This window comes from Hemiscyllium ocellatum, chromosome 5 (genome assembly GCF_020745735.1).
Source record: "Hemiscyllium ocellatum isolate sHemOce1 chromosome 5, sHemOce1.pat.X.cur, whole genome shotgun sequence".
NCBI lineage: Eukaryota > Metazoa > Chordata > Chondrichthyes > Orectolobiformes > Hemiscylliidae > Hemiscyllium > Hemiscyllium ocellatum.
In genome coordinates this window covers 60,908,354-61,019,486 of record NC_083405.1, presented here as the reverse complement: position 1 = coordinate 61,019,486, position 111,133 = coordinate 60,908,354, and the positions used below count along the sequence as shown (strand labels likewise).

Below are 111,133 nucleotides of genomic sequence, written 5' to 3'. Positions count from 1 at the left end.
GATGTTCCTAGATGTCTAGTATGATTCCAACCAGCAAAGACCTTCCCCACCCGATTCCTGCCACTTGGCCCACTAAGACTACTATGCCATTCAATCACGTGTAATGTTTCTCAACCCCATTCTCTGTTCCCTGCTCCCTGTGACCTTAATCAAATAAATACGTTCAATGATTTGGCCTCCACAGCGATCTGCGGCAATACGTTCCACATATTTACCACGGTCTAAAATTCCTCATCAAAAGGGTTGTCCCCTCACTCCTGGTCTGTGCCTTCAGGTTCTAGTTTCTCCTATAAGTGGAAAAACCTTCACCATGTCCATTCTAGCCAGGCCTCTCAGTCTTCCGAGAGTTTCAATTCAATTACCCACCCCCCATTCTTCTAAAATCTTAGTACAGATCTAGAATCCTCAATTGCTCACATGACAGTTCCTTGATGTCTCATTCAATCAAATGTGGCCTTAATGACAAGGGCAGTCACTCACCCCAGAATTCAGAATTTTTGTCCATGTTTGAACCAAGGCTGTAATGAAGGGCAGGAGCTGAGTGGCCCTGGCAGAACCCAAACCAGTCATCATGGAGCAAGTGCTGCTTGATAGCACTGTTGATGACACCATCCATGTCACTTTATGGATATCAAAAGGCTGGGCTGGATCGATCCTGCTTTTTCTGTACAGGACATACTTGGGCAATTTTGCATATTGTTGGGTAAATGCAAGCGTTGGAGTAGTCCTGGAGCAGAAGTTTTCAGTATTATTGCAGAAATGTCAAGTTCCTCTAAATACTTCTCCATATTATGTGGAATTGAATTGGCTTAACACTGGCAGAAATGATGTTCAGGACCTCTGGAGGATTACACCTTCAGTGAAATATAATTATCTCTCTTTAATAACTGAAGTTGTTCATTCCTAATAATATTAAGAAAGTGAATCTCCAATACTCTTCTCAGCCTAGGTATCAGTATTGAACCTAGATGTAAACCCAATATTTTTGTTGACGTCAAACAATTTACTTCTGGAGGTTTAAAGGTAGTTTGCTTTATTTTGCACTTTGCCTTTATTTAGACAAGATCACGTTTTAAAAGAATACACTTTCTCAATTTGTTCTGCCACCCCAAAGATTAATGTATACACATTCCCATGTGTCTCCCTGTCTCACATCTCTTTTAGAATTGTAGCACTTAGGTTATGTTGCCCCTCATGCTTCAGACAAGATTTCAGGTGTAGATGAGGTTTACCACCTTTCTACAGCCCAATAACCTGGAGATTAGGGACATTCTGTAATACAATACTCAAGTATACACCAAAGGTTTCAGAAAGGGACCAAGATTGGGTTTAGTGGTAAAATCAATCAAATCTGAAAGAGATTATTATAGGAATATTGAGTGCAATTCTGGTCTCCCTCATACTGGAAGAAAATTGTGAAAAGATTTATAAGGATGTTGCCAGGGTTGGAAGGTTTGAGTTATAGGGAGAGGCTGAATAGGCTCAGATGGTTTCCCTGGAGCATCAGAGGCTGAGGGGTGACATTATAGAGGTTTATAAAATCATGAAGGGCATGGATAGGATAAATAGACAAAGTCTTTTCTCTGGGGTGGGGGGAGTCCTGGACTAGAGGGCATAGATTTGGAGTGTGAGGGGAAAGATTTAGAAGGGACCTAATGAGCAAGTTGGACCGAAGGGTCTGTTTCAGTACTGTACATCTGACTCAATATCTCTGCAATGGCTGTCAGTTAATAGTCATGCACTGTGAGTATTTTAATCTGGAAGAGAGGATGTTTCTCAAAAAGGATTAACTATTGTATTCCAACAGTTTGCAACAAATCTAATTGTTGTGGCTTTACTTCCAAAAGGTTCATTCACACATAGCTCATTAAAATGAGACAAATTATATTTGTTGAAATTTCTTTAATCGTTGAGTGCAATTATTACACAGCCACCTTTAACATTATCACGTTGATGTTGATTTCTTTCAAAAGGAAAAAACCAAGGGAAAAACAATGTTAACCGTTTATTCAGCACCATTAACAGGAGCAATACAACAGCTGATAGGAATGCATGGTTTACATAGTCATCCCACAGATTTTGCTTTAATTCTTAGGTTTGTCTCATGCAACAGTGACACCTTACAGCAGAGACTAGCAGCTCACTTTGTTATGCATATTGAATTGAAGTTTAAAGGATCGACACAATTTTATCACCTTACAAATCTTCAGTGATTCTTTTTTGTGCACTATTGATCAGGTTATTTCTCAACCGCTTACTCTCCAGATGTGTGATCTAAATTTCAAAAGTTTTTGAAAATAAGTCTTCTTCTAGTCTTGAACATCAAAGTAATCAATGACTGGTTCTTCCTTGAACGGCTTTTGCAGGGCAACTGTTCCATTGTCAATCCTGTAAAATTATAGAAAATCTTAATTTGTACATTTCCAATTATCAATAATCACATGTAAACTAGATCTCCTCAAGATACATATTTGTTTCCATTTTGCAAATCAGTAGAGATCTCCAGGAGAACATAACAATTGTTTATTTGATACAACATTTGGAAAGAAACTTTAACAATTGGTCAACGCTTGCTCCAAGAGAATTCCAAGATTTATACAGATTACGGCATGGTTATAATTACAGCGATGATTCCCAAACATCAACACATGTTCTATATTATCTTTGTTTTGCAGTCTTTGAAGGCATTGTTTCATTCTAGGCCTTTATTAACGTGACTTCTAGCTATTAACCTTGAAGTCTGATGTCTAGTTTGTTAATTCTGACATATGTAGCCACCTTCCTTATTGCTGACTATATGGCTTAAGCTTTAACCCTTAATCCCTTTTGTCCACTGTAAAAGCTTGTGCAATATTTTCATTCATCATTATTGGAGTGTATAACAAAGACAATATAGAAACTGTGGAGGGGCTTTAACCTTCACAGACTAGTATAATCAAATTGGCACACGATGAGTTTGTAGAATGCCTCCGTGCAAGATTCCTGGACAATATTGCGCATTGTGAATCAAACAGGGATAAAGCCGTTTTAAATCGATTATGTACTAAGGCAAGATTAATTAGTAAGCTCACAATAAAAGATTGAGTAACAAGTGATCATAATACAACTGAATTCCAAGTCTAAAAGTAACATATGCCAGAGTTTAATAAAAAGTTGATTTAAAACAACATAGCAGAGCAAACTAGCCATGAAAACAAATTGTAAGAGCTTTTAGGAATTTATAAAAAGGAAAAGACAAGCCAATGTAAATACTGGTTCAAGCAAATGGCAGAGGCATTGGCCATATTGTGTTTAATCTGGTTTCATAGAAGACAACACAAGTTATGTTCCTGAGTGCAAAAAGAAGGCAATTATATTTGAGAAAGACAAAGTATTTAAGACTTTTAAGGAACTAAAATCTGACAAATTCCCAGGACTTAACAGTTTATGTCTAGGGACCAGATACGCCTTTTCTTACTGCTGCAGACCTGACCCATCCGTTTCCACTGTTTGACCTGACACACCTTACACTTGCCGACTCAGTTTCCTGGTGCTAGACCTGGATTTTGGATCTCTGATTCAAGATCATTTCTTGCTACCATACTTATTCCATCCCATATCAACAATACTACCATTTCTTCCTGCTTGTTCCTTTGAAAAGTCAAATATCACTGAATACTTAGTTCCCAGCTTTGGTTATATCGTAACCGTGCCTCTGCAGTAAAACGATTATACCCATAACTTTGTATTTGTACCATTAGTTCAATTATTTTGTTCCAAATACTGCACATATTCAATTAAATGAGCCATTAACATTACCACCTCCGGACCCAATCCCACTTCACCTCCCAGGAGCAGATTTTCTGAACCTCACCAATTCCCCATTCCCCCTTGCACCAGACCGGAATGTTGGTTACACTCCACCGTCCCTCTCCCACCCATCTTCAGACCCAACCGGCCTCTGCCCCACTGGGAAGCAGCCATCCCTTACCCCAAAGCCTTGGACATTAATGTGCTATGACCTCACCTTCTGGCCACCTCCAAAACAGATCTTTCCCAGTGACCCATCCTAAATACTGTATCACTTAGATGGTCCCCTTGCACCCTACCCTCGCGCTTTTCTCACGGAATTACTGTTTGACAAAAGCTGTTAAAGTGGCAGTGGTTTCACTTCCCCTGACAATTCTGCTGTGAGGAACCTGACAGAATGGAACTACAGTGCCACTTTCTGAAGGAGGTCTCTTCAGAATCTCCTGACAGAATGCTGTAGCTCTCCCCTTTCATAGAGCAGGGACAAAATGACAGTCTACATGAGATTGTCACTCTTTGGAAAATTTAATCCATTGTTTTACATAGATAAGAGTGTTCTTTGTTAAAGATTTGGTACGGTTAAGCATGCAAGAATTCACTTGTGAAATCACAGTTACCAGTGTGAAGGTGATGTACTTCATGTTACTCACTTAAGTGCTTGTTGCCGAAAATGTGCAATTGGTGGGGGTGGTCTTGCTGCCATCTCTCTTTCAATCAATGAAGTGAGTGAAACATTTGGACACATGGATTTTCCCCTGCAAAGAAATGTAAATTACAGAAATAATGAGATAAGTGACAATGTAAAATCATGAGCAAATTTGCTTTGCGTCATAAAATATGACTAGACAAACCTGCAGTCTATTTCATATAGTTTACTAGACTGAAAGAACGAATGAGATACTACATGAATAGCACGAGCATAGAAGTCTATTTTTGACAATTCCAGCCATAAAGGAAAAGGCCCAACAGACGAAAGGGGCCATTTTCCTCAACTTGGAAACTATCAGCATGCCCTCTCTTTTTAGGCTTTTAAAATGCAAATCCACCATCTAAAAATTTATTACACTCAATAAATGGGCCACCTTTGAGACTTCTCCTAGTATGCAAAAATTAAAGCCTCCCATTATAATTATCCTGCTTTTTTGACAAACTTGTTGGTATCTAGTCAATCACTTCATCACTATCAAGATCTATAGACAACTGTAACCCGTCTCAGAGTTGCAAGGTCTACCAAACAGCAATAAAATAAATGAACATTCAGGCTGTTCTCAAATCAGATCAAAAAGAGAGAAAACATGACAAAAAAGGTAAAATAAATGGCTCAGTACTTGAATGTGTGCTGTATGTGGAACAAAATAGATGAATTAATGGTGTAAATACAAAGTTAATGAGTATAATAATTAGGAGGGTAAAAAAGGGACATGAGATAGCTTTGGCAAATAGAATTTAGGAGAATCCAGAGTTTTCACAAATACATTAAGGACATTACTCCCTAGTGTAACTAGGGAGAGAACAGCACCCCTCAAGGTAGCCTGTGTGTGCAGCTGCAGAAAAGGAAGTAGATACTGAGTATTTTACATCAAAATTTATTGTGGAAAAGGACGTGGAGGACATAGACTGTAGGGAAATAGATGGTGACATCTTGCAAAGTGTCCATATCACAGAGGAGGAAGTGCTGGATGATTTGAAACCCATAAAGGTGGATAAATCCCAGGACCTGATCAGGTGTACCCTAGAACTCTGTGGGAAGCTAGAGAGGCAATTGCTGGGCCTCTTGCTGAGATATTTGTATCATCGGTAGTCACAGGTGAGGTGTCAGAAGATTGGAAGTTGGCTAACATGGTGCCAACCATGTTTAAGAAGGGTGGTAAGGACATGCCAGAGAACTGTAGACCAGTGAGCCTGACGTCGATGGTGGGCAAGTTGTTAGAGGGAATCCTGAGGAACAGGATGTACATGTATTTGGAAAAGCAAGGACTGATTTGGGATAGTCAACATTGTTTTGTGCATGGGAAATCATGTCTCACAAACTTGATTGAGTTTTTTGAGGAAGTAACAGAGGATTGATAAGGGCAGAACTGTAGATGTGATCTATATGGACTTCAGTAAGGCATTCAACAAGATTCCCCATGGGAGACGGATTAGCAAGGTTAGATCTCATGGAATACAGGGAGAACTAGCCATTTGGATACAGAACTGGCTCAAAGGTAGAAGACAGAGGGTGGTGGTGGAGGGCTATTTTTCAGACTGGAGGCCTGTGACCAGTGGAGTGCCACAAGGATCGGTGCTGGGCCCTCTACTTTTTGTCATTTATATAAATGATTTGGATGTGAGCATAAGAGGTACAGTTAGTAAGTTTGCAGATGACACCAAAATTGGAGGTGTAGTGGACAGCGAAGTGGGTTACCTCAGATTACAACAGGATCTTGGCCAGATGGGCCAATGGGCTGAGAAGTGGCAGATGGAGTTTAATTAAGAGAAATGCAAGGTGCTGCATTTTAAGAAAGCAAATCTTAGCAGGACTTATACACTTAATGGTAAGGTCCTGGGGAGTGTAGCTGAACAAAGAGACCTTGAAGTGCAGGTTCATAGCTCCTCCTTGCAGGTAGATAGGATAGTGAAGGCGGTGTTTGATATGCTTTCCTTTATTCAGAGTATTAAGTACAGGAGTTGGGAGGTCATGTTGGGGCTGTACAAGACATTGATTAGGCCACTGTTGGAATATTGCATGCAATTCTGGTCTCCTTCCTATTGGAAAGATGTTGTGAAACTTGAAAGGGTTCAGAAGAGATTTCCAAGAATGTTGCCAGGGTTGGAGGATCTGAGCTATAGGGAGAGACTGAACAGGCTGGGGCTGTTTTCCTTGGAGCGAAGGCTGAGGGGTGACCTTATAGAGGTTTACAAAATTATGAGGGGCAAGGATAGGATAAATAGGCAAAGTCTTTTCCTTGGGGGTCAGAGAGTCCAGACTTGGGTTTAGGGTGAGAGCAGAAAGATATAAAAGAGACCTCCGGGGCAACGTTTTCACACAGAGGGTGGTGTGTGTATGGAATGAGCTGCCAGAGGAAGTGGTGGAGGCTGGTACAATTGCAACATTTAAGAGGCATGGGAAGGGTTTGGAGGGATATTGGATCAGGTGCTGGCAGGTCGGACTAGATTGGGTTGGGATATCTGGTTGGCATGGACGGGTTGGACTGAAGGGTCTGTTTCCATGCTGTACATCTCTATATCATAACCATGCCTCTGAAGTCAGAGTCATAATCAAAGCTGAGAAGTAAGTATTCAGTGGTTTTTGACTTTTCAAAGGAACAAGCAGGAAGAAACGGTAGCATTGTTGGTATGGCATGAAATAAGTATGGTAGCAAGAAGTGATCTTGAATCAAAGATCCAAAATCCATATGGGAAGAAAGAAATTAAAAAAAATGGAAGAAGTGGACTGGTGTCAGGAGTCTTTAGCATAATGACATGGTGTGACAGATAATAGGTCAGGAGATGAGGACAATAATTATGAGTGAACTTAACTTTCACATAGGTTGGGATAGTCAGATTAGCAGCAGAAAACTATATAAATGATTTGGATGTGAACATACTTAGTAATTTAGTAAGTTTGCAGAAGACACCAAAAATTGGAGGAACATAAAACATTACAGCACAGTACAGCCCCTTTGACCCGCAGTGTAGCGCCGTCTTGTGAAACCAAACCAATGTATCTATCTTACATTATTCCAACCTCATCCATATGCCTATCCAGTGACCACTTAAATGTCCGTAAAGTTGGAGAGTCTGCAACATTCCACGCCCCTACTACTTTCTGAGTAATGAAACTATCTCTGACATCTGTCCAATATCCACCACCCCTCAATTTGAAGCTATGCCCCTTCATGTTAGCCATTACCATCCAAGGAAAAAGGCTCTCCTTGTCCACCTGATCTAACCCTTTGATTATCTTTTATATCTCGTTAAGTCACCTCTCAATCTTCTACACTCTAATGAAACAGCCTCAAGTCCCTCAACCTTTTCTTGTAAGGCTTTCCCTCCATACTAGGCAACATCCTAGTAAATCTCCTCTAATCCCATTCTAAAGCTTCCACATCCTTCCTATAAAGTGGTGACCTGAACTGCACGCAATACTCCAAGTGCGGTTGCAACAGAGTTTTGTACAGTTGCAGCATGACATCATGGCTCAAAAACTCAATCCCTCTTCCAATAAAAGCTAACACACCCATATGCCTTCTTAACAGCCCTACCAATCTGGATGGCAACTTTGAGGTATCTATGTAATTATCAAAATTAATTTCACATAGAATTTATTTGCCATCCAAAGGGAAGATGGATAACTTTTCCACTGTGCCCAAAGGTTCCTGTGCGACACGCAAATATGAAAAGAGTAAATACCTTTTTTTCCCGTGTCAGGTTGGTGGGAAAGGAAACAAGTTGAGGCTTTTAGTGTTGTCAATACTCACTTCACAGCAGTGATAACAACGTTGCGCTTGGGCTCACTGTCATAACTGACACTTTCAACACCATAGACTTCAGCCAGCTCATGAATGATTCTGCGATGCTCCCGGTTCATCGGGGGATAGCAACGGCTTTTCTTCTGCTGCTTGCCCTGGATTAAATTAAAGAAAATCACTTAATATTTCAGGAATGAGAGAGTGGATGAGAACTACAGAACCTGAAAAAACATTTTTTGGAATAGGGAATCAGGAACACATCACAATATAATGCAGAAAAGTCAAGTGCTGGAGTGTAGTGCTGGAAATTATAGCAGTTTTTAATGATACATGAAATGCAAAAGCTTCTAGCCTACTTGAATTAGATGCAATTATTAAATTTCAAGTGTGTAGAACCATCAGGTCCCCTCATCTACTTTCCATCAAGTGTGTAAACCAATGCTTTTGCATTACTTCACAAGAAAGTGACCTCAGCATTTAAAGCACTTAGTGAGGTCATACAGAATAAAGTCAGTAATAACAACAAAATGTGACCTTAAAAAGTTACTCAAATCTGTCAAAGCTTTACAAAAACACTGCTTTAATTGTTGCATGAAAGCCAAACACTTCATATTTGAAATAAAATGCTAGAAAAACTCAGAAGGACTGGTGAAGTTTTGGAAAGTAAGTTTTGGTCAAGTAAGTTTTCTCTCACCACTTATTGTCAACCCAATCTTGTAACTATGCCCTTCAGGGCCTGACTCAGTAATGCCACTGCTGAGCCACTTCTGGTGGTGGGCAATGAAAACGCCCCACCCACAGCACTTTCTGTTTCCTCCAAGTGGTGTGCAACATGAGAAGCAGAGTCAATTGCTGAAGGTGGACGATTTATTTCCTTTCACATGTTTGATCTGATTCTGTAAGACTTTATGGGGTCTGAAGTCAATATTGAGGACTCCCAGAGCAATTTCTCCTGACTGTCTACTACTCTGCTGGGCCTGTCCTGTTGGTGGGACAGGACCTATCCAGGATGGTGATGGGTGGTGTCAGTGACATTGTGACACTGTTGCTTGACTTGTCTGTGAGACAGCTCTCCCAATTTTGGCACTAGCCCCAGATGTCTTTGCAGGGTCAACAAAGCTGTTTTTTTACCAATTTTAATTTCTGGTGCTGAGATCAATATTAGATGGTTAGTCTGCTTTTGTTTTTTTTTGAGACTTGAGAGAATGATGCCCCAGAGTGACTTAGTGGGCCATTTCAGAAGGCAGAGTTTAAATCAGTGGTGCTGGAAAAGCACAGGTGAGGCAGCATTGGAGCAGGGAAATTGATGTTTCAGGCAAAAGCCTTTCATCAGGAATAGAGGGCTCTTGCCCAAAACGTCGATTTCCCTGCTCCTCCGATGCTGCCTGACCTGTTGCGCTTTTCCAGCACCACTGATCTAAACTCAAGTTTCCAGCATCTGCAGTCCTCACTTTTGCCTATTTCAGAAGGCAGTTGAGAGTCAACCCCAATATCCATGAGTCACATAGCACAGAAAGAGACCCTACATTTCAACTTGTCTGCACTAATCAGGCATCCCAATCTGACCTCGTCCCATTTGCCAACATTTGGCCCACATCCCTCGAAATCCTTCCTATTCATGTAACCATCCTGATGCCAAATAAAATGGCTCTCATTCCACATTCACACCACTTTTTCTGCATGAAAAAGTTGCCCCTCAGGGCCCTTTTAAATCTTTCCCTTCTCACCTTAATCCTATGCCCTCTAGTTTTAGACTGCCCCACTCTAGGAAAAAGACCATGTCTATTTACCCTATCCACATTCCTCATGATTTTATACACCTCCATAAGGAGACCCCTCAGCCACTAATGTTCCAAGGAAAATAAACCCAGCTTATTCAACCACTCCCTATAACTCAAACCCTCCAATCTATGCAACATCCTTCTAAATCTTTTCTGAACCCTCTCAAGTTTAACAACATCCTTCCAATAGGAAGTTGACTAGAATTGTACTAGGAATTTGAAAAGTGGCCTAACCAAGTCCTGTACAACTACATGACATTCCAACTCCATGTAGGCCAGACGACATGAGCATGGCAGATTTCCTTCCCTGAAGAACATTAATGAACTAGATCAGCTTTTTTGACAGTCAACCAGGGTTTCATGGTCATCTATAGACCCTTAATTCCAGCTGTTAAGTGAATTCAAATGCCACCAAGTGCTGTGCCTGGCCACCAAAGGGAGGGTGGTTCTTTTCCCTCACACCCCTCAAACTCTGCTCCTTGATGAGCAGAAGAAATTTGCAGTGGAGAGAGTTTACCCTGGTGAACCCTCCGTCATTTATCCTCAAAAGTTTAATGTCATCTGCCAATTTGATTCCGAGCTAAAATGTGGAAGAGGATGCCACATGCTTTACTACATTGGATGACATATCTCAACTTACTTGGTAAACGTTTCCAAAACAGCATGTGGCTTAATGTTGACCACCAGAGATAATATTTCTTTGCATTTTACTGTCAGACAAACTTCAACTTGTGTGTTCCATTAGCTCTTTTACAGTTAGATCTTTCAAACAGGACATTGTGTTGGAGAGTAATAATAAAGGCACTTTGTTAGTTGCAGCACCAACCTTACTAACAGCTTCCACAAGAGCTTTAATTTCTTCTTCCACTTCAGTTACAAACTTCAGATCTTTCCTTTAGTTGAGATTAAAAAGAAAACAGACCTATGACTTATTGCATCAATACATCTCAGAAAACTAACCAACTGCGAATTAGCATGTGCTTATTTGAAAACTTACTTTTAATCAAGGTAAATTTCCAGGACATGTAACCACCTGATGGATTTGATACTTGTGAACATCATACATTATTTGCAATGGATTGCATCATTTGTTTACTTCCACAAACAACTGAAAGAACAACAGGAGTCGGCCAAATCTATTTTGCCATTAAGATCACGGTTGATCTTTATTTTTGACCACTTCAAATGGATTCATTTCTCATCACTTCATATTAATCCTTCACTATGTGGATAGGGCCACCATTGCAATTTTATTACGACCACATTTATTTAATGTGACATTGGTACATTTTCTTAAATCTTCCAGTGAAGGAAATTTAAAAAATCACCATTTCACCCATTCTAATTGAATGAAATGCCTTAGATTTTACTATTTTATAAAATGAAAATTTATGTTTGCAGACCACAATTTAATTTTATCCAGGCAGAGGGATTGCTTTTTGATAAATGGCACTAATCCATCCAACTCAACATCAACATGTTTACTTATATAAACCTTATTTGTGACAAAATAGCACAGATGTTTTCTCTGGCAAAAACCATCCGAGACCCAGAGAAAAATGAAAAAAAAATCAGTACTACCTTTAGAAACAGAAATGATCATTATAACTTGTAATCTAAACCAAAAAAAAAGATTTTTTACATCTGGTGGGACATTAAACTTGTTTCTTGCTCAGCTGCTTTTTGATCATGTGTAACTCCAGAATTTCAAGCTCTGGTGAAAATTCTGTGCCTATCCAGCTTGGACAAATTAGTAAATACAATTATTAATCCATTTGCTTTGTAGCCAAGATGTCAAACACAAGTGCGATTTTAAAACTGGTCATCACTTATCCGCACTCCATTTTACATGTGCCCAATACTAATCATCGCCTACCTTGCATCCTCTTTTAGACTCTCACTGTATTTGGATCCTAAACTGCGAATATGAAATGGATCTGAGGCAGGGTTAATGTTTAAAGCATCTGCTATTCTCCTGTGAAAAATATACACAAAAATATAAGAAACATTATGAACAGCAAAGAGGAACTCAAACACTTCTGACAGACAGGTTAGCAAACAGCCAACATTGCTATGCATATAAACCAAAAGTTAATGGATCAATACTGTTCGGTTAGCATCCAGGCCAATTTTTAGGGGTGAACTATAGCTCAATGGCAGCATATGTGAACAAAGCCTGCTGGCTCAAGATAAATATCACTTCAGCACACTATGCAGGCTGACACTGTTTTATTAAAGGAATGCTGCACAGTCAAACATTCTAACTTCTGGATGCAGTTTTAAGCCAAGTTCCCCCATCTGCCTCTCACATGAACTCAAAGATCCTATTACATTTTCCTTAAAGTAACAGAGGAGATCTCCTGATGCCCAGGCCAGTACTTAGCCTTCATCTAACAACTGCAACTTGTGACATGATCTTTTGTGGAAGCTTCTGGAAATTATCCTATACTTGCAAAGTCCTTCAATTAGGCGAACTTACACTCTTGGCCTTGAGGTGAGCATACTACCACTAAACAAAGGTTAACACTTGACGTAGGATAAGGCTGATGGCTAGGGGTTATAGAGTTTTAATGAGTTGATGTTTTTGGAAGAGGGCTAGGACAGCCCTAGGAAAAATGGAGACTTGATAATAAATCTATAGATTACAGTTCCATTGACAGATGAAGTGAGACAGAAGTAGTGAAGACAATGAAATGAAGATGGAAGCCAGTAGCGAGTGTTTGAGGGGCAGTGGAAAGATAGACCTGGAGGATTATCAGCATACATGCAAAACGTGAAGCAATGTCTTTAATGTTAAAAATATTGCCCTTCAGAGACTAAGGAATGTTAAAAATAAATCCAGGACAGAATCTAGAGATAACATTGTGGGGATGGTAAGACAATCCATTGCTGGAGATGTGCTGGCTATGATTTGTTAGGCAGGAATGGGACCAAAGAAAGACAACTGATCTTCAATTGATCTGAAAGGTTGCAGAGAAAGTGAAAAAGAGGGAGAATTTAGAGAAACAGTCATGTAAGATATTATTTGCATCTTGACAGAGGTAATTTCAGTTCTATGGCAGAGTAGAAACATCACTGAAAAAGATTTAAACTATGGAGCTGGGAGGCCACATGTTCAAGGACTTAAGAGGAAAGGAAATCAGAGACTATATTAGTTAGTGAGAGCTGGGCAATGGAAAACAGGAAACAAGAAAAGACAAAAGCAAAGAACTGTTTTTTGAGCAGAGGTGATGGCAGCCTTGAAAAGAACAAACTCAGCACTCAAAATCTGGAAACCCTTTACAATGTCAGACGCTATAAAGTGTCAGGAATAAAAGTTGGATGTAATTGGGAATAAATCCACCAATACAGGTTTTGCGAAAAGCAGAAAAGATGGTTCTGAAAGCCCGATTTCCAGGTTACCTGATGACTCAATTCAGTTTACCCTGAAAGTATAGTTGAGGTTTGATCCTCAAATTATGCTGAATCGATTCTCAGTCAGGACAACAGGAAACTCCCTATAAAACTGTCCTCAATATCCCTGGACTAGGAATGAGGAAACACTATTGGCTTGAATACTCAATCCTGACCACTATTCAGTGACCACTATTTGAAATGGATAAATATAGACTTAGGTATGCCTGCTGCTATCAAATCATTCATCATTGTCCTAAAAACCCTGCCTCACTACCAAAATTACTTTCTCTTACAAATCCATTGTCACCAGTCTTTTGGAATCTGGTGTTGGCCAGACTGTTACTAGTCACAAATTGAAGGGCTCAGCTCATCAGTCACAGATTTTGTCTGGAGTTATGGCGAAGATAGCGAAGTTAAAATAAAGAAGTCTATATTAAAACAGAAATAGACAGGGAGTTAGGAAATAGGGAACAGGAAGATTGAAAACAAAAAATTGGGAAAAGTCTCCAATAAGTAAAAGCTCAAAGCCTGTGAAAATTAATTCTCAAGATTATAAAAGGTTGTTTGACAGTAATTAAGGCTTATTCCACCACTAAAAGGGTGTTTAGAATGGAACTGCCAGTCCTTACTGGCAGTTAAAAACACAGTCATGATGATTGTGCACAATGCCACACCATTCAACACAGTTAACTGAACAGCTAGACAGTGATGTGTGTAGCTTATGCAAGGACAAAGCAGTGCATAGCACCTTCTGCATTTGACTGTGCAAGTCTATCTAATTTATGTATAATAAAGGGCAAGTATCAGTTGTCTACAGGAATATTCCTAAAAGCTTTAAACATTTTTATTGACTATTTGTTAACTCTACATGTTAACATTGCCCAGCACTGGAATGCACACATCCAAAATAGAAAATAATTTGTTATCTGTGCTTTATGGCAATGTCCATAAATTAAAATTACTTACAAATTAAAAGGCAGCTTTTTGCTGAAGTGTTTTGATCATATGAATCAAGTCACATATTCAACAGCTTAAAACGTTCACAGATCACAGGAACTAATCTTTGCATCAATTCACAACAATAGAATTAAACAGAATGAACATTAATACATGTATCTGTTCATTAAAGCTAAATTGTGATTGGACTGAATCAACTACAAAAATGTAGAACTTAGCAAAAAAGAAAATAAAGGGACAAAAGGTATTTGGAGAACACAAGCAAACTATATGCTATGTTTAAGAATTTCAGAGGAAGGAAAAACTTGAACACATCCATTCACCTTGCTTGATATCTAGCAGCACCTAAAATGTCCCCAACATCTTCGATTCAATTACCTCAAAGATAGTTGTTACTTTTCAAATATTCATCATGTTTTGGACAATAGTTTAATTTACTATTCACTCAAGCTCCTAACTCTGTGTTCCCACAAGCCTAACATACCTTGAAGATGGTGATTATGTTGGTTTCATGTTATCTAAATTAGTGATTTATGCAAAGTAATGAATTTTCTTTTTCTTCCTCCTCCCCTCCCAAACCGTGGAGTTTCTTATTGTTAGGTATTGGAACATAAGCTTCTCCAATATTTCCTCAATACACTTGAGCACATCTTCAACAATGAACGCGCATCATTTTGATCTTTGGCATCAATAGTTGCACACAATATTTTACTGTAAACTAATAAGACTATTCCAGAGTTAAAGCAAATCAAATACTTTAGTGGATGTTGTTTCTACGCATTAAAATCGATCACAGACTGAAAATCTGTAAACTAAATCAGGCTTGGGCAGCCTTAAGTGAAAAGGCAACATACATTTGGTTTATAGCAATATGAGAACACATTTAATTTTAGAAAATGCATGTCATGGAATAACTCACCTATTTCTTTCTACTGCCGCACATTCTTGATCACACTCCAATCTGCATGGAAAAGAAGCAATTTTATAGCATCACAACCATCCTGACATTAACACTTCAAACATTGCTTAGCCACAAGATAAAGTCACTGGATTAGGCTATTCTGCCCATCATTTTGCTCAGCCATTCAATCACCAGCTGATGTGTTTCTCAACCCAATTTTCTTGCCTTCTCCCAATAACCTTTGATACCCTTACGAATTAAGAACCTACCTCTGTCTTAAATACACTCAATGGCTTGAGCTCCACAGCCTTCTGTAGCGAGAATTCCAGATTCCCCAACCCTGGCCCCAGGTGCAGAAATCCCTCATCTGTTCTATAAGATCAATTCTTTATTTGATACTGTGTCCTTGGGTCCTCATCTCAAAGTGGAAATATCTTTCCCACGTCCACTCAATCCAAGTCTCTAAGTATTCTGTACAACTTTCCACAATTTATTTTTGAGAAATAGGATTCCTTATAATCAATAATAAACACCATCCAAAATTCACGCAGTTGAAAATAAAACTATACAATGCTCACCTGGATGAAATAGGTCAGTTATTGTTCAACTTAGTAGCCCTTGGTGCTTTTGCAACTTAATTTACATTTTTGTTTGGAAAATGCCAACTCCACCTCCCAATGCATAAAAGAATGATTTACCTGCTCTGTTTCATTTCTTTCTTAGAAATGAGTTTACTGATTTCCACTGAGTCCCCAAGATGCACATCAGAAAGTTTGCTGGCCATGGAAATAGCAGTTATCCTACACAGAGTGTAAGCAAAAGAACATGAAGATAAATCAAGAGGTCTCATTTTCAAGTTATAATCATAAATGAAAAGAAACAATAAACAAGAGGGAACGTGTTCAACTTTGCTCTGGTGAAACAGCATTATAATTCAAGTATTACGAGAGCAAGTTATTAGGAAGTTTTTTTTGCTGCTTCTCCACTTTGGGCTACCAGTCAGATTAGGGACACAGCTTGCACGTGATATTGAGCTAGGCAGTGAGCATCCCCACCCTTGCTTCCACGAGTGAGCCAGACTGGATATTTAATCAACTTCACATCTGCTGTACTGAGGGACTGTCAACATGTCTGACTTATAGTGTCAACGTCATAGCAAGGAGTCACTTCCATTCTGAACTTTTACCACAGGCTGTTGCTGAAAACCAGCTTCATCCCACCAAAATCTCCTCTCAGGAGACAACTAACAGCACTTTTAAACGCTTCAAACTGGACAGCAGAATTAGCTCCTCATAACAGGCAGGGTTAGCACAACTCAACACAAAACATGAATGCATTTCCAGCATCTTCTACATTCTCAACTAGCTAAGAGTTTTGGCATTTGCTGTTTCTTCATGTAAAGTGATGACAGGCATAGAAAATTTCACACCCACCATTAAGTATTGCCTTTCAGCAGCTGTCATTTCAAGTCTTAGGATTTGCTTATTAGCTACACGTGATCGACACTTGGCTTCAAAATGATAGGAGAACATATATACACCAGCTTTCAACATATCAACCATAATTATACCCTGAACACCCATTCTCACTACACTTATTCATTCGCAATGCTTTTATCTAGCTTCGTTCACAGTGACCTTGGCAAAGGAGCCACCATACGGAGCCAAACAATCAAAGATACTCAATTACAATTTCAAAACATGGTCGAGTCCTGAATTTCACATGAACGGAAGAAAATACTCCCTCTCAACGGAGTTATGAATCACGGAAGGAGTACAGTTTGGATCTGCTTGTCTTACAATGCGAATCTGCATTTAAAACATAGACCCTTCTGTCCTTGATATTGTGCCGACGTTTTATCCTACTCTAAGAACAAACTAACCTACATATCCTTCATTTTACTATCATCCATGTGCCAATCCAAGAGTCGCTTAAATGTCCCTGATGTGTTGGACTATTACTGCTGCTGGCAGTGCATTCCACACACTCACTACTCTGAGTAAAGAACCTATCTTTGACGTCTCCCCAAAACCTTCCTCCAATCACCTTAAAATTATACACCCTTGAGATAGCCATTCCCACCCTGGTAAAAAGTTTCTGGCTATCCACTATCTATGCCTCTCATCATCTTGTAAACCTCTGTCAAGTCACCTCTCACCCTTCTTTGCTCCAATGAGTAAAATCTTAGTTCCCTCAACCTTTCTTCATAAGACATGTCCTCCAGTCCAGGCAGCATTCTGGTAAATCTCCTCTGCACCTTCTCAGCTTCCACATCCTTCCTATCATGAGGCGACCAGAAATGAACAATATCCCACATGTGGTCTAACCAGGGATCTGTACAGCTGCACCATAACCTCACTGCTCTTAAACTCAATCCCCCTGCTAATGAAAGTCAACGCACCATACGCATTCTGAGCAATTCTATCAACTTAGGAGGCAACTTTGAGGGATCTATGGACATGGACCCCAAGATCCCTCTGTTCCTCCACACTGCAAACAATCCTTATTCAATTTCGACCTTCCAAAATGAATCACTGCACACATTTGCAGGTTGAACGCCATCTGCCAGTTCTGCATCTTGTCAATATCCCATTACAAACTACAACAGCCCTCCACACTATCCACTACTCCAACAACTTGTGTGTCATCAGCAAACTTATGAACCCACCCTTCCACTTCCTCATCCAAGTCATTTATAAAAGAAAATCACAGAGAGCTGTACAAGATATTGCATGTTGTGCCTTAACAGTTCTAAAGACATTCACTAGGACTCCCAGCTTATTTACTTCAGTCAACGACTGGAATAGTCCTTTGAATTTTCCAGATCACTAACTTTCAATATTACATACCACAGAAAGCTATAATCACAGATTTGAGGCCATCCGCTATCATATACGACTCATGAGTATTCCATTAACACATCAGCTGCAGATATAGGTTTCGCAACATGTTTTAAAAAACTGGGGAGTGTATTTGCAATGGAAATTCAAAACTCAGCAAAGTGATTGCTTTTTAATTACAGCAAAACCAATGTAATTTTACTTTATTCTGCTCTTAGCCCAACAGCTGGCCAGGTTGGCAACTTGCCAGGCATGAATGCTTGTGATGAGAGATGACAGGCAGGGACTGTAACCCACTAACCCCATGTATTTTGGTAAGATTTTAAGTTGGGAGGAGGAACAGGAGCTGGTGGCCTTGTAATCCGGAAAAATGGTGGGGAGTAAGGATTGGCATTGTGAGCTAGTTGGGGGCAAGGTTACAATCAACCAAATGTGAAAGGTTTAATTGATCTCGTGCATCTCTTGTTCACAAGCAATGCTGTAAGTACAGGCTTTAATGGGTCAATTTAGTCCAAAGCTATTAGGAGTGTCTGACAGTCATATGGACTAACAGGAAAAAACGTGAATTAGTACACGTTTAGAAAAATATAGCTGTATAATTAGAATCGAGGAGTATGCAATATTTTTGTATTATTTCTACCTCAGGGTATAGTTTATGGTTGATGTTGAAGAAAGGAACTTTGTTTTGAAAAGGTTACCTCCATCCTCAAACACAGGAAAAAAAATTTACTCATCCACGAATAATGAATAATGGCAAATTGTCTGCCCAACTGTGCATATTTTTAAAAAATCACGCTTCAGCATCAGTTGCAAATGAAAGCAGTACAAACCTCTGGTAATTACTTGAAGCCTCACTGCAGATCATGATCTCTTTTTTCCGCTGACAGCTACAATATAATATTACCTGCAATGCAATAGATGTAATCATGAATATTAGCCTAATGTAGCTACTTTGTACATTTACATCTTTATCAAAAGCCAGAGTATGAAATTCTGACTGCACTGATTAAAAATAATGAAATTACTTGAGTTGGTCCTGGTACTTTGCATTTTTAAAATATAACACTTTAATATCTTTAACAAGTTTTCTTGTGCTCAAAACGCAACCAAGTTTACAGTTGGAGTCAAACGATTATTTTCGATGTTCTTTTCCACAGCACTCATACATATTCATATTCTTCTTTCAAATATTTACAAGCTGACAGGCTAAGAATAATACAAAACGTGATGCTAGAAATCTGAAATATTTCTATTTGGAAAGATTCAACAGGTCAGGTAGCATCTGTGGGGAGAAACAGTTATTTTCAGTTCAATTACGTTTCATCAGAATTGAACACAGTGACACACATTTCTGGGACACACTGATAGAATTATGTATTGCATCATTGTTAGGATACAAATGTTGAAACAACAGGACATCTAATTGGTCAAGAAGGTGCACAAGAATTCCATGCCCCACTACAGCAAAGAACTTAAGTTGTTCCAATGTACCGGTCCAGGCCAATATTCTTCCCTTAGGTTATAATGAAACACTAACGTGCGTTTCATTACACCACATTCGCTGTGACATGATTACCGAACTGGGGACACTGTTTCTAAAGTGCGGACTTTTAAAACGTGTGCTGGCTGTAACATGATTACACCACCAACACTTTAAGCATTGTTTCTGAAGTGTAATTCTTCTATAATGTAGAGTTGCACAAGAACAAAACCATCGCATTATAGAAGAAGTACCTGCACAAAAAACAGGTCACTCATTCACAAATAAATTCAAAATAGTGAAGTGTGAAATAAAAATAACATTTCAATTTTAATTTGCTCATTAACTTGCAGTTTTAGGGACAATTTTGTGCATATATCGGCTGCTATGTTTGTTTACATATTGTATGATTGCATTTCAAAAGTAACATTCAGGCCTCAAGGTGTTTTCAATCATGTAACAGGTCATGCAAATCCAAACTTTTTATTTCCACAAGGCTAACTTTATTTTCTGAGCAGAAACCCCACATAATAAAAACTTACCTCTGCAGAGCAGGGGGTCTTTGGACAAGGTGAATTTGGGTGGCATGGAGACGAACAAGGATGATTACAGTCAGGTCGTGGAATGATACACAGCTGTTTACATGGTTCTTCAGTGACACAGTCACCTTTGTGACAAATCTTCTTACATTTGTGCATTCCGCAAGGTAAGAGCTTGTTACATGCAAGCCCACAGGAAATGCCAGTCAGATGACAAGGAATATTACTCCGCATCTGGTAAAGAAAGTGTTCAATTAAATCCATGTAATTCAAGTCCATCCCAGATATCATGTTCTGTAACCTACTAATAAGCATCTAAATTCTGCATTTGGCTTTGAAAATAAAAAAAACTAAAAATTTGAAAATAATTGTCCTTGATTTATGCTTTAATATAAACTGACTATCAAAGCACAACTACATTACACTGATAAGCAGATATGCAAAATAGACAAGTAAATGAATCAAAAATCGGCTGTTGTTTGTAACAAATAACTTTTACATAATTCTCTTCAAATGGAGAAGAAATCATGTCTTCAATGTGCAGATAGATCTCAGTTAAAATCTAGATCAACAGTAGTAACACTGCTGAAAGACTGCATCCACTATTCTGTTTCTACAGGGTCCCTTGCTTGCATTACAACAAAGCATGGAAAGAGTCATTGCTCTTCTGTACTGTCTCAATACTTCCCACTCTGATGTATGGTCAACAACTCTAACATGGCCTTTATCTTCATTTTGATTCTAATAGTGAACCTGTAAATTCCCTAATATATTTGTTTGAATTTTGTAATCAGGAATGAAGGACTTGCACGTGAATTCCATTTCAATGATAGATGCAAAGATGTTTCATAGGCTTCTGCACACATTATGATTTGAGAACCTTTTCAGCATGATTTCCTCTATAGGGAATTGTCTTGTGTGAGATCAGGCCAAGAAACTGTGGGCTAAATTTAACCACCATAGCTGTGATACGATCAACCAGCCAAAATGTTGGTTGCAACCCTGTGCCCATCATTTCCAGGAAATGTGACAGGTTAATTGTCTATTAGGCAGGTTACTGCTATCAGAGTTCCTGCATCTTTTAAAAAGGTGAAGAGTCTGCAGAGTTGAGGATGACCAGATCAGCCATTATCCCACTGTATAGTAGAGCAAACTCCATGGGTAAATGGCATTCTGCTGCTTCGACGTTTTATTAAAAACATATGCTATTTGTAAGCATTAATAGTGGCTTTTCAATTTCACTATAAAAAATGTACAAAGGATGCAAGTTCATAAATTTCTCAATCTGCTGGATTTCAACTATTCTTTGTATTTGTATTAAAAAGACCGAAGTTGAGATTTTCAAAAAAAGAGTTTGTGATCAGCTGTCAGTGCTGGATTTACTAAACAAAGCCTGAGAAGAACCAGTGTTCTGCAGTTTTGTTTTAAATGTATGGGTTTGATAGGGAGTAATTCTGGTTTATACCCCCCCGCGTCCTCGTACTTACTTCATGCTTCCCCATGCACCATTTTTGAGTGAGATAAGTACAAGGTGGGCATTTCTCCTCATTGTGACAATTGTGGAATACTGTAGGAATATAACAAAATGCACATGAATAACAGTCTAAAATATCCATACACTTCAAAAGTGCACAAAAAGACTGCATGGTCTAATTACAATTCTAATCCAATAAACTGACCGTAGTACGAAACCAGACACCTCTGAGCTGAGAACAAGGTCCTCAATATATTTAATAAAATTAGATTCATCAAATATTCTAAGACCATAAGACATAGGAGTGGAAGTAAGGCCATTCGGCCCATCGAGTCCACTCCGCCATTCAATCATGGCTGATGGGCATTTCAACTCCACTTACCAGCATTCTCCCCGTAGCCCTTAATTCTTCGAGACAACAAGAATCTATCAATCTCTGCCTTGAAGACATTTAGCGTCCCGGGCTCCACTGCATCCTGTGGCAATGAATTCCACAGGCCCACCACTCTCTGGCTGAAGAAACGTCTCCGCATATCTGTTCTGAATTGACCCCCTCTAATTCTAAGGCTGTGTCCACGGGTCCTAGTCTCCTCGGCTAATGGAAACAATTTCCTAGCATCCACCCTTTCCAATCCATGTATTATCTTGTACGTCTCTATTAAGTCTCCCCTTAATCTTCTAAAATCCAATGAATACAATCCCAGGATCCCCAGTCGTTCCTCATATGTTAGACCTACCATTCCAAGGATCATCTGTGTGAATCTCTGCTGGACACGTTCCAGTGCCAGTATGTCCTTCCTGAGGTGTGGGGACCAAAACTGGACACAGTACTCCAAATGGGGCCTAACCAGAGCTTTACAAAGTCTCAGTAGCACAACAGTGCTTTTATATTCCAACCCTCTTGAGATAAGTGACAACATTGCATTCGCTTTCTTAATCACGGACTCAACCTGCATGTTTACCTTCAGAGAATCCTCGACTAGCACTCCTAGATCCCTTTGCACTTTGGCTTTACGAATTTTCTCACCGTTTAGAAAGTAGTCTATGCTTTTATTCTTTTTGCCAAAGTGCAAGACCTCGCATTTGCTCACGTTGAATTTCAGCCGCCATTTTCTGGACCACTCTCCCAAACTGTCTAGATCCTTCTGTAGCCTCCCCACTTCCTCAGTACTACCTGCCTGTCCACCTAACTTTGTATCATCTGCAAACTTCGCTAGAATGCCCCCAGTCCCTTCATCCAGATCATTAATATATAATGCGAATAGCTGTGGCCCCAACACTGAACCCTGCGGGACACCGCTCGTCACCGGCTGCCATTCCGAAAAAGAACCTTTTATCCCAACTCTCTGCCTTCTGTCAGACAGCCAATCCTCAATCCATCCCAGTAGCTCACCTCGGACACCATGGGCCCTCACCTTGCTCAGCAGCCTCCTGTGTGGCACCTTATCAAAGGCCTTTTGAAAGTCAAGATAGACCACATCCACTGGGTTTCCCTGGTCTAACCTACTTGTCACCTCTTCAAAGAATTCCAACAGGTTTGTCAGGCATGACCTCCCCTTACTAAATCCATGTTGACTTGTTCTAATCAGACTCTGCTCTAAGAATTTAGGAACCTCATCCTTAATGATGGATTCTAGAATTTTACCAACAACCGAGGTTAGGCTAATTGGCCTATAATTTTCCATCTTTTGTCTTGATCCTTTCTTGAACAAGGGGGTTACAACAGCGATCTTCCAATCATCCAGGACTTTCCCTGACTCCAGTGACTCTTGAAAGATCTCAACCAATGCCACCACTATTTCCTCAGCCACCTCTCTCAGAACTCTAGGGTGTATCCCATTGGGGCCAGGAGATTTATCAATTTTAAGACTTTTTAAACTTTTCTAGCATTTTCTTTTTTGTAATGGCAACCATACTCAACTCAGCCCCCTGACTCCCTTTGTTGGGATCTTACTCATGTCTTCCACTGTGAAAACTGACGCAAAGTACTTGTTAAGTTCTCCTGCTATTTCCTTATCTCCCATCACTAGGCTTCCTGCATCAGTTTGAAGTGGCCCAATGTCTACTTTTGCCTGTCGTTTGTTTCTTATGTACTGAAAGAAACTTTTACTATCATTTCTAATATTACTGGCTAGCCTACCTTCATATTTGATCCTCTCCTTTCTTATTACTCTCTTTGTTATCCTCTGTTTGTTTTTGTAGCCTTCCCAATCTTCTGATTTCCCACTGCTCTTGGCCACTTTATAGGATCTCGCTTTTTCTTTAATACATTTCCTGACTTCCTTTGTCAGCCATGGTTGTCTAATCCCTCCCCGGATAATCTTTCTTTTCTTGGGGATAATCCTCTGTACAGTGTCCTCAATTATACCCACAAACTCATGCCAATTTTGCTCTACTGTCTTCCCCGCTAGCCTCTGCTTCCAGTCTATTTTTGTCAGTTCCTCTCTCATGCCCTCATAATTATCTTTATTTAACTGTAACACCATTACATCTGATTTTGCATTCTCTCTTTCAAACTCCAATGAGTATTTATTTTGCATATCACAGGCAGGGGCCAACGGTAAAAGTGCTAGAAATAAATCAAGGTTGCATTTTTATGCCACAACACAGAAATTAGATATCTTTTGCTTTCCAATGTGCCTTGTTGTGTCCTGCTTGACAGAGGCATTACTAGGATCAAATTCCTATTTTAAGGCAGCAGGCAGTGTCTTTTGACTCCACAGATAAAGGAGTTTCAAAAAAAGGAGTAGAATTAAAGTTATGCATCAAGAGGATTAACTGAGAGTTGGAGAACCTAGGTCATTTTGCAGCAGGATCTCCATTTTAGAGAACAGTGAGGGACGGGAAAGCAACTAGAAGTGCTTCACTAAGAGATGAATCTTCTCTATCTCTTCCCTCGATGGTGTGGGTCTGATCTAATATCCCAATCTTTTCTCTGCCTTCCCTCGCTTTTGTGATTGATGGCTCCTTTCTTGTCGAAAGGTGAGGTGCTGGAAAAGCACAGCGGGTCAGGGACATCCAAGGAGCAGAGAGTCAATGTTTTAGGAATAAGCCCTTCCTCAGGCTCCTTCCTTGGTCCAGGATCACTTACTCCCTTAAGCGTGGACCTGCTTTGATCTCACTGAAACTATTCTCCTCTCATTCATAATCTCTCCAAAGTTGTTCACATGCATGTTAGTTTTATGAGAGGCCACTCTCCACTGGTGCTTTTGTCTCTCTGAAGTCACTCTCCTCTTGCGCTCTTTAAACTTAATTTAAGCAGTCCTCCTCAAGCTTCTATAAAATCGTTTGTGTTAGTTAAAGATGGGTGCTAGAGACTCCATGAGGTTTGGTCCAGTCAGTGCAGAAACGTATTCTGCTATTTTAGATCACATTGGATACTGCCTAAGCGAAGTCAAACAAGTTATAGTCAACTTTGTTATCCCTATGGGTTTCAAAGATAGCCCTTAACTACTTATCACCATTCATAACTATTCAAACTATTTACGTAAACTTAAATCTCTTTAAACACAGTATCACCTGTGCTCCACTAAAAAATACAAAAGGATTTCAATTTAATGAGCATGGTGAAGCCATTCTTTCTTACCTGGATGATCACACTCATGCTCTCTGATGCAAGGGTTTTTGCACTCTGGAGGTTTGGTGCCACATGGTATTGGAGGATAGATCACTGTTTTGCCACAATGACATGTTAATTCATCAAAACCTAAACAGTAAATATTGGGTTAATTGCATAATCTAGCTTCCAAGAGTTTGCACTGCCATGTAACCTACACGTGGATAATAACAGATGAAGAAACAGCTGTTACACTGAGTGTAGAATAAGAAAATGGGAAGGAGGTCGAGGAGTCAGACTGAACATTTTCAGACATATTTTACCTTGAACAGGTGTCCAGTGAGAGTGAACTTTCAGTTTGGCAGACATAGCAAATCAATTTTAACCAACAAGCCTCATTTATCAAGTGTTATCCATCCACTTCACTCTTTGCTATGGGTATGAAGAGCTGTTTGTGACTGACAAAGCTGGATTTCCCCTAGTTGCTAAGCAGCTTCTAGGTTAAGCATCAGGAGTGACTTTTAACAAAAGACAGAGGGATGAGTAGTGCAGAATAGGGGACACTGATTTTCCACGTTTGTGTGGAATAGCATTCTTGGTGACAAAGGACAATTTTGACAGTTTTTTGAAAGATCTTTTGTCAAAAGACTAGTTTCAGAGAACAATTTATTTTAAACATGGCTCTTTTTTTGTTAAAGATCCTACTGTTTTAGGCAAATTAGAGATAGCTATCAAATCCAATGACATTTTCTTCAACTGTGAAATCAATGAAGGACTGCCCCTAGACTCAAACAAAAATAAGAAATTTATCCAATGCAGCAGATTAAAAAACTTATTGAGCAACCAGTTCACAAAATTTAAAAGATCCTTTGGAATCCTGTATTGACTAACTGGTTTGCTATGGTAAAGGATAGATTTTATTAAACATCTGATTTAAGAGTGTATTCTTCAAGCTTATGATTCTATCTAGTAGAAAACTTGCATTTATGTAATCACATGCTTGGGCCATGAATGGGACTCTGATGTTATAAAAATTCATACAGTTTTGCATATAGACACTAAGTCAGATTACTATTTTTTTTGACTTCAGACTTACTACTTTGCCAGCAATTCTGACAGTTTCCACGGTGGCAAGGTTCCTCACACTTGTGCTGTCCACAGTTAAGCTTGCGTCCACAGAGAAGGAGACACTTATGTTCAGTATCCTTAAAAATGAAATCAACAGGTTACAAGACATTTGACAGTAGTCTCAAAACTATTCAAAAAATCTATTTAACAAAATAAAACCCTCACTTTCCATATACATACAAAAACTTACTACATACATTTCAAAATAACTGAAATAGTGCCTCTCTGAAATGTTACTGAGTCTACTGTGGAATTCCATAAAACAGTGAGCATGGAATATAGGAAGCAGCAGTGTGACAGACAGACAGAATGGTGAGAAGCAGAGAAAATTGAGATAAATTGGTCTAGAATGAGCAAAGGTGCACATATTAACGCAATGTCAACTACCAGCCTGCACCTTAAAGGCAAGATAGTCTGCTTGATCTAATAAGACAACCTTAATATCTTAAGAGCTTAAACATTGTATAGTGACAAAATTTTACATATTGTAATGAAGATGGTTTTAAAAAACACCAAATATTTAAGATGAGATCAGTGGACAGCAAGCTAGTTGTAAAAATTTAATGCATCTACATTTGCTGACAACAAGAGTTGGTGGGAGGACACTAAGATGCAGGAGTGAGACAGACAGGTTAAATTTATGGAAATGATAAGAGCAGATGCGGTGTTATGATGCTCATATACTTTTAAAGGAGAGACCACATTAAACTATTAAACACCACCATCTTGAGGCAGGATGTGATTTATTAAGACTGACATGTCATGTAACTTTGAGCAACAGTGGTAAAACTCAAGCATACTATACTTCGCCACCAGTGAACATTATACAATCTTACTTCGAAATAAACAATCCAGATTGTTTCAATCATTGTGAATGACTGGCAATAGAAGAAATGAGCTGGTGTTAAAGTGGAGCAAGTATGAAACCTGCCTTTTGTATAGTTACATCTCTGTAGGGGGAATTCCACATACAGTTACATCCATATTGGATCACACCTTGCTGAAGCCAACAGGAATCAGATTCTCATAAGTTTGGTTAAACCTGTGAGAGCTTAATTGTTCAAAGTCTAACCACAAAGTTAAATCAAGAACAGAAACTAAATAGCAGACTGCAGGTCGTCTCACTACATGGGAATTCATTAATGAAATTAACAACTACAAACTGGGCTGGAAAGAAGAATCTATGCAGTAACACTTTCAGAAGTCTGTAAAAAGTATTTTCTTCATTATTTGCTTTCACTTTGGAACTCCTGAATTCAGTTTTCACAACTAAATTGATTATTTGTGGCTAGTGCTTAAGTTAAGCCAGGAAAGAAAAATCAAAAAGCTTAACAGCACTATCATTACTGTTAAGCAGTAACATATGACCAGCTAATGCACTGGCAATGCCTTTAGTGGTCAATCAAGACAAAAACTCCAAAACAGTTGCAAGATTCTGGATTAGATGTCAAAAACTGCAGCTAGCATTAAGAAATGCTGCAAAAAAAAAGGTAGGTGACCACAAAATATCCAATACTGAAGTGGAAGATAATTCACTCCGTTCTGACCATACATCAAAATTGGGTTCTCTGAAACATATAAACAAGCCATCTAGAAGGGCAGCAGATACATGGAAACTCCACCATCTGTTAACTTCCCTCCAAGCTATTTGCAAGCCAACCTTAAAAATATACCATTGCTCTTTCAGTGTTGCTGAGTCAAAACCCTGGAAATTCCTCGCGAATGGCATTTTGGGGGAATACCTGCACCAAATGGACTGCAGTGATTCAAGAGGCAGTTCAATTTCATCTTCAAAGCAACTGGAAAATGGGGAATAAATGCTGGCTCAGCCAGCATCACTCAACCCACAAGTGAGTTACAAAAAAAAGTACACATCTTTAAGATTGTGTATTCTGAACTGTCAATACATTCAGTTCAGGACAATATTAGCTGTATGATATGCAGTCCATAAAGAGCAGCAAAAGTCAGATGTACTTTATTTAGCTTCCAGGGCATATAGTTTGTACATAGACTTACCCTCAAATAAAGAACCCCCATTATTTTTATTTAACCAACCCTTGTAAATGATTAGGTCGAAGAAAAGAATGTAACAGCAAATAGAGAACAATGTGACACAGTAAGAAGTTATAAACTTGTGGGAAAAATATCAACTTGCAACAAAGGAATTGAGAATTTTTTATACTTAGAAGGATTTTGATATCCTTTGACTTTGGTATTCGCAGAAGCATAGAATCCCAACAGTTTGGAAGCAGGCCATTCGACTATCCAGTCAATACAGCCTCTGATGAGCATACCACCCAGACACACCCAATCCCTGTAAGCCTTCATTTCCCATGTCTAATCCACCAAGCCTGCACATCCCTGAACACTACGGCCATGCTAAATTGCAAAATCTACCGAATCTGCACATCTCTGGACTGTGGGAGGAAACCCACATAGACATGGGGAGGGTGCACAGACTTTAGACAGTTTACCAAGCCTGAAATCACACCTGGGTCCCTGGCACTGAGTAGTAGTAGTACTAAGCACTGAGCCACTGTGCCACCCCCATTCATGTTCATGTCTATGTGGACAATGACGAATCATATACTAGTTATTGCTACACATCTTACAACATTTAAATGTGGCCACGTGTGAAGTACTGTGTTCAAATCTGGCCTCCTTACATCAGGGAGGACACTCTTACTCCAGAAGTGTGACAGAAGTTCATTAGACTGTTTGCTGGGGTGAGGGTTTTGTCCTAAGAATATTGAGGGTCCATACCCTCTCAAGTTTATAAGAATGAGTGTGGATCTAATTCAAAGAGATAACATTTTTCAAGGATAGATGTAGAGAAAAAAATTCCCCTGGATATGGGATCTGGAAAACAGTTAGACTCAAAATAAGAGGTAGGAGAAGTTATAATTAAGAGGAGGAGAAAATTCTTCACTAAAGGATTTGGGGTTCTTTGAGTATGCATTATCAGCTGTTTGGGTTGGAACTTCTCACCAAGTATATTTAAGATAAAGATAGACTTTTAGCCAAAGGGAATACGATCATGCAGGAAAGTGAAATTGAGGTAGAAGATCAACCATGATTTTGCTGAGTGGCAGAGCAACTTGAAGGACTATGTATCGTTTTCTAGCTCTTACTTCTGAAATCCTTTCATCGTCCCATATTCTGACTGCATTCTGGAGCATGTGGTTGCTTTCACTTTGCTTCTTTGTTTTTGGAAACCATTACCTGTGCAATGGTAGGTAGCAATGCAACCATGCTAATACAAGACAAATTGACTATGGATAATTTATTTAAAGGATAAGCTACCAGCCTTTATTACAGAGTACGAGATATACCTATGTATCTTATCTGATCTTCTGTAATAGTGATTTGTCAGAACACAATAAAGTGCGCAGTTTAAAAAAAGTCTCAAACGTATTTAATCGACTTACCACGCAACAAATTTCGTTACATTTGTGGCGGCCACAAGAACGTTTTTTATTGCAACGCTTGTCACACAGAAAGAGCAGATCTGCTACATAAGAAAATTACAGCAGAGGTGGTGTTACATAGCAACTCATGAAGGTTTTCACAACAGTACAATCTCCTTTCAGAAATACAATTTCATTGATACAATAAGAAATTGATAATTTCTACTAAACCATGAGTATCTCCAATATCATCAAATTATGGAATTCAGCATCTATAAAAAACAGCATCTAGATACCAATGGGGTTGCTACTGGTTACAGAAGGAGGGTAGTAATTGCGGCATGTACATGTGAGAACGCATGTGCGCATTAAACTTACAACTGCTGGACAGAGATGGCCACACTAGAGTGTGTCAGACAAGGGAAGTGTGTTTAGTATTCACTTTTCAACATTGACCAGCAAAGGTTAGTTACAATTACTGTATGCCGAGTAGAACTCGGCCAGTTAACTAACATCATACGAATACTTTAGGGAGGCTTCTCAACAAATGAGGGCAGGATAGGCTAAAACAAGCTGGTCGCTACAAGGATCTATCAAATTTTTTATTTAGCAGTTAGTTTCATAATAGATTTTTGGAATCTCTCATTCAAAACCTTGGGTGATGATATGGGGGAGAACTGTGAAAATGTAAGTGAAATCTCATTTTGCCTATTTAAAAAAAAACTAAACATAACAAATAATCAATTTCTAACAACATTTTAACTGAAAACATCGCTACCTTAATTTCCAAAATAAAAGTGGAAGCATCTCGATGCTTACCTTCCTTTGTGATGTTGACACAAGGAACATCCTATGCAGGATTAAATAACAATTATTACACAAGCTGAAATTCACTGCATTTTTTTTTCTTGAAGTTTTTTTTAATCAGAAATTAATGCAGAATTAAATTCTTCCACACAGGTCAATCAATCACTGATGATGTGAGTAAACAGTTCAATTAAGGAATGTACTTCTATTAATGATTTTGGGGACAGTCCTTTAGAAATGGCAAAACTTAATTCGTCATCAAACCACAGAGATTAAATAGTGAATCTATTGTGAAGTGGCACACTATTAGTGGTGGTAAGAATAATTTTTATGGCTTAGAGTTCATCTATTCATTGTCTTCAGAGACTGGTAATTATTTTAATTACAGGCTAGATACTTTTTGTGGCAAAATATGTAGATGGGTGGGTGTTCAGCTGAGTTAAATGCAAAATCTGAAGTCTGGGTTCCCTTGCATGCTGGGAATTGACTCAACATACCAGCATGCACATGCCTGATAATGACAGGTGTCCCACTAGGAAGTCAAACTGATTGACGAATAAACCTGATCTCTGATCCTGCTAGGAAACTGGGGTCTGAAAAATTACTCCTATTTTCCCCGATTCAAAAGAATTGCTGCATAAACACTTGCCGTCTGCCTAAATCTGTCCTTGCCATGGTCTAATTCCAATGAGAAGTGAATTAGTATTGAAAGCAAATTGAATAAAGTAGATATAATATATTGTATTATAGACGTGACCTTTCCCTCACCTGCTTTTTAAATCCACACCGACAGTTAACAGTGGAAATTCCAGCACATGGTCCACATTCACCTTCATGGCAAAGGTTACTACAAGTATGAATGGAACCTATATTTTAAAGAAAAAAAAACTTAATTCTATTGATGACCATGAATGTCAGAATTCCCGCAAATAAAATTCTCAAATATTGTTGAAGACTAGCTGGACGGACTAGTCTCAGAAAAGGCAATATACAGTGTATACAGTCACTAAGTCACATTTGCTTCAGACTGTTGGCCTGGAAGCAGACTATCTAATTTTGAGAACACTCAAGAAACTTACTGTTAAGATCATCATGGAGTATTAATTCGTATCCTATCTTACAATATTCCAAACATACATTTGACAATGAATTACCTTAACAGACGGCAAGAGACCTAGAGAGGAAGTGAGGACTGCAGATACTGGAGAGTCAAAATTGAAAAAAAGTGTAGTACTGGAAGAGCACAGCAGGTCAGGCAGGATCTAACGTGTCGGGCATAAGCCCTTGTGAGGGAGTGAGTGAATGAGTAAGTCGGAGCACACACTAGGGTCGACAAATTCCCTACCTGTTGCAACATCCAGCTTTTCTTCCACTGCCCCCTGCTCAGTGCTTACTTTTTCAATTGCGACTCCCACCACCCTCTGAGGACCTCCTCTTCTGATTCAAGAATTCTTCATCCTTTTGGACATCCTGCCCTGGTCTCAGTGTCTTCATCTCCAACTGCCACTGTGACATTGATCGCCTCAACATGTCCACTCCTCATGCTCTCAAAAGCGCAACCTTCCACTCCCTCTGCCCCAATCCCAACCTCACCATTAAACCAGCAGACAAGAGGGGTGCAGTGATAGTTTGGTGCACTGACGTCTACCTTGCTGAAGCCAATTCATGGACACCTCCTCTACCATCCCATCAACCATGACCTCACCTTCCTTCACCAAACCATCATCTCCCAGACCATTCACAATCTCATCACCTCAGGCGATCTCTAATCCACAGCCTCCAACCTCAGTTCCACAATCCCGTACCACCCAGTTCTACCTCTTACCCAAAATCCACTAACCTGACTGCACCGGTCAACTTGTTCCTACCCCACCGAACTTGGCCTCTTATCTCGACACCATTGCCTCCAAACTCTCTCCGCGCTCCCCACCCCCATCCCATTTCTTCCTCTCTTGTTGACCCAACCAGTACCCCTCCAACAAACAACTGTTAGTGGAACTGGTCCACACCTTCAACAACTTCTTCAAATTCTCCCACTTCCTTCAGACCAAAGGGATAGCCATGGGCACCTGCATAGATCCAGTTATGCCTGCCTCTTTGTAGGATGAAACAGCTCAACTTCTGCAGTTACACTCCTGCCCCCACCTCATCCCAGATCCAACCCTCTAACTCAGCATCACCCTCTTGACCTGTCTATCTTCCTTCCCACCTATCCACTCCACTCTTCCTGCCGACCAATCACAATCACACTACCTGCACCCCACCGGCCTTCCAGCTACTTTTGGTGCAGCCCCACCCCCACCACACATCCCTGAAGAAGGACTTAATGCCCGAAACATCAATTCTTCTAATTCTCGGATGCTGCCTGACCTGCTGTGCTTTTCCAGAGCCACACCGAGTCTGCAAGAGATTCCTAATTTTCCCATGTTAGTGACATCTAATCTGATGATTCCTCTTTCCATACCAGAAAGGTCAGAGAAATTTTTTTATGGCAGAGCTTCTTTTCCAGTGCGAAGAGGACTGGTTTTGGCCTCCACTCTTAGACGCTCAACAGCAACCTTACCTTGCACACTATTGGTTAGCATTCACTCCACTATATACTTCGCAATGTCTCCACAAAACAGATTTCCTGATCTCTATTTTACAGGGATAACTTTCAATCTAGGATTTCATTTCAATATTTGTTGCAGGGATGTGGATGTGCCTGGCCAGGTCAGTATTTATTGCCTCACCCTAAGTGCCCTTGTGAAGGTGGTGGTACCGCTGCAGTCCCTGGGGTGCTGCTGGAAAGGGAATGCTCTTATTTGATCTTCTCCTAATTTAACTGACATTTCATTATCCCTGATACTTCCATGCAGAACATTACAATACTTCTCCATTCCTCATTCAAACTGAAAGCAGTGTCCAAAACACTTAACTGATTTGAAAAAGAGAATTTAGATTGTATTTGCTGCTCATAGTGTAGCCCCTTCTATGAGGACACAAAACATGTTGTTGGGACACTTGCTAATGTGCCTGTAAATATGACCAAATACCCTGTGGCTCACTACTGCAGAGATTGGCTGTCAGCAAGACCCACCACCTATCCCATCACTTATCAAGTTTTCAGTACTGCTCTACCCAAGTTTAAAAGAACAGCGTTTTATCTTTTTCTAGGCATCCTGAATACCTCTGTTGGAAATACTGACCAGTAGCTTCAGATTTTAGCAATAAACAGCCGGACACACGAAATCGTAGGGAGCTGGCCTGATAGGGTATTGCTACTCAGATAGCCAGCCGAACACAAAGCAGGCAGAGTCAGACGACTTAAAAGCTTTTCCACTTTGCAGATGTACACTAAAGAGCTATGCAGATAGAGTAGTCTGCATTTGCCTTGGGTCAAAATTTTATTACAAATCTACGAGATGGTTTTTATTTGTTTGATCTTCAATTTCCTTCATGTTTTCAGCTTTCTCTGATGTCTTTCCATCTTCAGTGACTTCTACACAATATTTCTCTTGACTCACCTATTGTTGCCTACATTATGTAACAGTTTTCCACTTGCACGTCTCCTGGGAAAAGGCTTTGGGACTAGGTGCACTGGTCTAGCAGAGATCTGGTACATTCGATGCAGGTGAAATAATGGTGCTATAACCATTTATGAAGTCTCACACTCATTCTGTTCTTTCTCTTCCTAGCCACTTGTAACAAATTGTTGACAGTTCTGTGGCATCATGCAGAATGAGAAGGCTAAAAAGCACTTTCACTTCACAGATATACTAGAAATGCATAGCCATTTAGTGTATCTGTTTTTATCTCAAATTTGCTACGTTTTTTGTTCATAATTATGTTTGAGAAGCAAATACGAACAAAGCAGGATGGTCAATCAAATTAAGCCAATGATGACTGCAGTCTCAGTATACTTCACCTTTCCTCATTAAAAGCAAACATGACCAAAATTACAAAACCATAGCTTAGAATGCACAAGCATATGTTTACTTGGTTTTCAGTAAGTAATTTACAGCTTGGAAACAAGTTTTCTCCATATTATGAACAACAAACTGAAAATAGCTAATTCCTTAGTGATTTTTAACAAATTATGGAAAGTATCACAATAATGTTTTAATAATCCTAACAAATTCCACACAGAATTTGTTCCAAGCTGTGAACCAGTTTAAAATTTTTATTAATGAACCTCAATAATATGATTTAAAAACTTCATTTCATCAATTAAAACAAAAGTTCATAAACACAACTTGTCAAAGCCATCTAATCTCCTCACCATCAGAGCCACAAGGTAAGGGCTTGCCACAAGTCTTCCCACATGATGGTATAGAGTCAGTGCAGCTCTTACGCTCAGGGTAACCAAGCTCTAGAAGTTTGCACAAAGGAGTCTGCCCACAAGGGCAGCTGTGTACCAATGCTGGCAAGCGAGGACAAGGCTGACATGCAGATGGGTGGCACAGCTGCAAACAGGTATGGTTTCCACAGTCGAGTTTCCTAAGGGAGCAAACAATCCATGAAACTTTGAAGTAAACAATAAAGGTACAAAAGGTATTATTGTAGCATGTACCAGTCATGCACACAGACAAATCAATACTGATAATTATAATGAGCCAAGACAAGGTGAGATTACAATACAGAAATTTAAAACAGCATTTACAGTATCCATATAAAATGCTCACAATCGAAGCTATTAAAGTGGGAAAAATGGTTTTGCATCCAAGAATCTTGGTTCTATTCACTTTTAAAATATTATTTGGCACTGGATTTTTGCCAAGTGAGATCTTTTAAGTGTTAATACAAATTCATTAAAATTTTTCTACTTGTTTTAATGAGATTCATTAGGCTTTATCATTCATTTAAAATGACATTTAAAATAAGTCTTTTGACATGGAGCCACAACTGGCAACGTTTTGCAAATGGCTCGCTTCCTGAGAAGCCGAAACAGACAAGTGGAATTAGGGAAGAGCAATACAGATCAAGCAACACCAAATCAAAGGGCAGAATTTTTAAAACTTACCAAAATCCTAACCAACAAGGCACAAAAAAAATGTCTAAGAATTAACTGACTAGCCCCAGCTCCAACAAGGATGGTTTGAGGATTCTGGGTTTATACTCTGAGTTTAGAAGGATGAGAGGAGGGATCAAATTGAAACATGCAGAATACTTAATGGCCCAGACAGAGTAGATGTTGGGAAGGTATTTCCATTAGTAGGAGACTAGAACCAGAGGGCATTGCCTTAGAGTAAAAGGAGAGACTTTTTAGAATGGAGATAAAGAGAAACTTCTTCAGCCAGAGAATGGTGAATTTATGGAATTCATTCCCAGAGAAGGCTGTGGAGGTCAGGTCATTGAGATAGATGGGTTGAGTATCAAGGGGATCAAGGATTATGGTAAGAAAATGGGAGAATGCGGTTGAGAAACTTATCAGCCACGATTGAATGGCAGTGTAGACTCAATAGGTTGAAGGGCCTAATTTCTGCTCATGTCTCTTATGGTCTAAATTTGGAAAACACTGATTTAAACAGGATATTATTATTTTGTTCTTAAGATGTGTGAATTTGAAAATATATCCATTCGGTGAGGGAGAAAAATAGTGAATGGTGACTGGACACGCTAGGTGGTGCTTATTTTACTTTAGATTATATTTAGCAGATAGACAGGAGAAATTAACCAAAAATTGGAGATACAGAGACAGACGCAACCCAGAATGCCAGGATTTAGAGAAAATCCAAGAAATCATTATAGAGAAAGAGAGAAACAAATTTCAGACCTGAACAAGGGAAGAAGAAACAGAGAAATCCCATTTCAAGGAAGCAGTGGAAATCTCAAACTTCACTTAGTAAGTTAACTTTTTTTGATAATGCATGTTTGCTTTTTAAAATCAGTATATTCTGTGTCTCACTAACTGCTTCTTAAAAGATATCTACTATGACCAATTAAAGCATACATCTATACTCAATTCACCTGTCACATTGTTTCTGACAAGTAAAATAGCCAGTGCCATCATATGCTTCTTTATCTGTTCCACATAGTACTTCTCGGAAAGTAACTCCACAGTAGCAGCCTAGAAAGGAGACAAAGTAATAATGATTTGATCACTTGGTTATTTCATAAATCAGGTATTTTTCTAGTCTATAAGCTATCATGCTACAAGATCACTATAACTGAACAGTTTCACAACTCAGTGAAAAGATCAAGAAAGCCAAAGAACCGAGTCACATTCCATGTACAGCACAGAAACAGGTAGCTAGTTGAATGTGGCTAATTCAGCTTAACACTCCACAAAGATGATCTGTCTTCATTTAACTCCATTATATCCCTCTATTCATTTCTTCTTTACGTTCTTCTCTAGTTAAAGTGCATCTATATTTATTGCCTGAACCTTTCCTGAAGGAGGAGTCCTGGCAGTTGTTATATTATGCTTGAATATTTTCTACACCTTCTCCAATGTTTCTATAAAATTGTTTCCAAAATATGGATATGGTATACTGCCATGTGCAGTTCTCATAGGTTCAGTTCAAGACACATTCAGTTTACTTTCTCTGTTCTGTTCTTTGAGAACTTAATCCCAGTGTTTGTGTTTGTTTTAAAAAGTTGTCCTAAACTTGTCTTCCTGCTTTTAGTGATTTGACTATCTCTACTCTAGGTCCCTTGTGTTTTCTTATCCTTTTATACTCTTTCTATCCAATTTCCTCAGTCTTCCATTCAAAATGCACTATATCACACCATATGCTGAAATTTGTTTACCAATAAATTGTTCAACTTCTAAAAGTCAGCTGTAATGGGCAATATTTATTCAGTTTTAGGCTTATTCATAAAGAAATATTTCAAACAGATGGCTCCAGTGTTACCAAGTGTTCCTTTATATGAGCACAAGTGTTGAGCAAAGAGTGTCCCTCTCCTGTAAACACAACATCATGTTACACAATTAACTCATTTCCTGGTTTAAAAATAAAGCTTACATATATTCAAAAATTGCATTTTAAAACTAATAAAATTACTTTCCAAATTTTATATAAAGCATTACAAGACAATTGGCTCTCTTCCATGGGTCCCTGTAATATTTTGACACTTCTTAGATGGAACAAGAGATAATTGGTGATTTGGATGAACTCAGGTGATTTGAGATTTTTTTAAAAAACCAACAACTGTTCCATGCTAATATGGTCAATCCTTACAGCTTTTCCCCTATTTACACTTTTTGTAAAGTGTACACTATCCCACAAGGAATGACTGTTCATTGAATGTTACCATTGAATGTTCATTGAATTGTGTCCAGTTTACCCCAGGGGCTAAATTTCTCCAAAAAATATTTGACAAAAAAAATCTCATATCCACTGCTGTCACAAGTTTCTGCAGCTCAAGTACTCTTAACTTCACGTAATTCTCAAAATATTTGCATTTACTTCCTAGCTTCTGAGGATTAAAGGCACTTCCCATTTACACCATCCAAAAATATTATAAAATCAGCTTCACACTAAGTTCTGGTTCTTTGGGTCGTCTTAGGATGGCAAGTACACATTTCTCCATATTTAATTTTTGACGCTTTATTTTCCCTTAAAATATACTCTCTACTGTAAGATGCTTTATTATAGTATTTAATTCTGTATAATCAGTGCTAATGTGTGGTCTGGTGTGAAAACATAACCAATTTAACTAACTATGACACAGAGGTGAACCTTTTTTGTTAATTAAACCAAGCACCCAGAAAAGCTCACTTCACAATCTGTTCAAATGAGATGACAGAACTCACTATTTTAAAATATATCAATTTATTTTCTAACTCTAAATGTGAAACAAAAGAATATTCTCAAATCTAAGCCCCCATTTCTCTTAACTGCTTACTTTGACTCCAACTCTAAAAATATGCTGTTCCAATAAGACACTTAAAAAATTACATTGGCTTAATCTCAAAATCACCCAGTCTTTGTCTTCTCCTGCTGCTGATCTTCCTGAATCATTGTCTTTCTTTTTACAGCTAGTATGTTTCACATGAAGAGGTACCTTTGATAGAGAATGTTTTTCTAATCTATTTGAAAGCAAAACGTAAGATGGGCAATTAGCTCTCCAGCAGTTTCTCTATGACAATTGGTCTCTGACCAATTTTCAAAATGTCCACATTTTTATACCCAACCTTGTATCATCTCATTGGTTTGATGTTGGAAGAACAGCAAATTCAAACTCGGTAGGGTTTTAATATCCTGGGGCATAATTTAAATTGATTGGTTAAATTCGAATTGTTGTAAAATAGCAACCAAAACTCAGGTATCCATTTCACGTCCAAAGGTTACACATTTTCAATTTTCCAGTACATTCTAGGACTGCCATCTAATCATGTACAGAGGTGCTTGCAATCTCAGTTCAGAACAACATTCTCTCTCTCAAAAGGTACAATACATGCCTTCAATTTCATAACAATTAAGGTTTGCAATGAGTTGTTTTTTTTAAGATGCGATACAATCGGGCAGCACGGTGGCACAGTGGTTAGCACTGCTGCCTCACAGCGCCCGAGACCCGGGTTCAGTTCCCGACTCAGGCGACTGACTGTGTGGAGTTTGCACGTTCTCCCAGTGTCTGCGTGGGTTTCCTCCGGGTGCTCCGGTTTCCTCCCACAGTCCAAAGATGTGCGGGTCAGGTGAATTGGCCATATTAAATTGTCAGTAGTGTTAGGTAAGGGGTAAATGTAGGGGTATGGGTGGATTGCGCTTCGGCGGGTCGGTGTGGACTTGTTGGGCCGAAGGGCCTGCTTCCACACTGTAAGTAATCTAATCTAATTTTCCTCTGATGACCTAGCATAGAGATAACAGACGTAAGATTAACACTATCTAAATACGTGAGTTTTGAGAAGATTTGTAGCTCAGGTTCAGACTCTGGATAGAAGTTTGCTCGCTAAGCTGGAAGGTTAGTTTTCAGATGTTTCATCATCATACTAGGTAACATCAGGTGAGCCTCCATAAACTTTCTATTTATGTGTTTAGGTTTCCATGGGTTGGTGATGCAATTTCCTGCGGTGATATCATTTCCAGTTTTTTTTAAACAGAGGGTGGCAAACGGGGTCCAAGTCGACATGTTTCTTAATAGAAATGTTGATCTTATACTCCATAACTGTTAATCTATCAACATACACATTAACTTGCACCCCATTTACCACGCTGAGAAAAAGAACAGGAAATGACATCACCAACTCAAGGAATCCTAAACACAAAAACAGATAGCGGGTCACTAACACCAGTGTTTCACCAGAGGCTCACTGATGTTATCTAGTATGGTGACAAAACGTCAGAAAACAAATCTTTCAGCTCAGCGAGCAAACTTATATTCAGAACTCTGAATAAGGTTGCGGATTCAAAATTACTCCAAACCTATGGTTTAAACGTCTTTACCGATACATTTAGACTGCAGATGTTTCTGACTAGGAAGCCTAAAATTCTATTTCAATACTGTCAATAACATCTCTCTCAAAGTCCACAGTGCCATCGTAGAAAAAACTACAACATGCAATTTGATATCTGCTTTCAGCTAAACGCAGCTTATTCAAAGGATTGTGGAAAGATTTGTAGCAAGATTTGAAGCTCAGGTGCCGATTGTCATAGTTGTGGGTATGTTTGCTGAGCTGGGACGTTGATTTGCAGACATTTCATTCCTTGTCCAGGTGACATCTTCAGTGCTTTGGAGCCTCCTGTGAAGCGCTGCTCTAAGTTTTTCTTAATTTATTTGGTTCTGTTCCTGTTTCAGATTGCCTGTTCCCATTGTCCATTGTCATGGCCAGTATCTTGGGTCTGGGTCTATGTGTTTGTTGATGGAATCTGAAGATGAGTGCCATGCTTCTAGAAGTTCTCTGGCTGCCTTCTGTTTAGCTTGCTCTATGATTGTTGTGCTGTGCCAGTGTAATTTGTGGTCCCTGTCATCTGTGCACATGGCTACTAGGAATAGCTGGTTATAGCTAGTTGGTGTTCATGGTTTGCTAGTGGTCTGCCTATTTATCCCTGGTTTTTCTCTTTCACCCTGCTTAAAAAAAATGGAGTGATATGTGCAATTTTCTAATCCAGAGGGACAACTTCCGTATCTAGAGAACTCTGAAAGATTATGTTGACAGTGGCTACAGTTTGTTCCCTACTTCCTTCAACATTCTCTCATGGAAACCATAAGATTCTAAGGATTTGTCAGTTTTTAATTTCATTATCTTCTCCATTACTGATGTTTTGCTTAGATTAACTTTATTCAGTCCCTGGTCATGATCTACTATTAACGTTCTTGCGACTTCTGACAAACTATTCTCCTTTTTTACTGTATTCAAAATGCTGTAAAATCTCTGTAGACATTGACAGTGTCCCCACTTGCTGTCTTTCATGGGACAACATTGTTCCTGACCATCCACTTCCCCTTTATGTAACCACAGGTAATTCTCCTATAATGCTGTAGTTGCATTCCAACAAAACCTCGCTCAACAGAAAATCACTTAACAGAAATAATGGGGCCTATGGAAGAAGTTGGATTAGGGACAGACCAGCAAAAAAAAAATCACTCATGATCACTCAAAAATCACCAAAAGTATAACAAAGCATAGCACAGTCTAAATGAGGGTTGAAATCATATCTATTCACAAAACAAAAGTAGATTTAACTTAGCATATTTTAAAAAGACAAAGCTGGTCTCTGTACAGTCCCTTTCACAGAAAGCTGCTCTGTCAGCAGCTGGCATCATCCCATGCACAGGACAGCACGAAGACTGATGTGGACAGCAGCGCGTGCGCACAAAGGCGTGGACATTGGCGCATACGCAGAACGGCATGCAGTCTTTGGTGTTGATAACAGGGATAGAGTATAAAAACAAGTAATTCTTGCAACAATTCTATAATGCAATGGTGAGATCATGTATGAAGTAGTTTGTGAGTTTGTGTTACCTTACTGGAGGAACATATTTGTATTGGCGTTCAGAGCAGAAGCTTCACTAGGCTAAATGCTGGAATGAAACGACGATTGGGCACGTATTGGCATTTAGATGAATGCCAGGTTATTATTTGAAATGTATAAGATTCTGAAGGCTTGATAGGGAATCTAGGACTGAGGGATTCAGTTTGAAGATAAGGGATCTTCTATTAAGACAGAAAGGAGGACAAACTTATTTGAGTCATCAATATTTGCAATTTTCTCCTCAGCAAGCAGTCAGGATTAGGCCACTAAACATATACTATGCAAGGCTGAGTTAGATTTTTGTTAACAAGTGAAGAGGGAGCAGACAGAAAAATGAAGTTAAGGCCATCTCATATCAGACATGATTATTAAACGGTGGAGCAGACAAGACATCAAAATGATCCACTCCTATTTCTTAAGCAAAAGTCTACTTGCTGAAAACAGTAACTTCCTTCTTATTCAACATTTTTAATTAAGGTAACATATAATAAACTTTAATTATTTCCAACCCACAGTGGACAATGTAATATCAATCAAATTTTCCATAGCTCATGAAAATGGATCAGTGTTGTATCTGGAATGAAGACTGGCTCCTTACCTTGCTGAACAGTAAGTTGACATGGCTGGCATTTCCCTGCATGGCAAACCTGGGCACATGTATGCTTCCCACAAGTTAGGAGATTATCACACACATTACTGCAGTTAATGGTTCCCGGTTGCCCACATCGAACAGACTGGCTGCAAAGTGGGGGAAAAAGTTTAAATCCTCTGAAAGGATTTAAAGATTACAACACAAAACACACAAGAATAACTGAAGCAGTAGTTTAGTAATGAAATACTTGGATCACTTACAAGAGTTACATCTAAATATTATCAAAAGGACATTGCAAGTGCACAACTGAAGTTAAATGTCAGAACAAATAATGAGAAGTTTGACTAATTTGTAAATAGGTATCCATATGAAGATGACAATAAAAATTTTTATGCAAATCAAGCTTCATTTGAAGATCAGACATTTTATTTTCTATTCACCAAACTAGCGTTGTTTGGTCAGATAAGTTTCCTCTAGTCTGGCTCCCTGTGTTCTACATTTTATTCCAAATATGGCTTTATCAATTAGTCATACATTTTTTTCCCCCCACAGAGCACATGAAGATTTGAGTAGAAGTCTAGTACTTAATATCTGGAGACCATTTTAGAACAGTCAGAGAGCTGGTACTGTTTGGTGTACTGAATAGAGTTTTTACTTGGGAAGTAATACTTCATGTGGCTAAAAGCATAAAAGATGGCTACTTGAGAAAAGGTACCAGATGGCTGCTAACACTCAGAACTGTATCTAGATATTACTTCCAGATCAGGACATTGTATTTGAAAGGGAGAAATGCAGAAGATATGATTCCAGGTTGTTGGGATCCATTATTAAGGTTAGGTAGTGTAAGAAAATTTATTGTTAGGTAGTGCTCACGTAAGGTAGTATTAGCAAGTCTGGAACTTGTTAGCTTCACTAGACAACAGTAAGCCATTGTGTTACACTAAGAACAGACTGAAAAGCTGATGGCATAGCCTGAAGAGGCCCCAGGGAGGGTGAGAGATAACAGGACATTAGAGCCGTGTCTAAACGCACGTAGCTCAAACTGAGGTAATAGAACGTTATCAGGTGAGAACCAATGACATACGAAAATTCTGTATTTTACCAAATAAGGATGTAACTCTGGAATGTGAAAGAACAAAAGGATAGACAAATTAAAAAATAGTCAGAACGCCTTCTCCAGTGAGCTAGACACCTCACTGTACTGTGTACGATTCTCTCTCATTAAACCTGTTTATACTTTTAATCAGACCCGGTGTCTCTCTCCTCCAAACGAACATGGGGACAGAGGATCTGTCCCAACAAGGTATAGGTAAGACTGATTACAATGTAATCAAACAGAAACCATCCACAAAGTGAGCAGCTTTGTTGATAAGTAAAATGACAGCTATAAATTGTTCAAAAAGCATTGATATGGGAGTTCCCTTTGTATTCTGTAGTAGTAAATTTAAGTTTAAAAAAATTAAAATGGATGAATAGAAAAAGTTAAAGACAAAATAAGTATACAGAAGAGGCACAGAATGGGACAAACAGAAATGAGAGCGCAGGAACGGCCAAAAGCTTAAGATAAAATAAAAATTCATAACTTGGAAAAAGAGGGTGGTCAGAAGCACTGGGTAGGAAGCCATTTGACACAGCCATATAGTTCCTTAATATTTGCAGCAGATTGTGTTTTAACCAGCATCTTGTGAACCAGCAATAAAAAAAACCTTGAAATATCTGTGGTTTATCATATTATTGCGATCTTCGTGATGTCCGAGCAGTCAGTTGAGCGAGAGTGAGTGAGAAGGATCTCTGCCAGTAAGTTTTATTTAAGACAAGTTGCATTATTCACAGCATAAATCAGTTAAATAATAAATTATAAAGTGTAACAGTGATGTTTCTATTACTCAGTATGCATTTTTACATCAATTATGTGGACTTCTTGATCCATTGGAATATTTGACCAACCGGTACACTTCTGGTTCCACAAGTGCCAGTTAATAAAACAAAATTATTGAACAACAACAAGAACAACAACAACACAGCAGACACTGAGTAATTACTTTGTGGTTGTATTTAAAGTAGGTGAAAAGTCAACATGCCAGAAATTCCATCGATAGTAAGCAAAGAGTTAGCAAGTAGAAGAGGGACACTGGGAGGGTGGCTGTGAGCAGAAAAGGACGGGTGGAGAAATGTGGTGAATGGGAAGAGGATGGGAGAAAAGATGAGATGGATCAGAGAAGGGTGGGATGGGAGAGCCAGATGGTCAGATGGAAGTAACAAAAGGGTAGGAGAGGAAAGTGGTGGGTAAGAAGGAGAGAGGGGCGTCAGAAAAGCAGTTTGCTGCTAAAACAGTGATAATAAACAGTAGTTTTTCAGTTGAACGTGGTTAAAGACAACATTCTGAAATAAAGCGAAGTGCAGGACAACCTTAGGTGTAGTAACATCTGAGAAAGAGAAACAAAACTAACAGTTTGAGTCCAATATGACCCATTGGAACCAACTCTTAAACACTAGTTGCGTTTCTCATTCCATAGACGCTGCCAAAGCTGCTGAGTTTTCCAGCAATCTGCTTTTATTTCTGATCTCTAGCATTCACAGCTCTTTGCTTTTATTTGAATAACATTATTAATCACTCCAATGAACAAATCGTGCTAAAATAAAAATGCTCAAATCAAATGCAATTCAAAAGAATACATGTACTCCCATTTGTAACTCAAACATTCATTTTGGTAACTGTTGCCTCACTTTGTAACATTTTAGTTTGTCAGGTATTCTTATGATGTTATCTCTTCACTATGTGCGTTGATGATTTAGCTGATGGCTAAGTGAAGATCCTAAGGCTTCACCTCATGTAGCATGGATGCTTTGCATCTTCTCGGTGTACCAAAATTATGAATGGCAAATTAGCCAACAAATCTTGACAAGATAGTATGACAATGCTTAGAAGGCAGACACTGGCAAAGTGAGACAGACACACATCCAGGACAGGCAAGTGGACAGCTGCCTGCAAAGAGTCTGTGGTCTCAGATAACAACTCCCACAGTTAGCCATAGAAACTAAAGGTGTGACATATCATGACTACAGACTTCCTGAAAAGGTAGCTATAAATGAGACACATGCAGCAGATAGAACATAGAACAATACAGCGCAAACAGGCTCTTCGGTCCTCGATGTTGCGTCGGCCTATAAACTATTCTCAGCTCGTCCCCCTACACTATCCAAAAATCATCCATGTGCTTACCCAAGGATTTAAATCTCCCTAATGTGGCTGAGTTGACTACATTAGCAGGTAGGGCATTCCATGCCCTTATCACTCTCCGCGTAAAGAAGCTGCCTCTGACATCTGTCTTAAATCTATCACCCCTCAATTTGTAGCTATGCCCCCTCATACAAGCTGACGCATCATCCTAGGAAAAAGACTTGCACTGTCTACCCTATCTAATCCTCTGATCATCTTGTATGTCTCTATCAAATCCCCTCTTCGTCTTCTTCTTGCCAATTAGAAGAATTTCAAGTCTCTCAGCCTTTCCTCATAAGACCTTCCCTCCAGACCAGGCAACATCCTGGTAAATCTCCTCTGCATCTTTTCCAAAGCTTCCACATCTTATCTGAAATATGGGGACCAGAACTGTACACAATATTACAAGTGTGGCTGCACCAACGTTTTGTATAGTTGTAGCATGATATTGCTATTCCAGAACTCAATCTCTCTACGAATGAAACCTAACACACCGTATGTCTTCTTAACAGCACTATCCACCTGGGTGGCAACTCAGTACCTTGCCTTCCTGTTATTCTTCCCAAAGTGCATCACCTCACATTTAGCTGCATTGAACTCCATTTGCCACCTCTCAGTCCAATTCTGCAGTTTATCCAAGTCCCCCTACAACCTGTAACATTCTTCTACACTGTCCACTACTCTACTGACTTTAGTGTCATCTGCAAATTTACTAATCCATTAGTAGATGATGGGTTAGAAAGCCACCTATCCAAACTAGGTGGCATCATAGACAGAAGCATAAAATTACTGGTAGAGATAGCAAAGCTATGCCAACTGGATTCCAATTTTTAAAAAAAAGTTATTCACAGGATGTGTTTTTGCTGGCTAGATCAAGATTTATTTTACCCATCCCCAACTGCCCTTGATAAGTGCAATTTGACAAATGTGAGGTCATCCACTTTAGGTCCAAAAAGGACAGGGTAATTTTGAAATAATGAAAAGCTTGAAGCAATGGAGTGCCATGGCAACTCTGGATTCTGGAAGGTGGTTTAAAATGTTACAAACAGGTACAGAAAACTGTCAAAGGCTAACAGAATGCTTGTGAATATATCTTAGGGACTAATTATCTTGCAGCTATTAACAAATCCTTGCTAGAGGACCTCTGGGCTATGCTGAATAATTCTGTACACTAGAATTTAAGTATATGCTGGCCTTGCAGGAATTATAGCACGTGATATTTGGATTCCAATGGTTATACTAAAAAGGAGAGAGGACACAAACTAGAATTATGTCCCAGGAATTCAGGATATTAAGGTGTGATTCGATCAAAAATTTCAAGAGCTTTCAGGATACAAGAAAATAAAGGTCTTTAGGGTTAGGGTGTCTTTGACTCAGGGCCAAAGTCTTAACATTAGAGCATCCTGATCGGGGAGAAAGTTAGAAATACTGTTACATAAAATGGGTGCTAGACGTTTCACAATCTCTTTTGCAAAGTGCAAATGATGAATATTAGATGTAAATTTTAATCGGAGATTGGTAAGAGTTTTGTTAACTGAAAAGGTATTAAATCACATGCGTAGGCAAGTATACAGGATTAGACTTTTATGGCTATAATGTCATTCAATAGTGGAACAGACTCAAGGAGCTTAATGGTCTATGCTTATTCTTGGTATTGGAGTGGCAAAGAGACAGGTTTAGAAACCTATTCTTTTTAGAGCTACCTTGCTATTACCATTCTACTATTCTTACTCATTGTAGAATCATTACAGCAATCACACTTTAAACTAGATTTTTGCAGGAGTTCCTAATACATGCCAGATCAAGGAGAACATATATCAAATGGACTTAGAAAAACAGTCCCCATTGAACTGTACAAGGCATTTGAAATAGACTCTTCCCTCAGTTTTCTCATAAACGCTCCAAATTTCTCAATTCCTTTAAATATGGATCATGATTTGGAGATGCCGGTGTTGGACTGGGGTGTACAAAGTTAAAAATCACACAGTATCGAGTTATAGTCCAACAGGTTTAACTGGAATCACACTAGCACCGCTCCTTCTTCAGGTGCCTTACAATAGTGTCCTCCACAACCACCAGGAGTGGTGCTCCAAAAGCTAGTATGATTCCAATTAAACCTGTTGGACTATAACTGGACGTTGTGAGATTTTTAATTTTAAAATATGGAGTTTGACAACTACTAATTAATTAGAAATGTTAAAACCAGAAGTTTGGTTGGAAACCAGTATTGTTGGTTGCTTTTACTTTCCGATACTTATTTTTGAGGGGAGGCAAAATATTTTATATACTGTCCTCAAGTCAAAGAAAGCCTCTAAGAAACTGCAAAGCTATCAACATGAAGTACAATACTCGCACCCCTGGCGAACACTTTGCAATGAAGTGCTATAGCAACCAAAGCGCAACATATTTCATAAAGCACCAAAACTGCAATTTGACTAAATCAATTTTATCTCAAAATCTGCTGAGACAACCAGTTCATAAAAAAAACTATAAACATCACTTTAGACATGGCATTGAATGGGTTGTCATTCAACTGGTAGGGAGTAGTAAGCAGTGGAGTATGACCCTCAAATTGGCTTTCACTACTGAACACCAAATAAGGATGAAGGCATTTTAAAAGGAGCACTCAGCACTTTGGTGCAAAAGACATAGGGGTGGTGGGCAGCACAGGGATCATGCCAGCACAGTGGCATAGTAAAATATAAAATTGGAGGAGCTATACAACAGTCAAGGAACAATAGGTATTTCTGCAATCAATGAAGCTGCTTTCTTGGTGTCAGGACAGTAAATGGTGCACAGGAAGCACGAGAAAAAGGGTCAAGTACTACAGCAAGTGTTTCAGAAGCTGAGGAAATAAAAGGCAGTATATTAAAAGTTGTAAATTTCAGGATTAATTTCAGCTGCATGCTCTAGTGGGTACAGGAGCTGTATATTAAGGGAGACTAATGTACAGTGACAGAATTGTGCAGGAAAGAAAGCTTTTGGTTCTTGGGATACTGGTATCAATATTGGCTCAGGCAAGGCCAGATCAAGGTAGACTGGTTGCAACTCAACGGCTAACATGGTTAGCTAGTGCAGTAGAAGGATAGAACTAAGTTAGTAGCCCTGATTTCTCTCCACAGATGCTGCCAGACCTGCTGTACTTTTCCAGCAATTTCTCTTCTTGTTTCTAAGTTGAACAGAGTATTGAAAGAGACAAATCTTATACAAGGGTAGATTAGAATTAGGAGAGATCGGACAGAGCAAATGTGAGGCTGTCTTAGATGGGCTTGGAGTCATTTTCCATAAATGCACACGACACAGTCATTAAGACTGGGGAGCTGCAAGCACAAGATGATACATTGGACAATGAAAAAGTGGCATTAATAAATATTAAGATGATCTGAAGGTTAGAAGATCAAAACAAAACTAGACATATGACAAACCTAAGGATCATACACTGCCTGGCAGCATGCATATTCGATTGAGGCATTTGAGAGGGCATTAAATGATTATGCAAATGGAAACAACATGCAAGTTATTGGGGGAAAGATGAGAGATTGAGCATTGTACCAATGATAAGACAGTTTTTTGAGACACTGGCTGAATGGCTGCCTTGTGCAGCAGAAGTCTGCAAATGCAGAAATCCCAGCAGGCTGCAATAAGCTTAGTAATTCAAAAAGGAGAATGAAGAGGCAGAGTCTGAGAAAAGATTTACAAGAAACATGAAAGGAAATCTGAGACTATTTCATAAACATGAAAATAGTAAGAGGGTAGTCAGTTTGGGCAGAATCAATCTAAAATAAGGATCTTCTTGTGGAAGCAGTGGGCACAACTCAAGTTGTAAATAAGCACAATTCATCTGTGTTCATGGGAAAAGAGGATGTTGCCAACATATTATATTAAGAAAAACACAATAGTCTAATTGATGGGAAAATAACTGATTAAGAATAGTACTTAAAAAGTTGACAGTTTGCAAAGTACAAAACTTCACTCAGACTTGATGGGATATCGGACGGTACCGAAGGAAGGAAAGATGGTAGATGCAGAGCTTGTAGGCAGATTCTGCTAATCCTCCTCAGGAATATCAGAATGATACCAGAGGAGGAAATGATTACATGGACTTTCAAAAGGCATTGGATAAAATGCCACATAATAGATTTGTTTCCAAAATTTAAACACATAGAATTCATGGGGCAGTGGCAATATGAATACAACTTTGCTTATGGTTCAAACTTCAGAGAGTGATTATGACTGGTTGGATTTCAGATAGAAAAGACATGTCACTTTCCAAAACTAATGTCATATACAAAACTGTTTAATGACCTCTTTAATGACCTCCCAATTTTGGAAGTCTAAAACTACAATGCATTGGCTGAAGGTGAGAGAGGGGGGAGAGATTTAAAAAGGACCTGAACGGCAACTTTTTCAGACGGTGATGAGTATACGGAAAGAGCAGACAGAGGAAGTGGTGAAGACCAGTACAATTACGACATTTAAAAAGGCAGCTGGATGGGTACATGAATAGAAAAAGTGTAGAGGGATATAAGCTGAATGCTAGCAAATAGGACTAGACTAATTTAATTTAGAATATAAATTTGATGTTGATGAGTTGAACTGAAGAGTCTGTTTCTGTACTCTACAGCTCTACGACAAATGCCAAGATCATACACTGCTTGGAAGCATGCACATTCAATTGAGGCATTTAAGAGAGCATTAAGTGATTCTGCAAATAGAAACAACACGCAAGTTATTGGGGAAAAGGTAAGAGATTGGTACTGGTAGAACGTTCAGAATTTAGATTTGAGATTTCTCAAAGTCATACAAGTCTCACGTAATAATGAAGAGAACAGTAACAGAATTCAGCACATGAAATAAAATCAATGTGGTGATATATTTTGGTAGAAAGAATGAAGCAATATAAATTAATGAATAAACTTCTAAAGACATGAGCAATAGAGAAATGCACATAACCTTTGAAGTTGGTAGGAAAATTTGCAAAAAACTGATTTAAGAATTAAACACAAGATCCCCTTTATTAGAGGAACAGAGTACAGAAAAAAAAAATCTTTATTCATTCACAGGATGCGGAGTCTCCGGCTAGGTTTACTGCCCATACCTAATGGCCTAGAGGCCAGTTGAGAGTCAACCATATAGCTGGAGGCTGGAGTCACATGTAGGCCAGACCAGGTGACGACAGCAGATTTCCTTCTCTGAAGGACATTAGTGAACCAGATAGGTTTTTCTAACAATCAACAATGGTCTTATGGTCATCATTACATCCTTAATTCCAAATTCTTCATTCAATTCAAATTTCACCATTTGCCATGGAAGGATTTGAACTTGTGTCCCCATAACATTAACTGAGTTTCTGGATTAATAGTTTACCAATAATGTCACTAGGCTGTTGCCTGAAAAGCAATAGATTTATGTTGAACCAGTATAGAACATTGGTTAGGCCTCACGTGGAGTGATACATTCAGTTGTAACCACACTTCAGACAAGATAGCAAGGCTTTAAAAGAAAATGGAGACGGTGATACCAGAGATGAGACACTTATTGGAGAGGCTACAGAATTTGAAGTTGTTCTTACATAGCACAAAGTTATGGGTAGATCGGAGAAAAATGCATTAGAAGGCATGAAGGATTTTGACAAGTAAGGAAGAAACTATTTCTAAAAATGTCAGTCACCAGAAAAAATTCAAGGTAGACGAAAGCAGATGACATGGAGCAAAACAAAGGTATGCAGGAAGAAGTTGTGATACAGCATGCAATACATGAAAAGAATGGTGGTGAAAAGAGATTTGATCATAATGCTCCAAAAAAAAACGACGGCAAACTTAAAAAAAAATTACGAGCTAAGAATAACAGTGAATTATTTGAATATTGCCATCAAGGAGCCTGCAAGACATGAGCTGAACAACCTACTTCTGTGCTGTACCATTCTACGAAGATAAAAATGAAAAGAATAAATTTGAGTATCTTAAGGATAATTTACTCAAAACTTCTTCAAAAAAATTAAACAATGTTCAGGCAGTGGGAATACTGAAGTGGGGTCTTACCTGGTTCTACCACATTCACATGTTTTTGTCACAAATGCAGGGCATGACGGACATGGGCCAGGATGGCAGAGGCTGAAAGGAAAAGATTCTGCTTCAGTGATTTGCATTTGAAAAAAAAAGAGAGCACTAATTTCACCCTGCTGAGAAGTCATAGGATTGATAACTTTTAAAGCACACATGTTAAACTGCTCAATTTAGTTGTAACTGAAACCCTATACAGCCTATAAAATCCCTGGATATAATGTACAAGTTAATTTCAAATCCTGCCATAGGGATTGCAATTTTCAGTCTTCAAGCTCTTTCTAAATCGGAAGCAAATTAACACAGATTTAACACAAACCTGTCACTTAAGATTTCTGAACTTCATTTAGCCTTCACAGCCAATTTTCAGTCATCGGTCAAGATTTTCAAAGTTGGATGAAATAGGGTATATTAGAAATAAAGCAAAAGTTAAAATAAACGCAGGAGAATGGCAAGAGAAGGAATGGGATGGGGGGGGGGGGTAAAGCAAGAGACTAAAAATGTTTTAACTTACATTTTTAAATTATTTACACGTGTGTGTGTGTGTGTGTGTGTGTGTGTGTGTGTGTGTGTGTCAGTCACTAGCACAGCCTGCTCTTGAAAACAGTTAATTTCTTTGTTGCTATAAACCTATGGCTAACATACATGCCAGAAATATCAAAAGTTAACCTAAGTACATTGACATTCACAAATTTGTTGTTATCATAAGGGTTACTCTCCTCTCTGCCCCAGTTATAAATGATTAAATAGTTTGCAATGAATCAGCTAGGTAACAAGACTTAATACCACATAGGCACAGCAAGAACTATCTTAACAGAAAGGAACACAAATTCTTTTCATTTACAATGATCTTCCATGCAATGGGAGGGTCAATTACCACACAGCACTAGAAATGTTGGTTGGATGGGGGGGCTTGATTTGTTTGGTGAATCTTCCGTAGAGATCATATTAATGTGTTACAAAGAAGCAGTGTTAATAAGTTGAGAATGCAGTTAAAGTACTAAAGCAAGAGCAAAGCATCATTTGATACTTTTGAAGCTTGTCCAAATTCAATTGCTGGATTAGTGGTGCTGGAAAAGCATAACAGTTTAGGCAGCATCCGAGGAGCAGTAAAATCGACGTTTCGGGCAAAAGCTTTAGGGTGCTGCCTAAACTGCTGTGCTTTCCCAGCACCACTAATCCAGAATCTGATTTCCAGCATCTGCAGTCATTGTTTTTACAAATATAATTGCTGGCAGATTTTCTCAAGATAGTTGTATGTTAAATTTCCTCAACTTTTGCACTCAGGTTAAAATTCAAAAGCTTTCAGTAGAGCACATGCACTGGCTGACACTGGCCTTTGAACATGATTATCTACCTGACTGAATTTTCAAAAAAAAGAGATGACTTCATATATCAACATCATTCAGAAATCTACTAATTTAACGATTGCTAATTTGTAACCTTAAGTATTAAAATACAATTCCTTAAATTGTTGTCGCAGGGATTGGACTGGGTTATAACAAAGGCATCAGGATTAATTGGAAATCTGAGTCAGTTTTTAACCTTCATTTTGAAACAGAAGTATGGTTGAGTTGAGCAGCATCAGCCAGAACTTTCAGCAATTGTGAGTGATGTTACTCCTCACTTTGACACCCAACACTAACTTAAACAGTGGTAACTTTCTTCAGACTTAGGGGTTTCCACAAATATTTGAAAAGTGAACCGGATAGATTATTGACATTTTCTTGGAAAATAAAATCTTCACAAGTTGAACCAATGGGTATTAAGTTTGCATTAGATAAAAATCTGTAAATTTTGGAAAACAGTGATGGTCTTACTCTTTTCATAACTACAAAAATATTTCCACAGCTATCAACATTTTCAAAGTAGTGAACAACAATAATTTTAAAGCATTAAAACGGTCTGTTTGGACTTTGATTTCCAAAGTTGGAGTAACATCACAGGAAAAAAATAGGGCAGAGCTCCCTGGAATTTAGAAGTCTAAGTGGTGATCAATTTTTTTCAAAACAAAGAGAAACTGGTGAGCTCAAACAGGAGAAACTATTTCTCCTGGTTTGGGAGTGTGGAACTGAGACCAGTCAAATTTTGATTCAAATCTTCTAGGGAAGACTAGGAAAGATCTGTACACTATGCATCAGAAATTTTGAACTTTTCTGCAAACAACAATTGAGGTTAGATCAATTTAATTTTTTATAATCAGGCCTCAATAGATTTTTGTGACAACAGAACTGCATAGGGAATACAGGACAAAGGCCAGTATATGGAGTTAGATCACAGGTCAACCATCACCTCAATGAATCAGGCAAGGATGATCCTCTCACAACTAAATTATTTAAAAACATGCATTGAAATGCAAGTACAATCTTTTTCACATACATTAGATTCATTGTCAAACTATCCAGTTCAAAGCTTCCATAGTGGGACAGATAGGCAGCACCTACAACAAACAGTTAACCACGGTTCCAAAGTACAAGATCCACCATAACCAAATATAGTATCTGCCCAAGTTTATTTTACAAGTCTAAAGGAAGTGGCACAATAAAGGTTGAGCTGAAAAATAATAGCATATAAAAACATATGCAAAGTGAGTTTTGTTGTATTTAGTAATATACTCATGAAAAATTCCAAAAACTTGAAATATTAAAAAAGGCAAATTATTGACAATAAAGCAACATGTAAAAGGCATAAAGTTGCATACATTGTGTGTTTTCTGTGCTTACATGTTACATGAGTGGGGACAGTCATTGCCAGATCGTTTCTTTCCACAAAGTTCGCCACAGCTGTGAGGTATCTCATTCCTGTTCCATTCTGGATTGTTAACCTTACCTTACAATTATACAAAACAAAACATTACCAGGAGCGTGAACTTATGTTTACATATATGATCTTGCGATTCTTTCAGAAAGCTACAATTGCACAGCACTACAATAGTACTCCTCACAAAAGTGAGATTTCATGGTTAGGAATTGCACTCCATCAGAATTTAAATTTGAGAACATTAGTAAATCAGAAACAGCAGAACTCTAAAAAATGAAACTGCTACTCAATAAATCTCAAATGTATTTGAAGAAGTTACAAATGAAGTAGACAGTTGAAGTCCAAGTGATGTTGCTAAATAGACTTCTACTAAGTTGTTGACAAGGTCACATCTGAAAAACTCATGGGTTATATTTTCGTAAACAAAATGTGACAAAAAGCTGAATTAGTAAACTTGGAGAAAATGAAACAAGCTTGTAGAATCTGTACTGTCTGTATGCCTGAATCCTGACAGTATAAATTGGATGATAAAGCAGGGTATTTTTCTAAGCAGGGTAGCAAAATTCAGATTAATTATGCATTTAAAGTTTCTTGCTTCCACTATTCTATCTCAAAGCTCATTCCATTCATGATCACTGTGTGTAAAGAAGCTGTGATAACAGTGTTAAAGGGAAAGTAACTTTTTACTTTGACTTCTTGCAATTCAAATAACATTCCAGGTTTACTTCATCCACACCTTACAATATTTTATTCTAGGGACAGGCCTCAGACTCTGCCTCCAGAATGTCTTCTGTGTCATGGTTGCTAGAACTAAACAGTAGTCAGGATGTAGTGGTTCTGTTCGCCGAGCTGGAAGTTTTAGTTGCAAACGTTTCGTCCCCTGGCTAGGAGACATCATCAGTGCTGTGGAGCCTCCTGCGAAGCGCTTCTTTGATGTTTCTTCCGGTATTTATAGTGGTCTTGGCTCCTTTGTTCTAGTGAGTTGTTGTCTGAGCGTGGCTGTTGGTTTGTGTGCCGTTATGAGTCCTAAGGGTCGCAGTAGCCACACTACCATACATCAGGAGCGTTTCAGAACTGACAGCCAGACTACTGCAACCCTTAGGACTCATTACGGCACACAAACCAACAGCCACGCTCAGACAACAACTCACTAGAACAAAGGAGCCAATACCCAACATGAGCAAAACTAATGTAGTTTATAAAATATCATGCAAGGACTGCACAAAACACTATATAGGACAAACAGGAAGACAGCTAACAATCCGCATACATGAACACCAACTAGCCACGAAACAACACGACCAGCTATCCCTAGTAGCCACACACGCAGACAACAAGCAACATGAATTCGACTGGGAAAACACTACTATCATAGGGCAAGCCAGACAGAGAACAGCCAGGGAATTCCTAGAGGCATGGCATTCATCCACAAACTCCATCAACAAACACATCGACCTGGACCCAATATACCAACCACTACAGTGGACAGCTGAAACTGACACCCGGAAGCGGCAAGGACAGACCACTATAAATACCGGAAGAAACATCAAAGAAGCGCTTCGCAGGAGGCTCCACAGCACTGATGATGTCTCCTAGCCAGGGGACGAAACGTTTGCAACTAAAACTTCCAGCTCGGCGAACAGAACCACTACAACAAGCACCCGAGCTACAAATCTTTGTACAAACTTTGAGCAGTCAGGATGTGGAGAACTGTATTATGTTGGTCACAACTTACTGATTAATTAATTTGCGAGATGTGAGCATGATTGGATGGGCCAACTGCCTTTCTGAAGGTGATGGTGAGCCGTCATCGTGAACTGCTACAGTCCACGCACTACAGGCAGACTCAAAATGCCATCACAGAGTCCTTTGCTAAGCCCTTAAGCCTATACAGTCTTAGATCCTGGTTAATCCAAATTTTAATTCTATTAACTACCTTTGGTCTCATTGATACCTTAACAATTAGAAACTAATTTTAAAACGCCAATTAATCCAGCATAGGCATTTTAAGAAATAACTCCACAGCCCTTCAATAGTGCCTGCTGATTTTACTCCTTTCTGCTGCTTACTCTGGATTTCCCACACTAAATTAAATTGCTTCCGCTAATGCATCTTTACAAACCCTTTAAAAATGACAAATCAGATCACTTCAACTATCAAAATTCTGTGGAATACAAGCCACATTTGCACAATTGCTCTCCATAATTTAAGCCCTGGGTCAATTTTCCCTCTTTCTTTAAAGCCAAAATCTTCCTGAGGCCCAAAATTGATTACAATAGTCAAGACGGGGTCTGATTAAGATTTTGCACAATTTTAAATAAGCATAGTTCTACCCCTTGAGATGAAGGCCATATTATTCACCTTTCCATATACCTGTCAACTTGTTCTGCAAGACATGTGCACGAGGACATCCAAAATCCTTTGCTCTTTCCCAGTCTCACCTCACTTCCACACATTAACCAACATCTGCCACAATTTTGCTAATTACTTAATCTGTCTTTGTAACTTCATGTATTATCCACACACTTTAAGATACTGATTTAGATCTGCTAGTTTGAATGGTATTTGTGGCTTTAAGTCTACTTAAATTACCTTGCTTAATTTGGTATCATGAGAAACATGAAACCACTATTTATGGATTCATATTTTATTTATATTTATTAGAGTTGACACCCTAATGCAACTACAAAAGGAACATTGTCATTTCTCAGCAAATGAATCACATTCTTTTTAATTTTGGTGACCTACCTCTTCAATTTCCTAAACTACTTCCATTTTTATTGTCGTCGATAATTTTACGTGGAACTTGAAAATTAATTGTTGAGGTTCTCAGACAAAAATCCTCCGACAACCCTACCAAACAGCTTCAACCAATGTAACTAGATTAGTCAGATATGACATGTACTTCACATTGAACTGATCAAAGATTGAATCCTTTACCATAAAGTGACAATTTGACAAATCCATAGTTTCCTGGTTTCTTTCTTAAATGATGCAATGATATGCAATTTTCCAAACCAAAAGGCACATAATCCCACCAAAGTATGGCAAGTCATGACTAGTCCAATTCAAATTTTCTGCCAACTTTCCTTTAATCGATAAGGATACAGGGCATGACATCCTGGAGATTTGTTTATCTCCAGATCCATTTGGTTTCTCATGATCTTTTTTGGAATGAAGTTTTAAAACATCTATTAGGTCTTCTCCCTGCAACTTGCTTTAGACTCCATTATATGGACAGTTTATGCTGCACCACATCTCCTCTAAAAACAGATGTAAAGTCTTAATTTGCCAAATCTGCTTTTCGTTTTTTCAAAATTATCTGTTAGATTTTTAGCTGCACCCTTTTTCCTATAGAAGCAAACTAGCAACAATAGCACAGTGGGAATATCATTGGACTAATAACCCAGAGGCCCACGCTAACGCCCTGGGGGCATAGCTTCAAATCTCAGAGCCATTCAATATTGGTGACCAAACTGCCGATTGTTGTGAAAACTTAACTGGTTAGTTAATGTCCTCAAAAAGGGAAAAAAAACCCTCCAATCCTCACTTGACTGACCTACATGTGACTCCAGATTTACAGAAACGTAGTGGATTCTCAAGTGTCTGTCGACATGACTGAGCAAGCCACACAATTAGGACAAGTGACAAATGCTGACCTTGCTCGACATTCTTTCATGGAATGTAGACTTAAGTTAAAAAAAACAGAAAAATCAGAAGTCACAAGATTGAGTTCTAGGTTACATCATTAAATGTTGCTTTCCCCTCCCTCTGTCTCGAGAAAACTTGTCCAAAAACTGGTGACTTTTCCATGTCACTTTAAGACTTTTTATGAGCATTTGGTTCAGTGGCTTTAACCATATCCACATGCACACATTTTGATTTTTTTTTTGATTACAAAATAAACTTAATGTCAATGAGTCTCAGAAGTCAAGTAAGCTCTGTTCACTTTTACCAAGTCCTCAAATTCCATTGCTCTCTATAATCAATAAACGACCAAAATGAAAAACATTACAGCTTCCTTTCAATTGACATCAATTTGCCGAAGTGGACTGGATGTATAATAATAGTAAGTTGACAAAGTAGACAACAAATCACATACCATAGGTATGAAATATGCAGTGAAATTGGCACTAACCTGAGAATCAAAACTAGCAAGTGACCAAGAAAGCAGATTGTAGTTTTTTTGAGTCAGGACAGTTTACATCAGTGCGGAGTGAAATAAAATGAGTAACATTTCTTCTCTCCACTCGTTTTTGAAACAATGATGCGGCTATCACAGAAACGGCTAACATTTATTGTCCACTCCTAACTGTTGAGTGTCTTGCATGGTCATGTCAGAGGGCAGTTACAAGTCCAACAGCACTTCAGCTCTGATCTCCAGCCCTCACTTACTCCTAGAAGATTTTAACCTGCTGTGGGTCTGGAGTCAAGTAGGTCAGACAAGGTAGGTTTCTTCACCTAAATGACATTTGTGAGCCAGCTATATTTAAACAAAAAACTTAATAGCCACCTGTTGATAAGACTGGGGTTCATTTCTAGATTTTGTCTGCGTGCAGTGGGTGAGTGGAAGTGCTCAGTGAGAATGTATTAATAGACTATTTGGTGCATTAATTGATCTTACTTTGCCCTTTCTTGTAAAAGGGCAAAGTAATTGGAGCATATGATGACTCAATACAGCAAAGTACAGAAACAAATGAATCACTATCCTAGAGTTTGAGATATATGTTAAAATCCAATCTTACAACTGGGTACATGATTTGCACTCCAGATGTACTTTAGTATTAAAGACTAATCTGATATGTATAAAGGGTAAAGCAGTTTCAAACACTCCTTTTACATAGAAAACACACAAGACATTACTAGTGGCATTTTCCAAGAGCATTTTTTGGGAAAATTTTCAGGTAATGCCGCAGGATTTTCTACTTACCACAAAAGCACATATAAGAATTGGGGACTCTTACAGAAACGTTCTGACAAGCAGGACATCGCCAACCACCATTCCCATCTAGCATGCAAAATGAATAAAAATGCTTTGTTCAGAACAATATTAAAGAACAAAAGTTATTCGCATTATCTTTCAATACACTTTTTCATGAGAAGAGAAGAAAAATTGCTATTTGACAATAGCTAAACTATTGTTCTACATGAATAGCTATTCTTACTGACTGCATACATCTTGTAAAAGGTTTTGTACTTTTCTTCATTCTTTACACAGTGCTTTACAAGAATATTGAATGTAAACAGCTGCCCTTCAAACAAATTTTACTCAAAATAATGAGATTTTTAAAAATTGGCTTTATCCATAACAACTTGTTCAAACAGATGGAATTCCTACTGGGTATCCCTTGATGGTCTTCCATTGCTTCAACTAAATCACCAGAGGAACAGTGCAAACAGGTTATTCTATTGTGCTGAGGTGAGAATAGAAGCTGTCCCATAATACATCAAGTGGGCATTAGAGGGATTTTTTTTTGAAAGAAATCACCACAATATATTTAAGTGCAATGTCTAATGCATCAATTTGAACTGATTTGTGACTATGGTAGCCCCAAGTTATCACTATTGAAGGTTTGAGGAGTAAAACAAACTCTGAATTTTGGATAAGTAAGTCTGTTGAATTTAATATTGGAAAATAGAATGTAAAATTCATCAGATAGTGTCCACTTCCAGATAGTGGCTAATTCAGCAAAAATATTTTACAATATCAACACATCTTTGTCAGTCAGTCATTGTTCTGCACTGCCATAATAGGGATGACTTAAGAAAGCACTGCATTACTGCAGGCAGTTTTACCTTGCACATTGATTGAACAAATTAAAATGGCACAAGAACTCCAGAGAATAAATTCATAAGTATTTGGTATAGTTACTTGGAGTAAACATATACCCTGGAATTAACCAAGGAGCAGGTTTAGGAATGTGTATCGAAACAGGATAAATTAATGATCTCATTGTAAATGATCCTCTAAGAATGAATTATCCCAACCTGATTAAATGTGAAATTCTATAGGAGGGGGAGAAGCCTACACAATAATGTCTTAATTTTAAATAAAGGCAATTATCAAAGTGTGATTAAAAACAGTTTGTTATAGTAAACCTGAAAATAAATAAGACAGTTGATGAACAGCAGCGAAAATTGGGAAATATTGCATAATTCTCAACTATTTCTCAATTCTCACATTCCATTGAAAAAGTAATTCAAATATGAAAATATATCATCCATGTCCAACTAAGGAAGTTAAAGATGACAATAAATTGAAAGAAAAGACGTGCTGCTGCACAGATTAATGCCAGGCTAGAATCATGGGGTGATTTTAGAAACCAGCAAAGCAACAATAATAAGAGGGAGACACTAGAAGATGGAAACAAAGTAGCAAGAAACATTAAAATAGATAGTAAGAACTTATCTATATACACAAAAAGGAAGAGACTATTTCTATCAAACACTGATCTCTTTAAAAAGGAGGAGGTTGAGAAGTTAGGGAAAAACAAGAAAATTCAGTTTTTACAAGCATTTTCTATTTCTTCAGAGTAGAAAATCAAAACGATTCCAAGAAAATGAGAAAAATCAAGGAGCAAAAGGAGTACGAAACTCAAAACACCTTCTCAGTTGCTAGTGTCAAATTTCTAGAAAGGTTAAGGCTGAGAAGTCCTATGGACCTGACAGTTTCCAATTTAGGATTGTGAACAAAGTGTCTGCAGAGATCATGGATAATTCAGTCAATCTTCCAAAACTCCCTTGATTCTGAAAAGGTCCAAACATATTAGAAAACATGTAACACTTCTGTTCAAGAAAAGATGGAGTTAGAAAACTGAAAACTGTCAGCCAGTTAGCCTAACATCCATAACTGGGAAATTGCAGAGATTCAATTGAGGAAGTAGCAGCAACACATTTACAAAGTCAGAATAAAATCACGTTGGCTCAACTTGATTGTACTATATACACAAAGGAAATTTTTTTGATAAATTGGAATTCTGAAGATGCAACAATCGAAGCATTTAAAAAGGGAACTATTAGATGTAACATATTTGGATTTCCAAAAGGCATTCAAAGAAGTCCCACGTAAACAGTTATCACACAAGATAAGAGCTCAAGATGTTGGGACAGCAAAGGCTTAACCAACAATCAGAAGAGAGAGAGAATCAGGATATAGGGGTCATTTCCAGGTTAGGAACCTGCATTTAGCAAAGCATCATTGGGATCATTGCTGGTGGTTGAACTATTTACAACTTGTGACTGACTTAAGAGTCATTGTCATAGAGATGTACAGCACAGAAACAGACCGTACGGTCCAACTTGTACATGCCGACCTGATATCCTAACCTAATCTAGTCCCATTTGCCAGCACGTGGCTCATATCCCCCCAAACCCTTCCCATTCGTATACCCATCCAGATGCCTTTTAAAATGTTGCAATTGTACTAGCCTCCACCACTTCCTCTGACAGCTCATTCCATACATCTGCGTGAAAAAGGTGCCCCTTAGGTCTCTTTTATAATCTTTCCCCCCCTCACCCCAAAGCTATGCCCTCTAGTCCTGGACTCCCTCTTGTTTATTTATCCTAACTATGATGCTGGTGTAGAAACGTGTGGCACTGGAAAAGTACAGCAGGTCAGGCAGCATCTGAGAAGCAGGAGAATCAACGTTTCGGGCCTAAGCCCTTCATCAGTAATGTGATGAAAGGTTTATGCCCGGAATATCGATTCTCCTGCTCCTCGATAGCTGCCTGACCCCCTGCTGTACTTTTCCAGTGCCACACTTTTCAAATATAAAGAACTAAGTCCTTTAAATTACCAAGTGAAACAAGGAAACTTTCTGGAAAGACAGTTATAATTGGACTTCTGATTGTGACACCATCTGAGTTGGAAAATTCTGGCTGAGGTTGCTATGGGGACCAAATGACTTTGAGAGAGGAATCTCATGGATGTTTGTCGTTTATAAAATACATTTGTTTTCTAATTATTCAGAGTAAAATTAACATTTGTAATTTGAAATCTCATTTACCCGTTAATATTTGAATTATGCTGATACTGTTTTGATAATCTTAAAAATTTAATTGTGACTCCCTGTTAATTGGTTGCTTGTCCACTTGTGTTCTCGCGATTCTTTAAAGTCATTAAGAGGACCACAACAAGAACTTGGGATTCCTTTTAAATGACATTACAATAAGACTTTATTTGACATTTTATGCTGTTTCATGTCAAATGGTGGTCAGTACTTGTGTTAATTGTCACAAGATTTGCTTTTAAGTCTTTTCGCTCCAGTCTTATGTAAGGCTGCTTGACCTAATCAATTAATGCCATTTAACAGCAGCTCTCCCATTACCTGAAATTTTCTCACAGCCAACCCTCTACTGCTTCCTAAATCAACTTCTTACTGCCTGTCCCACATCTTGTGACCTCTCCTGCTCCTTCAATTTCCTTGTTAGTGATGACTTTTGGGTGCATAGGATCACATTTCCTGAACTACTTGACAGCTGCTGACTCTCTGATCTGTGGCCCTGCCCTCTCCCTAATTCACCCTCATTACATTCTTCCAACTAGTGGCCCCTCTGACTCCCCAACTCACCTAACTTCCTGCTCCCTGATTCTACCACTCATGACTGAGCTCTCGCAAGATTCTGGAAGTGAGCAGAGGGACAGATGCAGCATCAATTGAGCAAAGTTCAGAAAGAGGGCTTCTGCCTGGGTTGGGTCAGGAAGTAGAACAAATTGCAAAAAAAAAACAGAGGATCAGAAGTGAGAGAAGCCATAAATTATTGTAACAGCAAGAGGGTTGGTCAGAGAGTGGCAGAGGCTGTGATCCATACGACAGCAGGGGGCAAAGTCTGCAGCAACCTGCAGGGACAGCCAGCAGAAGAGCAGGAGGTTCAGAAAGCAGGATCAGTAGCAAGCAAGAGGGAAGTGGCAAGATATCATGCTAGATTCCTTCCACATTTTTAAAAGTAATTGAAAATGCATTTATTATAAAAATTTCGCAAAGTACTTCAGCAATGTTTTAAGATTGCTAAGGAGAGTTCTGCTGAACCTAATAATTCTTACATTGGCTTTAATGGTAAAATGCAATTTCCTTGAAGTCTTAAAAGTTACTTAAAAGTTGCAATTTTCAAGAACACATCAATAACTTTAAGGGCAGTGTTATTGTAGTAGTGATCTAAAAACACTTAGCATGGCTTAAGCTTTGGGGCATGAAAGGTTTGCACGCCAATTCTCTCTTTCAAAAATCTTAGGAACCAGATTTAAATTTGAATTTGAAAATGGACATCAACAGCACCACCTATAGGCAACTCATACTACAGGTAGGCATGCACACAATGTGGCTTGCCATGAATAGTGTAAGAAACCAAAGTCAAGTTTCTCACACTACTTCCAACACACTACAATATGGTCTTTCCGAGAACTATCAATTAACCCAGAGGGTGGAAAATAATTAACTCTATGCATCATGTTTTATAACAGAGTGCAAAGCTCTAATGCGGCAAGCAAACTAAACAGCAAACCAACACTAACAGAAGAAACAAAATGCTGCGAATACTCAGCCATTCTAATATTCTATGGAGGGAAATACAGAGTTAATGTTTCAAGTCAGTGGTCTATTGCAAAACTAACCTTCAGCTTGGGAAGCTGGTGATCTTGCCCATTTCTTAATGCAATTCAAGTGGAACACATGATAACAGCTTTGACAGCTCCAGACAGGTACCATCACACGGATCACCTCACAGCAAACCATACATTCATATTTCTCAGATGTAAGTTGCTCAATCAGAGATCCTGACAAACAAACAGAAATGGGATAACTAGTTAGACCAAATTATGGGTCAGGCTGCTGAAAATAAAATAAAATGGTGAGTATTAGAAGGGATCAGATAAGAAAATAGAGCTCATCTGTTACCGGATTGAAAAACTTGAATATTTTAGAAAATACAATTTTCTGTGGTATTTGCTAAATAACAGAAAAAGGTGTGACAAATATAATTGGACCCATCCCATTATTAAGAAAGGAAGACATTTTAAAGCAATTTCAAAAAGGCTGGAGAGATTCTCCTAATTCAGTAGATGTAATCGCTTCCAAGATTATAAATTACTGATCTCTAACCCACTGTTTTAACATTTCTATGCGGAAGCTTTCTCCACAGATATATGGCAGGGCATGGTCACGTAACAACCATGATGGTGGTTGAGCAAGCCAGTGTTGTGAATTCAGAAACAAGCATATCAGTTGAGAAATCTATTTCTACTAAATAATCGTGAATTGAGTTAACATCAGATAATTACTTAGATTACTTACAGTGTGGAAACAGGCCCTTCGGCCCAACAAGTCCACACCAACCCGCCAAAGCGCAACCCACCCATACCCTTACATTTACCCCTTATCTAACACTACGGGCAATTTAGCACGGCCAATTCACCTGACCTACCCGGAGGAAACCCACACAGACACGGGGAGAATGTGCAAACTCCACACAGTCAGTCGCCTGGAAATGAACCCGGATCTCTGGCACTGTGAGGCAGCAGTGCTAACCACTGTGCCACCCACAAACATAGCCATAAAAGTCGCAGGTGGTCTTAGAAGTCATCTGATTTACTAATTTCTTTCAGGAAAGGGTACTTACCAATTCTACAATCTGCAGTGCTTCCATATGACTAAAGTTTACAGTATATGGTTGACGACTCTTAGACACACGCTCAGCAGGCTTTTGGCAACAAGCTGGATGATAGAAAGACTGACAGAATGGTGCAGGAATATACCAGGCGGAGATACACCTGACATACTTTCACCACCGCGCCATATTCAAAGCTACAGAATAGTGTCAAATTGGCCATCGGTGTGACCACAGAAATAGGTCAAATGGGCTGCAATTAAACAGCACTTCCCATCTCTGCAAGTATTTAGCTGCACAAAGGACACCATTCAGTGAGACGAGAAGCTTTCCTTTGAGCATATTCTTAGCAGAAACATTAAAACTGAATTTTGCCTTAGTTTTCATGGTGGATGACACTGTAACCATCCCAATATGCAACAGGTAACGCAGAGGTTATTTTTAAAAAAAAGGAAACTTAAAATGTCACTTGGGAGAAAATATTGAGTTAACAATTAGGATTAAGGCAGACAGGTCCCAGGTCCTGCTGATCTCTATCCAAGGGTCCTAAAGGAAACAACAGAGGTAGTGGATGTATTGTCATATATTTCAATCTTCCCTAGATTCTGCAAAGGGTCCAATGGATCGGAAAAACGCTAGAGAAAAACCAGTTAGCTTTACACGTGCTGTTGGGAAATTGTTGAATCAATTATTAAGTAAAGCAGGGCATTTGGAAAGTCAAAAGTGCAACCAGTTAGCATGGAAGGATAAATTATGTTTAAATTTGCTGGAATTCTTTGAAGATGTAGCAAGCAAAGTGGGTCATAGAAGATCTGTAAAAGCTGAACAGCAAACTTTAATTTTAACTGGCATTCTTGACAAGCCAGGAAAAATTATATACCTAAAGCACCGGAAGTCTACTGCATTATCACAATTCTATGATGTCTGAGTAGTCCGTTTGATTTGATTTTGAGTTATTACTGACACGTGAACTGAAGTTTTATCTTACATGCTTTACAGGCAAATCATACTGTACATGTGCATTGTGTGTGAGAGTGAGAGAGAGAGAGAGAGAGAGAGAGAGAGAGAGTGAGAGAGAGAGAGAGAGAGTGAGAGTGAGAGTGAGAGTGAGAGAGAGAGTGAGAGAGAGAGTGAGAGAGAGAGTGAGAGAGAGAGAGTGAGAAGATATCAGAAGACAGTGCAGGACAGTGTTACCTGAGAGGGTGCAGAGAGAAATTGTATCAACAAGAGAGGTTCATTCAGAAGTTTGAAAACAGCAGGGAAGCAACAGTTGAGGGTGAGAGTGACAAGGCTCTTTGCTGGCAAGTTTTATTTAAGACAAAGTTGCAGCTATAAACTTCTATCAACCAGCACAATCATGGTCCCACAGGTACTGGTTAATTAAAGAAAAATGCTGTTTATCTTGACTTCCAGAAAGCATCTGAATAGGTGCCATACAAAAAGTTATTACACAAGGTCACATGGAGTTAGGGAAAATGTATTAGCTTGGATAGAGGATTGGTTAATCATCCAAAAACAGAATCAGAATAAATGGATCTTTTCCTGATTGTTAAGCTGTAACTAGTAGGGTGCTGTAGGGTTCAGTCCTGTTTTGATGCAGGAAGACGAATGTACTCTAGTCAAACTTGCAAGTGACACTAAAATAGGTGGGAAGGTGAGTTGCAATGAAAATCAGAAAACTACATATGGATGTGAGTAGGCTAGATGAATGGCAGATGGAGTTTAAGGTGGAGGAGAGAAAGGTTATTCGTTTTGGTTGTAAAAATAGTAAGTGGAGAGAAACTTCAAACTGCTTTGGTACAGAAGGATCTGGGTGTCTCTGTGCATCAATCACAGAGCTGGCATGCAGGTACAGCAGGTAATAAGGGCAAATGGAATTTTGATTTGATTGATAAATGAATGGACTATAAAAGTAGGGAAGGTGTTGTTGTAACTGTACAAGGCATTAGTGAGACAATATCAGGAGTACTATGCATAGTTTTGGCCACCTTGAGGAAGGATGTAATTGCATTGCAGGCAGTTCAGACCAGGTACTCTTGGTTAATTCCAGAGATGTAAGATTTATTTGAACAGAGATTGAACATTTTCTTCCTTTATTTATTAGAATTTGGAAGACCGAGGGGAGATTAAATTGAGGTCTGCAAGATGCTAAAAAGATTGACAAAGTAGGCATAGAACGTTTCCCCTTCTAAGACAAAGAATAATTAGAGGTCATAGTTTTAGTGAAACGGTGGCAGAGAAAACAGATGATGAGGAATTACTTCACTCATACGGTCACAAATATTTGCAATTGACAACTCCAGAGCGTGCAATTTCAATACCAGCATGCAAAATTATTTTAAGGAGATAGATTGACAGGATTTTAACCAGTAATGGGTTGAAGGGTAATAGGGAATGGCAGGAACGTGGAGTTCATACATTCAGAGAGTCATACAGCACCGAAACAGTGGAAGAGTTCAGTCCAACTCATCTGTGCCAACCAGATATTTCAAACGGACCCGGTCCTATTGTCAGCATTTGGCCCATATCCTTCTAACCCATCTAGATGCCTCTTAAGAATGTTGTAATTGTACCACGCTCTACCACTTTTGACAGTTTATTCCGTAGACACACCACCCTCTGCATGAAAAAGTTGCCCCTCAGGTCCCTTTTAAATCTTTCCCCTCTCACCTTAAACTTATGCCCTCTAGTTTTGGACTCTCCCACCACAGGACAAAGACCTTGACTATTTACCCTATTCATGCCCCTCATGATTTTCCAAACCTCTAAGGTCATCTTGAGAGTACCACAGCTGAGGCATGTAGCTTCAGTACTGACCAATACTGAGGGCTACACTGACCTCCAAGTCAGTTAATGCCATGTTAATTATACTTTTGATACATGAGTGAATGGCATTGTTTCAGTGCTTGAGTACACAAGAGGAGCTCTTACAGCAGAGCTGTAGTGTCCCATGTCTGGGTCAGAAGGCCTAGGTTCGAGTCCCATCATGTCTCAACAAGTCAGTTAGAAATAATTATAAAGAAACGACTGGAAGACCAGGTGAGGAGGTAGAAACTAAACATACTTAAGGCTGCTTTCTATGACACTTTTCTTGATAATGGGTTTACTTAATGTCTCTTTTCACACTTTATCAGGCTTAGGATCAACTTAATAGACTAAATTACTGGGCCTGTGGTGCCTTGAGCAGGCTGCTGTACTCTAGGTATGGTAGCCATATATTTGGCTATGATCAGAAATTCACCTCCTTGAATCCTGCTGCTGAACAAAGCGGGGCAGGATTGTCTCTAGCCTCAGCAGCAGAATTTGAGCGGTCATAGCAAAGTTTCAGCCCTAAAATCATCAGGATAAATAGGGCAGGGAATAAATGCTGCCATGTCAGTGCTATCCATATTTAATAAATAGCACAAAAGGCAATGCAAAAAAATCCTTCTTTTCCCCCTCAGGGGGTCACAAGCCTTCAAAACTCTTCCTGAAATGGTTTGGAAGCAGAATCATGGAGTAGCTTAAAAAATATATTACTTTTAATGTTTTGATAAATTCTAGTTAAGGAATGAGGTGAAAAGGTGATTTGGTACACAATGAGATCAGATTTGCAGACACAATGAGATCAACCATGATCTTAGAGAATGGTGGAACACATTCCAGGAGCTGAATGGCCTTATTCATATTCAACTCCCTGCTTTCAAAAGCTAATATTAACTTCTCACAATTAAATTTTTCTTTAAAATAAAAAAATCCTGTTAGCTTTAAGTAGACATGTATCAGGAGGGGTGATCAGAACAAAAAAAAATTAAGAAAATGAAAGGATTCTCAATATGCTTTGTGTAGCGCACATAATTTCTTCAGTACCAAATTAATAGGATAACCTACTATCATACTTAAGGCAGAGGTAAGCAGATTTTTCACAAGCAAAAGAAGCCAAAAGACATTGGGAGTGGATAGCTAAATGGAGTAGAAGCTGCAAATTTATCAAAAAGCAGGCTAGGTTCAAAGAACTGAATGGCCAATTCACAATCCTAATCGATATTTCCAGAAAGTGAAGGCAGCCCAAGTAGTTTAAGACACTTAGTCATAGAGTCACAGTTACATAGCACCGAAACAGACGCTTTGGTCTACTTCAACCATACTGATCAGATATCCCAAACTGATTTAGTTGCATTTGGTAGCAGATGTCCCATATCCCTCTAACCCTTCCTATTCATGTACTTATCCTGATGCTTTTTAAATGTTGTAATGGTACCCAGCCTCCACCACTTCCTTGTTCCATATATTTACCACCTCTGTGTGAAAAACAAATTGACCCTCAGGTCCCTTTTAAATCTTTTCCCCCTCATCTGAAACCTATGCCCTCTAGTTTTGAACACCTACCCTGCGGGAAAAAAAACAACCTTGGCTATTCATCCTATCCTTCCCCTTGTGATTTTACAAATCTCTAGAGTCACCCCTTAGCCTCTGACGCTGCAGGGGTGGAAAGTCCCAGCTTATTCAGCCTCTCCCTATAGCTCTAGTCCTCCAATCCTGGCAACTTCCTTGTAACTCTTTTCTGAACCCTTTCAAGGTTTCACAACGTCGTTTCTACAGCAGGGAGAGCAGAAGTGCATGCAGTATTATAAACCTGTCATAATGCTCTGTATAGCTGCAAAATGAAATTCCAATTCCTATACTCAATGCTCTGACCAATAAAAGAAAGCATAAAAAACACCTTTACTATCCTATCTACTTACAACTCCACTCTCAAGGAACTATGAAGCTGCGCTCCAAAGTCTTTGTTCAGCAACACTCCCTAGGACCTTACCATTTAGTGTATAAGTCCTGCCCTGATTTGTTTTTCCAAAATGTAACATCTCATATTTATCTAAAGTAAACTCTATTTGCCACTCCTTAGCCCATCTGATCAAGTCCCATTGTACTGAGGTAAGCTTCTACACCAAACTTACTAACCCTACCTCCTATATTCACATCCAAATGGTTAATATAAAACGACAATTAAAAAAAAAGGACCTAACACTGATCCTTACGGCACACCACCATTCAGAGGCATCCAGCCTGAAAAACAATCCTCCATCACCACCCTCCCTCTCCAACCTTCAAACCAATTTTGTATCCAAGGAAAGTGATGAAACAAGGTGAAACAAAAGATTTAAACTATCCCAAAACACTATAACTGCTGGAATTCAAGAACTTTCCCACAATACAAACTTGTTTATTCAACAATTTGTTGAAATGCATTAAAGAAATTGTAATTAATGAATTGATTGAGGAAGTGAACCTGTGTGAGTCTCCTTGCTCTTGTGAACTTCCATTTGTTTTTTCCAAAAGCTCTTCCTTCCTGGATCAAAGGATTTCTTTTGCGAATCAAAGGATTTTTTCTGTAGATCTTCTGGGCGTTTTCTTCTTCTTTCTACCTCACCCACTTTCCATGTTTGTGTTCGGTGGGTCAAACGATCCTGTAATTTAGGATTCACGCTCTCCTCATTGAAATCAGTCTTGGTATCCGTTGCTGAAGCAGTCGTGGTGAAACCGGAGTCTGTCCGAACATTGTCTGCTGTCAATCCTCTGTACGCTTCATTGTCTGAGTACGGTTTGCCCCAGGTGAATTCTCTCTGGCTACTTCTATTTTTAAGAAACTTTCTCTGCGACTGATCATTGCATCTTTCATAATTTTTATCCATTACAGAAGGTTCACAAGCGTTTTCTATTTGATTCGTCTCTGGTGGGCTCATGTTTTCAATTATATTGTGTTTTTTCCCAAATGTTCTAGCGTCTTTCTCAAAAGCAAATTTTCCTTGGTTAACGATTCCTCGACTGGATTTATACATGTGCAAGTTAACTTTCTTTGGTTTGGCTCCAGTCCGATTTTCTGGTGCTCTCCAATTTTCTTGGTCTGAACTGTGAATCCTTCTGTGCCCCACCCACTCTGCCCCTGCCTCCACTGGGTCTTTCTGTGCGCTATCCTCCTCCAAATTTTTTTCAAAAAGCCTTGACTGGAATGAATTTCCAGCAATTTCCTGCTGTGACTCATTGGCAAGTGACATTTCTCCAGAACAGGCCTTCTCTTCTCTTACACGGTGTCGCCGCTGATTTTGGAAACTATGCATGCCTGCTCTATTCTGGTTAGTCCTGTGCCCCTCACTGCTTGCCCTGGGATCAGAGGTAGGGTCTTCATCATAATGATTCCTTGACTGCTGAGAATACTCCCCCTTGTGTGTTAAACCACAGCGATAGCTCCGAAATGGTCGCTGCCTTGATGATAGATTTGTATTATTGTTCCTGCCAAAATCCTCTGGTTTCTTTTTTCTTTCTGTTTCTTGCATTTCCCGAGGAATGAAATCTGCAGCATCTGGATTAAGTTCCAGTCCACCTGTTAAACACAAATGCATAATAAGTGGGAGTTTCACATGAAGCACTGAAAAATTATTTATCTGAGTTCCCCCTTATAATCTGAATAGCATAACCATCATTAAAAATAATTAGAAAAATCTCACGTTCAGAAACTTTCAAAACAGAAGCAGGCACCAGAGACTTTCAGCAATCATCTAAATATTGCGCAGCATTTGTTTGCAAACAAAGATAAGATTAAAGGAAGAGTAGACAAAATTGACCAGAAGACAGAAAGCAGAGTACTAAATAGTTATTTTCCCAAATAGAGCAAAGTAAGTTGCAGCATCCTGCAGCAGTTGCTATTAGGAATGCTGCTCTTTTTGACATAAAAATGCAGAGTATATGGCCCCAGTATTAAGCTATAGCTTTAGACAGGTAACAACATGAACATGAGATAATTCCTACCTGAAAACTCAGACTTACAAGACAGTAATCCCTATTTTCTCTAATTTTCCTGTATTTTTTGCAGAAGAATTGACTAACCTACCCTAATATCTCACAAAAATGTTTAGAGAGATGTTTAACAAGTTGAGCAAGTTGATTAGAAATCATCTACGATTTCCAAGGATTTCTTCACTTCACAGCTGCTGTAGGTTAATTGACACATTGACTATAATCATTAGTTAATAAAATCATGGAATCATGTGACCAATGGGAATGGATAGTGAGTGAGACAAGTTGTTCATACAAATACTGCATGCACATAGAAAGAGCAGCTTTTGAAAGAACAATTGAAGAGGGCCTAAAGTGCATCCAAAGGAACTGAAAGAGCATCTTTTGAGGTGAACCATCAGATTGCACAGGCAAAGATGCATTACATGACTGCAGTGTTCTAGCTAGATGGATAGAGAACTGGCTGGGCAATAAGAGACACAGTAATCGTGGAAAGAGTTTCTCAAAACGGACACCTGTGACCAGTGGCGTTCCACAGGGATAAAAATGATTTTGAGGAAGGTATTGGGGTGCCTGATTAACAAGTTTGCAAATGACACCAAGATTGATGGAGTAGCAGATATTGATGGGGTCTGTCACAGTACAGCAGAATATAGATAGGTGGGAGAGATGGCAGAGAAATGGCAGTTGGAGTTCAATCCAGGCAAATGCCAGGTGATGCTTTTTGGAAGATCCAATTCAAGAGTGAAGTATTCAATAAGTGGAAAAGTCCCGGGGGAAACTGATATACAGAGAGATCTGGGTATTCAGGTCCATTGTTCCCTGAAAGTGGCAAAGCAAGTCAGTAATGTGGTCAAGGCAAAGGGATGCTTTCCTTCATTGATTGAGGTCTACAAAATCATGAGGGGTATAAACAGGGTGGATAGCAAGAAGCTTTCTCCCGGAGTGTGGAACTCAATTACTAGAGGTCATGAGTTCAAAGTGAGAGAGGAAAGGTTTAGGGGAGCTATGCATGCAAAGTTCTTTAAGCAGAGGGTGGTGAGGGCCTGGAATATGTTGCCAACAGAGGTTGTAGAGGCAGGCACAGTAGCATCATTGAAGATGTATCTAGACAGATTCATGAATGGGCAGGGAGCAGAGGTATACAGATCTTCAGAAAATAGGTGATAGGTTTAGTTAGAGGATCTGGATTGGCACAGGCTTGGAGGGCCGAAGGGCCTGTTCATGTTCTGTAATTTTCTTTTGTTCTTTATTTTACACCATTTTGATTGATAATGTCTGGAAAAGCAGAGGCAAACAAACTTGCAGCTGTGTCTCCCTTAAACACCAATATAAAGTGGGAAATGGAGGCAACTGCAAGTGATCAAGAATCTCTGCTGGTGGAGTATCTGTGATCCATACACTGTTTAGCTGCTTAAACTGATGGTGAGCACTGATGACATGATGTACACAGAATGGCTTTTGTACACTATACATGGACAAATTGTATTCTTGAAGCCACTGTTCTGTCTTTAAACTTGGCTATGAGATGGACTATTCAGTGAATTACAGGGTACGTGGAGGATAAATATATTCCATGAGACTGCATTGTTGGTAGTACTAATGATTTTCTGGCTCTGGCAGGCTATAGGTCAGGTGCGTACTCCCTAATGAAGAGATTTGCTATTAGCTCTTTGGATTGCTGCACTATTAACAGGGACAATACAGTAGCATATCTGAGAACAAAATGAGTTGAGGCAGTCCAGCAGGTCACATCAATTGTAAACTTAATTAAGCACTGACTTCATGGGTACCTAATTGTAAATGTGTTTGATGACACGGGATTGGATTATTGTGATGTTACCTGCTGTCAAGATAAAGGAAACTTGAAAAGTTCTTAAATTTGGGGAAATTAAATGCAATTGTGCAAGAAAAAGAACACATGCATTTAATTGGCTGATCAAATCAGTGTTCTTGAAGCAAACTACATTTTGAGTGTGTAATGGTCAAGGTGAACTATGACTTTTTTCCACAATTTTACAAGTTTCTTCCTGTCAATGAGAATCAAAATGTCTCATTTATGTGATGACCAATTGAAGGGAAAGAATACAAAAAGTTTGACTGGGTGCAAAATCTATTGCAAAAGTTTCTGAGAATAACTGGATTTGGCCACAGCTTTATCCAAACAATTTCTCTCTCCACAAATGCTGCTAAAACGGTTGAATTTCTCCAGCAAATTCTGTTCTAATTTCAAATTTCTAGGATATGCACTATTTTAGTTTTAGATTAGATTAGATGATTTACAGTGTGGAAACAAGTCCTTTGGCCCAACAAGTCCACACCGACCCTCCGAAGAGCAACTCACCCAGACCCATTCCCCTAAATTTACCCCTTACCTAACACTACAGGCAATTTAGCATAGCCAATTCACCTGACCCGCACATCTTTGGACTGTGGGAGGAAACCGGAGTACCCGGAGGAAACCCACGCAGACATGGGGAGAACGTGGAAACGCCACACAGTCAGTCGCCTGAGTCGGGAATTGAACCAGAGTCTCAGGCGCTGTGAGGCAGCAGTGCTAACCACTGTGCCACCGTGCCACCCACATTTCAGGCATAAGCCCTTCATCAGGAATGATTCCCACTCTAACCCTGACCTCCAGCATCTGCAGTCCTCACTTTCTTATAGGCTGGGATTAACACCTAAGGTTGATGGTAACAGTTGCATAGACTGTACAAGGGCATCATATTTATAAAGACATTGGATTGAACAGGGAGCCCACATCACCATCATTCACACCAGTCCTGGAAATCCTCACTTCAACCTTTACCCAGTGATGCTATTTGTTTCAATAGGTTTTAAAAAAAAAAGGAGTTTGCAGCAAAATAAAGCCAGACCGCTTAATCGAAATACTGTAGACTACATTGGGATTTACAGACTCTGAGCCTCATCCCACTTGATCAGTGTATCCTTCTATTCCTTTCTTGTTTGCTCACACTTCGGGTTGAGATTTCTTAATTCCTTATGGGAATTATTAGCAATTTTCCGATAATTAAAGAACTATGATTCATCTTTTGGACTCCAGTTATTTGAAGTTTCCTCTATCAAATTCGACCGTATTAAAGACTTTACGAGGTCGCTTCCCACACAAGGTTGGGAGGTTTTAACGACCTCAAGCAAAAGGTTCCTATGCACCACCATCCACGGCCGCACTGCAAAAACGGAGGAGACTATAAGGGCCTATCGCCAGGCCCCGGATCCAGGTCCCAGCACAGCCCCAGGCCTCACCGTCCCGAGCCCGCGAGGGGGACCTACCTGGTGGCTCTCCGGCCCTGGGCACCGCCATCACATCCCCGCGGCTATCACTCACATTGTGCAGGATATTGTCAAGGCCAAAGGCCTCCGACCAAACAAAACCCCAAACTCCGCCAGGGGCCGGAGGATAGAGGCAACTGACAGAAAATAACCCCCGAGCCAACCTTGACCCCACCCGACTGCGCATGTGTCACATTCTCATTACAAGCCAATAGAAGCGGACGGGGCGGAGCCACAGGGGGCACTGTACCCGGAGAGCCAGGGGAGGATGGTGCTCCCTCCGGCCACAGGGGGCACTGTACCCGGAGAGCCAGGGGAGGATGGTGCTTCCTCCGGCCACAGGGGGCACTGTGCCCGGAGAGCCAGGGGAGGATGGTGCTCCCTCCGGCCACAGGGGGCACTGTGCCCGGAGAGCCAGGGGAGGATGGTGCTTCCTCCGGCCACAGGGGGCACTGTACCCGGAGAACCAGGGGAGGATGGTGCTCCCTCCGGCCACAGGGGGCACTGTGCCCGGAGAGCCAGGGGAGGATGGTGCTCCCTCCGGCCACAGGGGGCACTGTGCCCGGAGAGCCAGGGGAGGATGGTACTCCCTCCGGCCACAGGGGGCACTGTGCCCGGAGAGCCAGGGGAGGATGGTGCTCCCTCCGGCCACAGGGGGCACTGTACCCGGAGAGCCAGGGGTGGATGGTGCTCCCTCCGGCCACAGGGGGCACTGTGCCCGGAGAGCCAGGGGTGGATGGTGCTCCCTCCGGCCACAGGGGGCACTGTGCCCGGAGAGCCAGGGGAGGATGGTACTCCCTCCGGCCACAGGGGGCACTGTACCCGGAGAACCAGGGGAGGATGGTGCTCCCTCCGGCCACAGGGGGCACTGTGCCCGGAGAGCCAGGGGAGGATGGTGCTCCCTCCGGCCACAGGGGGCACTGTACCCGGAGAGCCAGGGGAGGATGGTGCTCCCTCCGGCCACAGGGGGCACTGTACCCGGAGAGCCAGGGGTGGATGGTGCTCCCTCCGGCCACAGGGGGCACTGTACCCGGAGAGCCAGGGGAGGATGGTGCTCCCTCCGGCCACAGGGGGCACTGTACCCGGAGAGCCAGGGGAGGATGGTGCTCCCTCCGGCCACAGGGGGCACTGTACCCGGAGAGCCAGGGGAGGATGGTGCTCCCTCCGGCCACAGGGGGCACTGTACCCGGAGAGCCAGGGGAGGATGGTGCTCCCTCCGGCCACAGGGGGCACTGTGCCCGGAGAGCCAGGGGAGGATGGTGCTCCCTCCGGCCACAGGGGGCACTGTGCCCGGAGAGCCAGGGGAGGATGGTGCTCCCTCCGGCCACAGGGGGCACTGTGCCCGGAGAGCCAGGGGTGGATGGTGCTCCCTCCGGCCACAGGGGGCACTGTGCCCGGAGAGCCAGGGGTGGATGGTGCTCCCTCCGGCCACAGGGGGCACTGTGCCCGGAGAGCCAGGGGAGGATGGTACTCCCTCCGGCCACAGGGGGCACTGTACCCGGAGAGCCAGGGGAGGATGGTGCTCCCTCCGGCCACAGGGGGCACTGTACCCGGAGAGCCAGGGGTGGATGGTGCTCCCTCCGGCCACAGGGGGCACTGTACCCGGAGAGCCAGGGGAGGATGGTGCTCCCTCCGGCCACAGGGGGCACTGTACCCGGAGAGCCAGGGGAGGATGGTGCTCCCTCCGGCCACAGGGGGCACTGTACCCGGAGAGCCAGGGGAGGATGGTGCTCCCTCCGGCCACAGGGGGCACTGTACCCGGAGAGCCAGGGGAGGATTGTGCTTCCTCCGGCCACAGGGGGCACAGTACCCGGAGAGCCAGGGGAGGATGGTGCTCCCTCCGGCCACAGGGGGCACTGTGCCCGGAGAGCCAGGGGAGGATGGTGCTCCCTCCGGCCACAGGGGGCACTGTGCCCGGAGAACCAGGGGAGGATGGTGCTCCCTCCGGCCACAGGGGGCACTGTGCCCGGAGAGCCAGGGGAGGATGGTGCTCCCTCCGGCCACAGGGGGCACTGTGCCCGGAGAACCAGGGGAGGATGGTGCTCCCTCCGGCCACAGGGTACACTATACCCAGAGAGCCAGGGGTGGATGTTGTTCCCTCCGGCCACAGGGTACACTATACCCGGAGAGCCAGGGGAGGATGGTGCTCCCTCTGGGCACAGGGAGCAGTGAATTCAGAGAACCTGGGGACGATGGTGCTCCCTGTGGCTGCAGGGGCACTGTACCCAGAGGCAGGAAAGCATGGTGCACCCTTTTGCCACAGGGGGCACTGTAACAGAGAGGCAGGGGAGGATGGTGCTCTGTCTGGCCACAGGGGGACTGTATCTGGAGAGCCAAGGGAGGATGATGCTCCCTCCGACCACAGAGGGCATTGTACCCAGAAAATCAGGAGTGGATGGTGCTCCCTCCGGCCATAGGGGGCATTGCACCCAGAGAGCCATGGGAAGATGATGCTCCCTTCTGCCACAGGGGGCACTGTAACAGAGAGGCATGGGACGATGGTGCTCCCTCTGGCCACAGGGGCACTGTATCTGGAGAAAGTGAGGACTGCAGATGCTGGAGATCAGAGCTGAAAAATGTGTTGCTGGAAAAGTGCAGCAGCTCAGGCAGCATCCAAGGAGCAGGAGAATTGACGTTTCGGGCATAAGCCCTTCTTCAGAATATCCAAGGGAGGATAGTGCTTCCTCCGGCCACAAGGGGCACAGTACCCAGAGAGGCAGAGGAGGATGGTGTTCCCTCGGCCACAGGGGGCACTGTACCTGGAGAGCAAGGGGTAGATGGTGACCCTCCGGCCACAGGGGGCACTCTATCTGGAGAGCCAGGGGAGGATGTTGCTCCCTCCGGGAACAGAGAGCACTGTACCCAATGAACCAGGGGAGGATTGTGCTCCCTCCAGCCACAGGGGGCACTGTACCTGGAAATCCAGGGGCACTGTCCCTGGAGATCCAGGAGAGGATTGTGTTCCTTCAATCCACAAGGTGCATTGTGCCCAGATGCCAGGGGAGTATGGTTCTCCCTCCAGCCATAAGGGGCACTTTACCTGCAAAGCCAGGGGAGGATGATGCTTTCTCTGACCGCAGCAGTTATTGTGCACAGAAAGCCAGGTGGGGATGGTGCTCCCTCTATACACAAGTGGCACTGTGCCCAGAGAGCCAGGGGAGAATGGTGCTCCCTCCGTCCACAGGGGCACTATATTCGGGGAGCCAGGGGAGGATGGTGCTCCCTCCAGCCTCATCGGGCACTGTACATGGAGAGCCAGGGCAGGATGATGCCTCCCCCAGACACAGGAGCACTGTGTCTGGAGAACCAGGAGGGGATGGTGCTCCCTCTGGCACTATTTCCTGAGAGGAAGGAGAGTATGGTGCCTTCATCAGCCACATGGGATGTTGTTGATGGAGAGCCTCGAGAGAATGGTACACCCTCCAGCCAAAGGTGGCGGTGATACTAGAGAGCCAGGAGCAGGCAACAAGAGAGAACAAAGTGTAGGACTATGTTCCCTCCAGCCGCATAGTACAAACTGTTAATAGCTGTAATCTTTGGTGGGGCACTTCCTGCTGTGAACATTATCAGCAAAAACCTGTTAGAATGGGAAATTCCAGATTTCACATGCCATGGAAGATGCAGAGAATGTTCAACCACTTCAGGCCCGTTTCCGAGTTGTTTACTTCTCTGACAGGCTATGGAAGATGGGGCCAATGTTCATGAGGAACTGCTGAACTATTCAGTACAGGAGCAATGGTCACAATTGCAAAGTCAAAATTTCAGTCCTGAGAAAACCCATACCTAGTGGCATCACAACTGTTCACTTTGTGTCAGTTAAGCCATTGAATGGATTGTTAACCAGTTAACAGATTGTTAAATATAAGGGGTGGCACAGTGGTTAGCACAGTTGCCTTATTGCACAAGGGACCCAGGGTCATTTCCAGCCTCAGGTAAATGTCTGTGTGGAATTTGCACATTCTACTGTGTTTGTGTGGGTTTCCTCTCACAGTCCAAAGACATGTAGGTTAGGTGAATTGACCATGATAAATTACCCATACTGATCAGGGATGTGTAGATTAGGTGGATGAGCCATGAGAAAGGTGGGTTACAGGGATAGGTTAGGGAAGTGAGTCCGGGTGGAATGCTCTTTGGAGGGTTGGTATGGACTTGTTGGGCCAATGGCCTGTTTCCACACCAGGGATTCTATGATTTTAACTGCACCACAGCCCAATGAATTGAAAGAAAGGCTCTATAGTTTCCACAGAGCTCTGGTTTCCAAAAGGATTCTTGCAAAAATGCTAATTTACAGTGTATTACAATTGGAATTCCTCTTATAAGCATTTGGCATAGTAGTATGTAGGCAAGGAATCATTATTAGCAGTCATATGTTAGTGAAGCAGGGCTTGGGAGAAAATCGTCAGAGATAGATACAAAATCTGGGAAAACTCAGCGGGTGTAGCAGTGTCTGTGGAGAGAAATCAAAGTTAAAGTTTCAGATCCACTGACCCTGCCTCAGAGTAAAATGCATTCTGGATAGAAATACTTGAATATTGATAGGAATCCAAAAATGGCGAAAGTGAGTGCTGCAGATGTTGGAGATTAGAGTCGTGCTGGAAAAGCACAGTAGGTCAGGCAGCATTTGAGGAGCAGGAAAATCGACATTTCGGGCAAAAGCCCTTCAGGAAGCCTTGGCTCTCCATCAACAATGCCCCATGTGGCTGATGAAGGGCTTTTGCCCGAAACATCGATATTCCTGCTCCTCGGATGCTGCCTGACCTGCTGTGCTTTTCCAGCACCACTCTAATCTTGACAGGGATCCCAAAATGTTGACTGTCAGAATTAGACAATGTAAATGGTATTTATGTATGACACAGAGGACTCTCACTTTCTCTTGTTTATTTCAAGCTAAGTTGACAGCAAGGATGAGAAATCTCCCATCGATCATAAATATGGATGTCAGAGGTGAACATCTATTGTTATGTCGCCATCGTCTTACCAGACATAGGGGCTGCTTTCTCATTAGAGAGAAGCGACTGGTGGTAATTTAACCTGAGGGTCACCAGACCTCAGGCAAGGGAAGAGGTCGAGAAGGAGAGTCCTTCATGGTAACCTCAAACCGGTGATGGGAATTAAGCCCACGCTGTTGCCATCTCACTACTCTGTAAATCAACAATCCAGCCAACGAAGCTAAACCAATTCCCTAGGTGAACATCATAATGGTTGTGTAAAGTTAGAAATTAAATAGTATATGTGCCAATCCAGAAATTTCAAATAAAACAGACCACAAGCTGACAAGTGAAAAGCAACACTAACATTAGTCTAATGATATTTGAAGACCAAGAATTAGAGTGGACAGCGTGCAACATGAGCCTTGACTGCGAATGTGCTTGCCTGCACATTTCCATTGCACTATGTTGCGCAACATTCATAAGGGATTTACCAACCCTAACTTTAAAAATATTTAGATAATAAACAACTGACGAACACATAAATGCCAGACATTTTGAATTAAGAATTATTTATTAATTAAAACAACAATTATAAGTTTAAAGCGCAGAAATATTTTGGGGCTTATGATGTCAAATTGCAAAATTAAAATGCAAATTCGTGCGTAACACCCACATGAATACTTGTAGGTGATATTTGGAACGAAAGTATTATTTATTCCATGGCATTTTAGAGTCCTTATTGTAGTAACATTAGTTGAAATAAGCTAATAATATAAAAGAAAGTTAGAAGAGCTTTTTTATATATATATATATATAAAAGCTAAGAGAGAGGCAAGAGTGGACATTGATGTGCCAAAAAAATAGACTGAAGAAGTGGTAATTGGGAGAAAGGAAATTGTGGAGGAACTGAATAGTATCAGTCTTCACAGTGGAAGAGATGATAGAGTTGTAGAGCACAGAAACAGACCCTTTGATCCAACTCATCCATGCTGACCAGATATTCTAAATTAATCTAGTCCCATTTGCCATCATTTGGCCCATATCCCTCTAAATCCTTTCTATTCATATACCAATCCAGATGCTTTTTAAATGTTATAATTGTACCAGGCTCCACCACTTCCTCTCGTAGCTCGATCCACACACGCATCACACTCTGCATGATAAAGTTGCTCTACATTAAATCTATGCCCTCTTGTTTTGGACAACTCCACCCCAGGGCTTGGCTATTCATCCTATCCATGCCCTTCATGAATTTATAAACCTCTATGAGGTCACCCCTCAGCGTCTGACACCACAGAGAAAATAGTTCCAGCCTATTCAGCCTCACCCTAGGCTCAAACCCCCCAACCATGGCAACATCCTTGTAAATCTTTCTGAAGCTTATCAAGCAATATTCCAAAAGTGGCCTCACCAATGTCTTGTAGAGCTGCAACATGACCTCCCAATTCACATACTCAGTGCGCTGACCAAAAAAACAAACATATCAAATGCCTTCTTCACTATCCTATCTAACTATGACTCCACTTGCAAAGAAGTATAAACTTATACTCCAATGTTTCTTTGTTCAGCAATCCCCCCAGCACCTTACCATTAAGTGTATAAGTCCTGCCTTGATTTGCCTTTCCGAAATGCAGCACCTCGCGTTTATCTAAATTAAGTTCCATCTGCCACTCCTTGGCCCATTGGCCCATCTGATCAAAGTGCAGTTGTACTCTGATGTAACTTACTTCATTGTACACTACACCTCCAATTTTGGGGTCATCTACAATCTTGCTAATGATAACTCCTATGTTCACATCAGTCGCATCCCAGAACTTGAAGAGAAATGGGGGGGTCAAGGAGAGTGTAGTGGCCATTACTAAGAAGAAGGGGTTGGGGGTGTTGAAAGGTCTGAACGTAGATAAGTCACCTGCATTAGATGGACTAAACCCCAGGGTTCTGAAAGAGATATCTGAGAAGATTGTGGAGGCATTGGTGGTGATCTTTCAACAATCACTGGAGTCAGAGAGGGTTACGGATAAATGGCAAATGCAACATCCCTAATTTAGAAGGGAAAGAGGCACAAGATGGGAAATTTTAGACTTGTTTGCCTGACGTTAGAAAGATTTTAGAGTCTATTATCAATGGTGATATTGCAGAGTGCTTGAAAGTGCCTGGTAAAATAGGGCTGAATCAGCATGTATGTCAAGGGGAGGTCATGCCTGACAAATCTGTTTGACTTCTTTGAGGAGGGAAAGGGCAAATTAGTCAAAGGAGAACAAGTGGACATGATCTATTTGGATTTCCAAAAGGCCTTTGGCAGGGTGTTGCACAGGAGGCAGCTTAGTAAGATAAAAGCCTATGGTTGTAGGAGCAAGGTACTGGCATAGGCAGAGGATTGGCTGACTGGCAGAAGGCACAGAGTGCGGATAAAGGGGTCTGAATCAGGATGGCAGCCGATGATTAGTGGAGTACTACATGGGTCCACATTGGGACTACAACTATTCACATTATACAATAATGACCTGGAGGAAGAAACTGAAGGCACTATTGCTAAGTTTGCAGATGACACAAAGATAGATGGAAGCACAGGTAATGTTGAAGAAGTGAGAGGCTGTAGAAAGATTTGGACACGCTAGAAGAGAATGGGCAAAAAAGTGGCAATTGGAATACAGTACAGGAACATGTAAAGTTATGCATTTTGGTCAGAAAAATAGAGATATAGACTATTTTCTAAATGGTTAAAGGCTTTGGAAATCTGAAGCACAAAGTGACTTGGGTGTCCTAGTTCAGGATTCTCTTAATGTTAACCTGCAGTTTCAGATGGCAGTTAGGAAAGCAAATGCAATGTTCGCATTCATTTGAAGAGGGCGGGAATGCAAGAGCAGAGATGAACTGCTGAAGCTTATAAAGCTCTAGTCAGGCTGCATTTGAAATATTGTGAGCAGTTTTGGGTCTTGTATCTAAGAAAGGATGAGCTGAGGGAAACCAAAGGAGATTACATGTGAGGAGGAGGGAGGACTCTGAGTCTACACTCAGTGGAGTTTAGGAGAATGACAGGGGATCTGATGGAAATGTACAGAATACTGTGAGGCCTGGATAGAATGGATGTGGTAAAGATGTTTTCACTAGTAGGAGAGACTAGGGCCCAAGAGCACAGACTCAGAATGATGTGACAATCCTGTAGAACTGAGATGAGGAAGAATTTTTTCAATCAGTGGGTGATGAACCTTTGGGATTCATTGCTGTCGAGGGCTGTGGAGGCCAAGTCATTGAGTATACTTAAGGCAGAGATAGATAGGTTCTTGATGAGTAAGGTGATCAAGGAATATGGACAGAAGGCAACAGAATGAATTTGAGAAACATATCAGCCATCTTCAAATGGTGGATCAGAATTGATGAGCTGAATGACCTAATTCTGCTATTCTATCTTATGAGCATTATATTAAATGTAGTCTTGGGGATTCAAGATGGCGCGACCCAGTAGATCTAAAACTTTTTAAACGACTAAAAATAGCTTTTACCCAGCAGCTAGTCATTCTGTATGAAACTTTGGCAGTTTGATAAATTTTTAAATGATGAAAGGTAAAGGATTATGGAGTTCACAACAAGCAGGACCACTCCCCCCCCCCCCCCCCCCCCCCACAACCCCACGGCAACAGATGCGTCCGCGGTTGTCCTGGGGGACTTAACTGCAGAGGTGAGCCTGATCTCGGAGTTTGTCAATCTCCAAGAGAAGATCGACGCATCGATTGAAGAGACCTGGTCCAGGTGGGAGTTGATCTCAATCACTGCTGAATCTTCCGTGGGTCAGGTCGTCAGAAAAATATGCAGTTGCTGGGCCTTCCTGAATGGGAGGAGGAAGGCCAGTTTGTTGACTTTTTGAAGCAATGGTTGCTGAAACTGGAGTCTGAGTCAGGCTGGGTGTGGGTTGAGCAGGCCCACCAGGTTGCTGTGCGCAGGTCCGAGTCAGACCAGCACCCCTGCCCAGTCCTAGTTCGACTTCAGCATACAAGGGATCCAAAATAATGCAGTTTCAGGACTTTTCTCTGGTTGTGGTTCGCAAGAGGAAGGCGTTTAACAAGGTAAAGAAGCGTCTGAGGGATTTAAATATTCAGTACTCCATGCGATACCCAGCAACACTGCGCTTCAGTCATGGAAGGTCTGTGTTTAACTTCAGATTGCCGGGAAAAGTAAAAGAATTTTTGGATGCTGTCAAATAGACTGATGGACTTGAACTATATGGACAATCACTTTAATTTATCCCCCTTTTTTTCCTCCTCCCTCCCCCTTCCTCTTTTCCATCCTTTCTTGGGTCAGGATTTTTCTTTTAACACTTATCAATAACTTGCTTGGTTTATCTGGTTGTTGGTGGATGTTTTTGAATTTTGTTTTTCCTTAACATTTGCTGGGATCGTAATTTTATATATTTTATTTTACGTTGCTGTTTTGTTAAGAAGGCCTAGGTAATAATATGGAGGGGGCTGGTTGGTTGCCTTTACTTCTAATTTTTGTATAATAAGATATTGGCATTTGTTTATTTTACTTAGTAATGTCTGGGCCGAGGGCATGGCTGTAGCTGGAAGGGGTTATGGTGGGATTACTGGAAGGTCCCCTGTGGACAGGGGGGAAAGTCTCCTTTTAATTTTGTCTTATGGTTTTTTTAGGAGTCATTCATAGTTGTCTTGTCTTAATTGTTTTAAAGGTTATGTTTTAAAATTACGTGAATTGTTTACGGTTTCTACTCAATGCTTTTTGAGTGGAGTTCTTCTTCCTGGGGGGTCTCTGACTTTCTTGAATGATCATAGCCAGCCATTCATTTAATTGGTACACCTGGAATGTCAAGGGGAGTCACTCGCCAACTAAAAGGAAAAAGACATTATCGAGTCTTAAAAAAGAGAGGGTTGATGTAGCCCTTTTACAGGAGCTACATTTACTTGATAAGAAGCATTTAAAGCTACAACAGGGAGGATTTGGTCAGGTGTTCTTTTCACCTTTTAGTTAAAAAAAACAGGGGAGTGGCCATTCTTATCCGGAAGAATCTTTCCTTCCAAATGGTAAGCCAGATAAAAGATGGTATATATTACTTAAAGACCTAATATATGGAGAGGAATATGGGATTTTGAATGTTTATTGCCCCCCGGCACATCCTTTTAAATTTGTAACAGATGTGCTCTCTAAATTGATGGCTCTCGGGGTGCGTCACACAATTATAGGGGGAAATTTTAATTGTATTATTGACCCCAAGGTGGACAGGATACCTAGGAGCTCTGTGGGTACTTCTCTGAGATCTAGGCAGTTGGCTGATCTGAATAGGGAGTTGGGACTGGTAGATGTGTGGAGGTGTTTTCACCTAGAGGGTAGAGATTTTATATTTTATTCTAACCCACACAAATGCAGCACCAGAATTAATATGTTTTTTTTGTCCCCTCGACCTTTCTGAATTCAATATTGTCTTGTAAACTAAGGAATATAACTATTTCCAACCATGCAATAGTGTATATGGAGGTTAAGACTAGTGATGATAAGATGGGTTCCCGACATTGGCGTATTGGCCCTTTCCTATTGAAGGATAGAAAGTTCATAGAATATTTCTCGCAGGAATTTAAAACTTTCTGGGATATCAATTCAGGCACGGCCAGTAACCTATCGGTGATATGAGAGATTCTAAGGCATATACGCATGGCTTGGCTATCTCATATTCTGCAACCTGGAAAAGACAAAAGAGAGAACAACAGCATCTGCTCGAGTCTCACCTGAAGGCAGCTGAGACAGCATGTGCCGATAAACCCTCCATTATGAATCTACAGCGGGTTACAGCCCTCGAACTACCTTGAATACTGCATTTACTCAGTATTCAGCAAAGAGGGAGTTACGATTTGTCAGAAAGAAAAAAGCTTCCCAATCCATTACGTCTATTAGAGAAGGTGCTGGTACCCTAATTCGTGATCCTAAAAAGATCATTGCAGCCTTTCGAAAGTTCTACTTTGAGTCGTGTAACTCGGAAGGCTGTGAGGATAGAGTGAGAAAGATGGAATTTTTTTTTATAAGATCTGGTCCTCTCGGGCTTAACCTCGGAGCAGGTGTTGCTTTTGAACACCCCGCCCCCCCCGACAATCCAGGAAGTGCAGGAGGTAGTGAAGTAGCTCCAGAACGGTAAAGCACCTGGACCAGACGGATTCCAGGCTGAGTTCTATAAAGAGTTCATAGACAAATTGGCCAGACCACTTATAGATATGTATAATTATTCACACAGTCAGGGTAGTCTCTGCCCTCCCTGAGAGAAGCAAGTATTTCTCTCATTCTTAAGAAAGGAAAAGCCCCAGAAGACTGTACTTCATACAGACCTATATCCCTAATTGAATGTGGACTTTAAAATTCTCTCAAAAATGTTGGCATTAAGACTGGAGAGAGTTTTACCATTCATTATAAAAGAGGATCAGACGGGGTTTATTAAGGATCGCAGATCTACTAACAATATCAGAAGAGTGTTAAACATGGTATAAGTATGCCAGCAAAAAGCAATACTGGGATTAGTCATCTCCCTAGATGCAGAGAAGGCATTCGATCAGGTAGAATGGCCATTTTTTAAAATACTATTGGACAGTTTGGCATTGGAGGGGGCTTTACCGAGATATGAGAGATTGCTAAGGCATATATGCAGGTTTGGCTATCTCATATTCTGCGACCTGGAAAAGACAAAAGAGAGAAGAACTCTCTAACGACTCAAAAGGAGTGGTGATTACCAATGGCATAAGATCGGATAGCTTTAGTGTTGGCAGAGGTTGTCGTCAAGGATGCTCTCTCTCTCACCACTACTATTTACACTAGTGATCGAAGCATTGGCAGAAACTATCCGAACTGACCCTAATTTAACAGCCCTGGAGGTGGGATCAGGGAAGCATAAAATCACTCTTTGTGCGGACAATTCTCTTATTTTCTTAAATGATTCATTGATATCTGTACCCTGCTTAATTCAAGTGGTTAACTTATTTGGTATGTTCTCAGATTACAAAATTAACTTTATGAAATCAGAGGCTATGCCGCTAGGAGGTCTTACCAGCATATCCAATTTTGCGGGTGGTCACTGCAAGGTTTTCTCTCTTTAGGTATTTTAATTATCCCGGTATTTGGTGAGCTATACAAAGCTATTTAAATGCATTTATTAGAGAAAATAAGGCAGGACCTTCAATGCTAGGAAGATTCTACCTCGCCTATTATACCCTATGAGAATGCTTCCTTTGATGTTGCCGAGACAGGCACTGCATAGGCATTATGGTTGGCTTGGCTTCTTTATTTGGAGTCATAGGCGGACCGTTATCCCACAAGTAAGGGGAGGTCTAGATTTTCCAGATTTCAGGAAGTACCAACTGAGTTTTCTGTTATCATTTGTGGCTGATTGGGTCTCTTGTGACCCACAATCAATTTGGTTGGATATTGAGCAAAATGCTCCCTCATCAATCTATTGTTTATGGATAAGTTGAGAGTTATTACGGATCTTTGTAAAAACCCAATTGTACTAAACACGATCAAAGCTTGGAGGATGATGCGACAGGATAAGGGTAATTTACAAAAAAAAATCCCTGTTACTCCTATAGTGGGAACTTTGGAATTTCAGCCAGGCCTGACTGATGCTGGATTTAAAATCTGGGAGTTCAGAGGTATCTCCTGTGTGGGAGATCTGTTCAATGGGGAGGTCATGATGTCCTTTGAACTGTTGCGTCAATTTGGTTGCCCAGCAAGGACCTTTTTCAATATTTTCAAGTACAAAACTTCATAAAAAAAAGACCACATTGATGACTAATTCTTATAAATCAGATATGGAAAAGAGAGTGCTTCGGCCGGTGGGTGTACCCTCGGTTAATACTCTCTACTACTTGCTAGTAATAAGGTATCGAATGACATGGAACAGTTATATAAAACCTGGAATCAAGGATTAGGGATGGAAATCTCCTCAGAGATGTGTGAGGATATCTGGGAAAATGTCAGCGAGATCTCTATCTGTAATAGTGCTCAGGCTATTCAATCGAAGATACTTCATAGGGCTCATGTGGCACCAGAGCGACTTGCAAAGTTCAAGGCAGGAGCATCCCCAATGTGCCCTAAATGTAAAATAGAAGTTGGTACTCTCACTCATTGTTTGTGGACATGCCATAAGATTCATAGATATTGGGATAGTGTAGCAAATGCCTCGGCAAAGATTTTGGGAATGGAGATTGGGTTGGACCCGATGTCTCTCCTTTTGGGCTTTCCAAATTTTCCTTCTCTAGATGCATACAGGAAGAAAACTATTTACTATCCTTTCCTTTTGTGCGAGGAAAAACATTTTAGTAAGTTGGGTATTGGAAAGTCCCCCAGGACTTTCGAATTGGCATGGAAGAGTTATGGATTATATTCCCTGGATTTCCTTAGGAATTATTTTACAGAACATGGCGGCCCTTTTTGAACTACATCAATGCAGATGTATCAGTCATACTATTTAGGGCCTTTGTTTAGCCGTGAAGATGATGTTTGTTGGTTCGGGGGCCCTTGGGAGGAAGAATCCCATATAAATACGGGTTTTGTTATGACTTGATATAATTTTATTTTGAATGTGTATTTATTTATTTATTATTGTTAGTAATATATGATATTGTGGTTTTTAATGTATAGAGCCTTTTTTCTTATAACTTATTTTGTGTTTTGATAGTTTGTAGAGTAGATTAGTAGTTACTTTTCTTAATTTTATATCGATGATGTAAAGTGGATACTATAAAGTGGATACACTGTTTAATATTAATTTTGTAATTTTGTGAAAAAAACTTCAAAAATCTTTTTCTTTTCAATTACAATATTTACAAAAAAAATGTAGTCTTGTTACTGCATTTACATGTGATAAGCATTAAATCTCTAGACAAGTTATATCAAATCCACCTGGACCTGGGCTGCCCTCATCATGTCTAGCTCTGCTGATTCCACAAAGAGAAGGAGCTAGAAATGTGAAAATAACCTTTATTACAGGGAGAGATGCACGGCCATCTTCCACCTTCTGACTGACTGAAGGTAATATATTTTGAACGGAAAATGTTTTAACCCTTGATTTCCATAACCCTTGATGTCAAGAACAGATAAATGATAGGTTTCCTTGCAAGTTTTAAAGAAGAAGGTTTTTTTTTAGATTAGATTACTTACAGTGTGGAAACAGGCCCTTCGGCCCAACAAGTCCACATCGACCTGCCGAAGCGCAACCCACCCATACCCCTACATTTGCCCCTTACCTAACACTACAGGCAATTTAGCATGGCCAATTCACCTGACCCGCACATCTTTGGATTGTGGGAGGAAACCGGAGCACCCGGAGGAAACCCACGCAGACACGGGGAGAACGTGCAAACTCCACACAGTCAGTCGCCTGAGTCGGGAATTGAACCCGGGTCTCAGGCGCTGTGAGGCAGCAGTGCTAACCACTGTGCCACCGTGCCACCCACTACCATTACTGAACACCTGACAAGTATAGACAACCACACCAATTCACATCGTCACACACGCTTACAAAGAAAGGTAATTACAAAAGAGGTAAAAGTCCAACAATTCACTGCCACGCTTGCTTCCTTCAAGGTCAGATCTTGAAAGGTCCGTGATTCCAGGAGGTTTATGGAGATGATTTGCAGTTTGAAGGAGTAGTACTTTCTGATTTCACTCCAAGCAAACTAGAGTCAAACTCCTTCAATGAAAACCTGCTTTGGTTCTCAAAGTAGATGGATAAATGCCAGCCAAATTAATTTTCATCCTCCTGATTGATTTTAGGTGGGTCCTGTTCCCTTGTTATTCTGCAACCTTTTCTTTCTGTCTGTTGTTCCCAAAAGTATGTCTCAATAGATTTCCTTTGTCAGAAACCGGGCTTCTGTCAGGTGACCATAATGTCTGTATTTCATCGTCCTCACAAATGGTTTCTCATGTTTTGGCTATTGACAATTTCAATTTCAGTGACTTACATTATCTTGTGATAGAAGATGATTCTTCTTCACACTCATTTTAATGTTGTACCCAGACATGATGTGGAGGTGGGGAAAGTGAGGACTGCAGATGCTGGAGATCAGACTTGAAAAGTGAGGTGCTGGAACAGCAGAGCAGGCTACGCAGCATCTGAGCAGCAGGAGAATCGATGTTTCGGGCATAAGCCCTTCGTCAGGATGTCTGGGTATAGAACCAGTCTACTTGCCAGCTCTTGTTTCAGGTAGGCAGCGATGCTGATGGAATAATAACCTCCTTTCAATGGTATTTAAAAAGATTATGCAGGAATCATAAACTGCTGGGATTGTTTTCTGGTTACTACTCATTTATGGAATTTTTAAAATCTCAGTTATATAGCTGTTGAAAGTTTCAGTAATTTGTAGAACAATAGGTCTGGCAGTCTTTATCTTGCCTCAGCCTACTCTTATTTACCACACAAGTTAATTTCCTCAAGCCGTGAGTTGTCCAGTAGGGCTGTGCTTCAGATTAGAACATGATTGGAAGAAAGAAGGAAAATTCAGTAGAGAAGGAAAACCTGAAAATGGAGGGGGAGAAGAAAAAAAGCACTTAACAATGGACCTTATTCACGGAGAATATTCAAAGGCCATTTGTCTTGCCTTAACATCACTGAAGAGCAGGTTATACTGTACCTTTGCTTCATCAAGTAGATTGTCACTGAAATATGTCAGCTGTTGCATCTTCAAGGAGGATGAGGACAGCACTGAGTGGTTGTCAAGGCTATAAGCTTCAAAGCAATGGACTAATTTCAGGTTTTAACATGATAGAGAAACAGCTCCCAGTTAGCAATCTATCAGCATATCACAGAGATTACTGAAGATCTGTATTCCAAAATAAATACCTATGTTTTGTTTCCCAATTGCGAGGGGGAGAAATGACAGAAGGGAGAATTGTAGACTCCCCCAAGGCTGAGAACTGAGGCAACCAGCTGCTAATGTGCTGGGTATCTGGTTCCATTCCTCTGTCAACTGCCCACCAATATTTCTTGCCAAAATGGACAACTGGGTATTTTCTCACATTGTACTTCACTTGTCCTATCTTTGCCCACTCATCTATGTACTTTTCAGAATTTACTTGCCAACTACCTATTTTGTGTCATCAGCAAATTTGGCAAACATACCTTTGATCCCTACATCTAAGTCACGAATATACATTGTAAATAGCTGAGGTCCTCAGCATTTATCACTGGGACACAGATCGCATTACATCCTGTCTATCTGAAACAAGACCCATTTAGAGTCATGGAGTCACAGGGTCCTAAAGCACGGAGACAGGCCAAAATGTCCATCCACGCTAATCCCATTTCCCTGCACTTGGCTCATATCCTTCTAATCATTTCCTTTTCATGTATTTGTCCAACATTTTTAAATGTTGTAAATGTACCTGCCTCAACCTCTTCTGTTGGCAGCTCATTCCGTATGCATATTACCCTCTGTGTAAAAATGTTGCCCCCCAGGGTCCTTTTCATTCTTGCCCCTCCAACCTTAAACCGATGCCCTCCAGGCCTTGATTCCCCAACCCTGGGAAAAAGACCAAGTGTATTCACCCTATCCATGCCTCTCATAATCTTATACACTTCTATAAGATCCCCCCTTAGTCTCCTACACTCTAAAGAAAAATGCTCTAGCTTGTCCAAACTCTCCCTACAACTCAGACCATTGAACCCTGGCAACATCCTTGTAAATTTCTTCTGCACTCTTTCCAGTTTAATAACATCCTTCCTATGTCAAGGTAACCAAACCGAACACAATACTCCAAGTGCAGCCTCACCAATGTCCTGTACAACTGCAATATAACTTCCCAACTTCTATACTCAATGCTCTGACTGATGAAGACCAGTGTGCTAAAAGCCTTCTTCATTGTTCTGTCTACCTGTGTCTCCACTTTCAGTGCATCTGAACTCCAAGATCCCTCTGTTCCACTACACTCCGTAAGGCTGTCCCATTCACCATGAAACTCCTACCTTGATTTGACTTTCCAAAATGCAAGACCTCACACTTTTCCATTTTAAGCTCCAGTTGCTATTTTGTAGCGCACTTCTCAACTGATCAAGTTCCTGCTGCAATTTCTGGTAATCTTCCTCACTGTCTACGATATCCTATTTTGGTGTCATCTGCAAACTTACTAATCATGCCTTGTACATCCTCATTGAAATCAATAATATAGATAACAAACAGTAATGGGCCTAGCACTGATCCCTGAGGCACTCCACTAGTCACAGGCCTCCATTCCAACAAGCATCCTTCTATTATTACCCTCTGCTTCTTACCATCAAGCCAATTGTGTATCCAATTTGCAAGCTCCCCTGGATTCCATGCTATCTAACCTTCCAGAGCAACCTTCCATGTGGAACCTTTAAAGCTTTACTTAAATCCATATAGACTGTGTCTACCACCTTGCCCTCATCAATCTCCCTGGTCACTTCATCAAAGAACTCTCCTTAATTTGTGAAGTATGATCTCCCATGCACAAAGCCATGCGAACTACTACTAATCAAACCCTGTCTTTCCAAATGCATGTACATCTTTTTTGTGGCAATTTTTAAAAACTCATTCACAGGGTGAGGGTGTCACTTGCTAGGCCATCATTGTCTGTCCTAATTGCCCACAGGGCAGTTAAGAGTCAACCACACTGCTTTGGGTCTGGAGTCATACCAGGTAAAGATGGCAGTTTCCTTCCCTAAAGGGCATTAATGAACCAGATGGGTGTTTCTGACAATTGACAACAGATGCCTGGTTTCTGCTTTCATGACAATTTCTGTCCATGCAAATACGTTATCCCATGTACCATGTTCTCTTGTAGCTTGGCCATTCAAGATAGCATCAAAGCCCTCTGGAGAAGAGTTTAGTGTACAACCCATTCTCCAGTAAGTGGGTACCTCTGGTAGACTTCACATTTCCATTCCGACATCCCCACCACGAGCCTCCCACGTGCCCCCCCCGTTTCTGTGCAGTTTTGTTGAGTCACTCACTAAGTGCAATTATCTTGTATAAGGTAGCTTCTCAATTCTGTGCAATGTTGTCCTTTACGTAGGTGACACTAGGGTAAGATTAAGTGATGCTGCATTTTCATTCATTGTCATTCTCTTTTTCCTTCACTGATTCTGGAGTTTCCACTTCTTGGAGAGTTACAATGAATAAATAGATAGGGATAAATTCGGAAGAGAAGGTATTCTCAGCAGCTCCCTCTTTTACACCATTTGGTGTGAAAGGGAGAAGTGAGGAGGCAGAAACCCTGATCACTGATTCTTCCAGTTACACAAACAAGCTCAGTGTCCTTATTGGGTTGACTGGTCTACTTCTGCACCACAACAGTCCTGTGATTCAATTTTCCTTCCCAAAGTGACCAGAACTGCCACCTCCATTGAGATCAGTATGTAAAGTACACACCTCTTCCACCAGCTGCTGTCTGCCATATGCTGCTCCTTCTCCTTTTGTTCGAGTTTTGCAAGTTGCTGGAGTGATGTGACTTTTATACTTGATTCACTGTTGGTGTGTGATTAAACTGTAATTTGAATGTATTATTTGCAATAATAATGAATGTAAGAGCTTGAAGTTCACCATATGAATTAAAGTGATCGATAGAGAATATAGGTAGCCAGGGATGACGACCACTGGAATTCAGCAACTCATTAGGTTTCTGGGACACTGGTTATGAGATGCTACTTGAAGATTGATCTTAGCTTGATAACAACTAGCAGACCTTGAACTTTTTATGTTACTGCAGGCATATGAAGCCTTACCCCTGGCATTTACCTCCCTCCAAATACCCCCTTGTCATGTACTGTGAAGGTCTCCTGTGTCACAACAGATATACAATGTCCTTCCTTCATTTCATCTGCCCTACAAAGGCTTCAAGAGCAATATCCGAGATTCTTGCTGGGTGCTCTCTGCCATATAATGGTAGACTCATCCATTCCTTAAGTTTTAAATCAAATTTACCTTTAGTTCCAATCGCAGCCAAAATCTGCTGCCTGTGAATCTACTCTTCTTTCACTGACTCAGTTTGCAGAATCTTGACGCAGAATTTCCAATCTGTGACATCCGAGAGACAGTCGTGCTTCTGAAAGTTGGTGGTCAATCAATTTGTGGCCAGCACCATCACCAGGAGCAGTGGCTAGTGCTGGAAGCCAATGCAGATTGTCACTTAATCCAGCTATTCAAGGGATTACTTTCACTGGGTTGGCTGGCCTGGTAAGGTGTCCAGCAGATGAGCAGGCCATGGTAGACATAGGACCAGGCTAGACCCCCTCAAAACATTTCAAGAAAGTAGCTCAGGCCCTAACTTTGCTAGTTGTTTTCAGCGGATGTAATGTGGATATTCCAGAATTGATGCAGCATGGTCAAACCAGTTAGTTTAAACATAACAGAATTTCTTTACAAGTTTCCTGAATGGAACACAAACGAAAGAGAACAGAATACCAAGTGACTTAATCTATCCAAAACCTAACATATCATATGAACTTAATGATGGGCTGTTCCCAATACTTGCAACACCATCTGGCACAAAAGGTAAAATCAAACACGGGGTTTTACAGGAGAGATGTCAGAGACAGAGAGAGAGGGGGTCAGCATGGACCTGCTTCTTAGGGTCCAGCAGCTTCCAAAACACTACTGTGCTAAAATCAAACCAAGAGAAAATCTGAGGTGGGAGAACTGGCCACTTCTCTTTCATTATACAAGTGTTTTTTAAAAAAGACTTGGAAACCTTTTGCCTGAGGCAGTATCTGTTAGCTATAATCAAACTGGCCTATAAACCCTTCAACAGAGACTTGTCTATGTCTTTTATGACCTCTCTAAAAAAACACCAACGACAACATAATCTTGTTAAAGGAGCAGCATTGTCACAAAGAAGTGAAGAAGTAAAGTGGAGGGGAAATGTGTAGGAGATCCTTAAAGGAAAGCCCAAATCTTGTTTGGCCATTAACCTGAGCAGCAGAAGATGTTGGACTGGCTTTTTGGTGTGGGGACATCTTTTGATTCAGGTTAAACCCCAATATGGATGGGCCAAAGCATGTAAGTGGCCTTAAAGTAGACACTTAAATGCCTATAATGGCCCAGAGGCAGGAAGACTTCCCAACATTCCCCCCACCACAAGTAAAATCTCAGCATGGGGTGGTGATGGGTGTAGCCACTTGAAATAGAGTCCATATCTTGGTGCCTAATTTTACAGACCTCTTCACAGCCAGCCTCCAGAGGGTCATAAATCCCTAATTTATTGGCTAAACTATGAGAAAAGAAATCCCTCTCACAATTGGACTCAGCAATCACAGCAAGAAATGTCGAAAACAATTCATAAGGTTATCCATAAATTTTTAGCTGTGAATTTAAATAGACAGCAGTAAACAAACATGTTATTTTAATTAAATATGCTTTACACTGAAATTCAGTAAAGCTTAAATATTTCAGGATTGCAAAAGCCTAGATTCAATATTTATCACGGGCTGTGATGAAAGGACATGCTGAATCACGGATTTCAGTTTTAAATATTAGGTTGCTTCTGCAACTAAAAATCATTAAATTTAAAGCAAGCTTCATTGTTATTTTCTGTAAATCTTGATATAGTCATTCCAACATTGACCAGTTGTTTTTAACTTGGGAAAACAAGTAACAAACCATCATCTCAATTTGCATATAAGATAGCAATGAAGAATGCCAACACAATTACTTTGATGAGTGCAAATGGCAAGCAATCATCTCCTGCATCATAATTATTTTCTCGCTTCATCAAGTCAGAAATGTTAGAGATAGGAACAGTAGGTGAAAATGCCACAGGACTAGCAGGCAGCACTCCAAGTCAAAAGAATGCCAACACAATGTCACATCAGGGCTAAATACAGGCTGGATCCACTTGAGCAACCCTTTGGCAGCACTGCTGAGTATTGAGTTCAAAAGGGAGGAAATCATGTAACACAGTGATGAGCTGAGTTTTCTGCTTCTGCACTTAACATTAAAGCTCATTCATGACAAAAAGAATGGATTTATTAATGAGGAAGGAGAAAACTCATCCTCAATCCTCAGGACAGCTAATCTGATCTCTCCAGCCAATATTTCAGTTAAGTTTAAATCAGTTATTTAAAGTCAGTCACAGTACACAAATTTTGGCCCAAAATTCTGTGAATTTTTGGGGCAGATTTTGCTCTCTGTGAGATGGCAAGTTGGACATTGAAGCGCGTGTCACGTACTGAAATGCACTGGTTTTAAAATACATGTTAAATTTCTGTGCCTCTGGGTTCTTGCAGATGTGTCTATCTCCAAGGTTGTGCAATTTGTGGGATAAAAGCGCAAAAATTGCTGTTCAAGAAATTTAAATATATACAGCTGTTTCAGTATAATGATTTTATAAATCCTCAAATCTGTATTTAAAAAGATACGTTTAAGTTTAAAATCAAGATGGCTTCCAAGGATATATTTTGAAGATTAAGAAATAACTATCTCCAAAGAGAGCAAGGAGGACATTCCACTCATATGATCCTGTGGGCCAAGCTGAAAGGTAAACAAAACTGGTTTGAAACATTCATTGTCATGTTGCCTAGTCTTTTAATGAAGAGCTTTGTTATTGGCAAACCTCAGACTGGAAAATGAACTTGGCCTACTTATTCAATTATCATGACACCTTATTTGAACAGTGACTTAACACTTCTATGAGGTCACATGTTAAAGTGGCTATATTTGCTCCCTGCTAAAAACAAAAATAGTTGAATTTAAAACTTTTCAAAGAACTTTCATTAAACAGTGTTCTGCAAACAAGCCATCAGTGTGCTACAGTCAGCTAAGCAACCAAAGTATCAACTTAACTATGAAACACCAGACCTGTACCACAACAGTGACAGAGGTAAAGTCCGTTTTTATAATTACAGTATTTTTTTCCTTTGATCTAATGTTGTATGTTAGTGTGGGTGAATGTTTCCATTAAGTTTTGGAACATGTGTGTGAGAAATTAAGTAAATCTTCATTTTTAAATGCATAATTGAACCAATCACTCCAAGAGTAAGTTAATGCACACATCTAGATATGAATATATTGATTGCCACCAAATGTCAGGAAACAACTAAAATTTGCTGGTGGCAGTAGATTTGTAAGATTTGGAGTTTTTGCATGTCCTTTAATCCACTATCAGGTCAATCTGGATGGATACTACTGAAATAGCACCGAAGAGTCTCAGACTTAAAATTTAAATTACCCTCTTACAATAAGTGCCTGCAAACTGAGAAATGTTGACTCATAGATCAGAAATTTGAGTTTGAGATTTGAACATTGCAATGCATCAGGGAGGGAGAAGGTTACTTGGATACTTTGTTCTAGGAAGCAGTTACAGCTGTTCAGTTAAATATTTCTGTCTGGGTCCATGGCAATGAATAGGAGGATGTGACTGTTCGTGAAGTGGGTATGAAATTGCAGAAGGTAGCATTGAAGAAGCATCTGATGTTCTTGCAGCATATAGAATCATAGAGTTATACAGCATGGAAACAGCATTTGGTCTTCATCCCTCTAAACCCTCCTACTACTCATGTACCCATCCAGATGCCTTTTAAATGTTGTAATTGTACCAGCCTCCGCCATTTCCTCTGGCAGCTCATTCCATTTACACAACATCCTCTGTGTGCAAAGGTTGCCCTCGGATCCCTTTTAAACCTTTCCCCTCTTACCTTAAAGCTATGCCCTCTAGTTTGTGTAGACTAAACAATGACTGTAGGGAGACTGAAAAAACTGATTACAGCACCATTGCTCAGGAGAACATTCAAATTGGGACACTAAAAAGAAATGAAGTTGTTCCAGTAGGGGAATGTTTAGCTAGCATGATATATATTGTTTACTGCAGCTGGGGCTGTATTGAATAGTTGAGTAGGCTTGAGGGATTAAATGACCGACTCAGAATCACAGAAGTATAAAAGTGCAGAAATAGGCCATTCCTGCACTGGATCTTCAAATGAGCGTTGTTACCTAGTACCAATCTCCTGTTTCTTCCATACATCTTTGAATGCTATTATTATCCAAACAAACACACTTCTTGAATGCCTCATACCATATTCCTGTCCATTTTCTTGCAGATGGTGAGGACTGCAGATAGTGGAAAGTGAGAGTCAATAAAATGTGGAGCTGGAAAAATCACAGCTGGTCAAGGAGCATCAGAGGAGCAGGAGAGTAGATGTTTCAGGCCAGGACCTTTCATCGGGACTGAGGTGGGAAGAGCTGGGGAAGGCGGCTGAGAAACAAATAAAGGGAGAGTCGGGCTTGGGAAAGCTAGGTGGGATTTATTGTGGAATTCATTGCCATGGAGCACAGTGGAGGCCGGGACATTAAATGTTTTCAAGGCATTGATTGGTAAATTCTTAATCTTGCAAGGAATTAAGGGATATGGGGAGAGTGCGAGTAAGTATCGTTGAAATGCCCATCAGCAGTAATTGAATGGCAGAATGGACTCGATGGGCCAAATGGCCTTACTTCCACTCCTATGTCTTATGGATGGCGATAGGAGGTGAATGGGATAGGTCAGTGGGAAGGATAAAGCATATAAGTGATAAGAAAGCTGGACAGGTTAGGTCAGGTCATGTGGGTGGGGTGGAGAGCGAGGGCTGGACCTGGGATGAGGTGGGAAATGGGGAGATTTCGAAGCTGGTGAAATTTACATTGAGGCGATAAAGTTGTGAGCTCCTGAAGTGGAATTACAGATGTTCTTCCTCCATTTTATGTGTGGCCTTATTTTGACAGTGGAGGACACCCAGGATGGACATGTCATTAGGGGAGTGGGAGGGGGAGTTGAAATGGCTGGCAACTGGGACATGGGGTTAATTGGAGCATGTGGACCATAGATGTTCCCCGAACCAGTCCCTCAATTTGCGTTCAGTTCTTCTTATGTGCATTGACATTTCAACTCATTGATTCACAGAGGTTCAAAAGTCATTGTGGTGAAACAATTCTCACCTGTGAACCTGGATCCCAATTGGCTGTGTGTTTTTGTTGATGATGGCCATTTAGGATCATTCATTACACTGAACCCAGAATTTCAGGCATATCGACACTGTAGGGGTATTGTTCCATTCTAAGCAACAATCCAGTCAATTGAAGTCTGACGCAGGCCTGTTTTTCATGCTGAAAGTGCAATTACTTTAAATTGATCTGCACTGGTACAATAGATCCATGACCAGCAGTAAATTGAAATAACTATTTACCTTGTTCAGCATGTCTGGCAGCATCTTTGGAGAACTGTTCTGATAAAAGCTCACTGGACCTTACACACAGATTCTTCTTTCTCTCCATGATGTTACCAGACCTGCTGAGTTTCTCCGGCTGTTTTTGTTTCATATTCTGTCATCCACATTTCTTTGTTTTCTGTTTACCTTATTCATTCAGTTGCCACAATTACCTGAGATTTTCAATTTAAAGTAGTTTAATTCAGTAATTTGGGGGCTCCCTTTGTCATGTTCCAGAATCATTACCTTTGCCATTAGCAGCAGTGTTGAGAGAAGAGAGGCTCAGTCAGTATTTCTATTTGGAAAATTAACTGTAACCAAATCTTTGAATGTCAGTATGAAACCTTCATGGTTGGCTCACAACAGTTCATTCAGTTTAATTTATTGCAAAAATTGTGCCTATTTTAAATGGAACGCACTGTCATTACCATTACCTGCTGCTCTGAACTTTATTCTCTTTCTTCTTCAATCTCCAAAATGCTGTTTTTAACCTAATTTTGCTTGTTTCACTACTCTTGATTTGAAATCAAAACACTTTTCTCAATTTCCCCCTTTTCATGATTAACTTTCACATCGCCACTTTAACATACTAGTTGTCCCAAAACGATTTACAAGGGTGTTATCAAGCAAAGTTTAACACAATGTCACAAAGGAGATACTGGAGTGTGACAGGACCTCCAGCAGCAGGAAACAATGGTGAGAGAGGACAGCTAATGGTTTATTTCTGGAGAACTGGCTGTATTTGGGGGAAGGAGGGCTCATTGGAAGAAAGAGTAGATGGAAAAACTATTCTTCAACCCATTGTAAACCACAGCCTTCATACCATGTAAAGTTTAAAATACTTCCTTGTTTAAGCACAAATTTCCTTCTTGTTTGCAATGATCTGGTACCAGTGGAATAAAGAATCCTCGCTGCATGATCTTTGGGCTGTTCATGTGTTCAAATCTTGTGTTACAGCATTGTGACAGAATTTAGACTGCTGAACATATTAGAATACATTGACCTCCAAAAGGACTTTTAGCTGATGTGGCAATAGCATCATAGGGTCACACAGACATGAACAGACCCTTCTATCCAACTTGTTTTTGATGAATACTTAGGTTAATCCCCATAATGAAAGAAAATATTCTGGTATTGAAGAATCCAGTAGATATTTGTTTCAATGAAGTTATACTCTTAAGACTGCATCGATTTATTTTACTTTACTTTTGATTATGAATTCAGTGGGAAAATAATTGTATTACAACAAAAATATTGAGAAAGGAATTGTTATTCTTTTAGAAAGAAAGTTTTTGAAATTCATTGTGCATTGTGTTTATATTGTTGCTTTGCAAGTAACGTGAGGGCTGGGGGGGAATGGTACATGAGGGGATGGTACATCACTGGATTGTATTTACAAAATGAGATTTGACCAGGAACAGGCTGCTGATTGATTTGTGGAATTGTGATGAGTTATAAATATCTGAACAGCCTGTGGATGTGAACAGTACAGTGAGAAGCCCTTAGATCTGAGAAGGGAAAGTGTTTGTCTCTCACTACATGAGTAAAATGCCTGAAGCTAAAGAAAGCCAATTGTTTTCTCCCACTAGTTGCTGTAAGTTGTTGATTTCAACTAATAAAACAGAAATGTTATAATTTGTGAACCAGTTGGTCTGTGCCTTTATGAAAATGTAAAAATAAAGGAAACACTTGGCAAATGAAAGGACTTAGGAACCAAAAGGATCCCCTCCGTTGAATCCGTAGAACTGGTGCCATTGAAATATTTCCCCTATACTTTTTCAGAACGTTTTTGTGCCTGTCTGTACGTGTGTATGCAATGAAAGTTTAGAGTGTTAATTGGTAGGGATATGTCAACAGTTCGTAATCATTTATTTGGTTAGAATCTATTTATTGGAATAAATATTAGCTCATCTTAAGTAGATAACCTTGCCAATGTCTTCTGTTAGTCTGACTCCATCAGACAAGTAAACTGGGGACTTTGCATACTTTGACAATTTTTTAAAATATGTCCGACGACTCCAGGAGAAGCAGAACCTGGTTTACAGTGCACCAACCCAGTGAGGCATAATATTACAAACATTATGTTCCATGGACACTTGTGTCTAAGCTAAAATTACATTATTAAGCTGTAACAATGTAGTATCCTTCAAATGATGTTGTGCTTCAAATGATCGCCAGTAAAATGGAGTATGAGATCTTTATGTGTAGATGTAGTGTACCTGGACTTTCAGAAAGCTTTTGATAAAGTTCCACATAGGAGGTTAGTAAGCAAAATTAAGTGCATGGTATTGGGGGCAAAGTACTAACTTGGATTGAAAGTTGGTTGGCTGATAGGAAACAAAGAGTAGTGATAAACGGCTCCATTTCCGAATGGCACGTAGGTTCACAAGGTCAATTCCTGGAATGGTGGCACTACCTTACGCTGAAAGACTGGAGCGACTGGGCTTGTATACCCTAGAGTTTAGAAGACTGAGAGGTGATCTGATTGAGATGTATAAGATTATTAAAGGATTGGACACTCTGGAAGCAGGAAACTGTGTTTCCGCTGATGGGTGAGTGCTGAACCAGAGGACACAGCTTAAAAATACGGGGTAGACCATTTAGGACAGAGATGAGGAGAAACTTCTTCACCCAGAGAGTGGTGGCTGTGTGGAATGCTCTGCCCCAGAGGGCAGTGGAGGCCCAGTCTCTGGATTCATTTAAGAAAGAGTTGGATAGAGCTGTCAAGGATAGTGGAATCAAGGGTTATGGAGATAAGGCAGGAACAGGATACTGATTAAGGATGATCAGCCATGATCATATTGAATGATGGTGCAGGCCTGAAGGGCAGAATGGCCTACTCCTGCACCTATTATCTATTGTCTATTGTTTATAGTCTCAGGTTACATGATATGATACAGTGATGCTATTATGAGCATGTCTCTCCAAGTTATGCTGTCATATTGACCATTAAGCACAACACATAATTACTTCTAAAATCTAGCAAATGACTCTTTTTTTGATCCATCTCTACTGGACTATTCTTTTATGGCACTACTTGTCTCGGTTAGAAAAAAGGAACATTTAATAAGGAAAAAGGAAGATAACTTATGTTTTTGTGGAATACATATTTAGATTTAATATGCCAACCATTAGAAGACAAGCCATGCAGCTAAATCATAGAATCATAGAATTTTCCAGTACAGAAGGAGGTCATTCGACCCGTCTGTCTGTATCAGCTCCCAAAGGAGCTGCCTAGTTATTTCCATTCTCCAGTCCTATCTCCATAGCCCTCTAAATTCATCACTTTTAAATATATATTGAAACCGTATATGGAATCTGCCTCCACCACTCTCCCAAGCAGTAACAGTCTTAATATCTCTGTGAGTGAAGAAGTTTCTCCTCATCTCACTCCTATCTCTCTTGCTGACAATCATGAAATTGTGACCCTTAATTACTAACATACCAACAGTGGAAACAGAATGGCCTTTGTTACTCTGTCAAAATTGTTTATAATTTTGAGCACTTTGGTAAGGTCACCATTTAATTTTCTCTGCTCCAAGGCAAATACGCCCAGTTTCTCTAGTCTTTCCCTATGTATAAAATCGCTCATTTTCAGTATCATTCTAGCAAATCTCCTTTGAACTCTCTTCTGGGCTTTAACTTCCTTCCTTAAATAAAGTGCCCAGAACTGAACACAATTCTCTGAGTATGGTCTCACCAATGATTTGTAGAGGTGTAGCACCACTTCTTTGCTTTTTTATACCATGCTTCTGTATATAAACCCCCAAGAATCCTAGAAGACCTCTAACAACTGCTTCAACTTGACTGGCCACCTCTGAGAATTATATATGTGACCATGAGGTCCTACATTTCCTGTACTCCTCTCAAAGTTGTACCACTGCGCCTGTGTTGTCTCTTCACGTTTCTTCTACCAGAATGCACTGCCATACAATTCTCCTGATTGAAATTCATCAGAAAGGCCTGGGAAATTTCGGTCAATGGCTCTGCAATTTGCTCCCTTATCTCTCTCAGCATTCGAGGAGGAATCTCATCCATGCTTGGTGACTTCTCTTCCTGGAGTGCTGCCAGCCTTTTTAGCACATCTTTATCTATCACTATATTGCTCAGTTGCTCATCACCGATATTTTCAATTGGTCTGTTGTTAGCATTTTCTAATTTGGTAAAAATAGAAGCAATGAATTCATTTAGTACCTCTGCCATGCCCTTTGCTTCAGTAAGCAGCTTATCCTACTTGTTCTTTATGAGCCCCACTCTAACCTTCACCAGTCTCTTACTATTAATAATTTTGAAGAACACTCCAGTATTTGTTTTAGCATAGCCTACCACCCTTTCTTCATGCTTCCCCTTAGTCTTCCTTATTCCAGCCTTCGCCTCTCTCCTGCATTTGAATTACTATTCCTGATTTCTATTGCTATTATTATTCCAGATGCATCACATGTCTCCTTTTTCTTCGTTATTTTCTCATCAATATCAAAGTAGATGCTCAACACATTGTGAAACCAATAATATTATTAAGATTTGCTTTGTCTGTTTAATATTTCAGGAATGGTACTAAAATTGTAACAATGTCAATTGAATTGACTTGTTGGTATTGTCACAGGAGAAAAAAAGGAAGATATTCCTTAAATAGACAGAAGCATGATCCAGTTGAGGTGCTAGCAGTAGCTTGCCTAACCATTTTGGTGACAGACAAACTACTTCTGGAAAGTATTGAAGAGAAATTCAGTTTAGGATCTTCAGAGGGTCAGTGTCTATAACAGTAATATCCTGGTTCATTGCAAGCTTATGGAAACATGTCAGAGGCAGATTTAATTCCAGTTACTGTAGGAATAGGATTGGATTTTAGTTCTGGGGCTGGGAGGGCATTCTAGGTCCCAAACCTGTATCATTTCATGCTGAGGCCTGACACCTGATATGGTTTTTACAATCTGACCAATTCATGGCTGAAGAGTGTGCTCACTGTCCATTAAGGTCAGTGGTGGCCCACCAGTTCTGACATATCCTTATTGGCAGAGGTGAGAACCACTGATGGGTATAGTAGAAAGAGATCAAAAATGTTACATGGAGCACTATTCACTCAGTTTGCAGCTGAGGTCTGCCTCCATTCCTGGCTTACAAAGGCAGCCCATGGGGCAACTGGAAAATTGCAGTCCGAAAGGATAGTGTGGCCTTAATGGTCGTAATGACGCTTCACAGGTTTGTGGTAGTTTACTCTTCCCTTTTAACTTCCCCTGCTCCCCAAGCTGGTATAATCCAAAATGTCCCAGAGAGCGTAATATGCCAGTATACCTTTACACCTACCATTAACAGGATAATGTGGGCATTCTGCATCTCATTTGTGCATATTTAAACATTCATTACAACAATTCTAAAATGACTGTGATCAATCACAAAATGTCCAGATTTCTGTTATATCTGATTCCACCTTTGTGTCTTCTTCCATTTTTAAAAATTTAATTTAATGGTGTTGGAAGCATCTGCCATTTTGCAGATGACTATGTTAAATTAAAGCTCTGAAGGCTCCTTATTTACTCACCCATACAAATGTTCATGTTTTCTATGGCTTATTTCAATTTTTTTCTCAGAATTCAGGAGATACTGGCAAGGCTTGACAGCTGGGTAAGGAATCGAAAACATAGGGACATAGTCTCAGGATAAGGGATTGAGAGTGAGCTAAGGAGAAATTTCATCACTCAAAGGGTTATGAATCTTTGGATCTGTGTATCCCAGATGATTGTGGATATTCAATTATTGTTCATAATTAAAGCTGGCATGAGTAGATTTTTTATCAAGGAATCAATGGATATAGGGAGTCAGTGTGAACGTGGTTGGAAGATCACTATTACAGGATACAGGAGGCTGGAGTCTATGCAATCTTCATGTTATACGTCCCATGAAAATGCTGTAAACTGTACTTGAAATGATCCTTGCCAAAAACAATGCTATTTGTCACCAGAATCATAAAAATAGTTTTGAAAGTAGAATGCCACTAACAGGTTTCTTGTGGTTAGTGATGCAAATTATTGTGCTTGAACACAAAATTGAAGCCAGAGATTTGTTTTTGACCCAGAGGAAATTTCTTCTTTGCCTCCCGTTACAATTTTGGTTCTCCTCTAGCTTGGTCTTGGGTTGACTAATGTTAGTCATTTCCTTACTCAGTCTGAGTTTTGAGAGTTGAATCATTTTGGTCTTGTCTAGTGAAACATTAGCAAAACCTAAGGGTCTGGGTGGGATGCTCTTTGGAGGACCAGTGCACTTGATGGGCCGAATGGCCTCTTTCCACACTGTAGAGATTCTATGAATCTATTATTGCACTGAATGGTGCGGATCAGGCCCAATGGTCTAATCCTGCTCATGTCACTTATCTCTTGTATTTTCCGTTTTCAGATATGCCCCAAGAAGGTAGCAGTATGCATTCTTGAACTACTGGAGATTTTACATTATGTGTCACATCTCTCTTGACTTTTCTGTTACGCACATGCCACATGATTGGGCACAAGATGGCACTATTACAAAGGGAAGCGATTCCTTTCCGATGGAATGACTTTGTCAGCTATGTGAGAGCTCGAAAAGAGTCACTCATAATGTGTAAGAATTAAGCTAATAATGTTGGATTCCCTTCCCTGAACATATGAGCAAGTTTTAACAATAAGTCAGCTGTAAATTTCTGAGTGTGACACAAAAATTTTATGATGCTAAATTAAACTTCACAGCAATTCATGATATCTATGTTGGATTCACACTTTACGGAGTTTGTGTCTCCTGAGCATCATGAAAGGCAGAACGACATGTCCCTTCCTCTCAGGACGAGGTAAGAATTTATTTGTCTTTTCCAAATGTAAAATTGTCATTCACAATTGTTAGTTCACAGAGAAGTTCAGGGGAATTGATTTTGCAGGGAATTGTTGCAGCATGAAATGCTTTACCAGGGGAAATGCTTAAGATTAAAATCATTCCATCATGTCAGGAAAAAGAATTATAAATATTTGAAGCAGAGGAAGCAAGATAGCTTTGGGGATAAACATTGGGCTAAATGTTCAACAGAGCTGGTTTTCCATTACAGGGATTGTGAATTGTGATTACCCAACACCTAGTTGAGATGAAGCAGGCAACATGTAAACTTTATGTTACCTGCTCAGCTCCATGATGGTGATATGCATCCAGAGCTAAACATGTTGGTCACTGCTACATATGGAGCAGAGCACCCACAATCATGGAACATTAACACGAGTTAAAACTCACCTGTGTTTCTTAAAGTCAGCCATAAGTGGGAAATACATTCTGGCATTTACACAGGGAGAAAAGGAATAATAGAGCAGTAGGTGAGGGAGAGGATTTCCAACTTCTCCAATGCAACACTGAAGGTGTTAGCCCAGGAACTGGAAAGAAGGAATTGGGTCAAGTTTTGAAAGGGAGCCAGGAGACCCTCAGGTGGGCATTGCAATAGGAATGAAAGCAAATAGTCCTCAAGGTTAATGCTATAGGTTTAACTCCAAGATGTTGATTAAGTAGTGCAAAGATTTCAATGATTTTACACAATTAGTCAAGGTCAAATACAATCCTCGTACACTGCTAAATGCATTATAGCTCTATCACTTTTGTCGGCTTTCCATCTTGTGAGACAATGGTGTAGTCAGTGGTATTCAACTCCATTTAACACATAGCCTGGTCTGGATCAGGTGTGCCATTCTGGCATTGCAGACTCTGCCACATTTGCTGCACAGGAAGAGTTTAGAGGCACACGACTTTAAGGTACATGGATTCTCTGAACTCTCTTCTCATTCAGCTGAGCTTTTTGTTTCTGCTTGTGCCTACTAATGCCCTTCCAGACAACCAACCTCCAGAGATCATGGCCATCAATGATAGTCTCCCAATCGGTTGTATTGCTGACAGTTATCTTCATATCTCTCTTGTAGGTGTCCTTGTAATGGATTTATGGATGTCCAACAGTTTGTGACCCAGTGGCTAGTTCATTGTACAGTGGTCATCAGAACTGGATGGTCGAGTAAAAAATGAGGTCTGCAGATGCTAGAGATCACAGCTGAAAATGTGTTGCTGGTCAAAGCACAGCAGGCCAGGCAGCATCTCAGGAATAGAGAATTCGACGTTTCGAGCATAAGCCCTTCATCAGGAAGGACGTTTCGAGCATAAGCCCTTCATCAGGGCTTATTCCTGATGAAGGGCTTATGCTCGAAACGTCGAATTCTCTATTCCTGAGATGCTGCCTGGCCTGCTGTGCTTTGACCAGCAACACATTTTCAGAACTGGATGGTCACTGACCTGATGTGTTCGTAGTTTTTCTCTCCATTGATGCTGACTGGCCTGCTGAGTATTTCTAGCATTTTTGTTTTCACCTCCCTGGTTGGTGGCTTGCCCTGGCAAGAGATGCCAAGGATGTGTCAGAGAAACTGAAAATGGAAACTCCTATTCACTAATTAGCAATCTCTAGCTATCAGAACTCATATGGCCCACTTCACTTTGCACACTTCACCCGACTCCAACCTTCACACACTCACATACATACTTACAGATATTCAACTCTGACTGGAACATCACCCAAACCAATTGCATAACATTCTATGTAATAACGGAGGAGATCTGTTGTCCTTTCTTGGTTTGGCCTACACACGACTCCACACCGTAGTAATGTAGTTGACTCTGAGTTGGAGAGGCAATAAATGCTGGCTTAGCAAGCAATGCCCACATCCCGGGAATGGATAAAAGAAAAGCAACTCATGAAATATTTACCTCTCTCTTGAGGAAAAGCATGACACATAAGTGGAAGGAGAAGTCAAGAACTGGAATGGTGGCTGTGGACAAGCACATCTGCATCTCTCTGTCCCGTGGTGTCCTGGATTATTAATATGACAGTCACTGCAGAAATTGCAGCTAGCACAAACATAAGAAATGCGAGAGATACTCGATGGGTCTGGTATCAGCAGTGGTGAGAAACCAACTCAGTTTTTCAGGCTTTAATCTTTTATTGTGTGATCTGAACAGTTCACTTTATTTCTCTATGCATGTGTGCTGCCTGAGACGCAATCTATTTTCAGCGTTTTCTGTGTTTATTTCAGATTTATAGCATCTACAGTATTTTGCATCTGAATTCGAACAGGCATTGCCAAAGCCATCCAGAATACCCGATGAACCTTCTGTAATTCTTCTTTGCTGCAGTACGTTTTGAAGTACAAGATGCAGGTAGATTAGCCATGCACTTCTTGTTTCCTATCCAGAACCTCCAGCCCTAACACCACATTGCTGCATTAATGTTTTCAGATACCTTAGACTGCTGCCTCACCTGCCAGAAGATGAAGAGTATATTTCCGAGGAACATGTGTCATTACTAGATGAGACCTGCAGCCACCAGGTCAAGTGCTGACTCTTTGCATATTTTAAAGAGGTAGAATTGAAGGTGGTTCCCAATCCTATTCCCCTTACAATGGTTCTTGGACTTTAGGGATTTTATAAAAAACAAAATCACATGATCACAGCATTTGGCTCAGCCATAAAATTGTTAACTAAAGTAAACCATTGTCCTGATACAAAATCTCTAAACTAGTTTAAACTTCACAACACCTTGATTGGTTTGTCCATTTTAAATCTCTCTCCTATTTAATCTTGGATCCCACCCAAAACACACAAAATGTATTAGGAGAGAAATCTTGTGAAACCACAGGCAAAACCTCATGTTGCTGCCCAAACCTTAAGTACTTCAGACCCAAGGCCATGGATTTGATTGTTACCCTTAGGTTACCTTAACCTCTCAGCACAAAATCCCTCTGATTAGGCTATTAACTGATGATCGATGAGCCAGGTTGACCATTCCTGACCCTTCTTTATGACTGTCGGCCCCTCCAGAAAAGGTGAAGATGATTTGGCTGGAACAATAACAATCCCCAATGCACCCCTTCTGCCTGGCATTGATTGTAGGCCTGAGTCAGATGAACCTGGCCTGACATTTCTGCTGAGGCAGCTCAGTCACTTCAGTTTTTGTCCTTTCTTTTATAATTGTGATTCATATCAAGCACATCACAATCACAACAAATGTTTTCCTGTTAATCGTGAAGTCTGAGACTAATCCTCGTTGATGTATTTCCCACAGTTCAGCCAGGTACAGTCAGTTGCACAATGAAAAAAGTCAAGACAACATGATCAATTTCCAATGATTCTGAATATCTCTTTTGCTGTTTGGGGATGACATGGCAAGAATACCTGATCCTTAGCTGGACAAAGATTTGAACTGTCCATTGCCTCCTCAATAGGAACTTGTCATTGTCATACTGGGTATTAGATGATCAATCTCTTGACTGCATCCTGCAATGTTAGGCTTTGGTATTTCCTTGCACCATTGTCCTATGATAGCATTCAGACGATGTTGAATTCCTCATGCTGAGCTACAGTTCAAATTTAACCTTTGTATATTTGTGCTGAGTGTTGTTTTTATTTGCAGCACTCTGTCCATGAGTTTTGAAATTCTTTTTGCTCCATATCTCATAGAATCCAGTCGGACTAATCCACTCCACTAATGCCTTGTTCCAAGCCAGCTCAAACTGCTTGGGTCTATGGCAAGGGGCGTAGTGGGAAACCCAAAAGCCTAGAGCTGCTCGAGGATGTCCTACAAGGCTGTCAGCTGTATCTCCCACTGAACGTGAGCAGTTTCCTCCAGCTCTGGTGCAATCACTGGGTGACAATGACACTAACAAGGTCAAAGAGTGTGGTGCTGGAAAAGCACAGCCAGTCAGGCAGCATCCAAGGAGCAGGAGAGTCGACATTTCGAGCATAAGGTCTTCATTAGGAATTCTTCAGCTACATCCTGAAGCAGACCTTTCCTCCCTCTGCAAGGATCTCAGTGAGTTTCTCTCTTACTGCCCCCCGAGGTCATCTCGTCTGCCCTGATGCTCTTCAGCCACATCCTGAAGCAGACTCGCTACCACAACCATTTCCTCCTTCCCTCCCATGACACTAACAAGACCAGTATTAAGAGAATGCACAGGAGTGAATCATTCAGTGTTTTATGTATTGTTGGAAATATTATTGAATAAAGTTGGCATGCAATGGTATTTTCATGTTTTGTTTTCAGGAACCACTGCCAAAAGGACATCCTGGTAGTCTGTGGCGGGTGGGGGGGATTGGAAATGTAGGGAATTCTGAGCTGTGGTGATGCGGCATGTTTTCATGCCAATCCATCTATAATGATCATGTCCTGGATGTGTCCTTCCTTCACTGCTCCTCTGTTTCCTCCTCCTTCTCCACTCCTCTTCCTCCTCCAGAAATGTTTACTTGGTGACAAGGATTTATTTCCAGCTTCTATTAAATGGAGCATAAACTTGGAGGCATGTGCTGCTGTGCATTAGGGGGCTCTTTGAGACAGTTGAGACAGCATGCCTGCTTTATAAGAATGCCAATGTTTGCATGAAAACTTCCTCATTATAGCATGACTCCTTTTTATATTATTCACGTGCTGTTGGGTGGCAGTAGAGCCACACATACAATTAAATAGCCCATGTTGCCAAGCAGCTAACTTCTGGTTCTACAGGATGGCTCAGTGATGGTATGAGCAACCAAGTTGCACAGGATGAAAGTATAAAGTTAGGATACTAGATATTCACGTACACAATGCTTGAGCATTATTGCACACCAGTTGTACATTCGGAGAGTGGAGCTACATGTGTTTGTGGTACATCTCCCTGTTGGAATGTACTACTTGTTGGGCACTAGTGTATGTTCAGTGGCTTCCTGCATCACTATCCTCAAAAATGTTACCTACTTGTTCCTTCTTGCTGTTCTCTGTGTACAGAGAGAAGAAGCAAGTCCATTTTTTAGTGTAACAGGATTTGGTGATCTTCCAGATGCAGTAGTGTACAATGAACTAAGAGATGATGGAAATGAAGGATCCTAAGGTGTAGAAATTGAGGATAACGGTACATTGTTAATCAATGACTACACCCGCCTTGCCCACCTCCGCATCTCCTGGTCAGGTTAGAGGAAGTGACATTCCTGATGAAGGGCTTTTGCCCGAAATGTCGATTTTCCTGCTCCTCGAATGCTGCCTGACCTGCTGTGCTTTTCCAGCACCACTTTGATCTAAACTCAGGTTAGAGGAAGTAGTCTAGTTTGTGAGAACCTTCTTAGTGGATTGAAGTTGCCTCAACCTCCTGGCTGTGCTGTAGGTAGAAAAACTATCTTTTGAATACTCTTGTAGAGTCCGGCCTTCTGTTGACAGCGCTCATCATCCTTCTCCCCCCACTGTGCAAAATCCCCACTCTGCACCCCACTCTTCAGTTCCCAGGTGTACTACAGACCAA

At 40.4% G+C, this 111,133-nt stretch overlaps 1 protein-coding gene and 1 long non-coding RNA gene across 3 annotated transcripts; one reads left to right on the top strand and one right to left on the bottom strand.

Moving 5' to 3' along the window:
- Window positions 1-1,900: 1,900 nt before the first annotated feature.
- nfx1 (nuclear transcription factor, X-box binding 1) lies at window positions 1,901-74,882 on the bottom strand. Of its 2 annotated transcripts, none has more exons than XM_060824781.1 (24): window positions 74,712-74,882; window positions 69,913-71,004; window positions 63,652-63,813; window positions 58,972-59,049; window positions 54,005-54,110; window positions 51,261-51,332; window positions 42,006-42,145; window positions 36,459-36,558; window positions 34,771-34,988; window positions 31,278-31,375; window positions 30,522-30,552; window positions 29,724-29,806; window positions 26,264-26,372; window positions 25,198-25,317; window positions 21,625-21,704; window positions 20,141-20,371; window positions 18,949-19,022; window positions 15,977-16,078; window positions 15,297-15,338; window positions 11,901-11,999; window positions 10,851-10,917; window positions 8,253-8,398; window positions 4,440-4,544; window positions 1,901-2,388 (listed from the first exon to the last, which is right to left on the bottom strand). In XM_060824781.1, the coding sequence occupies exons 1-24, from the start codon at window positions 74,740-74,742 to the stop codon at window positions 2,310-2,312; spliced, it is 3,465 nt and encodes a 1,154-aa protein (XP_060680764.1). In that variant the 5' UTR covers window positions 74,743-74,882; the 3' UTR covers window positions 1,901-2,309. The 2 variants fall into 2 exon arrangements, with proteins under 2 accessions (XP_060680764.1, XP_060680765.1); XM_060824782.1 differs by having other exon boundaries at window positions 29,724-29,803.
- Window positions 74,883-105,410: 30,528 nt separating this feature from the next.
- On the top strand, window positions 105,411-109,795 carry LOC132816050 (uncharacterized). The gene is made up of 3 exons (XR_009644740.1): window positions 105,411-105,639; window positions 107,903-108,026; window positions 109,326-109,795. It is a non-coding gene; the product is annotated as an uncharacterized LOC132816050 (long non-coding RNA).
- Window positions 109,796-111,133: the final 1,338 nt, after the last annotated feature.

Coding starts and splice junctions, on each gene's coding strand:
- nfx1 (XM_060824781.1), bottom strand. CDS start 74,742: ATGGCGGTGCCCAGGGCCGGAGAGCCACCAG. Junction 63,814..69,912: donor GAGCAAGGAGACTCACACAG/GTTCACTTCCTC, acceptor TTTGTTTGTCAG/GATCTCTGATTGAGCAACTT. Junction 4,545..8,252: donor GTTGTTATCACTGCTGTGAA/GTGAGTATTGAC, acceptor ATTTCTTTGCAG/GGGAAAATCCATGTGTCCAA.